General features: G+C 39.7%; 1 protein-coding gene and 1 long non-coding RNA gene across 7 annotated transcripts; both read right to left on the reverse strand.

Annotated features, from left to right (window-relative positions):
• Nucleotides 1-24,273: 24,273 nt before the first annotated feature.
• Nucleotides 24,274-113,453, reverse strand: mast4 (microtubule associated serine/threonine kinase family member 4). 6 transcript variants are annotated; one of them, XM_062412641.1, is made up of 30 exons: nt 113,160-113,453; nt 96,993-97,146; nt 90,135-90,268; nt 71,338-71,369; nt 63,866-63,946; nt 52,604-52,692; nt 48,640-48,709; nt 47,488-47,566; nt 45,501-45,637; nt 45,334-45,409; nt 45,030-45,239; nt 44,652-44,753; nt 43,714-43,846; nt 42,310-42,371; nt 42,097-42,188; nt 41,632-41,840; nt 41,396-41,534; nt 39,865-39,997; nt 39,610-39,775; nt 37,907-38,008; nt 37,137-37,259; nt 36,704-36,813; nt 35,905-36,026; nt 34,532-34,746; nt 33,629-33,829; nt 32,971-33,197; nt 32,460-32,582; nt 31,363-31,499; nt 30,484-30,656; nt 24,274-30,382 (listed from the first exon to the last, which is right to left on the reverse strand). In XM_062412641.1, the coding sequence occupies exons 1-30, from the start codon at nt 113,418-113,420 to the stop codon at nt 26,655-26,657; spliced, it is 7,620 nt and encodes a 2,539-aa protein (XP_062268625.1). In that variant the 5' UTR covers nt 113,421-113,453; the 3' UTR covers nt 24,274-26,654. The 6 variants fall into 6 exon arrangements, with proteins under 6 accessions (XP_062268625.1, XP_062268627.1, XP_062268624.1 ...); XM_062412643.1 differs by having other exon boundaries at nt 30,574-30,656; nt 45,501-45,655; XM_062412640.1 differs by having other exon boundaries at nt 45,501-45,655.
• Nucleotides 113,454-118,120: 4,667 nt separating this feature from the next.
• LOC133974639 (uncharacterized) lies at nt 118,121-118,857 on the reverse strand. Its single transcript, XR_009924671.1, has 3 exons — nt 118,792-118,857; nt 118,610-118,659; nt 118,121-118,287 (listed from the first exon to the last, which is right to left on the reverse strand). It is a non-coding gene; the product is annotated as an uncharacterized LOC133974639 (long non-coding RNA).
• Nucleotides 118,858-121,896: the final 3,039 nt, after the last annotated feature.

Below are 121,896 nucleotides of genomic sequence, written 5' to 3' on the forward strand. Positions count from 1 at the left end.
TCTCATCGGATATTAAATGGATATAAACATATTGGATTGACGCCCACGTTCATAAACATGTGCTGCAGAAAGATTCAAATGTAATTCAGCATCATTTCTCCCCCTCTAAGCAAGTATGAGTTTGTGTTACGTTAAATAAAGGGGGGAAGTGCAAAAACAAACAAGAGACCCTTTCCTCCTCCAGACTCTGTCAAAATAGTTTTCCTTTGGGGAGTTGAAGTGTTGTATGGGCCCTCAGACACTGAATTATAGCTGCAGGTATACGGCAGAGGGTTCCTTTCATGTTGTAACAGTGGGACCTACTTTTTTAAAGAATTCCCTCTGCATGGATTGGGCCCCTTAAACCATTAATCTATGCAGTGTTTTCAGCGTTTTAATAATGGCTAACTTTAGTGTATAGAGCTCTCGGGCTCCCGGCTGTTTATCCTCCCCCCATTCATTGAATCTTTTACTTTTGTGAGCAAGCTGAGAATTCTCACATGGGTAACCCCTTAATGCTCACCAACCTAAGATGAACTTGTGAAATGCATCACCCACCAACGCCTATTCAAACACAAACCCTCGGAAAAGGAAAAAAATTATACTTCCTCCTTATGTTTAACACTCAGTCAGCTTTCTGTGAACTGGCCATTGTGAACTGAAAGGAATGTAATAAAAAGAGACAACTTGAGATCACCTTAAAGCATCTGTACAAATGTATAAATAGGAAAAAATATATATTTACTGTGCATTAGACATTTGTGCAACATTGAAATTCATTTATGTTCTGCCAAAGTTGTACTTTAATTGCCGTAGGTACTTTTTAAAATGACTCTAACTTAATAATGCTTCTTGCTGGTCCTCTGGGGTTTCCATCCATCCTGACACACAAATTCACATTGTCTGAAATGATCCTTCATTAGTGCAGCATTTGTTTCCTAATTGAAGATTTTCTGTCTCTAATTCCGCATCCTGTGATTCAAAAAAACCTCTGCAAATTCTTCAGCTCAGGGCACAGACTTGCTTGTGTGCTTGTCTGTATAAGAACATTCCTCTGGTATGAAGGAACACTTCTCTCTACTCAACCATCAACTCATCAGATGCGGCAGACAATGACCTTCTTCACTGGACCGGTCCATAAATCATTCATTTTCACTATTAGTTACAGCTCAAGTGTTTTCTAGCGTAAGAAGTCCTGCATGCTTATGAGACCATGCATACAATGGAACAGGAGGGTTTGACTACAGCAGAAGCTGCATCTCAGAATCTGTGAATCTCCATTGCATGTTAGTTTGAACGATATGTAGACAGAATCTTATCATACTGCTTGTCTCTCTGGTCCATTTGAACCAATTGTTTTTCTGTCAGTGGCAAGTTGTTGTATTCCCACATTTTAAATTCCAACTAACTATCTAATAAATAACTGGAAGCTGAAGAAACAACCTTTAAACACAAAAGTGACCCTAGATCAACTTTTAAATACACAAACTGCTGCCTCTACACATCCAGTACACAGAGTACTCATTTGGAGTCATGTTTCTTGCTATATGAATTATGGAAGACCACTGCTCACTTGCTTTTAGCTCCGCTTTGGTCTTCACAGACTCCTGAAGGAATCGTCTGTCTACTGCTGGGCAGGTAGGGCACAATGAGTTTTTAGAGATTTCACAGATTTTTTTAGTTTGACTTTTTGCTGCATCTGGAAGGATAAAACCCTGATGAGAGTGGATAGAATGAAGACTGAGAGACGGAGGGGACCTGCAGAGCGGGTGAAACTCTGTTGGTTCGTCATGAGTAACTTCTTTCATATATACTTTCATTTGAGCCATTGAATATATTGAACTATTGATTATGTCAGCTTTAAAAGAAGTGATAATATGGCATGTATCAATGCACAGTTCTCTTCACATATGTTGTAAGTGTATTGTGCTCCCATCAGATTATTTACATGTTATGGAAGATGTAACTACTGGAACACGCTGGATCGACAACGTGTTTTCGTACTGTGAAAAAAGGAAGTGTAAGTTAAGTGGCGATAACTCTAAAGGTTGACGCCCTGCATCAGGAAATGTGCTTGTTTCCTTTTTATGGTTTTCTGATAGAATCATACAAATTCCATTGAAGATGAAACACTTCAATATTCAGTATGGTGATAAATAATTCACCAAAAGTGGAGTGAGGAAAAAAATGGGAGGTTTGTGTACTGCCACGTCTCACACGAACACTGCTCCAACAATCTACCAACTCCTACCCTGCACTAACAAGACGTCTTGGAACCAAACACTGGGCGGTGATTAATGAATAATGTTGGCAAGGTGCAGTGGAGACTTCTGGGAAATCACTAACAGGTAGAAACCTGAACTCTCATCTAGCGTGAATGTTTGAAACAGATTTTCTTTTATATTCTGTCGGTCCTCATTCTATCTGCTTCAAATACGTGCAGCAGTTTAGATATGTCCCTCCTTAAAGAGAAGGGCAAGTGATTGGTCAGTTGTTCAGAAAAGCTGTGCAGGCCATTGCGGTGTGTACTTTCCCCAGAGAGATTCCTTTGCATGTTCAAAACCTCAAGACTTCCTTTTGCAGTTCCACCAAACCTTTCTTCTTATTTCTGCCATCTCTTTACACTTCCTCTTTTTTTCTTTCCCTTTCTTTTCCTCAACGGATGTTCCCCTCCATGTTAATGCACCCCCCCCCCCCCCCCCCACCCCCACCCCGCTCCTACCGCATGCGAGGGAGCAAGAGGTGGGCACATGTCACATAAACAAAAGAGGAAAAAAATGGGCCACACCATGTGGAGGTGCAGCACAGAAAGTCGCACAGACAGCCAATGCGGCACTGGAGGCCCCCGTTTCATGTGTGCGCACGGAGAACGGTGACCTAGTTCGGCAGTGACATGTTTATGGCTGATGAGCACAGGCCAGTGATTTTGCGTGGAGAGATTGCACCCTTGCTCCAGGGCCCTCTCATTTGGAGCAGTAGGGCTTGAAACCATTCCAAGAGGCGAGACATGATTCTTGTTGGGTGGAACCTGGACACTCCTCCATGCCTGCCCCTGTGTCTCCTCTTGCTTTTTCTGCCTTTATGTCTCTATTGTAACCTTTCTGTTTGCAGCCACACATGGCCTTTGTTCTGTACAGACATTCATGGTCCCCAGAGGAACTCAGTTAACATTTGTGATCCCAAAACCGTTTCACTAGTGCCACAAGTAGGTCAAATTATCCATATATCCAGTGAAGTATCTCTTCTATAAGTTGATTTAAAAAACTCTTCATGGTTCAGACGATGAATCCAATTGACGTTGGTGAGTCGCGCCTTTTTCTTTAACGCAGTGAGTGTCAGCTGTACCTTGTGTTTACTGATCATCAAATATTAGCATGCTGTTAGCATGTTATCACACCTAATTAAGATGGTTAATATGACAAACAATGTACCTGCATAGCAACAAGATGTTTCATTGTGAGCTCATTGTGAATCACATTTGTAACTAATCACCACTGCACCCTGTGTAAAGCCTCCCTTAGTCCATTCATAATTTAATTCACTTTGTGACTTCATTGCCAATTCTTCTTATTTTGCAGACTTCCATCATTGTGATTCACTCTTTCAGATTTAGGTTAGGCTTACCGCTCTCTGTTCGTCCCTATATGCAGTTCCTTCATTGTAGTTTCCTAAAGTGCCTCTGGAGGGAACATCTCTACTTTAATGAATCATTTATTATCTCCCCAACGCGAGACAAAAGCATTTAGCTACATCTCTGAATCGACATACAGTAAATGACAAGAGAAAACAGTGACCCTTCAGATTCTCACTTTCCTTTCCTTGTCAAAACATATGTTGACTTCTTCATCACACAAGAGGGAACGGTGACATCAATTGCCCTGTTCCCTATTACTTTAAAATTATACTTAATGCTCATTACACAAGTTCACTGGTTCAAGAGCAATAATGAGTCCTAATTCCTATGGCTGCGTTTCATGGTGTCGAAGGCCATGTGTGAGTTGCCGCAGGGCCTGGATGACGGCCTGAGTGTATTCATTTTTCAGATTAAAGCCTCTGATGAAGAGGCCTGTGCTATAATTACAGGCAACGCCGAAGCCACTCTTTGCGAGATTCATGTTACCAAGGAAACAAGCAAATTAAATATGTCCCAGAGGGGAATAAATATACCCTCGCTGTATGAGTGTAATCTTATTTGATGTGTTTGCCACAACGCGCTCCCTGTGAGGGAGGAGGTAATTCACAAAGATTGGATAGGAGAGAGGGCCAAGAGAGCAATCCCACTGTGTAAGCCTGTCCTGCCATCAGTCAGAGAAGAGGAAAGACGTTTTACTGCAGAACGAGCCTTCTCTTTTGACATTAATAATACAATTACAAAACCACAATGAATGATAACTTCATGTGGTTGACTTGGCGTCAAGATCAATTTCCACTGCTGGTCCCTTTGTTCAGTGGGGATTTATTTGGCCATGTTTGAAATGGATTCTATGTTGAAAGAAAACTGGTCAACAGAATGGCCCGTCATGGATTCTTACGTCTGTGGTGCAGCCCAACGGATGATGATGATGCCAGTCGAAATCTATCAACAACTATTGGGTTGACTGGCATGAATGTTACAGACATGATCCCCAGAGTTTGAAGCTGAATTGTTTGACCCTCTGATGCCACCGTGACGTAGACCCTTTTGGTTTATGGTGAAATGTCAGTCAGTTCACTTCTTTGGTCTGCATTAGAATATCTTAATCCTAAATTAATGGATATATTGCAATGAAATTTGGTACAGACATACATGGTCCCCAGATGATGAATCCTAATGACTCAAAAGATCCCTTGAATCTTATTACACCACCACCAGCCTGTCAATGTTTTCTACTTCAGCAGACGTTCCCTTTTTTTGTTTTCGAACCTGACCTGAGCTCAAAGTCCTCCCCGATTATGTGTTGGGTACAAAATCAAAGATGGCTCAGCCTATGTTATGGAACCCGACCAAAAATGTGTTCACACCTGTAGCCAATTTTAGCATTATAACACATGTACGAAAACACTATAAATTCAAAATATTAGCATGTCACTGTGGGCCCTCCTAGGAGTTAAGCTGAAGAATAAATATGCAGCTTGACAGAGCTACAAGCAAGGCTGTACTTATCTTGATTTCTCAGCTTCTCTTAACATTTTTTTTGCAGTAGCTATATTAGCTTTGACTATTTTTCTACAATTTATTATTAGTTTTGGAATAACTGTTGGAAGAAGTAATTGAAATGTATAATGTTATTTGAACCGTAGAGTAGGACACCACTATTTCTGTGTCAGCAGAGACACTAGTTTGAAATATATTTGTGTGATATGCTGCATGTAGTATTTCATAGCTAATAACATCAATTAATGAACTTTGCTATAGATAGTCCCAGGATTTCCTCAGCACTCAAGACAGAGCATGCACTGTTCTGTGCCCCTCTCGCTCCCTACGCCAACACCGGGATCTGTCCAGCTATTTCTCACCTGCATTTCAAATTCGTCAGCAACATACAGCAAGGGTTTCAAACTGTCGATTTGAATTACATGAGGGGGCTATAAGATCCAGCTGCAAATTGAATTTCCTGGTAGATACTCATCCATCCCACCTGTCACTGGCACTGCAGGACTGCAGTTACATTTTCAGTTAGATTGGAAGATACTGTTGGAGAGATTCCGTTAGAGTCAGACTCGCTGACGTATTCTGCAGCTTTTAAAGTGAGTAATGTGTAAATAGTGCAGACGTATTCAGTTCTGTAAATGTTCAAGTCCAAAATGTATAATGTGCAATATCAGTGCATACTAGTCTTATGTAAAATGGAACTCTTGGTTGTAAGGCAGACAATTTAGGAGATGACATATACAATTATACAGAGTCGACAATCAACAGAAAATGAAATATTGACACCTGCATGTTACTATCTTAACTGTGTGTACTCTCGGTCACCTTGAAATTGATGTCAAGTTTTATTGAAGAAATAGCTCTTCCTCACATGTACAGGAATCTCAGAAAGACTCATCTTTTTCGCAACCAACATAATTTGCTTTCTTTAGAGGACTCAAACATGTCTTCAGAATGGACTAGAAGTGATTACAAAGGCCGCCACATGATGGATACCACCTGGGAAACAAGGTTGGCCCCAAACAACATGGCGGCGAACTGTGACGGACGAGCTGAAACAGACTGATCTGACAGGAGAGGTCCAACACATAGCCCAAGACAGGCCCAGATGTAAGCAGATCATAGATGCCTTCAGCCCATTAAGGGAGAGAACTAAGTAGGTAGATACTCCTCATCATCAAGGCAAATGTTACACGTGCAGTCAAATTAAAACACATATTTGCATCTAAAAATGAATCTTTTTCGTAGCCCATGGACAAAACTGATGAACCTAAAGGAATTTAGATTTCTAAAATCTTTTACATGGTAATCGGTAATCTAGTGTTGCTGAATGATCTGAGAGATTCACATTTTGTGTGGGTAGATTCCTTGAATTTGGAAACCCAAAGCCCAAAGTCAGAGGTAAAACAAGAATCCATCAACTGTGACTCCCATGATATCCTCTCTTTTTAATTTGATTGCAGAGATACAGCCTCGTTCATTATGTTCAACTTTGGCAAACAGGGCCCCCACTCTGCCTGCTAACTTACATTTCGACCCAACTCTGACAGCAGATGGCAAGAGAATCAAAACACTTCGAGAAGATGGCAGAAGGAAGAACAACTGAGGCAACGGGAGAAGCGAGGCTTTGATAGCGGCGGTGAAAGAGAGGGTGTGGGCTCCAGAGACCAGTTAAAGCAACGGATGAGCAATGAGCTGCTTCTTTCATCTGTACTACACATCCAGTTCCCACCACATAGGTATCAGTGTGCGGGACATGATGGAGAGGGCACTGCATTGTGTGTAAGGCCAACCATCTGGCGTCATAAAAAAAACGCCGGGAACAGAGAGGCCCCGCAGAATGTCCATCATGTGCGGCAAACACAAGATACATTGAATAGTACTTGTCAGGACTGACTTGTGGGTTTTGCCCTAACAGCGATTTCTGTCAGAAGTAGGGCAAACGCATGAAATATTTCCTTTTTGAAATTCAAGATGCATCCTATATCTAATTTGTTTATGAATTGAAAAACAAAGATGTTAACGTTATGCGCTCCATTTCTGTCTTCTTGGTTAGAGGGAGAGAGAGAGAGAGGGAGAAACATTTCCTGGGTTACAATAAACAAACCAGGTTTGGGTTGGGCTAAGTTAGTTTTCTCTCAGGCTTGGTTGGGTTTGAACATACATTTGCAGGCTAGCTCGCATAGCAAACCATGAGGCATGTAAACAGGTGCTGAACCGACAGAAATCTGATCCTCAGCCATTTTATTAGTTGAGTAACCTATTGTGTTTATTATCAAGAAAAAAAACGCTAACCAGTGCGTTATTTTCATTGTAAGATTCATATGTTTTGGTTTTGGACAAAACATATTGTCAAGATGTAACCTTGGAATCTGAGGAGTTGTGATTTTGTTTTGTTTTTTTACATTTTATAGACATATTATATTGAATAAACAAATAATCAAATCATCAGCTGATTGGTAAATAAAACAAAGTAAAGTCAAATGAAACAAATGTCTTTTGAAGCCCTGATTGTGATTTAGTAATGCTAAAAAAATATTCACTTATTTACAATACAATGTTTTGTTAAAGCCAATGCAGGATGTCATTGACTTTGCTATGTAACGGAATAGTTTCTCTTAACATTTTATGGAAACGCGAAAATAACTTAAATATGTAATCTGCGATTTTCAGAAACATTGTGCTCCAGTGGTCCCATCCATTAAAAGGTCTCTGGACTAAATATAAAAGTGTAGACAGCTCACGTCTGGTGCCACTACAAGTTCAAGCCTGCTCAGGTCTGCATGACTGGAGGCGCAGACTGTGTGGGAAACTGGAATAGACCCATAAAATTGGATCGAGCATTGTTTGCTCGATATAATATTAATTCAGCTGTGCAGCCCTCTGCCAGGGCGTGACTGACAGTTATGCTCCGAGGTTTTTTATCTTTCTAGGAAATGATATTAAAAAAACATTGCAGCTCAATCTCCCTGTCTGATCATGGCACAGAGATGTCAAACATACCAAGAACAGACTAGGCGAGAGACTATTTGAGGCCTAGAGACGGTTAATGATGACCAAATAAGCAGTTCATTGTTTAGTATTACAATACATGTCATTTGACGGATGCTTTTATCTAAAGAGACTTACAATTGGTGCATTCAACATCTATGAGGGGCCATTTTGGGTTTCAGTATTTTGCCCAAGGACACTTTGGCATGCAGATAGGGAAGACTGAGGATCCAACTGCCGACCTTCTGGTTGGAGGACCGGCAAAGTAGTCTCGGAAAGACCATTTTTTTCGACCATTTATCGAATATACCTCAACAAAGTTCAGGTCCACCATTTGGATGGACACTGACATGATATTTGCAAATATTCCCTGGCCCTTTTAGAAGAGGAGGTGCATGTGTGAAGGCAAATGTGTGAGTGAGAGGCTCTGACACGCTTCGAACACGTGACTCGAAAATGAAAAGTACAAAAAGAAAACAAACACCTGCGGTTGAAAAAGCGTAGCATATACGTAGAAGACACAGACAGAGATGCCAGGATGGTTTGTGGTGATAAGAGCGGATGCTGGTGAAAGGCAAACTCTGGGCTAACTCCGTAGTCACTTCTGATTTTACCCGCAGGTCAGATGGCTTTATACTAAACAAAGGCTTAAATTACAAAGGGTTCACGACCAAGATGTTGGGATTTCCTGAACCCCTTACTAGAGCAGCCCTGTTGTTTAAGAAGACATTTGGTTTTTGTTGGTTTATTTGGCAGTGGTACTGCCTTTGATTTGTCCGTCTCTTGGGACAGTACCATATCTGATGAAGGGTGTAGGGAGGGTATGACAGACGGTTCCAGTCTCTGTTTAGAATCTGATATCCTGTCTGCTGAACCCTGTCCCTGCCAAACTCCTTTCTAATATTAGGTCCTCCTCAACTCTAAACAATTATAACATCTCTCCTCTCTGGAGCTGCACCCCCTCTGCTATTTGATCTCCTTACAAAAAAGTTGCTTGGGAAACGCTCAGCTTTCAAAGGTGCATGTTAACGTTCAGTATATGCTTCACTGTGTCTGTAACAACACTGTCTATTGCCATGCTGGCAGCATTGTGAGGCTTTGTGAGGCATTTGAGCTAAATGCTAACATCTGCATGCTAACGTACGGCCTGTAATAACACCCTGTTGTTAAGTACGGCTGAGGCTGAGAGGTAAAAGGATCACCAAAAGCTTCAGAATTTATCCTCTCGGAACCACGAGTATATATCAGAACTTCCTGTAGTTGTAGAGAAATGTATGTCGATACAAATAAAGTTATTACATGTAGGCTAAAAAGAGTGGTGGGTTAGAGGTAGGATTGTGTAGCCTGGAAGGACCCCAGGACCAGCACGATAGACATTACTGTACAATTGCTTTACAGTTCAGTTTTCGCCACTTTTCCCATTAACACATATTCCTACAGAGCATAGATGTGCAGCGCTTTCTCCCTCACAGATCACTCATTCACTGTCAGGTCCTCTTGAAGGTATGAATGTGTTTAAAAACTTAAGTAAACTTATCATTTACATCATCATCATCACCAACATCATCTGTGTTGGATGACCGACCCCTGAACGGTGTCTCAGAACTCCCCTCATCCATTTCCAGTGTTGGAATTGAGGACAAAATACCCAGATTTTTGTTATCGTCTTCGAGAGTGTTGGAATGAACTGTCTGAGTAATCTCATTTCCATAGTCGAATTAATGTCACAAGTATGTTTGGTTGCTGGATGAGTAAAAATAAAGCTGATTTTGTTTCATAAAAACATACTATGCCTCCTTGTTTTCAAAACCTCCGAATGCTTATTTGTTCTGAGGTTAAGTCTCAGAATAACTGAGACATTGAATTATGTAAATGTAATTAACTGCTGGAAAATGGAGGAATTCTAAGACTTTTTAACATTGATGTGTATAAAGGTAGGAGAGAGTTCACGCCTGGTGATGAACCCAGGAAGAATTATCACTGGACTCTGCAGCTTCCTTCTCTCCACTGAGCATTTCAGCATCATTCAGCACATTACTCTGGTTTTGCATCCCACAGATTTACTGTTTCGGTTAACTTCCACCGCTGTCATCCACATTGGTTCCAGATGCAGCAGCGGTGTTGGTGTTTCCAACAAAATAGCTCTGAAAATCTTCTGTACACAGCTTGTTCAGGACTCAAGAGCAGACAACATTAACAATGAGCCGGTGGACAGGATTAGGCAGAAGAGCCAAGAGCCAGATCGTGGTGGAGAGGAAATCAGAGCCAAAAGAAGGGTGATATTGGTAAAGATTAGTAAAGCCACATACACAACTCCATGTATTGTTATTCCATGCCTGTCGAAAAAAGGCAACTGTTTTCTGACTAGCTCATTATAACAATTTATATTTGCGGCGTGTTCCAGCTTTACTCCAGATTAAACTTTCAAGATTGTCCAGTTGTGTAAAATGTTCGTGTGTTGTTTGTTTACACACTTGGCCCTTCCTCTCTTGTTGTGAGTATATTTTTGTTCATGTGTTTTTCTGTCTCTTGACTACTGCTCACAACAAAGGGTTGCACTAATGGATAGATCCAAATTGGTGGCATAAAATGCAAACAGACACTCTGTTGTAACACTACAGGACAAACACACACTTTTTCTATGGGCTTATTACTGGATAATTGGAATGCACATCAATATAATTAGCTCCCTGCTCCTGACTTCATGCATTCATGTGTGTAAAATGGTTAAGTATTCTCTCTTAGCAGCCCTGCGTTTTTCACAGCCTTGTATTCTTTTTCACATGAGCGGTCTGCATGCCACAGGAAATGTTATTAGTGACAAAATCAGTTCAATGTTGACTGAAGCCTCCATGTGAAATCTGATTACCATCGTTCTGAATGACTCTGACCCAAAGCCCAAATTGATCTTTATGTACTGTCGCACAGTGGCCGCTCAGATAACTCCAGTCCCTACAGTTTTTCTATCCATGCTTTGTCAAATATATCTAGATTGAAAACAGATAACAAATACGGGGGAGGCTTTTAAGTGCAACTCCCCTGGGCTCATTGGACCATGTTCTTGTCAACAACTAGCATGATAGAAATGGTTCCCTGAGAGCTGAGGGAGGCTCAGAAATAGATCTAGTCATTATAGATGTAAGCCTGCCGGCTTTTAATGCCCGCTTTTTAAATAAATACTACAAAGTAAGTGGTGGTGGTGGTGAGGGCAGTATATCTCTTAACATCTAAATAACACTATCCTGCAGACTCTACAGCTATTTTTCTATAAGACCAGTGGATACTGTGTGGGTAGGCTTTGTATTTTGCCCTCGCTGTCCACTTAGGATTTTGAGGAAGCTTCATCATCGGGCTCAGAGCAAAGAACTGAAATATCCTATGAGAGCAGGCTGTTTTCAAAGGTAGAGTAAGCCATTCTTATAATATACATGTTGAGTCAAAGTCAGTGAATACCTCTTCTTGATCAAAGGATCCAGAATTTGGGGGGGATGGAATGCTGACAATCAAACAGAGTTACTTCCTAATAAAGATGTTAACATATTTCAACAGCATGAGTTCCTTGGTTGATTTTCTTTGTATGTATTAAAGTGTTTTACAATTTTTTGAAATGACTGCACCTGTTTCCCTTTGTCTATAAAGACTTAAGACCTAATCCTCTATTGGGTTCCCCCCTATTGTTAATAAGGAGTGCGGTCTTTCAGTCTGAGACAGGACTTATTGATTCCATGTTCAGATTTTGGAAAGCTCTCAAACCTCCACTAAATTATTGACCTGTTGACCCCCACCTAGTACAAGTCCAACACCGTGAGAACCGGTTTTTTCGAAGTGAATTGTGGGGCTTTCATGAATTGTCATTTGTCTGGTCCTTGTGACCAGTTTGCCTTTAGGTATTGGACGAGCATCAGATGTGTCTACATGATCAGTTGGAAATGGCTACACTTTGCTAAATTTTCTGTAACCTTACAAAATGGCACTGGTCTCCACACTTGATCGTGTATTTCTCCAATTTGATTACCTCTGCAAGTTAAAAAAATATAAACTTGCACTTGTACAGTTTCCAGTGAGCACAAAGACCTCTGCATCTTTGTCTGTCACACAGGGCCACTGGTAATGAGCGACTGCACTCGTCTCCACCAAGCTGATTATTGCACAAGCCTATAATCTTTGAACATCTGCAGCTTGACTAGTCTGTCGCCACTGGTCTGCACAGTGTGAGAAATCAGCCAATCACACATTTTGTTGACTTTCTCTGCAAAGAATGACCTCATAGTCTTTGCTCAATTTCAGCACACATGGAAACACAGGGCGCCATATTGATCAGGGTTGATTCAGGATAATCCCTTCTGTAGAGTGTTAGTTGGACTTAATTTGAAGTGTATCACAGCAGTGCTTTGCATACATAAAATACATTATAGTTACATACAGTACATAAGTACATAACAACTTGACAATTATACTTAAAATGAAAATATATTTTACATTTTAATCCAGCAAAAAGCTATTGTTCCATTTTACAATTTTGTAACACATTTGATGAATTGTTACAGTTGTACAGTTATATCAACACACTCTGTATAAGCATTAACAATCCAACAGTACAATATTATTTCAACATTGTGAAACTGATATTTTTATTACCGACGAGGATATGTTTCAGCTTGTTTGTAGAGTAATTTAGTTTTTGTTACCAAGATTACACAAGAACAACTGAACAAAGTTCTACAAAACTTAGTGGGGGAATGTGTTATAGCTCAGGATAGAAACAATTCAACTTTGAGTGGATCCAGACCAACCAGACCAGTAGGTCCAGGATATTTTGTTAACACTTCCTGTAAAACTGTGAGTTTTTTTAAATTTTCCTTGGTTTCCTCAAATAATTATTCATGGCTCTTGATAAAACATAAAATTTGTTCCACCATATTTATGGTTGTGGGCAATTTGATGCAGATCCAAATAAAAATCCAGATTTAGTGAATGTATATGTGTTTTCATAAGGAGACTGCTTGGACTGGTATGACCTCTACTGAGTGAAATCAGTTTAAATATAGGATGTGAATACCTCTTTCAGTTAACTAGAGAGCTAAAGCTGTGACAGCTAATTATAATCCAAAAACTATAGTGAGGCATATTATGCACTACATGAAACCAGGAACATCTGCATCATGCATATACCATTAAAAACACCAAATAAGGATGAAAACCTGGTATAGTTTGTGTAATTAACACAATATACTGTTTAATAAAAGCAAATATCTGCTCAACACAAATGTGACCTGATTAAGGTGCTTCATCAGCCGTACTTTTCCCAGGTTTCTATTGCAACAGTGGGTCATTGTTGTGTTAGATCTTTAGCTGATGAACCGAGCAGCTACGTGTTCCTGGGACCGTTAAGACTGTGCCACGCTGGCAGAGCGAGCGAGGCGAATACGGTCGACTCCAACTTACACAACAGAGTGTTTCCCTCCACTTACTGAGGTAAGTGCATTACCCACTAATCAGTGCCTGGTCGTACTTGTTAGTGCACGACCTTCCCCCATCATAGTGCCAAGGTAAGTGCTTCTGGCAAATTAGCTCAGATTTGCTATTCATAAGCAAAGCATTTATCTTGGAAATTAAGGGAATTAGTTTTCTGGTTTCTCGCTTCAGCAGCCAGGACACAGTAATGCACACATTATATGCTGTTGTAAACAAACATAATGAATGAGTTTGGAGTGTCCTTTAACATGCAAGAGCTGATTTCTTTTGTGTTTTTAAATGTCAACATCATGTTTACACATAATCATTTGTTTGTCTGATATGGCAGAATCACTTTCTTATTTGAATTGTGTCTGTTTCATAGAGTCCTGATTTTGGTCGCCTAGCGAGTTAAAGCTTACTTTTTACTGTCCTTTTTATCTCTGTTTGGTTCTCTTCCACCTGCTGAGAGAAATATCTGTTTCTCTAGCTGCTCAATGCTCCACAGAGTTCACCACGTCTTCACTATTCCTATGCACAATGGGTTTTTTAGCACTTTTTTGCTGATGACAGCTGCCAATTTTCAGACTGACCCCTTCCAAATTGTCAATTAGTTTTAATATTTTGTCATAAAAATATAAGTTTTAGCCATTTAAGGTCTATCAGGCATATATAATGCATTTTCTACCTCATTAAACATTCGAAAGTGTTGTCTTGACTCTTTTGAAAAACATTACTATACTACAATGCAATTCAACTTAATAAGATGCAATACAATGTGATGCGAGCAATATGATACGGTATGATTCATTACAATATGACGATACAAAATGATACAATGGGATGCAATACAAAATACATTAATTCCTCAGAGGGGGGTGGGGGGGACATGGAATGAATGGGACAGGCAGGAGAAAATCAAATATGTCTTTAGTAAAAGATTAGTGGAAAGCACAGCAGCACGGTACCAATCAATGAGATATGTAAATAGCAACATTACCACACCCTGTGGAAACCATCTATCATCATCATCGGTGACAGTCAATGACAGTGTTCATTAAAAACTGCCCTGCAGCAGGTACAGAGTATCCCTGAATCTCTCTGTTCCAACCCTCGGCTTTGATCTGTCACTGAACAAGCTCCTCAGCTCACTGTGCAACATTTTTCATCGGATGGATCTCATGTAGTATAGCTCTCCTATGCTTTCTTCTTCAGTCAGGGGTCAAACAAATAATGGATCCTTCCTTCTTCATCGGTTTATTGAATAAATGGCCAAGTTAGCTGTTTACTCCTGCTTTCAGTCTTTATGTTTATCTAAGCTAAATATCTGCAGTAGATTCATATTTATGTTAAGTGTAGAATCCGTATCCATGTGCTAACAGATAAAGTAGCTATAATACTTTTATGGTCAGTATAGCTGCACTAAGAACTTCATATGAAATTCTGCTGGAGTCATCCAGCAGACTCTTAAAAACTGTGTGTACTTTATGACATCAGTTGTGTTCTCATTTTCCCTTTCACAGTCCAAGAACATTCAGGTGAAACATTTACTTAGGGCGGCTCATATTACAATCAAGTCCATAACCTTTAGACAACCCCTGAACAAGTTTTGGCAATCAGTCATGGCAAAAGAGCCTCTTTTGATTCCCTGGCTATCTGGGACAACCTCGATCCTGCACTTACGCTAATCCGTCCGTTTCAGTGCCATGCAGCCAGTGCCTGTGACACAGGACTGAACCAAAGCAGATTTCCAATGATCTACAAACCGTGGCAAACACAGGGTCTGAGCCAGGGCCTCTTACGCAAATTCAGCCAGCTGTGGCTGTTTGGGCAGTGAGCGCTGGGAATGTGTTTATATAACGCTCATTTGGGCTTTTTTCACTTCACACAGCAGGTTCTATAGATAGCTTGAGAGCATGCAGTTAGGATTCTTTTGAGTTAATAGCCTTTTTTCACGACTACTTTATTTAAGGCAACAGCAACTTTTAAAACGTTGGTCCGCTGCAATCAGCGTTTATTTGTTTTGACCTCAATATGAACTCAAATGCATAAAACATACAGTATGGTGCATTAGTGATGCTTATACCAGTTCATACATCACAAACACACTTAATTAATTAGAGGCACCTCTGTCTTTTAATACACATGGGATTTGCAGTGTAGATTCGGTCTCAAGAGGTGGTGATAAACTGCATATAGTGTATGTGTATATGAGCACGATCAAGTCGACCAGCTCCTCGTGGAGTTCAAAGTCTGGTTTCAGTTACTATTTGAGCTGGATAGTTGCAGCTTTGCTTGACAGAATTTCAAAACACAACCTTTAAACTTGCCAACTCACTTCCATGCCCCATGCCACAGTGACAGGGTTTGTTTTCCTTTGTAAATATATTTAAAAAAATCCCAGATTATCTTTAAATTATTTAACATAGAAGATTCAGGCAGCAATAATGACAATAAATGTGTTTTGTTTTGCACATTGCATCATACTACACAAAATGTTCAGTCAGTGGTAAATACAAAGGAATAATCAACAAGGACAACGGTTGCTTACATTACTGCCAATGACTCACACGTCATTGGCGGTAACGCTGTGGGCTCAATGTGTCCCTGTGTACAAACAATCCGTAGGTTTGCATCAGTGCAGATGGGTGTTTTTGATCTCTCTGATTTGTGAAATATTGAAAACAAATTCTTACATCATACCAAGACCTAAAGCTACATCATGCCCATAAGTGACGGCTGTGCGAGTTTTAAAAGGTCAACCTTTGGTCAAACCTCTGATGTGATTAAGATTGAATGCAGATGGTTTGATCAAAATATTGGATTATGGACACTTTGCCATGAACCCTGTATGACTGCATTTTCCATGCGATGATAATCCACTGAATATTTATTTTACTGGACTGTGGTTTTCCTACTGCTACCATGTCATTACAGGGATGCACAGCTTGGGAGATAAAATTGGTCTAATGAAATTTGTAGCTCTTTCTGGCAGAAATATTCCACCAATTCAGACACAAGCCTCTCCTTCAGTGACACTGCATTTGAATTTACGAAGCATTAAGCATTGATGTTTACTCACATCAAGTGTGTGGGCCTGAATGTATCAAAAATTAAAGCCTTTATGCAATCCTTTTACGCTATACACACATCTGGCACAATGTTGTTCACTGGTATGATCAAGGGGCACACGATTTGTAGACAAAAAAGCAGAAATTAGTTCAGCATTGAGGACCTACCAACATTCTCTTATCTAAGTCTCGGACTCTCCTAGTGATCCGCTACAAGAGTCATCAGTGTCCTGGTCGCCAGCATCACAGGATTCCTCCCCCTTTACCCAGCTGTATCTGCCCCAGCATGCGGGCAAAGTCTTCAGCAGAAGGATCGGGTGAGTTAATGATTCCAGTGGACAAACTATAGATTGTATGTAAAGATGAGCGACATGACTGCTCCCAAACAGTGATGCCAAAGCCACCTGGTGGCTGGTTACAGTATTGGTGACAAATCTCGCCTCCTCCATGTTAGTTGATGGGACATGGAGTTAACCAAAAACTCTAAGTAGTTCTTCTGACACCCAAGTGCTTGTTTTCAGATAAGTTTGGTTTTAATTAGGTATTTTATGTTATAATTGGTTGGTTTAGCATGTACATCAGCGGGACCTGGATAATCGTCTCCATCTCCTGATAACAAGGACTCAGACTCTGGCTGTCAATGACATCTTTGGCACAAAATGGCAGCGTTTGTACCTGGGATATTTTGGCTTCATTTCTGGGTAGTGGGATTAAGGGAAGATTCGTGGTCCAACTTTATTTACAATCAATGGTCAGTTTAAGACCAAACATGGCCGAGGCATTATAATGATGGGTTACTGTAGGTCATTTTCATGGCAGACATTTTGGCACTTCTTGCTTGAACTGAACAGAGACATTGTTAATATATATCATTTCAATTGTATGTTACCATTTATCAATATGATAGTTTTCATTGCAGAATAAAGTGAAAATCAATTGACGGGTCATTTTCAAAATGAACAACATGTCTACCACTGTCAGAGGAAGCAGAAATACATATGTACTGAATATACAACAAATCACATATGTTATCTTTTGCATTCTAATTACACTGAGTAAACGTGTTATCGTCCTGGGTCAAGTGGACAGCCATATCTGCACGTCTCTCCCACCCTGTGTCACTGCCTCCATTACAGTGGCTCAGACTAACGTCCTATTTTTCCTGAGGCAGAGAATCAGCGCCTGATCTGCTCTAAGCCCTGGACCTTAAATCCCTCTCAGACGCTCATTAATGCGCTCGGTGTGGGGGGCCACACTGAGGTCGTGTCATTCTTCACTCTCCTGTGCCCAGACCCCTGTCTTCTGTCTGACAGGGGGATCTTCCCCATCCCCCGGTCCTCCCCCTCTTTTTTTCATCCTCTTTCGTTTCCTCTTTAACCGCTGTCTTCCATTTGACTATCTGAGCCACAGTTTCAGAACGGGTTACAGGTTTAAAGCAAAATTTGTGGCAAGAAGCGTACGTGTAATGTTACTTTAACAACAGATCCCATGTCTGTGCTTTGATTCCCATGTAAACAGAGAAAAAGAGGACTCTGAGGACTCACAGTGGAGGTGGTTTAAAGTTTAGTCAGGGCCATCATTTCCTGACTCAAACCAAAAGAAAACAAAAAGAGTTCGGTGGTCAGCTGAGCTGCGAGTGTGGTTGGGAAGCAGAACATTAACAGACATTTCTGTTTGCAGTTCTGGTTCATTTCAACAGTTATAAAACAACACGTAGGAACCAACGTGTTTAAAATAATTACCTTGTGTGCCATTTCAAACAATGACACTGACACTGTGTGCTCAATGGGAGGGAAAGTTCAGATCTTTGGATGAAAGAAGTGAACTGCTGATCATATGAGAGCCATATGTTGACCATGTGTCTGAAAACCCCTTTTGGTAAACGGAGATATGATATGTCTTTAAGTAAAAGCCAACTTGGTCTGGAAAGGTTTTCTTCTGTTCTTTTTAACTTCAGGGCCTAAACTTTGTTTGTACGCACAGTCATTCGGCAAAAATAATAAGCATTAATCAATATTCTAATTAAAGCATGATGCTGATCATCCTGATATACCTACAGATAATTACTTCCAGACTCAGCTCTACAGAACATTTATCATCTTTCAGATCATTATCATCAATATTTATGATTCACAAAATGAACAGTTTGGGTTCACCCTTGCTCTTCATGTCATTGCCTTTGTTTCCAGATGCATTTATTCTTCTTTGGAAAAAAAACTAAGCATACACAGAAAAACTCACAGAAAGATAGTTCCCCTCAGGTTGGTGGAGACCAAAACTGAGGTAAAAGAAGATTGGAGATTGGACTAACTTTCATTAAAAGAAATCAACTCCAACTAATGTTCCTGTGTGTCCATTCCTGGAAACAGCCAATACGTAACAAAGTTCTGTTTCCATTCAGAGTTACTCACAAAAATGCAGATTGCTGCCACCAACTGTTGGTTACTGGAACATCTTGAAACCAGTGTCAGACCGTTCATCACATCCATTGAGTTTCCAAAGCTTTGGTCTAACGGACCACTCTCATGCAACAGACTTAAATCCATTTCCTATTGTTAACATCTGCAGAGAGACACACGTAAAGCTTGTGGGGGGTTAAGTGAAATCCAAGTGAGCACTCTTCAATTCACCATTGAAGACCAGGAAATTGAAACATGTTAAAATCTTGATCTTATCTCTCAGACTGCGATAAGTTTCTGTTTCCATTGGAAATCATGTCTCGTCCTGACATGATTGTGTCAGGACGATTGTGTGTACATTCAGTGATGTACACACATAGTTTGTAAATACACCCAACATTTAGCAGCTGTACACAGAAACCACTGTATCATCCCGTCATACATCATCCTCTCCTCTCACTGCAGGTTTGAATCTACATGCTCTCTCTCTATTTTGCCACATGAGGAGTTTTTCACGACCCACAGTCTATTTCAAACTCAGCCTCACAGCTGCAGGAATCTCACTTATAACTTAAAAACTGTTTGTTTATTTTTATTGTTGCAACACAGGCCTCTTTTCGATGAACTCTGAAAATAATAATCCTCTGCTGCTATTCAAGACCGTTCACAGCCTCCGTATTGTGTAGTTCAACATTCACCTAGCCCACATTCAACCAGCTGCCGTCCACCCCCACACACAAACACACACTTTTCCTCGTGTCCACATTGCATCACTCCTGTTGCTTTGCAGCGAGGAGAGAAAGGCTGTGCGTTACAGACGTAGGTTTGTGGAAACTATTGCTGAATATATCGGCACGTATCACAGGATCGACGTACCCCCCCCCCCCCCCCCCCGTGTGCGTAATGGTCCGAAGCTCAACTAGAAGCCATTAGTTGCAACATGAGATATGAGAGCTGGGCTGGAGTTCTGGCTTCCCCCCAAATCACAGAATGTACTTGTACGAATTCCAGCAGCAAAAGTGAATATGGGCCAGAGTGGATTAGTGTATCTGTGTCTCAGATTGCATGTGAGTACAGAAACAAGTAATCATCCCAACACTGTTTTCAATGTGTTCTATTTTCGTATCCCTCACTTTTCTCTGTCGTTTCAAAGACATTTTTAAGGGGTAAAGTCAGATTTCTAGTGAAAACACCAGAGCCACACTACATTACTGTTTACATGCTACATGCTGCATGAGGCGTTTGAGAATGTTTGAGGCCCGAGGCATGTGCTGGCTTTGCCAATTTTCTTGCGACAGCCCAGATTGCCTGACTTGTTGACATTCATGGTTCCATGGTTGAATCTTAATGAGTATTTTTGATCCACTGACTTTATATTGTGCCGCATTTTGTATTTTTGGTGAAATCTCACTGGAAAGAAGGGCACGACAGTTGGTAGAAACATTTATGGTTCTCTGAGGATGTCTCCTAATGACTTTTATGATAAAGTTGTCTTTTATTTTGAAGGGGAGTCAAGTCTCCTGAGTTGACAATACCAGTTTGTTTGTTACAGACTCAAATACAACAACAACAACACATTGTCCACGGACTGCCATTCGATTTTTCAAGGTCCTCTTTGCCTGTACCCAGACATAGAGGACCTGGGGGGCCCTACAGATTCGTCCTGGCTGTAGACTAATGTAATCAGCCATTCTCGGGGGGCCCCTCTCAGTTTTGGGCCCCAGGCAAGTTGCCTGCTTTGCCAACCTTGTTGCAATATCCCTGATGCAATGTAGAGCTTTGTGAGATTCATGCTCCCAGTGGTTAAATCTTAGAAAGTTTTGTGATTTACTGACTTTATATAGTGCCACATTTCAAACTTATTTGAGAATGTATCTTAATGACTTTGGTGACCCTCTGACTTTTCCTCTAGCTCCATCTACACTGAATCAGGAACTGGGTCATGGATGCTGGACATATTATTGGCCCCTCTGTGTAAAGTGTGTCCCCTTTATGGCCCCTGATATAGAAAAATCTGAGATCCGCCACTGTCTAACCAGTAATTAGTCCAATACTTTGTCTAAATACTTGCAAAACTAAAACCATACCTATCTGCCTGGGTTTTTATTTATAGTGCTAGTTAGTTAGGTGTTGAACGTGGTAAAACTACAGCGTGTAATATTAGCATTTAGCTCAAACCACCGCCGCACCTGATTACAGCCTCGCAGCTCATGAAGTGGCTGTAGACTCCCACTCATTCATGGTTTCTAACTCGTGTGTCTGTTTGCACACGCAGGCACTTCCCCGCTTTTATCCCCACGCCGTGTTGATAGCAATGCACATGGTTGGTCACATCATTAGTATTGATCCGTCAAAAAAAACAGACAGCCTCCACTCTGCATGGCAATAAGAACACAGAGGGGATTTTATTTTCCTCACAATCAGTTGCTTAAAAAACTATTTGTTGGGTTTTCAGGTGAAATTAAGGGGCAGAAGAGTCAAAGCTATTTATTCATACTAATGGAGGAATAAGGATGGGGGGGGGGGTGTTGTTCTACAATTGACTTTGAAGATGCATGATATGCTAGCTCCCTAAAAAAGGCTTTGCATCTTGATTGCCCCCTTGTGGCGGCCTGCAGCATGGTCCATAAATCCCTTCTCCATGCTAACAGGACATGGGCCAGACTAAAAAGTCAAAGTGTACCGCAAATACATTTTTCTTTAAGATGATTTTTGTCCTTTTAGGTCGTTCTTAGCACATTGACGTTTGTAGAAGTGTTCAAGTTTGGTTTTACAAATGCCGTGATAATACTAATGACAGACTCTGGCTCCAACTGCGCATGATGGCAGTGATATTTTGGATAGTGTGGAGAAGCGGAGATGCGTCGTCCATCTTTAAACAGTCCACGGTTAGCAGGAAATGGTTTTGTTTTCCCTGTAACATAAAACAAAAATAAATTTACACGCTTTAAAAATATATGCTGATAAATGATATCAGTGTTTTCATCTGTGACAGAATGATATCAAGATGTTTTTATCATGACGCGTTTTACATAAATCAGCGAAGACAGCGTGTCAAAGAAAGTGAGATATTAAGAATGCTGCAGCTAATGGTATTCTGATATCCACAGATTAGAGGACGGGGGTTATAACACTGTGTGGATTGCAGCCCTGGTGATATATAGGCCTACAGCTGCAGTGAAACATCAGAATGGGGTAATTGCTCCCTGCTGAGAATCAAGTCAAAGATGCAGCACATGGTAAATTAATGATAATAAATGAGGTACCACTGCATCCTCCGCTCCCAGGGGCCAACATACTCTAAGAGGATTTCTCCCTACTCATTCCTCCATTTATATTTTTTGCTTAGTAATCAGTCTGTGGGGAAACAGCTCCATCTGCACCATCAACACTCTAATCGTGTATAAAGACAGTTGCTAGGGATCAATAGGGACTTAAAGGGCCAGATATGTCAAAGAAAGCAGGGAATATTAATTGTTTTCAGCAGAAAGCACCTGTAATGTGACTTATAGATGCAGGAGACAAATTAATTTAGTTTAAATACAAGCGGAACAAAGATTAATGTTCTTTATTTTACTGTTTGGACTTAGTCACTAGTAATCTGTATGAAAGAGGCAGTTTAAATACGCAGCTTTATCAGATTCGCCTTAATCTCCAGAGGATTTCCGTTCACTATGTTGCACCACATCAGACCTCTGTATCTGTGCTGCGTACATGTTGCATAACACAGGGCCTATCTAAGTAGTGTCCGCCCAGCCCACAAGTGGAAACATACTGCCCCCTGTTGATAATACACTTTACAGCATATAAATACATAGTATACAGAGTTCTGTGGTCAGCTGAGCAGCGAGTGTGGTTGGGAAACAGAACGTTAACAGATATTTCTGTTTGCAGTTCTGGTTCATTTCAACAGTTATAAAACAACAAGTAGGAACCAACATGTTTAAAATAATTACCTTGTATGCCATTTCAAACAATGACACTCTGACACTGTGTGCTCAATGGGAGGGAAAGTTCAGATCTTTGGATGTAAGAAGTGAACTGCTGATCATATGAGAGCCATATGTTGACCATGTGTGTGAAAACCCCTTTTGGTAAACGGAGATATGATATGTCTTTAAGTAAAAGCCAACTTGGTCTGGAAAGGTTTTCTTCTGTTCTTTTTAACTTCAGGGCCTAAACTTTGTTTGTACGCACAGTCATTCGGCAAAAATAATAAGCATTAATCAATATTCTAATTAAAGCATGATGCTGATCATCCTGATATACCTACAGATAATTACTTCCAGACTCAGCTCTACAGAACATTTAACATCTTTAAGCTCATTTTCATCAATATTTATGATTCACAAAACAGTTTTGCTAACAGTTTTTGAACAGCTTTTTGCATCATTCCATTACTGATTAATAAATTAAAGTAATTGCCTTCTTAGCATCTGCAATAAAAGCTAACTTTAAAATGTGTATATTTCGATTTGCCTGTTCAGATGACATGTTCTAACACGCTGACAGTAAATTTTGTTATATTGTTTATTACATTTGGGTGTACAATTTGAACAATGTTTTATTGTTCAATTCAAATTTTGTTTTATTTGAAAACAATTTAGTTTTTGCTAAATTATTTGGAAATCAAGGACACATAATATAGACACAGCTTTTCCAATGGTTGTGGAGATGTTTGTGATCGTATTAGGAATAGAGGAAATCAAGTCCAATAATTGTTCAACCCTAACCGACAGGTAAATTAATTAAGCTATCAAACCCTAGTTAGTTATTGTTTTTTCATGTAAAGTAAATGGAATTTCACTAAGGGCACTTTTTGAACACTGCCTGTTATTAAATATATTCATACAATTTTTTTTTTTTTAATTTTTTCTAATTTAAAAACTTTTACGAACATCACATTTAGGCTATTTTGTCAAGTACAACTCACGTGTCCAACTTTAATAGGATGCATTTCAATGGTTTTGGATAATTCCATGTAATCGTAGCAGGACTAGCAGGCATTAAGTCCAGTCTTCTGATACAGGCGATCTTTAACCATCAATACTTTCATTACAAGCAGTGTGCAACACCTTTCTGTCACAGTTTGCCAACTGACACCAAGGTAGTTTTTTTCTTTGTTACTCATTAATTGTAAAATGTACAGTCTGTCTGCTGTCATACTCGTAAATATGAAGCAGTATATTCATATTTCCAGAAAGTTTTTTTTCACATGCAGGGAAAAACAAATTAAAATTTGAGAGAATAATTTATAATTCCATTTTATTTTCAGTATTACGCAACATTAGAAGTATAAATATCTGTTTTAATATACAACATCTATGACATCCATAGAGCTTTCCTTGAGCAAAATACAAAACTCAAAACACTTTTATTGCACATGTTCTAAAAGACAAACCAATGTAAGCGAGTTCATCTAATACTAGTTTTGCACAGAGGAGGAAAAAAACAAAAGACGACCGAGGAGACGAGCATACAAAGAAGAACCTGACGTAAGAAAAACACATTGATTACGGCACAAACAAATGTTCTCATTACACATGGTGGCGGTGGCAGGGGAGCAAAGTCTCACACTACTATAAACAACATCATCCGTGACACAGAACAGAGATTTGGCAAATCAACAATATACAAAATATACATCCATGATCCTTTGTAAACAAACATTGAATGTGCTTCGAGGATTTTAAATATCAGTCATCACAGAAAATGAAGAAAACCTGCATGTCGAATAAAAGTCAGTGATTCGTTTCAGTGGGGAATCCACAAACCAGTTTCAGTTCAAATCTTCCTCTTTTCTCACCTTCTGAACTGAGGACCGGCAAAAAATTAAGGTGCATTTATTCTTAATTCAACAAAACATTAGCAATACATTTCTAAGATCTAATGCAGGTACACGTCAGATTCTTTCAACATTAAAATCTCTGCCGTCTCACGTGTCATTCTCGGATGCAGATAAACCATTTTCTGTGCCCTGTTAAATGAAGTATTTTATCTTTGACTTGTCTACATTGAGTATATGTAGTAGACAAGGTTATTGTTATTATATAGCCAGCACAACAGAGCAAATACTGCATTACATACTTAGTGTCCTAGACTACTGTCTGGCTGTCATTTATTTAGGGTTTGTGATGTAAAGGCATCTACAGAAACGTGTGTAAATCGCAGAAAGTTAATGCTGATATATGACGGCCTATATGTATACTACCAAGTATTTGCACATTAACATCAAACGTATGTTGTGGATATGTACTATGCAAATAATCAGGATTCCTTATAGAAAATCTTCTGCTCATTACAAAGTGTCTGAAACACAAACACGACATTTTTAACACTGACTGAAGCCTGACATCAAAGCTCTTTGAAACACCGACAGTGAAGCACTCTGGGAACTCGCTCTTACTCGCGATTGAGCCGATATCCTTCTACACGGAGGGAACCACTGATGATGCCCAGAGACTTTGGAAAAACAAAACATTAGACTGCAGTGTTGGCCGTCGGCGAACGTGTGCGGAGCTGCGGGTTCGTCTCATTTATCAGACACAATATTTCATATTTTACACAGTCGTTGTTCTACAAGCTGCTGTCAGCCGGCGATCACGCCATCAGCAGGAAAGACATTCTTGGGAGACGCAGACAGCTCTCACAGTTTTCTTATGATAATGCTACATTTTTTTTTTTTAAATAGCCCAGTGACCCCCTCATGCCTTTTCTTATCTCTCTTCAAGTGAATTTTGGAACACGTCAGGAGGAGGGTGCCTCTGATGAGATACATCACGTTAGCTTAGTTATCAAGTGAATACTCTAAATACAAACATGACACTGCAAAAAATCTATACATATGATACAAACAACAATCATGAAAGCCCATGTACCCCCGTTTTACAGTGTTATCATATTTGTTCACCTTCTTGCATATAAATCAAAACTATATGTACAGATGTCAGAGGAATGTGAATAAACACTGCATCTCGCTAAGAACAGTATTTTTGGTTTCCCATAATTCTAAGGCCCCCCTCACTTATTCATGATTTCTGAGATAATTCAGTGTTTTACAAGTTTTAGGTGAAAATCACAGGCGTTCCCTCCGAGTACCACGGCTCCAAACCCAACTTTAGAAGTGTCTGGTTTGACCAAACGGACAAGTGATACATTTATTCAACTGCTGAGCAAAATCGAGTGGTCTACTGCATTAAAACGACTTCAACGTCAGGTCCTTCAGGTCTCGAAGTAAGAGTGCAATTGAAAATCATTTATGGCACTGACTACAGTACGTCATAACCTCTAAGGCTCCTCTCTACTCACTCTGACAGACTGATTGCACAAAGCATTCTGCGACGAACACCGACTTCCAAACATTCGCTTAAAAGTTACTCAATTCAGAAAACACCAGAAATGAACGGTGACATTCAGACCTGAACATTTACATATGTTGTCATATCTCATAATATGTACACAGGTGCACAGACGCACCTAACTCTTTATCAGTGTGTAACAGCTTGCCCGGTCCTCAACAAAACAAAAATAAACGAAGGCATGATGATGTTTGTCGAACCGTTTCTAACATTTTATTACATCTGGATTCTGTGAGCTGATAACGTCAGCTGCTGTTTTTCTCCTTGCCCTTTACTTTTTGTTGCTGGAGCTACGTGGTGACTCCTTCTGCTGCTTGCACCTGCCGCCATCTTTGTCTGAACTGTCTTTCTGTGCGGCAGGAGCGGCTCTGGATGTGTCTCGTTTTGTGTTTTTCTGCACGGACGCCACATCTTGAACCGTTTCTTTTTTCTTCCTGTCAGCCTGCTCCTTGCGGCCGGAGGATGCCAGTTTGTCAGGGGTGGCGGTTCTGGTTTCCAGGCCCTTGTGACTGTCTGGTTTGAGCGCGTCAGCTTTGGATATCTTGGCTACCGTCTCCTGGGCTGAACAGGTGGAGAGCCTGGATGAGGCGGCTCCACTGCTCGGCGAAGGCGTTTCCTTCTTCACAGCAGGTTTTGGCAGCACAGGCGGTGGATGAGGCTGAGTGGAAACATCTGACAGTCGCCTGAGCTGCTGCTGCTGCTGCTGATGTGGAGGAGCAGCATGGGGGGAGTGAACGTCTTTTGGTTTTGAGTCGTGATGGTCTTTAACCACTGGGGCTTGGTGTTTGGGTGAGGGGTCTTTATGTTTGAAATCAAGACTTTGTTTAACAAACTGTGCTGGAGAAGTCTTAAGAGTCGATGATGAAGGGACAGTTTTCTGAGGGAGAGATTTTGGCTTCAAGTCAGTGTTTTCTTTTCCTATAGCAGCTGTGGTTGCTACAGAGCTTTTGGGCTGGGCCTCTCTTTGCTTCATGTCGGCGGCAGTGGAAGAATGCGTCAGCTGAGCCGGTTCCTCCCGCTTCACGTCAGCTCCGGCGGACGGCAGCGAGGCTTCTTTCCGTTTGGCGTCATGGGTTATTTGAACATTTGCAGTCAACAGCGCAGACTCTTTAGACAGATGTCTCTGTTTTGAATTTGGACTGACCTTTACGAGGGAGAGAGGAGCAGCAACACTGTGAGGTTTCACATCAAGTGGTTTCGACTCCCTCTCTGTCTTCACAGCGCCGTGTGGAGCAGGTTGTGGCCCAGTTGCGGTTGCTGAAGCGGAACTTTTCAGTTTGGTTGAAAGAAACGCAGTGTTTTCTTTCACACTGATAACAGTGTTCTCTCTTTTAAAGGTGCCGTGTTCTGAATCAGATGATTTGTGTAGTGTTTTTACAGCTGGACAGTTTTTAGGACTCTGCTCTGAATCTTTCACGTTCTTTATCTTTGCTGGTACAGGATCGTCTTTCTTCTGCAGTGACGTGCTGTTGCTCTCTCTTTGACCAACGAACACAGTGTTTTCCTTTTTATTCAGTGGGACCTCGTCAACATTTTGTGACGAGGCGTTTACTGCAGCAACGTCTCTCTTAAGCAACACTTTTGAAACCGTGGCACATCTGTTGACTTCATTCTTGGAGCCTGAGCTTCCTGTGTTAGTGACCACTTTGACAGAATGCACAGTGTCCTTACTAACAGGTCTCTCACAGCTGTCCTGGGCTTCTGGTTTCAAACCGGAGGATTTCTTGTCGTGTACAGAGCCTGAAGTGAATGCAGAAGATGTGATAGAAACCTGGGGTTCTGGATTTGATAAGCAGATTCTCGGCTGTTGCCGTTTTGAAAGCAAATTCTCAGGAACGTGTGCAGATGCTGGTTTGTTCTGTACATTAACCATCGACGCAGAGGTCATGTGCTGTGTAGTTGTATCTGGTTGTTTCTCGCAGCCCTGACGCTGAACTGTGTCCACGCCGGAGTTAAAAGCCTGCTTCAGTGAGACCGGTGATGCGTCATTGGCAGCTGCAGCTGGAATCTCCACTTGTGCGGGTGCTGGGGAAGTTTTTACCTCTGGCTTTGGTGAGGTGAAAGAGACGACTGTCTTGGAGCTGGCACTACTATGTGACGCTGTATGTGCTGTGACCTCCTGCTGCTCCACTTCATCCTCCTGATCTTCATTGCTGACTTCCCGTATGGACGGTGTTTTTCCACAGGAGGAGTAGTGGGAGCTGTGCCGAGGGCCTCTGTGTTCGTGAGCCAGTGATGAAGTGGCCTTCATGCTAGCCCTGCTCTCTTGTTTAATAGCAAAAGTTGAGGCCTCCACTTTGTTGGTTGGAGCCTTTAGTGAGTCACTGTGTCTGTCATGTGCTTTGTCATCACTCCTGCTTGTTTTAACCTCTGAGGGTGTATTATTTGATTGCTCTTTGGAGACAACTATGCTATTTAGAGAAGAAACAGCTTCAGGGCTGGGGGAACATGTCAGGGGGCTCTTCAGCTTGTCTGCAGTTTTGAACTGGGGGATGGTTAACTGTCTCTCAGTAGGGCTCTGGAGCCAAATTGGAGGACTTGCACAAACAGAGTCGCTTGTGTTCTCCATCATCTTGGATAAACAAGTTTCTGTTTTGGAGACTCTGGGCCCAGAGAGCAGGCCGATATCCAGGGTGCCCTCTAGAGGTTTGAGAGAGGAGACATGGCGTCCTTCGAGTTTATATTCAGACGATGTCTTTCGGAGGGGAGACTCTGCCGAGGATATGAGCTGCAGTTTTTCCACAGCACTCTCTCCTCTACCGGAAAACAGCTTTGGGGTTAGGCCTTCAGGGCTGGAGTGGACACTGCCCAGTGCTGCCTTCATGTGCTCATGAGACATGGCTGTGTCCAGCTGGAGGCTCTTTGACCTGGTGGAGCCAAAGTGGAGGTTCTCATGGATGCCGGCAGAGAGCCGACAGATGCAATCTTCTCGATCTTCGAATGACAATCTCTTCCTGGTGAACTCGATATTGGGAGCTTTGAAGTCCAGTCTGTCAGGCTTCATATTGTCTTTACCCTGCCTGCAGTGCTGCCACTCTGGGTGAATAGAGCAGAGAGTTGTTCTGAGTCCTCCTTCGTTTTCACCGCAGCCACCAGACAGTTCAGCGAGGCCCTCGGAGACTCGTGTGTTAAGTTTCTTATACAGAACGTCTTTAAGGGCGGTGCTGGCACCTTTGGCTTCCAGAGGGCCACACTCTGGGCTGCTCTGAGATTTGTTTTGAACTCTGACCAAAAAACTTTCATCCCTGTCATCACCACACAAGGGGGATGAGTCAGTATCTCGCAGGGCGTCTTGCTTCTGTAGCGACTCCCTCCTCTCGGACCACTCCTGTCTCTTCACAACTATCTTAGACTTCAGTTTGTCCTTGTCGAGCTCCTCTACTGACTCCTGCCAGCCCATCTTGCGGCAGGCTGGCCTCTTTAAGCAGCCCTGCTCAACAGGCCGTACACGGGTGACTGCTTGTGGTTCGCAGGCAGTTTCTTCCACACTGTGCAGGATGGTGTAATCCCGCTCCCCAGGCCTCAGCTCCTCATCCTGCACCTCTTCTTGGGTCACTTCCAGGCTGTGTTTTCTGGGACATAGGTGCTTCTTGTCTCCTGTGTAAGAGGGCGACAGCTTCTCCTCAGACTGGACTCGCTTTAGCAGGGGTGACCGAGGTGGCTCAGCACTTTTGGGGCGTACAATGTGTCGCACAATCGTTGGTGGGGAATGTATTTTGGAGGGGAAGGCTTGATTCGTCTTGGAAATGGCAACAGAATGTCCACTGAGAAGGGGAGAGGGTGAGCGCTGAGGTGATGTCGGCTGGGGGGTGGGTGAAGGTGTGCGAGCCAAAGGAGAAAGAGGAATGCTACCGGCAGACTTGCGGCGCCCCTGACGGAGCCGCTGGCCCGGCAGCTTTGGGCCAAGGCCGTGGAGCGTGCTGGGACGAATGTGGCCAGAGCCTGCGGGGGAGTTTGGAGCACTGGAGCTGGGAGAGCTGCTCTGGGAGGAGTTGCCACCTGGAGGTTTAAAAGGATAAAAGCAGAGGACAGCAGTAATTAGAATAGTTTATGGAAAAATAACAATATTCATGCTCGTCGCAATAAGCCAAGATCTCCACCTGACTGGGTGAAATCTGGTGTGGGGCGGAGGGCAGCGGTAGGGGAGCAAGGGGAGAGACTGTGGGTGGGGGAGCCGGGGAGACTCTCACCAGATGACAGAGAGTGGAAACTGCGGCTTGTGTGCAGGAGAGGAGAAGGCTGCATGGCAAAACGCCTGAACAGGGAGCGACGCCTGGGAAAAGAAAATAGAGATGAGTTCACTTAGAAAAACTGAAGATCGTCTTTTTTACAACACCTTCATCAAAAAAAGTAAACCCACAAACTATAACAGTTACTAAAAATGATTTCAGGTAGAGCTAATAAGAAGTATAGTATAATTTGTACATTTATTATTCAATACTGAAAATCAATAAAGTTGTGCTAATGTAGATTATGCTGTTACATCCAACATAAATGCTGAGCACAGGCTCTTTTGATACATATATATTATGTATTTTCAAATTTTGTAGAACATGGACTTTGCATTTCCAGGTTCTTTTAAGTTATTTTCAGATGTAAAACAACCTATTAGGGTCCTACAGGCTAATCACACACTATGATTCATTCAGTGTTCACCATCTGCCCCCTAGAGGCCAACAGGAAACAAATATCTAGACACTGACATCACATAATTTGCTCACCTCTTTAAAATGTTATGTTTTTCTACAATGTACCAGTGCTTACAGAAATAGGTGCACGGCAACATTTTCCTCATTGAATTTGAGATATGAGTTAATTTAGCCAAGCTTCAGACTTTGGGCTGATTATGTCTCCACGTGCAAAACAAAAACGACTCACACGTTCAAGATATGTAGACATAAAAAAACGCATGTATATATTTTGAAATCACACATCTATTGTACATAGAATAAGAATCTGTGAGTTTATGATTTTTGTACCTTTCTGGTGTTTTCTCCTTCTTGGGTTTCTTGGCACATCTGACCATCTTGCTTCTGTGGCTGTTCCTCCGGGCTGGACCAGTTTTTATTGATGTGTTCTCGAAGGGGGTTGTGGAGATGGCCACTTTACTACCACTCTGAAAGGGAAGGACACAACCGTGAATCAACCGGACCCTTTATATCCTTCACATGTGTTGTTAAAAGAAACAAATTCAGACTGATAATTTGTGAAAGCAGAATAGGCATTACATTGTGTATATTAAATATGAAATCCCAAGTCTTAATCTTTTAATAGTAAGTATTGGATTGCCTGAAGTTCAAATATGGTTTTTGAGATTCACAACTCCGGTTAATTCTGGACTTTGTTACTGACCTTGCTCCTTTTCTAGAGAGCTACTGATCACTTAGTTGTCAAATTTTAAATGAAAGTCTACACCACAAAAACTTCAGCATCTATTATTCTCATCAAACTCAGCCAGTATTGTGACAGTATATGAGCAACTGGTTCTTACATTAATAGGTTGGATAATTCAACTGATCCACACTCAATTCTGACATTACATTATCAATTTCATTATCCACGCACCATGAAGAATATCTTTATTACCTGAGGTGTAATGTATTAGTTGAAATTCATGGCCTTAGGCAGAAGGAGATGAGTTATACAGCTGTAGTTTCATGCATGTGCAGCTCAACACTTTTATGTGATTATTCAGAAAGTTTTAAGTTAATAAATTTTTCTTGTATTTGTGTTTCGTGGAATTTAAAACTGCAAGTGATCACTTTCTGAGAAAATGAACAAAATCAGCCTCTTTGCAGTCATCGGCTCCATATACTCGGGAGCTTAATAACTAGGACATGGTGTAACCACAGGAGGAAGGTTCATCTTCTTACAGGATGTTGAGGAGGAAGGCTGTTGAATTCAAATATGGCAGAAAGAACCTGGTAGATGAGCCCTATCCTGGAGAGTTGGTCACCATCACTGCTCCATTAACGCTGGACGGAAAACTGACTCCTTCCATCTCACGCCATGAACTTATTGTATTATTTATAATTGACTAACTGCAGGTTTAAGATAAAGACATGTTCTCATTTACCTTGAGCAGGAGCTCTACCACTTCGGTGTGGACCAGACCGTGGACTGGTTCTCCGTTGACATGAGTAATGAGGTCTCCAGCTTTAAGTCCTGCTTTATGTGCAGGTCCAGCGTCCTCGACATTCTGATAGACAGAGACAATAGACACTTATTAGGATGGGTTTGTCCCGTTAGTTCCGTTTAGAACATGGAAAACAAGATAAACAGTTAAGTTCAGCTCTGATCTGTTTCATATTCCCGCCGACGCATTACAAACAAACCGAGTTAAGGAAACATCAAACCATATAGACATACAAGTGATTCACAGAGTTCTGTTGACTGACAAATGTTATTTTTGGGGTCTCGCAGCCTATTATTCAATGTAATGTGTTTCTTAATCCTCTCTGGTGTAAAAAGGATTATTAATTGAGACTGAAACTGGACATCACATATACAATATGACATGGTACATGGTTTAACTGCCCCTTACAGTTTACTAGAATATTAACTGTACAGGTTAAAGTGGGCCTTACCCAGACCATGTGATAGACAGTGTAGACGTCACCGTCACAGGCATACACCCGGATTGCCCTCAGTGTGAAGCCAAACTTCTTCCCGGAGCTGTGGATGATGATGGGTTGCCGTGGGTTGGTGGTACAGAGGGAGGAGTCTCGGCTTGGAGAGGAGTCTCGTGAGGACAGGTCTGATGAGAGGGAGTAAGGGGACAGGGGGCTGGCCAGCGGAGACACCCCGAGGATTTCTGGAAGAATAAGAGATGATCAGCGCCTGAGCAGGTTCTTTTATTTAATCAATGCCCTGGAGTCAGCAGTGAGGTGTTGCTATAAAGCTCATGAGCCGGGTTCATTCTACTCCTGCTGTGGGTGACACCAATGGGATTTTCTCTCTCCCAGCGAGGCTTCTTGCTCCTACCCTGCCTGTTTACTCCCCTTGTCAGCAGCTTGTTCTCTGCAAATAGCTCACAGCCACTCTGTAAAATGGAACTCACAGCAGGAATTCATGTTGGGTCAATTTCACACAGAACTGTAGTCTCACTTCATCTCTTTCATCCTGTTGCTCTTATTGTAATTCTCTAATCTTGATTACTTTGACAGTTAGCTTCAATAAATTGGAGATCATTTTACAGTCAATATGTATATCTTTCTGTATGTCAACACACGTTCTTCCACTTACCTCCAGGGATCATCAGAGAGAGAGTCCCAGTTGACACAGACTTCGGGACTTTAGCCACAGCTCCGGTCTTTTCTGCAGCGCTCTCCGGCCTCAGGGAGTGGCTCTGAGCACCCTGGTCTACGGAGGCATGACTGGAACAGTCAGGGCTCATCACCTCTACACCTCTGGGTGTCAGCTGGTCCAGATGCTCTGAGAAGCTACCTAAGTATTACAGACAAACAAAAACTGAATTTGTCTTTGTCTATCATTAATCGGTGATCAATTATAGCACCAGGGAGGTTTTGTTTACACCTCTGCTTTGTTTGTTTGTTTGTTTGATGATTACACAAGAAATACTCGGCAGTTGAATTTGAGACGACTGTTGGGCCTTGGCGGAGGTATGTGCTCTGCTGAGTGACATAATTAAGTGCTGAATAATTGCTTCTAGTTCTTAAAGCAATTATTTGACATTATGGTAATACACTGCTCTCTTGCAGAGTTGCGATTGATAAGAAGATTGATACCACTTTCATATCTTTGGAGCTACAGCTGCTTCAGCTTAGCACAAAGACTGTAGAGAGGGAAATTATAGCCTGGATCTGGAGGTAAGCTAAGCTAATCAGCTATTGGCCCTAGCTTTCCTCTACCTCTCCTTCCAAGTGTCAGTGAGAAAGCAAGAAAAAAGCATATTTTGCAAAATAGAATATATCAATACTATTCAATCAGTCATCCTCAGCAAATAATTATCCTCATAATGTGTTTGTTGTTGCCAAGCCGACTCTACAGAACAATAAAAAAACAGATATGTAGCGCTTTGTTTTCCCAGGCAACTTACAACTCATTGATTTTTCATATGAAACTATGCACATGGACAAAAATCCCAGAGAAATATATTGCGGACTTCAAAACATTGTCATTTCGTACCAGAGAGTGTTGCTCCACTGTGGGTGCTGCCTGGGGTTGTAACATCAGGCTCATCTTGTGGCAGCTCTCCGATGGAGAAGGAGGTCTTGCTGGGGTCACCAATGCCTGAGGTCTCATCTCCTTCGCTCTCAGCGGAGATGGCAAACTTTGGCAGCAAGCTGGTGCGTGGGCCCTGATTCATATTGTCTGTGTCTGTCGAGTGGGACAGCGAGGGCCTGAACAAAAGAGAGACAAGATTCTCATGAGATGAAAAGACCCTCATACTTTGTCAGAAATTTGTTGAATATACTGATAGCTTACTCTTAATTGTTTAATAACTTTATGTAATTCCTGCTTGATTGAAGGTAGGTATTCTTTGTGATATTAGTGGACCTCTAAGCATTTTAATGTGGTTTAGGGAAGGAAAGGTTATTTGTTAATGATTCAATCACACCAGACCACACTCGGGTGTGGTCCAGATTTTCTTTAGCAGTGTGAATGCGTCCTGGGCCACATTTGAAGGACCTCCTACTCAGCTGAAGTCCTCTGAGCCGCTACAGTTTCACACTTAACTGAGCCTATTTTTACTCTTATCTCTGCCCATATGCTGATTTGTTTTCTAGGCCATCGTAAAATATCAACTCTGAACACAACTTAATGACTGATACTTTGCTTAGATGGTAAAATCTTTCTTCATTGCAGCTGCACAAGATTTATTCAGCGCCTCCTGACTCCTCCCTCTCATGCCGACACACAGACACATCTTTAAACTCAGTCTGGGTCAAAACAACATCATTTGGTCTTAACTAATACAACGGACATATGTGTTTATTTGCATGTGGTGTGAGGAAGTGAAATCCGATCACAAGTGGTCACAGGAGTCACATTTAGAACATATTTTAACGCCAGGTGTGAACACAAATACTTAGCACCGGCCACTTGTGATCTGATCTCTCAAGAGGGATGTTATTACAAAGTGTGTATAGGGTTAGGGTTATTGAGTCAACATTAAACTTTTCCACTGCTGTAAGTGGATCTGTAAGTCAAAATTAAAACTGAAGTGGAAACAGCATGTTAAAGAGTTATAGCAAAAAATATAATTCCCTTATAAGTCTCATTTATCAGTCAATATACAGGTTTATTTATCAGAACATAGTTTCTTGTTCTCTCCACATGATTCATGACGACACAACTCAGATGTATCTGCTGGGGCTTGACCACTTCACACAACTACCTACCTGTATATACCATAATACAAAATTGCTCCAACTTCCCTGCTTACAACAGTAAAATTGTACTCCTGCACTAATGAGTTGTTATGACCTCAACTGCACACTGTATGTTGTTTCTGCATTCTACCATGAATCTTGATGCAGAGATGGAGGTGAACATACATTTCAGCAAAGTCTGGTGTCCAGCTGGGAGAGTCCACAGTCAGTGGGCTCTCACTCTTCTTCTCCTCCATCTCTCCCTTTTCCTCCAGGTGCCCACGAGACAAATCCAGGCTGCTGTAAACCTGACAACCGCACAGAAATAATGACTCAAGGTAGTACATGCAAGTTATAAATGCAGCACATACATATACATATATATATCTATATGCAGATGGTTGGAAACATACTGTCCGTTTTTGAATAAGTTACGAACTTGAATGGTAAATTTAGTTATCCTGTATGCATAATGAAATAGTAATTGTGACCGGGGCTGTTAACATTTGCATTTGAGAGGTGAACAGAAATACCCCACTGTCTGAGTCAATGGAGACTTTATCATGTCCTACAGACATGGAGTTCAGGTGCAGCTGAGGAGAAGGTTCACCTCCTCTGAGATGCTGCTTTTTGAGACACGCTCTAATGCTTTGTTTTGATGTGAGAGGGGAGCATACTGCAATGCAGCACAAAGACTCCAGGCCTGTATGACTGTATTGTGCATTGTGTTCCATATCAGAGAGGGGGAAAGAAAAAAAAATCTGATTTGTGAGTGGAAAATATATGCAAAGCTGATTCTACGGTTAATACTGTAGGGGTAAAGGGGAAGCTGGGAGACATGAATTTGCATACGAAATACCAATTGCCCATGTTCTCTCACCCATGGGAAAAGGGTCAAGGCAGATGAGGGCAATGACTCATTTACATGACTTACGTCTTTGGCAGTAATGATGATGCAAACGTGTTAATGTCAGACTAAACACACCTTCGAGAATCTGTGAGAACAGGAGGAGAACTGTCGCAGCTCCACATTGAAGTCTTCATCATTTGTATCCTCTTCCTCTGTCTCCAGGTGATGGTATCTGTCAGAGCGAGCTGGGAATGATGGGAAGTTTAGATTTCAGATCTTTTTTCATGCGCTCAGTTATTACAGGTTATTTTAAGTGCCAGGAGGTGATTTATGCAGAGGAAAATAGAATTTAAGGACGTTGAACCTCAGGCTTTTTTGCTTGATTTTCACCCCATTTCTTTTCAGGCTTTTAGTAAAGTCACTGCACGTCTTAGACAGGCATGATATGAATTGTATTTATTTGTTTGATGACTCAAAAATAACTTGACAAATTGATAAAACCTTGCCTGAAAGGCTTCTGAGAAAATGTGTTTGTTCTTTCTCTTCTATGATTTGTGAGATAACTCACTGTCAAAATAGCTGGTGTCATCTTCAGACTCCAGTTGAGGGATGAACTCAGCCTTCTGCCTCAGCAGCCCGTTCCAGTCCAGGTTGTGGAAAAAACGATGCTGCTTTACTTCAGCAGCTCCACCTGCAGAAGGTAAAAATACAATTTATTACTAGTTCTACTATAATTTTCCGGACATATTTTGCTTGTGAGGAAAGAAAACCCACACAACACTGGGCAATGACATTGAACTCTGTCAGTTGGGCACAGGAGGTGAGGAAACGCTTATGCTATGTTTTCCTTTTCCCTCGTGGCTGCAGGCCAAAACCGATGTCATGACCATAAATTATGCAGTACAATTTCCTGCCTGTGACCTTTGGTGGAATAGCGGGAGCCTTTGTGAATGGCAGCCAGGCGAGGGGGGATCTAGATGAACACGAAGGTCCAGCTGTCTGCATGGTGCACAGTCTACATGTATCCCTCTGATTAAAAGCTTTTGTCCCGGGTCATGGCCACTTTTATAGTCTGCAGATTTACACTTTGCCTGTTCATTCATGGAGCTAGATTCATGGACTGGCAAGGTTATAATTGCAATTGATCAAAAAGAGGAGGTCAGGAGACCACAGGATAAACCGCTCTGCTGCTGGATGACCTCAATTTCTTCCCCGGTGACTTAGAATAATGAGCGGTGCTGAGGTGGCGCTAACGGTCACATGAGAATTTATGGTGGCCTGTCGAGTCCCAGCCGAGCTACTGGCTGTGCCACAAGTCCTTTGCGTTTTTATTTTTACCTGCGCCCATCCGATCCAGAGGGTTCTGTCTGAGCAGCAGGGTGATGAGCTCCTGAGAGTCCAGAGGTGGAGAATCCTCTCCTTCAGGCCAGTTTATCTCATCTGGAAAGACACGGCACATGCAATCAGCTTGAATACAAAAATGCTGCACATACATTACAAGCAGCACATGAAGCTTAGTTTATAATATAATTGTATGATTTGGTTTTGGAGCTCGAAATTGTAAATATGCCTTTGCTCATTAAACCAGAATGGCACTCAGTAGAGTTCATACCTCTACCACGAGCCAACAGTCCCCTTAAATCTACTTGTTCTTGTTATTTATTTGTTTTTATTTTCATGAAGACAAAAAATGGGGTAGCATAACCATAACTTTGTCCACACATGAGTAATAGGAAAATATTTGCTCTTCATTATCCGATACTCAGGTAGATATGAAAGCGAGTTTGCATGGAACATACAAATGTACATTTAGAGTAAATAGCATTGCTGCACACAAAGTAAGTGCAACTGTTCTAAATGCTGTCTGTGCATAAATTATCACTTGGGATTGGGAAATCTTCAAAACAATTAGATTATGATAAGCATAATGTGAGAAGACAACAATTGAGAATGACTTTTCTCATTCTACAAATTCAAGTTTTATTTATTTTTTTACATTTTCCTGATGACAACTGCAACTATCACTTCAAAACAGCTTCACCAATAGAGTCAAATCATAGCTGGTAGGCTGTAAGCATAATGTTGAGTGAGATGATTTACATGTGCTCAAGCTATTAGGGAAAAGCCACAGTTTAGCATGAGAAGGGGAGCAGAGCCCGCCTGTGCCATGCTGATTGTCAGCTCTGTGCACCGTTTGTCTCATCTCATTTTCATTTTTTTTTTTTTTTTGTCCCCCATTTTAATCAAATTTGGGAGGGGAGCTATGAATATGTATGTGAGGCCCGAGGCCACGGTGGCATGCATTCAGTGTGTGCAGGCCCCTTTAATTAACAGTCACTCTCAGAGGCTTGGAGCAGTTTGATTGAGGGAATACCAAATCAGTCATGGCATGCCATTCATTTCCAAGGCACAGATAGAGGCCATTATAAAACAATTCATCTGAGCTGCACCGCTGACAAGACAAAAGCTCCTATTTTCAAGATAAAGATTTTCTCCACACCGCTGTCACCAAGGGACAACAAGAGAACAAAGTAACATCATCATAATATAAAAACTTGTGGTCTAAAGTCAAGCTAAATCACTTAGTGCCATCTGTTTTCTAGTGGCCCACAGGGAAATTTCAGTCTTTGATGAATTGAGAAATATACAGCAACTAATTCAATGTGGTCAAATGTTTAATTCATACCAACGTGAGGTTTTGGAATCTCTCCTGATGTGCTCAACAGAATATCTGTGCCAGATGCTGTGATACTTTGCATCTAGCTCTTCCAGCAGAAAAAATCCTGTTAAAGTTTGGATTATGTAACGTAACTAACATAAATAAAATAGTTAATTTTCTTCTTCAAATATAAACTTCACAGAAGATGAAGAATTACCCATCGCTTAATTTACTGGAAGAAATTAGCAAGAAAATATGTTTGCTTCAAAGGCTTGATGATGGCACTGGCCTGGGATCACACATCTATTAGTAAGGCTTAAGCAGTGGCCAAATATAGTAAGAAATATCAAAGAAAAGAAGAAGAGGGAGATTTAACACTGACCACTGATAACCTGTCCGAACAGCTCCTCCGGCGTGTCTCCAAAAAAAGGCACACACCCAACGAGGAACTCGTAGAGGATGATTCCCATCGCCCACCAGTCAACTGGCTTCCCATAGCCTTGTCTCAGGATCACCTCGGGAGCAATATATTCAGGTGTTCCACACACCTTTAGAGAATAATAGTACAAAGACGTATTATTAACATGAGGTTTGTAAATGATCACACTGTCCATCTCTGCAGTTAAATAAGATGTACCTGCTTGTCGGAGAACTCTCTTGCATCTTTCTCTATATGACCCTCATACAGGTTAGTGGTCATGTTCATCAGCCCAACTTTAGACAACCCAAAATCTGTGAGCTTGATGTGGCCCATCGAGGTTACCAGCAAACTGTGACGAAGAGAGACAAGAGGAAGAGGAGGAAAGGAAAAGGAAGCAAGGAAATGTGTTCAAATGTACAATAAAATGTTTAAATCAGACTCCATGTCACAACCAGCAAGTATCAGTTGTCTTGCCCGAGGTTTTTAAGATAATTTTAGCATTTGCCTTAATTGAAATTTGGAGGGAATGGTGAAGGCAAGCAGTAAAGGGCCAGGTTGGGGCCGAACCTTCTTCCACTGGAAAACTCCAGCCTCCATATGCAGCAGTTTAGGCAACTGGACCAACTTTACAAGTTTAACAATTAACTTAAGACTTGGAGACTATGACAGGAGATCAGCTTTGTGACGCTTCACTTAGGCATAGTGCTGTTAACAGCTGCTAACATCGGAAAGCTAACATCCTCACATTATAGTTAATTATGTCAGCCTTCTAATTTTTTATTTTTGCTTAGCACAAACAACAGTTTAATCTGATGGAATTGGCTGTGCTGGTCAAGAAGACATTTTTACTTTATGATGAAACTCATTAAAAAGGGGACGACCTAAAATGATTTGGGTTTAATTCCCAATATACATCTAATGTCCGTACAAAATTTCCATGGCAATTGACAGACACACCGACTGATTTTACAATCCCAAGAGCTAAACCATCAAATAAAATCTATAATAATTTTTTAATGAATTTAGGTTTATATCTATAATTAAGTCTTTGTATGAAAGGTTTCATTTCACTGACGTTGAAATGAAATTTAAGTTATGTTCAATACACATAACTTTGTAGACCTGTTTTTGTACTGTGGATAAAGTGGGTATTTATTGAACAGATGTTTTCAACTTCTTAAAAAAAAAAAAATCTCGCCACACGACCTCTAATTTACAAAATATCGGCGTCCAATCAATCAGGCAAGCAGGCTAGGCCAGTAGGTAGCGATAAAGTCAACGTCAAAGATCCATCAATAAATAACAGAGAAGAACATTGTGAGCATACTCAGTGAGCTTAGGGCCAAGTCATGTTGGGATTAAGCAGAATGAGTTAATGTCAGTAATGTGTTGTAGTGAAGCCTAACTCAGCTGCTTACCTGTAATTACACATAGCAGTGCTAACCAATCAGAGAGAAACGGTGAAAATCAACAACTTTGTCTGACACGTGCTCTCTAACTAAAAGAACATTGGGCATGTGCGTGAGGTCATCGTTTCCAAAATTCATTTAATTCTGTAATAATATTAAACTTAAAAATTATGTGGACGAGACAAAAACGCTGCAGCCTCCTCCCCAGAGTGACATCTGTGCCACAAATACTTTTCCCACAAGATCCTTTAAGTGTAAAGATTCAGTCATGTTGTTAAAGACTAAGAATACAAACATATCTATTTTCATTGTAGTGTTAAAAATTGGTGAATTCTCACTTGTCTGGTTTAAGGTCCCGGTGGACAATGCCATAGTTGTGCAGATACTCCAGAGCCAGCACCGTCTCTGCAAAGTACATCCTGGCCATGTCCACAGGCAGAGGACCCATGTTCTTCAAAAGGGTGGCACAGTCTCCCCCTGTAAAGATCAATGAAGAGAAGTTACAGACGTCCTGGAGATTAGAGTATATTGCTTTCAGCAGCAGCACTGTGCACTGAAAAACATAGATGCTGACCTTCCACATATTCCATAACCATGCACAGGTGCCGGCGAGTCTCAAAGGAGCAGTACATGGACACTACAAATGGGTTCTCAGCAAAGGTGAGGATGTCTCTTTCCACAAAGGCCTGTTGTATCTGGTTCCTCAAAATCAGGTTCTGCTTGTTGATCTTTTTCATGGCAAAGCGCTGCTTAGATTCCTTGTGCCGAACCAGATAAACAGCTCTGAGAAAAGAACAGTTTACAAGTCAGATGGGGAAAGAACCGATTAAAACTTTTAAGAATGAATTTTCAGATCTGTTTTGTTAGGCAGAGTCAGTATCATATAGGGAAAACCGGGGGAAAATAAACATAAAAGGGAGATGAATCAAAAAAGAAAAAGCTAAAGATAACAAAATTCTGAAGGTAATGCTTGTTTGGCTTAATAAAATTTCATCTACTAGACACTTAGATTATCTTTTTTTAAATATAATGTCTTTACCCATAGGCACCATTGCTTATGAGTTTCATCATCTCAAAGTCCAATTCACAGGGTTTTCTCCGTGTCCGCAGGGCTGTGCTCAGGCTCTGACACTGAGGGCAGCAAGAGACACACACATTAAAATAAATCAAAAAGATCAAATCTGTATTTCAATGTTACCCCTGTAGAGAAGATGGAGGAGATCAATACAACAATCAATTTCGGAGGACTCACAGAGTCATCTGTTTCTGGGGTTTCTGCAATCCCACTGTCACAGCTGGTCAGCTGAGCAATTTCTATGGAGAAAACATAACAAATAATAATCACCGATGCAATTTATAAATAAATCTCTCAAATGTTATTTTTACAGCATGTATTGTAAAGTGAAATGCTAAATGTTTTGCAGAGGAAAGAGAAGCTGATAATAACAATGTCAATATGTTAAGTTGAAAGCTAACCAAATAGACTAATGCACATGAGGAATAACAATTATGAGAATATGACAACACAAATTATAGATTAATAACAATTTACTAAATGAAAGACAATTGCATATATAATAAATAAGGAGAAAACGTTTTAAAACATGAATAAAATAAATGACTATGAGCATTTTTCCAGTACAATGTGAGTCAGGGGGCAATTTCTCTCAGAATCTGACCAAGTCTGAGAAAACGAACCGATCCAGACCTATACCTGAGAACTATTCAGTTTTTTGTCTCCAAACGCTGCCCAAGCTTGATATTTTTCGCAATAACAAGCAATGTGACCAAACCTGACCAGAACCTGAATGCCGTTTCAAAGCGTTTGTCAGAACCAGGTTCAACTCGACCGGACCATCACCGCATGGGATTTTAACACTGTTTTGTGCAGCACAGACAAAAGAAACAAATTGCTGAGGAATCAGGAAGTATAAACACAGCAAACTTTAGCCTTTATTCACCTATTAAGCCTGGGGTGCTGACTCCAATGTAATCTGAATTGAGAATAAATGAGGTGGAAATCAGATGTGGCGACAAAAACACATGTCTAACACTCATTTTGAAAATCACCATTCCAGAACAAGTGCTCATTATAAACCACCTTGCATTTTTCGAGTTTTTGCCCCCTCTGTGTGTTTATGTGCAAGCATGCCAAAGTCCATGTGTGTTATTTCACAGGGGGCTGTGTGCCCTGTCCCCTGAGAGCCTGTAAACACATTTCCACTGCTATTTAACATCTGTCCTTCCTTGTAGGTTTGCTTCAGGCACACAAGGCATCGGGTAAACTGAACACAGGAGACACTCGGGGGAAATGAATGGAGACGCTAGCTGATGAGCCAGCCTGTGTGGATCTGTATAAGGTCTGTGGGGAGGCCATTCCTTTCTAATTAGTCGTCATGAATGTTGTTGGTTACTGAAACTGGTGAGACAGAGGGCCATTAAAAAGACAGGCTGTTCTGTACAGGACATTAGCCGAGAATATATTTTGTCTTTTAGTTCCCTCAGCTGAATTCCTTCATTTCTAAAAAGCTTAATCTAAACAGTATTCAACTTGATCATATGTAATAAATGGTTGACAAGTTGACAACATTGTTGATGAAAGATACACAAATACTTCAGTGGATATATAAGAGCCCTGTCGTTCATTCTCCTGTACCTTCCAGTGGATCTCGTGTGAGTCCCAGCTGACTGATGATGTAACGCGGGATGTCTGTTTTGATGCCCTGGCCCTCTTTGGCATGCCCCTCTGCAGCCTCCAAAAGGTGGTAAAACTCCTCTGGGTCAAACTCCTGAAGACACAACAGCAGCAGCTTTAGTATATTCTGCTATGAACATGCGTAGTTCAAGTAGACAATGCAACATTTAATGGAGCTAAGCAACAAATATGTCATTTGAAGTTACGTTTCTGGCCATCGGACTAGTGTCAGTCCCACATTTACTGTCAATTATCTCAGTTTTTGGTCGTTATCTTCTACGGAGGGAAAAAATCTGCTAAATGCTCGATTTGTCTGACTGTCGTTTTCTCCTGACCAGGTAGTGCACAGTGAGGGCAATAAAGTAAAACTCAGTATTTAACTCTATAAAATTTAGAAAAGCTGCAGGTGGTGACCAGCCTCTTTTACATTACAATAATTTGATACCTTGCTGTCATAAAAAATTTAAATCTATTATTGTAGTATGTTTATTTAAGAAGGATGTCTACAAAATAATAATAATAATAATAATAATTACAATTTCAATTCGGTGCTTGGGCCCTAATAATACTAACACACCTGAAAATGCATATCACGGTGACCTTTCTTGTATACTGTGTGCCATTGTACACAGAAAACAGATTGTCTCTTGAGTAGGCTGCTTAGTTACAACAAGGAGTTTATTTCCTTGGACCAACGACAAGTTAGAATTCAGAAGCAACAAGCAAGCTAATGTAGGCGGGTCCATTGTTTTTTCCCAAATATCATTTCATTTTAAGATTTCTCCATTGATGATCTATTTTATCCCTCAACGTTGTTAAGTGGATGTAGCCTTAATTGCTTCAAATAACAGAAAATATGAACAAAAGTTTTAAGGGCAGTTGAGTGATATGACACGTACCAGACATTCCAGCAACCGCGCAGGTCTGGCAATGACGATGAGGATCTTCTTCGCCAGCTCTCGGATGAAGTTTACCTCGTCGCTGTCTGATCTTTCTGTGGACTACATACGACCAGAGAATTTACAACACCTCAGTATTTGACATGTTATGGTGGACTGGTCAAAGTAAGGTGCAGTAAAAAGTCACCATGGTTCTTCTTAACCCCGGTTTATGTTCATCATCTGCTTCCACTGAACAACACTAAACCACCCTAGGCAATTTCCCAACAACTAAACTGAAGCTACAACCTCATTTATACTGTTTCCACGATACTTTCTGTAGAAAAGGCATGTTAATGTTTAGATTCCGAAAACATCGGATTTCAGAAGCGGGCTCACCTCCAGAACAAGCCTCTCCAGTTTGTCAGTGAGTTCGCAGAAGTAGCTGGAGGTGATGAGTCCAAGCCGGCTCTTCTCCAGACAGTCACGGGCCAGCTCAATTATCTGATGGTGGGCAAAGCCGAGCACGCCATCTGCCAAAGGGAGGACGCTCTCTGGAGAGTTGCTGCGGATGATATCCTGAATCCTTTCCTCCATCTGAGCTGTGGCCTGCAGTAGGAAGGTGAGTTGTAAATTTGACAAAAAATTAGATAATGAAGTTACTACAATATATTATTATATAAAAATTATTGTGAACCTTTACCTTAGGAAACCGCTCCTTGTAGACGTGATTCATCATTATAATCTCATGGTCGTAACATGATGGAGATCTTCCCGGACTGAAGCATTTATTTGAACAGAGTTAGTGTCTCCAGTGGTGTGTATTACCACATGAATATAATGTTACATTTGCAGAAGTGAATTAAAAACCTGAGACTTCGTGAGCGGGGTCGCATTGCTGTTGCTCTGCGGCATTCATCCCCAGTGATGCTCTCAGTGCAGAAGTGCCTGGAGAGGAAGTGCAGTTCATCGGGTGTAGGCTGGAAGGGCAGTTGGTGCAGCTTCTCCTGTGATGAACAGGATGACTGGAAATGAAACAAATATATATTCAACATGAAAAGAAAAAAAGAAGGAGATGGTATTTTTACATGGATCAAAAAAAGAAAAGACAAACAAAAAGGGCAGTCCTGTATTTTGGCAGCTTCCCTCGGGTAACAGTCAAATCTACATTTTGGGAAATATGGGTTTCAGTTTTTCCCGCAAAGGGTTTGATGGGAAGATTGATACAACTAAAATATCTGTGCATAAAATATGAAGGTACAGCCAGGAGTGGGCATCTTAGCTTAGCATAAAGTCTGGAAGTGTGTCCTCAAGACAGCAACAGCAGTTCACCACTGCTACATTCCCCAATGTGTGGCCGTGAGTGAAAGACAAGTTCCTGCATGAGAGAGAACTGCGTTGCAAGCCACTTGCAGGTTACGTTGCAAATAGAGCTCCAGAGAGGTATACAATGCAGCAACTGAGCAAAACACCATGCTAGAGATCTCTTATATTATTATGAGAAATGTAAAAATGTTGGGGTTCATAATGAAACTGTGGCAACTCAAATTTAGAATATAGCAGGTGAAAGGCTGGGGAAATCAGAAGTTGTAAGATGCTATCAATCTCCTCATCTAACCCTGCTAACTCCAATGTCTGCCTCACATTAACAGTGTAAGAAACCGTTGTACTGAATGACTCAACTATGAGCCTGACACACCAGTAATGCCTCTTATAGAACTTGACTCATGGGAGATATGAGAGATATTTTACCAGAGCAACAACAACATATTTTCTCTCGATAGACGGGGTGAATGGCAGGAAATGTATTTCTTCTCCAGACACCAGACAAAACAAAGAGGCAATCTGTAATTCCAGTACATGTGTTGTCAGTGTGTGCACAACTGTGTATATGCAGGCTGTGTCTGCCTCCTAAACTGAATATGCTGATTTATCTGAATACAATTGTTTTCTTTTCAAAGTTGTAGAGCTAGAGAGAGAGAGAGAGAGATGCAGAGACAGAGGAAGTCGACACAATACGAGACAGAGATGGGGGGGCTGTGGGTGTTTGTGTTTGTTCGTGTGCCTGCTTTAAAGCCATGTTTTCTCTACAGCAAATCTTTTGGCCCTCTTACAGAGCGTTTGTACACAAAGACTCTCCATATGCATCCTCAGAGAAAACTAATCACTAGAGTAAGCCAGTCTTGTGTGAACAGAGCGAACATGAGAAAAGCTGAGTTGCAAATTCAAGTCTTTTTATCTTTTTCTTTAGTTCTTCATAGAAACTATAAGGGAACCTGAAGAGCACAATTCTCCACAAGGCTGATTGGCCACTTTATCAACATATTTCATACTCTGTACATATATTGACATCTGATACATCTGGATCATTATATGCACCAAATTGCATCTGTTAATATAAATTAACATAAGCCTGGTTTTCTTATAAAGATCTCTTCTGGAGAAATTCTGAATAATTATAAAAATATCAATATAGTTATAGCTTAATGAGATGGCAAAACAACAACTGAGAAATCTTGGATATTTCCGTATTAGTATGCTCAGTCTTTGCACGACAGTGTGTACGAACAGAAGCACATCTCTTTACTACATAAACAGGTGCCCCACATCAATACTAGACAGGTGTTGATTCGTATAAATGACGGACGGTGAAAACACCTTTGGGAATAGCATACCAGGACAAGAAGTTGTTTTATTGAGTTTTATGTATGACAGCTAAGACCTGTAGTTTAAAGTAAATTAAGTTATCAAAACATTAGTCAGAATAAATCTTCAAATCTACTGGATCTTTCAGATATGTTTGATCGTCTTATTCTCTGATCAGTTGCGTCAGAGTGGATGGAAGGATGATACTTACAGAGACAGTGGAGCTGGGCGTGTTAGTTCCATATCCAGAGGATGGGAGGGAGGCCAAAGACCAGCGGCGACCATCAGTCCTGTCACACAACAGCACAGAAAAACAGCTAACAGTCACACGTCCTAATCCAACACTGAATTGATGAACAAACAATGGATCAAAACACACATGTCAAACAACACAAGAATTCAACTAAATTTTCTTTAGGAACTGTAAATATTTTACATTTCCATGTTTGTAGGTAAAACATTTGACATCATTTCAACAGTCCTAATGATCAGATTGTTAAAGATGAACAATGCTCTGTCTCTGCTATTGTTCTGAATTAAGTCTTAACAATATACTTCAGAGAAAAGCAGAAGTTAGAGAAACAAATAAAGAAAAAAAACTGAAGGTTAAACTGAAACGTGATGCAAAAATGACTTAAAACTAAATTTAAAAGTTCAGCTGTAACAACATATGAAGAATGGAGTATGAACTCTTACATGTACTTCACAAATGTGGGGGAATGAAAATACAAAAGCTAATATGAAGTTACCTGTCTGATCTGTAGCAATGACTGTGGGTTGTAATAAAATACACAATAACATTATGGTGAGAAATATTATGTGTAAATCAATAGTTTTTAAAAACATAAAACAGACTAAGGAAGCTGAATATCTAAACTTAGAGAAAATGGTGGCTTAAACATTATCAATGTCTTTACTGGCCAATTTGTGCAGCAGTAAATCATGAACTGTGAATAAAGATGGACAACTCTTCCTCCAACTATCCAGAAAGGAAGCCAAAATATCCTGGATACGAAGACATTATTTTATGCCAGAGTCTGTGCAGTAGCAGTCAGACGATTGAGCTGCAGTGGCGAGTTCCTGCTGATAGTGTCAGTGTCAGCTGTCAGTCATGACGTTTTACCCAATTTTAAAACTATCAAATAACTATCTAAAATTAAACTTATTAGAGGAATTTGCACTTGGACACATTGTTATTTAAGAAATATATGTTGTGTACTTTGACTTTTTAGTATGGTACATGTCCCACCCACTAACATGGAGGAGCGATGATTTATGACCTGCTTCCTTTTTGGGTGCAGTCATGTCGTCCATCTTTATATACAGTCTGTGCTGTAAACTGAGTAATCGTTGTGTGTGTTACCTTCGTGCAAAGGAAAAATGAGCAGAGGCACTTGGGGAGAAATTTCTTGGACTGTCTTGTGGGCTTGTTCCTGCAGGAGAAAACAGGAGAAGAGATAAAATAAATTTAAAATGAAAACAAACTTTATGCAAAAAACTCAACAACACTGGATTCCAATCCAATTGCGGCAAAAACATACAGATTGATAGCAAACCGCTGATTGTACAGTAACATTTTTAAAAGTTACTGATGTCTGGACATTGCACTTGATATTCCATGAAAGATAAAAACTCTGTAATATCATTGTAGGAAGTACTTTATTCAAATATTTTAAATAATAAATAATAATAAACTGTATTTGTATAGTATCATTCATACAAGAAATGCAGCTGAAAGTGCTTTACATACGATATAAATACCATTGTTAAACTGTACTAAAAAGGGAGCAGATTTTCAGAAATATAAGAACATGTTAAAATGACATTTAAAAGAAAAGGATATTTTCAAAAAAGTATAAAAAGCTAAAGAAATATAGAGATAAAACAAATATAAGAGTTCAGTAGTGCAGGTAAGATGTTGTTAAATGCTGAAGAAAAGAGAAAGGTTTAGCGTTTTCTTTTAAAGACATTCACCAAACTAGCTTCTCTGATATCTAGTGGCAGTCTGTTCCACAACTATCTAGTTGTAATTTTCAAATTAAAAAAATTGTTTGGCCTGCGTGGTTGCTATAATTAAGCTTTGGGTGACGCCATCAAAATGCTCGGTTCGCAAATGAAAAAGCCCAAAGGCCAAAGATTTTCAGTTTAATTTCACAGTGGAGCAAGAAATACCAACACCAAGACAATCAACTTCCTATTAAGAGTTACATTTTTTTCTTCCCATAACAAACCTGTGCCTGTTGTACGCTTACCTGTTTGCTTGTCCTATGTTAATGCTCCGGAGCTAATTCAGATTATGCCTTGTCCTTAGTGAGTCTTCCTCAAATATACTGTCATTTTTTATTGTTTGTGTGCTGAGCTTTTTATAATCAAAGTAAAAAAATTGACAATACACATGCCAAGCGTGAAGCCGACAAAGTGAGACAAGTATTCCACATAGAGACAGTCAGACATATGTGGAGTTAGTGGGTGGACGGACTAGAGGGTTATTACATCTCACCCATACTGTAATCTGTCTCTAATCAACATCAACATTAACCATGCTTTACATGAGAATACTGAATAGTAGTAAGTAAAGTAGGTTGAGTCAACAGTTGCTGTCTGATGTATTACAGTAATAAATACTACAGTGAACTACTTTTATGAGTGTTTGAAACCAGGTCAGCAGCAGGGCATACTAAATACATCCCCAGCTCATTCCGAAGTATCATGTTCATAAACAACATCTTCACTCATTGCACATTGTTGTGGAATTTTTGCAGGCATGCACGCAGATTGTTTGGCTTCAAGTCAGATGTCATCTATATCCTCATATCTGTTATCCTACTTTACTGCCAGTAATTACAAAACAGTATGCAGGGACCAATTTGTTGGGCAAAACTGAATGTCAGTTGAATATTCTTCTGCTTCTTCTACTTCTGAGAGGCAGTGAATTGCTTTGCAAGTGTGATAAACCTGGAGAGGGCTGACACAGATAACTTATCAAAACTGCCTTGATGTTGCTCGAAAAAATGTGTTCGAGAACCAAGGCAGGACCTTTATGTGCAGTTCAACTTCAACTTCAGGTTTATTTAAAGTGCACATCACGCAAAGAGCCTCTGCACATTTAGAAGGTTAAGATTTAACATCAGACTCTAAAAGTTCACATACGCAAATACCGCACACAGGCAGCATCCCAAACATGCAGGTAGGACTGTTAATATAATAACAGGGCTTCCAATCCATTTAAAAACATTTAAGTCTGGAGGGTTGGAACACAAGCCGTGGCTTGTATTGGAAGCCAGAATTGCCAGGTATGCCAAAAATTTGAATGTGCGTTTCTTTCTTTTTTTTTTTAAATTCGTTTAAAAAAGTGTCATAGGTTTTGGGGCTTTTTTCAAAAAATATGGTCGCCTGTTAGGAAAATCGGGTCAGCAACCATTTTTGCTTTTGAAGCTGTGGTTGCTTATTTGTCTTGTGAGAGTTAGCAACACTGTTGCTAGACATGAGCTCAGACGTGACACGACAAAATCTATTAGATCTTGTTAAGGACTCTGGCAGCTGTGTTTTGGATCAAGTGAATGCCTCTTGTTGTCGTCATGTTCAGGCCACAGAAACATGCATCGTAGCAGCCAATCCTGCATGTTATAGCAGCATCTAGAAGGATTTGGGCTCTTGCACTGGATACAATGCGGGATCTTGACTGTTTGACAGCTTTAAGAAGGCAGTTCTTTCTCTGAAATGTAATACACACCATTGCTAGGTTCTACTGTTGGTTACAGTGAAAGCTTATGGTCAGATTAATGTTAATGTTCAATCTAGCTCCAATCAAACATAACAACACATTTATGGAAATCCAGGTGCTTGTATGTTATTTGGCACAGAGAGAACAGCGATGTGTGAACACTGTGACACAATGATTTTAAAAGTGTTGACATCATCAGACACACGTTTCTCGTTCTGTCCGTATGTTTTACCTTGTTCTGCTACAGCTTATATCTTGTGACATGGAAATACTACAAAGTAGATTTTGACTTATGTAAAAAAAAATGACTCATACGCTTATTCAGATGTGACATATCAGGTTAAGGTGAATAAGTGCATGTCTGAAAGTAAGATAATAAGATATTTATGGTTTGAAGATAATTAATTCCACTTTCAGTATCTACAAAATGTCCCCTTATAACTAAGCATGCTTTACCTACATTAGTTAGTTTTTACCTAGTTAAAAACAGAGGCTTCAGGCCACTGAACATATTATACTGCAGGGACTTTCTGTAGGGCACCAATTACCCTTTGTGTTTCCCATCCTTAGTGTAAAAACAAACCTATGATCCAGTATTAATCAGGCATAATTACATCCCTCACTAAGGGGGGGGCCAAACAGTTAATTAACCACAAGCTACAATACCACCACCTCCTGTTATGATAAAGACGGGGCCTTTTCCTTTCTGGGAAACAATGATGGAACCACTGAACCTTGTTACTGATGAACGTCACCCATTTATTTGCACTGTTATCTTGATTACAGCCAATTACACAGGATAACCTCCTCCTATGGGAGTTTGACGGAACCTTAACAGAGACTACACGTCATCTCCTCTGACTTTGTCTGAGTGGAACAACATGAAATATGGTTAAACATAATGTTGTTCAAATTACATTACAGAATTACAGAGGTTTGATTTCCTACAAAACTACATGGAAGAAAATGATCAGATCTACGGTATATAGAGACCTGCTCAATGATTGTACATGACAAGAATGTACGAGGATGTTTTTCTTACCTCTGGTACCGACATTACGTCTGAGCCACAGTGTTAGGTCATCCCAAGCAGGAACACATTCGTTAGAGATGACTCTGTGCCTATCTGACTCTGAGTCCATATTTACAGACTGAGCTCTTTCGTTAGCTTGAAATACAGACTATAAACTCAGACATACCCCCCTGCTTTCGTTGACCAATGCCAGGAAATAAAACGCCCTGTGGTAAATGAGGCCTCCCCTGCCTCTGCTCCTGTGCATTTCCTCTCTGCAGGCCACCACTTCCTCACCCAGCACAATCACTGCCTTTTGACTCGCAACCGTACAGTTAAATTCTCACCCAAACACTACAGAGCTGACCTCGAACAGGAAGGACAATAAATATTTTATGATAAGTTTTTAGTCCTTTGCTTTCTGCACCAGACAACCCAGTCTGCCTCCTATGCTGCTAAGGTCAGTCAGTGGCCACATTGTGTATGTTTATTTCTCCATTAATAGATTGTATCACGTGGGTATCTCTTGAAAAAAAGAAACGTAGATAAAACACATTAGTAGACTTCTGTTTGCACTGTACATATCCTTACCTGTTAGGGATGAGAGAGGTGAGTGAGGTCGTGGTAAACCTGAGGACTGACCACTTCCTATCAGGCTTTTTCTGTTGCTTGTTCTGCAGCTGTAAAACCAAAGAGGCAGATATTAGTCAAGACAATAGACAAAGGAACACTTAGCACAAATGCATTTACTGGACCCTGGTCAGGCAGGCTTAGTTTCAGGAAATCTTTTTGTAACACAGAGGGATTACAGAACCAGCAAAGCCAGTGGAAGCAAAGAAAGGCCATGATCATTTCAATTTCAGAAGCACCAAAATATCTACGGTTTATTAATGATACACTTTAAATACCAGTGATTTGACTGCACTGACTCTTTCTGATGTGGTTTGAATTCCACTTAGAAAATTTCCATACAAAATATTCCACATTGTTGTTGTGAAGACTTGATGGAAATGTAGGTCACTCCACAACTGTGGTCCATAATAAAATCAGATGATTGCAATTCATGGTCCTCAGATGATGAATCCTTCAGAATCCTTTATGTTTGCTAGTCCTGTTAATACAGGGCTGTGACTCACGAGGAGCCACTGTGATCAGTAACATGTGACTCATAATTGAAGCCCAGTTTTTGACCTTGAGTGAAAAATGAAATATTTGACAAAAATGCAGACTGTGTTCAATATCAAAATTAGTCATAGGTTTATAAACCAAAATTTGTCACAGGTTTATAAACCTATGACTAATTTTCAGTGGAAACGAAAAAAGCCTCAAGAATATGAATTCACTTCAAGGTCAGAGACTGACATCCGCTTACATAACCTCCTCAGCAATCTGAACCAATTCCAACTGAATATTAAAACTGCTGCTCTGTAGTCATTTCTATCCTGTGCATATTATGAACAACATAAATATGAATGTATACCATAGTTTTTATCCAAAGTTGAATATTAAAGCAAGGGGCAGCGAGGCCATTATGGGGAAAACAAGAACAAAATGCTGCATGGCGACAGGATTGAGTCCTTTACTCCAGCGACAGCGATACATGACAACACTCCATGTAGGAGAGAGTGAGAGAGAAAGTGTCAGTCACATTTTCAGCTCTCCTGCGTGTGTGCGCAGCAGCACTAATCAAAATCAAAAATGCATAAGCAGGCAGCGTTCATCTCTTTGTCAACACAGTGTGTCTGCAGAGACCTCAAGCTTCAGTGTCAAATCAGCAAATACTAAAGAAGTGGTCATTTTTATTTGAGCTGACACTGATAATATAATTATTACATTTTGGATTCATCACTATCAATCACAGACTTTGGCTGACGTGAAACGTCCATATTTGTTTTCTTTTACATGTCACATTATATTTTAGCAAGCCAGAGGTACACATTTCACAAAGTGATAATTACAAACATTACACAGTGATAGCACAAATTACACATGAAAAACACATATGAGCTCTGATAGGTGAAATATATTTGATGATTAGTTTTTTCAGATCATAAAAGCTGCTGCATTTACAGTCTCTAGTATCAGTATCACCCCTGTGTTTGGGAAACTAAATCAGCTCAAAATCATCCGTGTGCAAATCCTTCACCCTCACAAAAATGTATGTGAAAAATAACTTAATTTCACCAATAGTCATACATTTAAATAAACATTTGACCCTGTCCTTAGGTCTTATAAATGCTAACAGTTCTATTGTGTGAAAATTTCACAGACGAATACACATATAAGTCGTGTAAATCTAATCTTAGAGTTAATTCTATAGCCCTGAAAACCAAGCTGTTTATTCATGCTTACACTGCATGCATATTCAAGTGTTTGGGAGGCACAATTGCAGATACACAGGGGGCCTTTGGTTGCTCCTGCTGGTGTTGATTATCCTTGCGGACAATTTCCCACAAATGTGATGCATTGATTTAACAATGAAACCGGACATATCAGTGGACACAGGGAGTTTGGCTCCTGCTAAATGACTGAGCAATTAGCCACACACTAATGTGACTCCAATGACTATAGATGAGAGGATTCAGGTGATTAGAGGTACACAACAAATGTCTGGTATTTGGACAAATTCAACAAACAAATGATCTTCAAGCAGCGGTGATTAGTTTTTAAATTGAAGTGATGGGACCTGCTCACAATACAATATAGAATACCTGCCGAATATATTGAGAACTTTGCATTTTGGGGCTTGTGTGGAGAATATGAGAGCCTTTCTAAAATGGTTCACTAAAACGGTACGAGATTTGACTATAGAGGAAAACATCAGTTTGTACATTAGAGCCCGAGAACTTTCTCTTGCACCCATTGAAGCCCAAGAGAAAACTAACTGAGCCTGACTTGAACCTGACGGGCTGTTTTATGTGTCAGAACCCAACCTGAGCCTGGTAGAATGAACGTAGGCTGCACCGAGTTCGTGTGACCCTGTCCCTGACAGACTCATGCAGTGTAGAACAAAATCTAATAAATCAGGCCAGCCAACATGACTGACCTAACTCTGGATATCAGTTCCAAATTTTGGTCCAAATGCTGCACATTTCAGGTATCCACACTCAATTATACATGCCTGCAGTCTTGTTGATGGCCCTTTGTAATGTTCTGCATTTGTATTCTAGTCTTAACGGCCACCAACCTTCAGATTAGTGGACGACTCACTCTACCTCCACAGCTGTAGCCTCCCTACTCTCACACCAAAATCTAAATTCATCTGCATAAATCAGAGGGGAAACCCGATTTGGGACTTAAATCCTTGTTTACGCAAGTGGTTTTTCGGGCTTACCCCTGGGTTAGCATTGTAGACACATGTCATGAATCATTTATCGTGGTGGGGAGGGAGTGAATAATATCTGGTACACAGGTGCTCAGTCAAAGAGGATCAGATTTAACGAGGTCTATTTATACTCGCTCATTGTGGATTAGGCCAAGAGAAAGACACACTGCGGCCCAATCAACCCTCCTGTTGCCTCACCCTCTCACCAGCCATCCCAGTTTTTTGTACCCCAATTAGACAGCTGAGTGCCAGTCACGGAGACAATCACATGGATCACTTTACAGAAACCTGCCACAGGTTATGATGGCAACTTTGTCACAGTTGATGCTACACTAAGCTCCGGTTTACGCACCTCTGTGGCCACAAACACAGAGTGATTTTGTGATGGGATGGTGAGGCTTTAAACGGGGGATAAAGAAGCCTTGGGCGAAGATGATGAGGGAGAAAGTAGGCCAGTGTTATATGCTGTATACTGCAGATGTGTGATTCCTGGAACAGATCCATAGGAGGTTTAACAGTCTTGCTTATATGCTAAACCCTCAACCTCATCAAACCATTGTTGTATTACACATGAACTCTCCACAAGCCGGCTACAGAGCTTTCTGCACTGACTAAAAATACTCTTATAAAAAGGTCCTATAATTTAAGTTATAGATACTTTAAATATGCATCATAGTTAAAATATTTACCAGCACTTATTTACTTTTTCCATCAGACTTTGCAATGACCTACATTACTTCTACTCTTTATATTTACAAAGTAATCTCAATCTGTCAAAGTCAGTGTCTTAGATTTCATTGTGATTACTTATTTTAGGGTACGGGAAGAGACAAAAATAGATAAAACCGTTTGATTCCCTGAATAACCGTGAATGTGGATACATCTGAAATATCTCATTCTGACCCATGTCAACGAAAAGCCACGATTCATCTTTTTTACTTTTTTACTTCTGCCATATCAGTTGCTCTTTTATCAGAGCTGTCATGGTGAGCTGACAAAGCACACTGCCAAATAAATTGCTGTTTGTTGTGGACAAACCGAAATTCAAAGTCAGACATATGACACATATGACTCTATTAATAGTATTTAAAAGACTTGCTGCTTTGGTAAGAAGCCCTGCAGATCATTTTTGTAACCAGCGACGACGGATGTTTACTTCAGGCTCCTACCAGTTTCTCCATCCGAAGATGACAGTCTCACAGAGATGCAGATTTGTCGACTATCTTCTCAATATAGTGAATGAGGTATCTACCTTAGCACCTGATCGAAACATGCTTAAAGGTTGTAGATTGGTTCTTATATCTAGCAGTTTCTACAATGTTCATGAATTTCAATATTTCAGAGTATATATATATATATTATATATGAGTTCACCGCATTATCTTTTTTACTTTGAAGATACATAAGTCAGCAGTGAATTCCATATTTTGCTTATGATAAGTGAGTAAGTTATGATACGAGAAGTATCAAACACAGTTAACATATATCAGAGTATTCTTTACATAATTAAAATGCAAGCAAGGGATAGAGGACAACACTGTTTTGACATGAAGTGCAAAAACATTCTCTACATGCAAAGTATTTAAAGGTTAAAAGCCATTATAACTGATTTCATGTCAAGGTCATTTGCACATTTTAAATCATTAATCATACATTAATATATAACAAAAACATCGCTGTGTTCACAGCACAAATCTCCAGTTATCAATATCTACAGAACTAAATCGGACAGTGGTTTTCAAATGAAAAACATTCAGTAATGCAAAATGTCCAAAAGCAGCCAGTATTTCATGTTAAGCTGTTCTACACTATAAAATAGGTCAGGACAGGGATTAAAAATAAATATCAGTCATATGGGCTTCACCAATTCTGTAGTCCCACTATAAACAAAATACTGGGATAAAGTGGCTTAGCTACAAACCAGTGTCTCTACACTGACTGTAAATCCCATGAAGTTATAAAGCATTTTCAAATTCAGCAAAGAAATGTTATAAAGTCAAACGAGACACAGTAGAAACAACAACATTTTCTCAGGCAGCATTTTGAAGAAACAATAATACATTTTTTGCCGATGGACAGAAACCACAACAACAAAAATCAGTAGCCGCAATCTAAAAGAGAAATCAGTGTTTCCAATTTTCTGAAGTTAATCACTGGGGGTTGACATAAGAGAAAGTACCTCCTGTGTAAAGAAGATGATACAGCCTCAACAAAAAACATTAAATTGACCCTTTACTCACAAAGCAAATAATACACAATAGGAGAGCTGGGAACACTCAGTTTCTTATTCACGCTGGCCTCATAAAACAGCTCAGTTTACCTACTGTAAAAAAAAAAATCATCCCTGCTGCAACTCACTGGTTGGTGTTAGAATTAACCAATGTCAAATCATCTGTTTGGTGGACAACAAACAGAATTCTGCAGCAAACGCAGTATCTCTCACAAAGAGTCAACATCTGTAACAAATCATAGTTTGTAAAGAAGTCTGTGAAGCTTCAGACCATATTACAGAAGAAATATGGTTTTACTTCAAAATGTTGCATTACCTCTTTGACCGGCGCAGACGGGCTCCACTGAAGAAATGTGGCATGTTAAAGTTGGACAGTACTGTCCACAGACTAGAATCTGACATTGTTTCCAGGTCATGCCAAAGAGGGAGATGCAAATATGGCTTTTGGAAACCGAGTGAGGAGGAGCGATGACTTTCAGGGTTCAGGAGGATGCAACCTCCAGTGCAGTCCTGACAGGTACACCTACAGCAGCTCTCCTTAGGTCCAAACTTCCTCTGCACAGGCACATCTGCAGCCAGCTGCGGCATAAACATTCAGGCAGAGAGGACACGCTGTCCTCCTCTGCCCTCAAATAAAAAAGTAATCCAAGGAGGATCCTGAAAGGTACACAGCGTGTGATCCAGGTCAGGTGTTGACAGCCTCCACTGTTGCAGGGATATGACACCTAATACCAGCGGATTTGGGGTTTTCTCGGCTCACTGACTGTGTGCCGTATCCCAAACACTCATCCTGCTGCCTTCACTCAACATGCTTCATATCATGTAACAGGCATCTACCACTTCACATCCTGTGGAGGGGGGGTTGTGAGGCAGAGGGGTACTGCATCATCAGCAGATGCTGCTGTGCATTCGCTGCTTTCACAAACTGGCACCCCTCCAAAATTCTGGTGGGTCAGTGTATTAAGCAGGACCTATTTGAAATGGAAATGATGTGCTTCTCCATGGATTTCTCCTGCTGCTGCATACATTCGTCCCTGAGCTGCTCCCTGCACAGACAGTCCATTCATGTGAATGGGAGCCTCACCTTAACTACATCACCTTTGATCCTTGACTCATGTTTTCTTATTGACTATCAGCAGATAAGCAGCCAACGACTACTGAAAGACAAGTACAGATCACAAGTTTTATCTTAACTTCACTGATGTTAAATCTGAACTTTCAGAAAAGGAAAACTACCCTGGACTCTTGCGTGCACATGTTCATGTAACACAGAAACTGGCCTTTCGTCAGTTCAGTGATGAATTTGATTTTCAAACCTGAATGTGTGTGTGAGTTTAGGAGTCGGCTCTAGACAGTAGGCTATGGAAAGCAAAGTACCTCTGTATACTCTACAGTAGCTACCAGGACTACAAACAGAACATATTCTAAACAAGATTAACCTATATAAACCTCTCACTCAGAAAACTTAGTACCAAGACATTGATTACTTATATTCAAAGACTATTCTCCACAGGAGAGAGCAACGTTCAGCCCAACAGACAGACGATTGGCTGAGGTTCAATGATTCAGTTCTAGAGGTGCGATAAAAACTGCATGTGTTTGCAGTCTGAGGAGTAGTGCACACAAAGTAGTTTAATTTATCTTGTCTTAGAAATAAAAACTGTCAATATTGTGCAATAATGTCAGATATCTATGAACCAAGTGAATGTCTCTTATTTGCAAAAAGTTCAACGGATTTCAAATATGCAAGATTTTCAAAATGCGCTCATGATGTTTTTTTGAAACATCTGGTTTTGTCTGACCTGCAGACCACAACCTAAAGATCTCACATTTACTGTCACATAAAAGAAGAAAATTCTCACATTTGAGCAGCTGGCAGATACATTTTTTTCAGAAATGTGTAAAATTTAAATCAGGAGTTTAAGATACATTTTCTGGAAAGGGACAAATTTAATCATTAAAATAAACACTAAATGAACCAAAATAAAGACACAAAAACATATTTAGTGTGTGAAGCCTCAGTAGTTAAAAAACAATTACACATGCTTGAAAATACATCCTAAGAATTACATGGAGGTACACATGAAAAATGACAAGGATTTCACAATACTGACAGCACCAGCTCTGTTGTCATATGATGGTCATCAAAATCAAAATCGGGTGTCTAGTCTGACTGTTACAGTCAAATGACAATTAGAGTCAGTGTTACAGTCAGACTAGAGAGACACACAGAACAGGACAGACACATGGTGGAAAGCGTCACTATGGACGATCACAGTCAGAGCTGAGGACCATCATGAGGCTGCAGATGAGTAATCACTTGCTAAGAACGAATCCAAATGCTGAGGAGAGACAGAGATCGAAATCGACAAAGGGCCAGCACACAAAGCCTGGTTCTACTTACATGTACCTCTTCTGTAATAAAGGCATTTTTTCAGTGTGACGTGTGTGACGGGTGTGTGTATGTGTACGTGTGTGTGTCTATGTGTTCCCTCAGAGTGGCTCAGTCCGTCTCCCTACAGGCCAGTGTGACAGCCCTCACTCTAATTATGGCTCTGCTCTGTTTCTCTGTTCCACATAAGAAACGATGGCTCAGATGATCAAAGTCAAACTTGCATAGAGCAGCATGAACAGGGAGGTCACCGGAAACAGCAGCTGAAAATGTGGGATACTGTCCTCTGACTCACTCACTCACCAGAGAAGAAAAAATAATAAACAGTGTTACTGTATTAGCAATCTACAGAACTGTTTTTAAATTTGATCAGACAAGCCACTGACGTGATGTAGTAATGAGAGAGAACAAATTTGTTATCCTTCATAAATCGTGTGAGAGGTCAGCATATTTTTTAAATAACTGTCTATTCTGATGAATGATATGAATTACAGGAGACAGTTGACCTTTTTTTAAGCGCTGATCTGGTCTATTACTTGCTTTGTGCTCAGGTGAGCAGACAAATCAGCTGGTTTCAAACAAGGTGTTGCACTGCACTAATGTCAGCATTAGTCAAACATTGAATAAAATAATTTTCACAGTGTAATAGACAGAGAAAATTAACTTTAAGAATTTTAATGTTAATATATAAATGTTTGCCACACTAGCCTGACCGTTTCAAAATAAATGCACTCCAACGTTTCTGTTGACTGAAACCATTCAACAGCTTTTATTGTGATATATTTGTCGGGCTGGAATATGCCTGGCTTCATACGGTATAGTACTGGTATTTATGTATATTTATGTACAAAGGACTACTTTAATACAAGGAAATAGTGTAGTTATACCAGAACCTCAGAAAGGTTGTAGTTATATTAACCGTTAACATAAAGAGCTTCAGATGAAGGGCATTAGTCTCACGCTCTCTTTCTTACACACACACACACACACGCTCGCTCACAGATTTATGGAAATTTTCAAGGCAACTCTATGTGAAAAAACAGTGTGCTGCTGGCTGGAATCAAAAAGTACAAAATGTTTCAAGTTAAAATAAACTGAAATGCTAGGTAGAGCTCATGGAAGCTAGTCTTAAATTTCAGTAGCCATCCTGATGAGCATTTTTACTTACAACTACTCATGAAATCTATTGCCGCTAAACACCTGTTCTCATGTTTGCAGTGCTAAACTGCTTACATGGATCAAAAAGCGTACAACAGAATACTCCATCAGTAATTTGCTCTAATAAAAATAATCAATACATGCATTGTGTCCATTTAGGAAATTACAAAATTACAACATATGGAAAAATAACTGTTGTAGCCCACTACTGCAACCTGTCATGTGCTTAGGCTCTCCTTCTTTCCACAAGGTTTTCAGAGCGTCAGTGTTTAACGACCATCCCTACCTGCTCTCAAATTAGTTCACTGTGCGTGAGTACGTGTGAACGTACATGCCCTTGGTAGTCACACGGTGGCTCAGAGAGTTATTTTCCCATATTGTTCCTGCTCTGCTAGCGTTATGGGACTACACAGTACATAAATATTGTTCTCCGTCATTGCAGCGGTATGTTACCTGAGTGGAGGGAAATCATTTACACTTGTAACAGAGACACGGCGAAGTTTAAATTGATATAGTCGCAAAAGTTGTCCACCTCATAACTTTATATTCATGCAATACATATACAAATGTCATTTAAATGGTAATCGATGAAATAAAGAAAAGGGGAAAATATGCTTCCAATAATAATCTGCTTATAGTTTCCACTGTAATTCAGTTCAATGCACAGCCCGACTGCAGTTTTGAATCGACAGTTCAGAGATACAACCTTGGCAGTCTCTAATATCTGAATCATTGTGTAGGCTACATGTACACATGGCTCTATGCTTAAAGAATGGTGACGAGTAATGTCACATGTTAACTGGGCTTCTAATCTCTGATGTACTACAAAGCATTGCAACACCAAACCTTGTGTGTTGAACATATCAGTCAATAAAAAAAAAAAAGATTTCTCTACATCCTTGTATGGAGCGGACTCACTTAAATGCCTGGTGCACTTGACTCTGTATGAAAGCTGAGTGGAACAAGAGGAGGTCAGAGATGACATGGGTGGGTGTTTCATCATTGATACAGAAAAAATTCTCAACAATGAGTGTTTTCAACGAGCTGGAGAAGAGAAAACGAGATTTTTCATACCAACATATCTCATGACAAAATCTGCGCCAGTAGCAGCCCGAATAAAACCAACAAAACCTGAAAGACAACATGGACGGTACCTCCCTTTTTATCAGTAATCATAAACACAATTCTTGTACGAGTTCAATATCAATTCTTCAGTTTTTAATGATCGTGTTCTTTTCCTTTAGGGGTTCCGCAATTAAGTCACGGTTGGACTGTGGTTATGAGATATGAGTATTAGAGCCACGTTGAAAAAGACAAGAGTAAAATCACCAATAAAATGGTGATTTTAAAAGAATACGGTCATAATGTTGGCTGTGTCATTTTAGAACGGGTTATCAGAAGATGATGTCTGTTGCCAGTGTTAAAATGGAGCATCTTGCTATAGAATAGGGGTCAAATAATGGCAAAACATTAAGCTATCATGATTTTCAGGACTTGAAACGATTGTTTAACAAATTATCCATTACTGAGAAAGAACCACACAGACATGAAGGAAATTGGCTCTTTTGTGGAGGAGGAAAGGTTTGATTGTGGTCTACTGTAATACATTGGTTACATCTGTGTGTCATTTAAAGAGGTTTCAATGTTTCACAAGAAACAATGACGTTGGTTCAAGATTTTGGATCCTGGAGGCATAAAACTGTAGTGAGCGAGGATTCTCCAGACTGCTAAATTAATAAAAAAAAAATGTCCCCTTTATTTTTGTAAAATTACGACTTTATTCTTTAATCTCAGGATTTTCTTCTTCGACATTGACTTAATACTCCATAGTAATGAGAAGCCATTTCTGCAGAAAGTTTCTGAAGATTAATATGAAGATGAATAAATTGCACAAAATGAAAATTAACATGACGAGAGAGACAGGTACACTCTAAGAAGTGAAAATCCACTAATCCAGAAGTATCGACATTTCCTTGGACATCACACTCTATATTTGCACATAATTAACATTCATATACAAAGCAGACAACACACATGTACAAATGGATCTTATAAGCCCCACTTTAACTCTGTATCTGACAAACTAGTAAATACATTAAAACCAGTTAATTAACTTAGAACCACAACTAGATGGCTTCAACATTAATGGCCTATTTAAAAGGCGAAACCCCAAATGAAGCAGCTCGTCGAACAAAGAGAGACTCAGAGCTTCTTGGTGGGTGAAATTTAGAGTTTGAAGAGAAGACATGATGTCCCAGACATCACTGATGCATGATAACCCCTAAGAAATTCCATATCAGTGACACAAAGCTCTTATCAGCAAATGCAGCAAATACTAAATCAAAAATGAGTTTAGATTTAAGAAATAAGCTTGGAAATGGAATCATTACAGAAAAATGTTTTAAATAGTGTTCGCTCCTAAATGAATCATCCGAGCCGGGACTCAGACAGATTGAGACCATTCTTCACTTTGAAGTATTTCAAATGCCACAAATCCTACTTAGCACATGAAAGAGGAGCATAAACCTCTGAACAGTGAGGGGCAAGATGGGGGAAGGGGTGAAACTATAAACGTTTAATAAGAGCCGGGTCCCCCTTTTTTCAGTGGCATTTCTAAGGTAGATGATTTTAGGCGGGCAGACGATATATCATATTTCAGCCTCGACAGATGAGCACAGGAGTGACTCAAACATGCACCAACAGGCCCTTTCACAACAAAATAGCTATGGTTGAAGATCTCTTGCTTACCTCCAGAAATGAAAAGCGTGCAGAGGGCTGCACGGGCTGCAAGGGCTAGTGGGAGTGGGGCTCAAGCTTCGGGGAGTGAGGCTGCAAGTTAAATGGATTGTAGTGAATAGTTGTCTTTTATCTGACACACACACACACACAGACATGGACACGCAAACACACACTTGCGACAGAAGCTAACCCCCCTCCTCCAGCTCAGACATGTGTCTGGATGGAGACAGCAGCATCATGAAGAGTAAATATTCCCTGTCATGAAGTGAAGTGAAATTGTGTTTACAGAGCAGATTCCCAAGGCATTTGTCTGGTTCTGTAATATTAGTTTGACATTGAGGATGTTAGAACCCCCAATGCTGGTTCAATGTGAGCTACAATTGTATTTGAAAGGAAGCCATTTGTGTGCTTTTTTTCACTATATGATAACAAGGCATTTCACACAATATGTATGATTTTATCTGTTGTGGTGCTATAAATCTGAATCCACTTTTCCTATGGGGAAATTAATCTTATCTTATCCCTATTTTACTAATTTACTTACTAAAATTTCTAAAACCTTTACTGAGTTTGATTTCAATCAAACTTTAAATAGTGTCTCTCTTGTTATTTAAACTTCCAGTGTAACCTATGTGATACCATGTATTCAGCTCTATTTAAACTAAACTTTCAGCAGTGGCACTGCAGAATATTAGATCTGGTAGATGTGGGTAACCTCTACTGCAGTGGAAATCAACTAAAATCTAAATATTCACGTATAATATGCTAAATTAATCAGGATATTTCTTACTAACTATGAAGTGATCTTGTTGTATCCATATTTAAGTGTTTCACTGCATCCAAAACCTGATATCTTATTTTTCTATTCCACAGAGCTCCATTGGTGTCCTAAAACTAAGACCCTTTGCACTGGGAGCATGTTTCTTCATGGTGGGCACTGTATTTGAATTCAATCCAACAACACCCTTCTGCTGCAGTGAATACAAAGCAATAGCGCACTAAATCTGGATTAATGATGAAAATAGTCGCCAATGAATGCAGTGTTTACTCCTGGTTGAGAAATGTTTGCTTAAAGCTACAATGACCAGTTTAAGAAGTATAGTTTGTGACCCATTTGTCATGATGCAGTGAGAACCAATGGGCTTGGAGTTTCACAGGATGGTATTGCACTACACAGTTATTATTGAGTGCCAGACAAACACATTGGTGGTCGTGGTCTTTTTGTGGGATTTTTTGGGACCATGACAAAATTAGGGGCGCCAATAAATAAATATATCAGTGGCTTCAGTTCCTTGAACAACGGTCATGTATATATGTTGGTTGAACACAATGCATTGTCTATGAAAATGAGTTAGAGGCCAATTAGAAGGATCATCAGTCACTTATCATTCTCTCAGTTTCAGGATTTAAAGCCTCATGTGGAGGGAACCATAACAAATGCCTTGTTGACCTAGATAAAAAAAAATGGATCAAGTCCAACAAATGACTGTGGCTTTGATTAAAGGGGAACCTGCCATGAAAACACAACCTTAAGTGAGTCACTGTCTTTAACCGTAGTGTACACATCCAAAAAACAAGACTCCTCACAGGTGTGCTGTTAGCATGAGTGCGTTTTCTAGGGATGTGTATGTCTGTGTGTGCATGTGCGTCACACCAGCAAATAAAGTACGTTGTGCGGCTGCGACACTCTTCTGCGTGACACGTTATCTGTCTATCATCCACACGTGCATGGAGACAAAAATGCATGAGCACACACTCACACCAACACACACAAGCCACTGTTGCCTAGCTGTGGAGGATTTTACATTAGACTTCCTGCTGCAGATGCTGCTGCTGCTAATGCTAACACAGTGCACAGAGCTTAAAGCAACACATATGACACAGAGACAGATGAAACGGCACACTGCAGAGGAGCTGCCTGGTAGGATAACGGAGGAAAATACTCACTCTAGCGTCAGCCCTGGAATTCTCAGCCTCTCCCGCTGGGCTTTCATGGCTGAACTGTGCTCGTTTGCTCTGTTGTGGTCATTATATACATGCACACTGCCTCCCTGCCTGCCTCCCTGCCTGCCTCATGCCTGCCGCCCCTCTTGCACTGACAAAGAGCCAAACCCAGCCACCACAGTGCGATGAGACGGATTGGCTTCCTTTCCCCCCGCTGAAAGGGAGGGGGCAAGAAGGGGGGGTACACTTCTTGTTTTGGTCTTTCCACGTTCCACCTTGAAGCTGTCAAATGGGATCCTCAGCTGCCTGCAGAGGGCACGGAGGCAGGACAATACCCCTACTTCCATCCCCTAATACACGCCCCCCCTGCTCCCTCACATACGCATTCACATTTAACCCCCGGCCCCCCTCCGACGCAACAGCTCCTCCCCCAGCTGGAGGCTCGCTACATAGCAGAAATGAGTGCAGTAAATTACATTTACATTTTGTCTGCTGCTCCACACACAGTCACCTTGACAGAGGCTAGCAAGAGGCACACGATATACAATGCAATGTGACCACAACCAGTGATGTCATCTGTTAGCGAAAAACATAAATCACCACCATCTGCTGCTCCACATCAGTCAATTCACAAAAAATCAACTGACTTCAGGTAAAAAAAAAAATACAAAAGCACAGCTGAAAGCTGAAGTTGCAGTGGCATTTTTTTATGACGTCATCTGTCCTTGCAGGCAAATAGAATAGTCCGTGTCGGTGCTTCAGAGAGGGAGAGGAGTGTTGGGTGTGATTGTGAAATCAAATAGTGAAAACCAATGTAATAAATCACAATGACGCAACAGATCGTTCTTGCTGCTGCACAGACTTAAAAACATCACTGAGGTGCATTCTAGCAACACTAAGTTTTGCAGATACATTACTGCCAAACCATCAAGATCCAATAAGACGAAATGAATCATAACTTGGACAGGAAATTACCTATCAAAGTACGTTATGACAAACGTGGGGAGTTATTCAGATTATTTGAGAGCACACTCTAAAAAGTACACAACTAAAATGGATCTCCTGCAATGAGTCAACTACAATAACTAACATCTACTTTTAATGATGGAGTGACGGGAATATAGAAATCAGAGCAGGACAGTAAGACATACAGAGACTGCCTCACTCACTCACCCAGGTTACCGCTGAAGTCTTTACCAGTGTCAGCATGTTTGAGGAGCAAAGAGCCACTGCAGATGTCAACAAACAATGAGGCAGGAACTGGAGCAGAAGAGGATGTGGAGCAGCAGGTCAGGAGTACAAACTCAGGGTCAACACTATTGTCCTATTTACTGTCATCTAACTTTCAGCCATTTTCTTCCATCTTGAATAGTTTTCAACTTGATAAAAGGGTTAGGGTTGCGTGGGTTTAGTTACAGACGTTATATTTAAATTCAGCTGAAGTATATAAATCAGACAGTATACATAGCATGTGTTTTTTGGAAATTTAAACCTCTTACTGAATGTCTATGAGACAAAAATCCAACAGTTTCAGGAGGTTAGATAATTTCCTCTGCCCTACATGTGTCTAAATATGTTGCAAAGGGAGAATAACTAATCGAGGGACATACAGTATAGTATCAATACAGAGACATTCATAGACCCTGTTATATCCTTAAGTATACATGTAAACACTACAACATCACTTAAGTCCCATAGCTTTTGTAAACACAATTTATACAATTCAGCTAAACAGAATATAAAAACAAATTCCAATATGGCCCAAATACTCCTTGTTTAAACTCAAGTTATAAAAAGATGCCACTAACTACACAGAATTTTCCACACAGGCTCAGCCACAGTACATGTCACAATAAGAAGTCTGTAAGTGGTCATCTGGTCAGTGTAATAGTCAAATAGAACTATCACATTTTGTATATGAATTTATCGATCAAACTCTCTCACCAGCTTCAGTTAAAACCGTTAATGAATCTAGTACACAGAATAAAATGTATGCACTGATATATGTGTGTATAATTTCCTTCTAACAAAGAACTGAGTTAAAGCATTAGAACTAGATGGTTATCTACAACAATAAATCAGTGTGTTGCATGTACTTGCTATGTTTGGCACAAAATATTATAAAATAGAGAAAAGACTAAATAGTCAGTCAAGCTAATTCAACTGGACTGAAATAATTTCTGAAAACTATTTGTCAGAGGTCATTTTTTGTGTTTTTGGGTGAAGGTAGGTCACTCACCAAGGTTTTCATAATAATGCAGGACAGCTACTGTACTTGGGTGAGAACAGCTTTCACTGACTCACAGCACAGTGTGCAGAGGAGCTTCTATTATTCAGCCTGAAATCATTTGAAATCACTTCTATCTTGATGGAAAAGAAAAGTGGACTCTCATCAGTCATAGTTATCAGGTTTTTCATTCGCACAACACTACACACCATTGTCTTACTTGTCCCTTGATTTCGAATGAGTCGTGTGTAGCTACACTTTATCAACTCATTTTAATCAATGCTGCAGCTCTTGTCTAAAGCTGTTCCATTGTCAAATTTCTAGTAACGTCTTATTTCAGGAAGGTCACACTTTTTATTAAATATTTTAAAACATAGTAATGTTAGAACATATAGTAATTATTGAGACTTCAAGGAAAACACATAATTTTAGCTGTAGGATAATTGTGAATAATTGCTGAACGAGACAGCCCTTTCCCGTCAGCACATGAGTTTATGGTTATCTTTGTCACCTTGAGAACACTAGTGCTGGTAATCCTGGAGAAGCTAGCAAGGGAAGGCTACACTTTGAAAATATGCAACCGATAAATCCGAGTCTCCTCCGATTGGCCCTCTTATCAAAGCTACGACCCCAAAAGGCGTTGTTTGTAGTGGAACTGGGAATTTTGACTGCACTTTCTCTGCCATTGTTCTGTGACTAGCTCTGTGACTTTTGTTCATAGTTCTGTGCTTCAGCGGTGGACATCTCTCCAGCTTGTGAAGACTCTGGTCATGCCCAATAAGATCATGTGCAGGGTATGTGTAGGCAGGCAGGTTGGTTAGAGACAGAGAAGCATATGTCAGCACATAAGACCAAAAAGGTGTTTCAACAACTTCCCAACCCTGCTTTTAGACTGGAATTCATTATTAGGTACAAATTCCTCAGACAAGGACAGTATGAGGCAATGCCAAATATGATTATTTGCAATACTGTGTCCTAGACCTTTAATTAAACTTAGTATCAGGACACTTTAAATATGTTTTCATTGAGCAAATATGGAGTATCATTTAAATTCCGTTTGTCATACTTGTTTTGACCCTCTGCGGTGAGACAAATAAAAAAATTCTATAATTTTCATCAGTGCAACTTTGAAGTTGGAATCGACAACCTGGGCACATTTTTGTGGTAGGATAACGGAGGAACAGTGCTGTTGTGGAGGACTACACAAAATCAGCCTATAAAAGATGAAAATGTGCCATCTAGCAAAGTGCAACACTAAGCCTGTGCTTGATTTAACATTTGCATTATTTCACATTTTGTTCAGACTATGTATACAATGGACTATACAAGTCTCATCAAGGAAATGACAGGATTTAGCAGGAGTAGGACAAAGGAAAAAGGGGAATAGCAAATGAGTACTGGTAGATTTTGTAATAAATCAAATGCAGAAGAAAAAACAGAGCCTCCTTGGCAGAGGTAGAAGTCTGGTTAACCACTGATAATAGCCTTATCTCATTCCACTGAGGATTGACTTTAAAATGATATTACTTGTCTTTAAGTCTCTTAATGGTACAGCACCTTCATACATCTGATTATTTATCAGGGTTAACCCTAACCCCACACATCAGACAAGCTACCTCTGTTGATAGTTTTAGGAAACTAATCCTAAATCTTTTGTTTTATTGCTAATGTGTTCTTAATGATATCCTTTTTGATGTCTTTGATTTTATTGTCAAGCACTTTGATCTGCATTTTATGTATGAAGGTGCTGTGTGAATGAAATGTATCATAATTGTTTTGTATTATTATTGTGATTATTGTTATTATGATCTGTAGTGGTTTGTCATCAACGTGGTTGACAGCATCTGTAGTTTGTGTATCACGATAAAAAGACCATGAAACAGTATCCGTCAGATCCTGTTGCATGGTGACGCAGCACACATAGTTGGGCAGCACAACATATTTGCTGCCTCGGATGTGAAAGTGCACCATCCAGTGTTTTGGATTTGTCAACAAATCCAGTGACCGCATATTGAGCTGCCAACACGTACAAATGATTGATTTTCAGTTATTTAATTCAACCCAGCAAAAGACTTCTAGTTATTAAGGTCAGCCTATGTATAGGTTTCAGTCATCGCTCTCCAATGACTCATGTTGAAATAAACTTCACACATGACAGTGTATAAGGTACCATCTATCAGTCGTGAAATGTGGGAAAGGAATTTCAATGATAAATCCCACCACCGCTGCTGCCGCACCAGTCTGACACATTGAAATCAAGCGGTGCCCGACAGTCTTAGATGACAGCTACTTTATCAATCACGAGAAGTCAATACATCCGTCTCGCTCAATTGTCTTGTTTTTCAAAGTAACAAACAAAGAAAATATGGGACCGTTATTTGAATAAACTGCAGCCAAGATTAATCTGTAGCAGTCATATAAACTTTGTCATATCCAAACACCATCACCATGGTTACCAAGGTCAGTGGAGGCTTGGGCACTCTCAATACAAAACCAGTGCAGTTGGTGATCTCACATCACATCACAGCTAGTAATGGCTCAGCTCCGTAACAGGACATGTTAGGTTGCAGCGAGAGCAGAAAGGTGTCATGGGTAAATCTTTCTCTGCCATAAAATGTATCAGACTTAAACTAAAATCAAGGACCAGGATGTCCATTACACCTTCACATTGCTTAGAAGATGTAACTCATCTGACATATCCATGGCTGAGTGTCACCTTAAAAAGCTACTGATAGAAATTTAACCGACCAGCATAGGGACCAGTCGAGACCATTAGAGCCAACTTCATCCACTGTTTGATTCTGATTCAAACTTAAAGTTAACCATATATATTGAAAAATGGATTTCACTCAGTTTTCCAGCACTGAAACAGCGTATCAAAGCAACTGAAGAAGAGTCCTCATACAGTGTTGAAAAACATTTTCTCAAAAAATGACATATGAATCTAGGAAGAGTTAGAATTATTTTTTCTGATCTCTCACCCTGTAGTCAGAATGAACCTAAGACTAACAGCAGCAAGGGTTGCCAGACATATTTAGTGGCTCATTGGACACCAAGAACATGAACTTAGTCAGATCAGATTAAGTTAAGAGCTAACTCAGACAGTGGCAATAGATCATGAGTGTGAATTCATTGTTCTTGAATGATGTCACATAACAGAGTTTCCGCACATTTCAATAAGACACATGTCAGACTTTATGAGACCACAATAAATGACATGAAAGACCTAAGTTAGGTGCGACAGATATGAAGGAATATGAAAGTCTCAGAAGTGACAATTGAAGAAAAAGTGAAGTTGCTTAGTACTTACAAACTGCCTCTTCTAGGTAGACTCAGCTCTTTCTGAAAAAGAAAAGACAAGAATCATTAGAAAGAAAAAAAAACATTTAGACCAAAATTTGGTCATTTATCAAAGAAAATATTACTTGGTTATTCACATAGTTCACAGTTGGTTGGACCTAAAAGCGACTTTGAAGTTAATAAAACACCAAAACTGCATCAAAATTTTAAGACAAAAGTAAAGAAAGTGAAAATTAAGGAAGTGACTGAGGTTCTGTTGAAAAAAAAACAAAGCCAACTGTGGCAGATTTAAAGCATCACAAACACCATATGGAAGGAGATGACAGAGCAGGTGTGAAACTGTTACATCCAATCACAAACAACTGGGAATAAAGTTTAGAGACGGCATCTGGATTTTTAAACTGTTAAGTTAAATCACAATACAGCTCAACCAACAAAACAATGGAAATACTCTCCCAAATCCCAATTACCTCTTAAATAGGTCCCTTATTAAAAAGGCATAAAATACCCAGATATAAATATTCGAATTGGAGTGTGGAAGTTAGCTCTTAATTAATTGTCTTTTAGGAACAGACATCTTTGATTAAGAAAAAACTAAAACTAAATTAAGTGTAAATTAATCTCCGATAAATCAGATAGTTACACAAATAAACTTAAATTTAAATGTCTGCTCATTTTCTATATATTAATGAATGTTAAACCATTTAGATTCTTTAAGTGGGAATGTGTACAGTACAATGTATTTGTTCCTGAAACCCCCTTTAAAAAGGCAGAGTTACTCAGAGGTCAGGGTTTGCTGTGTACTGAATCAGCTCAGCAAAATCACCAACAAGGCTCCCATTGATTTATTGAGAGATTGTGTGTTCTCACAGGCGGAATGCTAAAGGGATAATACCGCAGGCTGAAGTATTAGAGGGTATTTGCATTGCATTTGTCCATAAACACATTTGACTGAGTTGGCAACACAATGTTGAAGTAAAAATACTTTTTATTGAGGGACCCTTACCTTAAACAAACTAGAATTTAATATACAGCAGATGTACAGTTTAGGTAGAAGTGCACAAGTTTGCCAATTCAATCCCTCAAAAAAAAAAAACGCATTAAAAAGTCTGTTTGGTATTTATATAAATTGTTCTTTTTAACTATTAATACCAATAAGATAGTAGTTTTAACACAACTCATAGTTGTGTTAAAAGCTTAAAATCAATCAAGATAATTTGGAAATATATTTGTTACCCTTAAATATACTGTCCTTGATAACTAGAAATGTGTCAGTAGTCCAGAGGCACATTCCATCAAAATGTTCCATACTTCTCTGTAGGCTGCCAGGAAGTAAAAAGTAAACTACATCAGACCACAACAGATGCTCCTGCAGCATCTGTTGATGTGCCAGTGCCACATGGACGACCGTGCACGACGACGAGCCACAGTGACAGGTAAGAACACCTTGTGCAGATCACTATATACCCTCAGACTTAATAGAGCTGTTTGTTTAGTAAGAGCAGCTTGTGTGAGGAAGGAAGTTGATTTATTTCACTGTTTTCTATTATAGCATTAGTCTGAGGCAAATATAAACTCCCCAGATCTTATGATTTCAAATCCTTCTCTCCTGATCTGTCCCTTTGCTGTAAAGAGGGATTGTATACAACCAGGCTTTGGATCTGTTTTGTTCATTGGCTACAAATCCCAATGATTTGATCAGTAGATTCGTTTCATTGTCTAATAATAACCTAGTAAGGGCGAGATCCTTTGTGTGAGACAGTCTGGGATGTGGGGTTGATGTGAATTGGTTGCTCCAGTCAGCAGAAAAAGTGCTAAGCCCCACTCTCCTTTTGCTATCAATTAGGGCTTAATGTCTGGCTTCCCCTGCTGCCTACTGAAGACCAAGGGCAGACAGCATCCTTGGGAGACATGACCGCGGCTCACACAACACTAATTACCAGCAGGGAATGACTTACATTGATGGGATATCCGCTAGTCACAAAATCACAGCTTGAAGCCCATAATAGAGACAACCTGTGGGCAAAACACCACCACATTATTCTAATTGATTAAAAAACTGTTTGTAAATGTATACAATATACTCGTGTGAAATCATTTTAGGTAAATATTTACATAGATGAAATAAAAGTGACTTTTCAATAATGCTTTCGAAGCTGGACACTATCAATACCTTTCTGAGTTGGACGCTTCTCAATTACTGAGGGTGAGTGTATTAAAAGTGCACCGTGTGACATGGTTTTAATGAAACAGCAGTGAGACAAATTTAAACTCCAATTCTTCCTCTAACTATTGGTTGACTGTCTTTCTCTCAATTATATAATAGTATAAGCCGATACCTGGACTATATGCTTTATGAGATAATGTGTCCATACTTTGAAACTGAAGTCCTGCATACTGTCAATTTTTTTTAGTTGAGATTGTAGCCATCTCTGACTACAGAAAATCTCTTCTTTGCTGATTTAAAAACTGTTCTTACTATAGTCCTGAAAAAAGGGTAACTACTACTTTGGAGCAGAGAAGAAGTGGTTTAGCGGGAAATAAATTCATAGTTTTATCTGGGTGAAAGTAACATACTTTAAAGACATGGAATTGGATCCGTGCATTGATTCGCTATCCCGACAATCCCTGACCTGGCCTTTTGAGCAGTATCCGTGGCATTTCTGATGCTGGGATCGGTATCTGAACTTCTCAAAAGATTTTCGCAAAAACCCAATTGTTTTATATCATTCCTGGTCAGTATTTTTTTTGCCATATAGTGTATTTTTAATATGACAACCACTCATCCCACAGGTTACAATGGATGAACACAGTCAACAATACAGTTTGTTGTTTTATCAGTTTATCATCTATGAACACTAAACTAGAGCTGAATTAAGTTATTGCTAATACAAACCCTGTTTACTGCTGCTAGTTCACATTTAAATTGTTCAACTGGGGAAACGGAGCATGAAGCACAAGTCAAAGAGAGCAGTGTATTAGTCTGAGTGTAATTCGGCAGAGTTAATAATGCAATTGCATTAGATCTGGTCATTTTATGCATTCTTGACGATGGACAAGTTTGAAATAGAGCAGCTATTGATAGTAGATGAGGATCTGCAGGCAACCGACTTCACACCTTCAACTCCTGCAGCAGAGTTACCAGTTTCACTGTGTGGAAAAGTGTGCAGGATGTTTGCAGTAAATCAGATGGTGGTTGCTCATGGCATAATGGAAAAAGGCTGATTATAGCCTGACTAAGTAAAATGTATGGCTTATATTTAAACTGGTTGTGTTTGTTTGTCTGCAGGGTGGATAGATACCCGTAGTTCTGGTGTATTTCTGTAGCTGCTGGTCGTATTACACAACACTTCCTGTTACTACCAGTAGCCCATGACTGAATTACAATTTCATTACAATTGTAGATTGGTAAATTTTACATTTTGTTTTCTTATTATTATTTTCCAGGTTCTGAATAAATGTTCTGTACGTCTGTAGTGTGGCTAGCATGCAGAGATGCAGTTTTTTCTTTCAGCTAAATCTTTTCATCGGGTCACTGTCTATTCAGCATGTTCTCAAAAGAATCCTTACTCGAATACTCAATAACACTTGAAGCAAAAAACTTTGCATTGATCTTTCTTTAATTAAATCTGTAGTTTAAGGTTTATTGCAGATGATATCTTACAAGCTTCAAGCCAAGCCCTGCGAACAATTGATAAACAAGATTTAATTGAAGAGCCTTGGAGTTGAAACTGAGTGAAAGTCAAGATTTACAATAATGTGACAAAAGTACTGACGTGGTGTTTTCCTACTGCTTAACATAAATACAAATATTTCCATTAATTTAAATAATCTCTGTTACTGTAGACTACAGAGCTGTCAAATGAGCAAACTAGAGGGTAGTTAAATGAAATGTTTTCATCTTAAAAATATCAGGAAGACACACCGGCGGTGAAAGTATATGTACAAGTCATCATGTGTTCATCCAGTAATGTTGAACATCTTTAACAGTCCTGACATGAGGCCGAAAAAGTTTATTGTTCCGCAGGGTAAATGTCAATGAATGACTTCTAGTAACGACACATCATCTTCAAGACACCACATCAAAGCTGTGCTATTGCTCTTGCAAAAAGGCCGATGTGCTTCATTAATAATTCTCCTTGATGCATCGAGGATGATCCTACATCTCAAGATCAAAAGTGGACTTGGTTGAACTGCGTTTTGCTGCTGACAGGCAGCAAACTGTTGACTCATAACGTGGTCAAATCAACAGTTTGCGTTACATCAGTATTTGTTCAGTCAGTTTGTTCTTCAGGCTCAGTGCTTCAGCACTTTCAGTTTGAAATAATATTATGGATACTTCATCAAGGAGCAGTAGCTCAGATTTAACTCGAGTAGATTGCCATCAATATTCTGTGTGAGACATATTGCCTGTAGAACAAAAAAACTGTCCAAAGACTTAAGATCTAGATAGTACATTCCCCTAATCTTTTCCTATTGAATCTGGATGTTGCCTTGGGCAACATGCACTTTTAAAAAGGGAGGATTGCCAGGCAACACATGTCTATATCTAAAACACATGTTTGATATTTTGTGTCTGCAGTCGATACATCACTACTCATTAGGTTAGTAGTCATAACTGCTCAGTGGAAAGGAAAACAAAAAAACAAATCAATGATTGTGCAACTGTATCAATTCATCATTGGAAAATGGGCCCTTGGTTCATTGAGATGACCTATATACATATAGAGGACTTGGCCAGTTGTGAAACAGCATATCTCATTTGATTATTTAGCATTTATCTTCATTATTATGTTTTCTTTGTTATTGTTATTGCATCAATTTGTTTTATCCTGTTGCAAACTAACAAAGTACTTTGTACCTTTGCATTGAAAGAGCCAATTAAGTTTTGTATTATTATTAATATGTATAATGTAACCATGAAGTAAAATGTGCTATCAGAACGAATCCCTTTTGCAACAGAAATAAAGTGTTGACTAAGCATTCAGCCATTTTCAGCACAGTTCAGTGGTTTTATACTGTAATGAATAAACAAGACTATTGTTCTTCAGAATTACCATGGGAATAAAAAGAGAATATTAATCACATATTTGAGCTTCGTTTGGTCTAAATGCTGCTTCAAAGACAGAGACCCTGGTTCAACTGGAAATTAGAATAGGTCACACTGCCCAATGAAACCTGGTTAAAGTCTGGATGTTTGTAACCACAATTTGATCATACAGACGCTGCACATGAGCAGTCGCTTATATTAACCCAGTTATCCCAAAATCTAATGTCCTAAGTCATATTTTCCCCCATAGTGCCCAGCTAGATGTGAGAGATATTGATTTCTACACCAGCGGGGGAAGATTCAACAGCAAAGCACACCGACACTGTTAGAAAGCGTTGCTGATTAAATCTGTTGGCATCCTCATATTTCTCCTCTCAGTGGGATATTAGGTGTCACAAATGTTTAATCCACTGCCAATGTTGTAAGAGGAAAACAATTCATTTTAAAACTGGCACAGAGGATGATTGTTCTGTAATTTGATGATCCCCTGGTTTCTAATGAGGTTCTCCTAGTAATGCCATATAATATAATCTAAAGCCAAAACAATTGAAGATATCCACATCCCTATCCAGTCATACTTCTTCATATACAAACAGGAGAGAAGTTTTATTTCTACTTCGGTTAATACGAGGAATGTTCTGCAGTCTGATTTAATCCTCACCAACATGCATCAGGGAATATCCTATACAACAATGTAAAAATGTAAAACCTCTCTTCATCACTGCCTGCACATGAAAGCAAATGAGCGAAAACCCTGTCCGTGCACAGGCAAATACTAATAGACACATTACTCTTAACACAACTGTAAAATTGTATGTTTTTTGTGGTTAAACAAGTCAACAGCGTGGCGACTGTTACTTTTGTCACAGAACGTAACCAGTAAGAAAGGTTCCTCAAACTACAATCTGGACCATAGAATAAAGATGTAGGCCAACAAGAAGAGGTGGTCTCAGTCTAGATCAAACTGAACCATGTAGTCAACAACCATGAAGTTGGTGAGTCTGGTAGTAATACCATTATGATATAACCATGGCAATTTCTCCATTCAAACAGAAAGACTTCTATCTGCCAAATCAATCACACGGAAATGTCAGATGCACACACGCCTACAAACCATCAATTTCAACTGAAGCTACAGCCCATGGGGATGATGACAGGACGTATACATGCCATAAAAAAGGTTTGTGTGCTCCATAAATTGCAGTTATTGTCATTATCAACAATATGAGGCTCTCAATATAAGTTACTGAATACTGTTGTGTCAACTGACGTTGATATCATCTCATTTCTGTTACACGCTTGATTGCTATTGGTTGTCTATGAGGTTCCATTTGTTAAAATACCAAAGGTGTGCTATTGATTCATAACCGGCATTTGTATGTAACCGAATTCCAGACAAAACTGTCGCTGTTCAATGTTGACTGCTCTTTGTTGACATTTGATGAAAGGAAAAGTAAATGACAGATGCGACGTAACTCCGAAAGGATGAAGAGCCTGAGATGACAGAAGATTTACAAATGGAAGCAACTCTAAATGTCCAGTTTGAACTTTAGTGACAGGACATTAAGATGTAAACTGTAGTAAAAAGTAGCACTGTGTGTCTTATAAAGCAATAGAATAGCAACAAAAAAACACAACAGTAGCTGAAAAATCCTTAAATCTTTCCATTGAACCATTCTACTTTTTCTACAAATATGAAAAATGAGCTTTCGTGGCCTTTCGAGTCTATGAGATTGTTATTGTTCCAGTAAAAGCTGCTGTTCTCCCCAGTAAATTTCAACCTTCTCCTCACTAAGAGGTAGTACAGCAACATTCAACGTAGTCAGGATAATAATACATAATTACACTTAACAGCAACTGTATCGACTGTATTGTACAGTTGCTGTTAATCTACATAGAGTCATTTGATCAAATACATTCATACACAATTGATTGTTTATACACAACATTAATATGCTGAAAGAGCACAGGCAGTTCCTTAGATCAACACCAGAGATTGCTATTGCACACAATTATTTGTGTACGCTTGTATTTTCTATGTAAAACCTCAATCTTAATGATATTTTCTCTGTAGCAGTTAAACAGGGACATACGTTTACAGAAACTGTTATGAAAAAAATGAACAAATCAATATTTAATAACGAAGTTTTGAACTATCCAGTAAACACAAAACAAAACTCATTGTTTGGCTACTGTGAGCATCTGGCATTATATTCTATTCAATTTAATTTTCCAGTGATGACGAACATTTTCTTTTATGATTTTTCTTTTTCAAGGAGAACTTCATCTTTGAGTCTGACCCCTTTCACAGCATCAATAAAGTGCCACTGGAGCTCACACTAACTCACCATCACCAAGGAGACACCTCGGCAGAGAGGCAGCTTACCTCTTCTAACTAAAGAAAGGCTGTCTCTCCCAGAAGAGAGCATTTATTTGGTGCTTTAGTTAAATAATAAACTGTTAAATTGGGACAGAAACACTATCTGAAAAATTGCCAGCTTTTAAATAAGGTTGAGTTACATTGAATACGGTTTATAGATGAGCAATCCAAACATACTCAAAAAACTGCAAGTAGACGTCCTCGCTGGTGCTGAACCATCATGTTCTGATGGCCAGGCTGTATCCCACCAGCTGGCTCACACCACAAACGGCTCTTTGGAGACACACAATGTCACTGCACTTGTGTGGTTACTACCTTTTATTATCAGGCAGAGTAAGATGCATGTCAGAAGCATAGTAAAGCTCACAATGACGTATAGTAGCTTCTGTCAGGCTACTGCTAATTAAGATGAAGGACATGCATATCAGAGGCATCATTAAAATACATACAAATCCAACAAATTGTATTTAATGAGGGAACATGGTGACTGTACCACCAAAAACAGACTACAAACCAAGTGAGACACAAGAGATTCAACCACTAAAGTAATCATCTGGATATTGAAGTGTAGATCAGTCAAAAACCTTCATTACAGCTGCCTTGCACTGACATATTTTTAAGGAAATAAGAAAACTGTATGAATAAATGAAACATGGAATAACATCAAGCTTGGCAAAACCAGAGTAAAATACAATTCTGCCAAAACATTGCAAAATTAAATCATTTAAAGAATTGTCTTATATGAATTATGTACCTATACACATATTTATATATATGACTTCACCTTATTCCACTCAGTCTCATCATTCACAATGAGCCGAGCTCAACTACACACTTTAGCTGAGCAATATATTTAGAGAAATCTTTAATGGGTCTGATACTGGGATGCATAATTCCCCTGTGTATTGTTAGTTAGTCTGTTTGTTTTCAACAAGTCTAAAAATAATTTCTGCACCCTGTCACATTCATTAGGCATCAACATGGACTGCAAAGCTTTCTGTACTCGTTCTTCATGACTGACGATCAAGTCAAAAAACAACCTGACATCCTTATGCTTGAATTTATCCACATTCGACAAGACATTGCTGAACACTATAGCAAATGGTTGTCTGTAGCACAAATGTGCATTATATCTCTGTCAAGTTATCTTCATAGTTACTGCCATTTGGATATTGGCTTCATGCACAGATTAAAGACATGATATGTAACATGTTAATTGGTGAAGTTTAAAGCTTTTACAGAGCAATATTGTTTCCTGTCATTATGCTAAGCTAAGATGTAGCTGTAGCTTCATGCTAGATGTCTTCAAACATGCATGAGTGTAGATATTTTCCAATGATGCCATTGTTGTGAACGCCTCTGACCTACACAATTTCCTGCTGCCTTTTTCCTAGGAATGTCAGGAAGATGAAAAATCTTCCTTCTTCCTGACATTTTCAGAAGTTCATGTCTCCAACAGAGAAACAGTCGGTATTGCACCAAGTGAGAAAGTGAATTAGCAGATTTCCAAAAAGTGTTAAACTGTTAATTGGTAAATTAATCAATAAACAGGTTATTGAAATATAAATAAGAGAGCAAGATGCACTATGTGACTTTTTTAAGATCAGCTTTGACAATGTTCTTAAACAGCTGACTCTATAAGATGGTAGAACTTTTCAGGCGACAATAAAAGACAAATGTAATTCTGAAATATATCAACAGTCTTCTTTTGAGGTTAAAGATCTAAACGCCCACTCACATAAACCAGGTCTGACTGGAATGCTGTCATCGCTTCCTGGCCTGAGAATGAATGGGAAATTGTGGAGCTGAACCGGTTAAATTAATTTGCTTGACAAACTAACTTCTGCTTTTCCTTTTGAATGTGAAAGTTAGCACGCTGTGGCAGCTACAAACCACAGGAGCCACGACTGTGTTTGTTTGCTGCACGAAGGAGTCTTTGTCTCCAACAAAGGAAGAGAGAGATTAGGGCAACTGTGCACAAAATGACTGTTGGTCATCTTTTGATAAATACAGTTACAAAAAAGGTTATTGGTTTCTCCACAGAAACTCATTAAAAAATTGAGCAAAAGAGCATAAATTAAATGTCAGCATTTGTGCACTTTAACTTTCATAAAGATTCATAATCACAGAGGAACAGATTGATACCAAATTTGTGACCATGAAAGTAAAATGTTCCAAGCTTAATTCAAAAGATTTTCAATTGCTAAATAATTAAAACCTTTCTGAGGAAAAACGTGTTCTCAAATATGAAAAACTTACCTTTGTTAATTGTGAATGAAATTATGGATCAAAAAAGTAGCGCAGACTTTTTAAATTGATCACATTGTGTTTGTAATTTAAAACACATGCAGTAGTTTGAGCTGAATGTAAATAAGGCTTCCTTGTAACCTGTATATACCAAAAACTGGAGTGGGCAAAATAATATAATCAAGAATAATTTATGCTTTTACTGTAACACCTACTGTAACACTCAGCTGGAGGAGATGATTAATGCCAAAAGGTCTTGGATTAAAGATCATAAGTAAAAATACAAGCAATTGAATTAAGAACACTCTGTTCCCCTTCTCAACTTCCATTTAATATCTCAGTTATTTGGTCGAGTACATAATTTGTTATGACTGTCGTCCTGATCTGAGCTTAGACTTCACTTAAGATTTCTGACACAAAGGCAGAAGCCTCAACTTGCATCCCATTAGAAAAAAAGTCAATAAAGCTCAGGAAAGCCCTTGACACAACATACAGTAATCAATCTTGCTGTATGAACACACCGCTCTCATTCCCTCTGCTGACAGCCAACACAAATAAAATGTGACAAATGAGGTTGAAGGAGGTGGTTTAAAAAGTAACAATGAATCTGTCCTCTCTTTATCTGTGCAGGGAAACAAAGTGATGAAGATTAAAACATTTGCAGCCTGGTTTATGTCAGCTATTATTTAATATCCTAATTATCCTCGTTGGTTCATCTAATGAAAACTGTCTGTTCACAGAAAGGTCTCAAACTCCTAACCGTGTGCTGTTTAAAAGAGCAACTAACCCAGGTTCCTCAGAAACAACGCATACGTACAGTAGAGTACAAACTCAGCCTAAGGACACAGCGCATCGCACACGCATGAGCTCATTTGCTTGCCTACCTGTAGCCCTCGTCTCCTCAGGATGCTTGACTCGTCCATGATACAGAGCTCCGACTTATCATGCCTCCCTACCGGTGCAGAGCCATGCTGCACTGCCTCGCTCCAGCCTCCCGCTCGCTCTCCCTCCCACAGGCTAAATCTGATCTTAGCAGCTGCTAAACACTTCCATCAGGAACTTATCTGATTGGAGGGGGGCAGTCAGCTGACACCCCCTCTTGTTCCTCTCCTCTGTAACTTCAGGAGTGAAGGAGAGATGGAGCGAGGAAGAGGAGAGAGAGAGAGATGGAAAGGGACAGAATCAGAGGGATGAGAGGCGGTTTTAATTCAGCGTAGCAGCGGGTGGGGGCGATTGGGGGTGTGGTGGGGACATGTGGGAGCCCCAAGACTCATTTCTCTGCTCAGCCACGCTTTTTGGGCACCATAGGTGACCGTGAAAATAAGAGGATATCCTTCCCAGCATTGTTCTGCCTCAACCCCAATGGCATCCTGTCTGTGGCAGGCAGCCCAACAGATCCCCTGGTCTTATTCAAGTCAATGAGTTACATGGAGACTGCAAAATACCCACCTGAAGGTTAGGCGGGTGACAGAAACATGACGGCTGAGACTACTTCTCACACTGATTGTGGAAGCGAAAGGGGAAGACAGAGCATCGTGTATGGCAGAGGAAAAAATTGCCAGGCTGTTTAAGTAAAAAAAAAGGGCTCCAGACTGCAATGAGAATATCACACAATGTCACACAAACATATAAGTAACACCTCCCTCATTATAAACAAACCCAATACTGAATCACTATAGGCGGAAATCAATCACGCGTCGCTACATAACCTGCTGTGTACACAACTGCATATCATGTGTCAATTTCCGTCTATTTCATGCGCTGCTTCTCGCAGCGCAGAGTAACCACAGATTTTCACACTCTCTAATTCAATGTCCCCACACCCTCCTGAATTATTAGCATTTGGAAAATAAGTTGTTTCCTATACCGTGCTGCCAATTCTAGCCTGTAATTCTGCATTCTGTTTCAGTCTGTGTTTTTCTTTGCCCCCCCTTTCTCTTTTTCCAGCCTCTCTCACTCATTTCCTTTCACTGTGGTACTGCTCTGTGAATATTAAGTGGGCCCCTTCCATTCTCCTCATCGCCAGTCAAGCTCAAATTATTTCTTTTAGTGGGCACGGCCTGGGATGACAGCTACCAACCACAACGGCTGAGCTGCACAGGATTGTCAGACAGGTGACCACTACGTGGACCCGTACAACAGAAAGCTGATGTGTTGCATGGCCACCGTCATTTGTGCTGCTGCGCTAATAAGAAAGCCCAGACTGAAAAGCGCAGGTCCGTGAACGGCTAATCAGTCTGTTTTTGGATAAACCCCTTAAAAACTCAGAGGACGAGGATTACAGAAGTCAACTTTTTTCCAGCAGGAACAATGCCGCCCAGATTACCTGAGAGAATTAAAGAATCCTGTTATGTTCACCCGACAAATCTCGAGTCAATGCTCACTCTGTCTCTGCTTAAAAGGAACAATTAGGGAAATTCCACATTGGACTTAATAATGAAGATGAGAAGCTGCAGGAACACAAGGGAGGGGTCATCTGTCTCATTCAATACAGACAGACGGTCTCTTTTTTCTCTGCTGCATAATGTCTGTAACACGCACTACAGCCAAGAACCTTCTACTAAATAAACTTATTGAATATATTCATACATTGACAGAAACTTTTAACATTTATCAAGAAAAATACCAAATATTTGCTGCCTCTAATTGTTAGAATATGATTTTCTGGTGTTAGGATGCAGTACATGTCAGGAAAGAGCCCATTAAACGTTGCCATCACATGCAACGGAGCAAGTTGCAGGTACACAATGAAACACTAGTTCCTTAGTGCATGCCACTTGCGGGTACGTGCACAACTGCATCTGAATCTAAGAGGTCTTGATTGTCTGCATGAATGGTGACAACTTTAGGGCTGCTTGAAAAAGACACACAGCTATACAAAATACCAAGGTAGAGCTCCCTTATGTTTTTATGAGCAGTGTTTGTTGTTTCATTATGAAACAATAGCAGGACAAATTAGAATATGGCGAGCCACCACAGTGTAGATAATTAATGGGAAAGACTGCTTTGACATGGCGAGATAAAGCATTCGCCTTGGAGCAGGTAGGTACTCTTCTAGTTGTAATATTAATGTCTTTGGGTGTTGCACGGTTGGTTAACGAGAAAAGGCTGTGTAAATTGTATTTTCAGTGTTTTCTGGCATGTTGAAGACAAATTATATAAAGAAATTATAATAGGAACTTAGTACGTCTACAGTGAGCAGTAAAAATAAAACATCACACAAGAAAAGGTGCTTTGAGGTAGGTTATGGGGGCAGCCATGAAAGCAGACAGTTTGTGCCAGTGGCCTTGGAGCTGGGCCACAGAATTGCCTCTGGGAAAAGTCCATGGGTTGTCTGTGACTCATTTCTTCCAAGCAGGTAGGCAGTTAGTATTTGCTTCTGACACTGGAGAAAAAAGGGAGATCTGGCTCTGAGAGCATGCAGAGAGTACTGATTGAGTGACCCACAGGCTCTGCTCCGCCTGAGCTTATCAGACCAAGAGGCAACCTGTAGGTTAGGCCAGCCAGAGGAGGGACACAGCCTATGAAGAGAGGGAAACAGTCAATTCCCTTCACACAAAGCAGAGCAAAGGATCTATCTGTCCACACCAAAAGAGAGAGAATATCCAACCATGATAAAATTCTGTTCCAACCACCCAATGGATGAGGCAAGTCTTTAACCTTGACAACAATGCAAAGATAGTAACCAAGAAGAACCAATGGCTGCAATACATCACTATCAATTCAGTTCTGGTTTTTCCAATTTTTTATGAATTGAAATAGTCACGTGAATGTATGCATTGACAAGTTGAAAATTATGTCAGCTTGAGTCAAAAATCTGATACGTTTTCACTTAATTCATTTGAAAAGGACCAACGTGACATTGAGCCTAGCACAGTCACATCTGAATCTCAGACCAGAGAAGATTGTGTCTCTAACACAGTGGATGACAGGAGCTGAACATCAGCTGTAACTACTTTATCAAGATTGACAGTTTCATTTCTATCAAACCCACATGTTTTTAGTAACATTAAACTTGGTTTATAGTTTTGGGATCTGTAGGGCCGCTATATTCCCAAAGCTATTTGAACTTAACAGGGCATGTTGACACAAGAGAATTAGAAGCCCATAATGAAAAGTAAGCTATACTATTTCATACGGTAACATACTTAATACTATCCATGCTGAGGAAATTCCAATGCACAATTATACTAATGCTCCCTGGAGGGACACTGCTAACTGTTATTAATTAATGCATTTATTTGGAGGCCTGATTCTCTTTAATATTCTCTTTCTCTAATTTGAAGGTTGGGGCACTTTGTGTGTGTGTGGGTTTTTGTGTGTGTGTGTGTGTGTGTGTTATGCAATAAAGGCCATACAAATTCTTGGGTAGAAGGTAGGTAATATTAATTTCTCTTCACAACATTGGAAAGAACTGCTGAAAAGGTAGTTAAAACATACAATATATACACCAGTCTAAACTGTACAGATACATTTTACGTAAATGCTATTGCACCTGATGTTTGTTCACAAAAAGTCCAGTTCATTTCTTTGCAACAACAACCTGCTTCAACACCAGTGATATCAGTAAAGGACATCACTGACTTGAATTATTAGGGAGAATGAGAGTCCACAAAGGCACAACATTGGGATTATGACAGTCTTATCTCCATATCACACCACAGGTGAAGTATTGATTTTCTGCCAAAGAGCATCACAGTCAGGAGAGATGTGCCCTGCTAGTCACATAGCCATGCACACCCAGGGGCATGACGCAGGAGCATGGAGGAGGAAAAGAGGAAAAAAGCAATAACGAGAGTTCTGTGAGGTGGGTTGGGGTGGGGGGTGGGGCTGGTGGAACCAAAGGGGTCTTAAACCTGCAGTGAAGGTGTGGATGGGTAGGACACTGAGGGTGAAATCATGAAGTCTGTCCCTTTGTGTGTAGTTGAAATTTTTTCTATCTTTCCACATTATTGTAGCCACTTATATTAACAGCTGCTTATGTTAAATGCCTATACTACTGATGAAATGATCATCAGTGGTCTAGTGGCAGTGAAAGCGGTGGTCTAGTGACAGAAACTTGGACTATGGGCAGAGAAGATTTCTGGTTTGTCTCTGGTTCGACTCCACGGAGAGACATCAAAAGACGAACCTGGATTGATCTGTCCAAAAATCCAAGAGTCTCCTTACCCTGTCTAGTGCCCCTGAGCAAGGCACCTTGCTCCCCAAACATCTGCTCCCCGAGCGCCGTACATGGTCGCTCACTGCTCTGTGTGTCCTGCACCAGATGGGTCAAAAGCAGAGGTTAAATTTCCCTACCTGCATGAGTGTGCCTTTGCATGTCTGTGCATGTGTTTGGGACTAATAAATGCATCTTAATCTTAATAGAGCTGTGTCAATACCAGCATGGGAAATATGGCGAATATAAAAAAAAAAAAAACGATGTACCGATCTGTTATCATGTCTTTCAAAATTTTTTTTATAAGGCAATCACTTCTTCTAAATTTGCATACAACATACAAACAATAATTTCAGCAATTTTTTTCTTTATGCACTGGAAAGTTTAGATTTACGGGAAAGGTATAAAGGTATCGGAGCATCAGTCTTTGCTGGCAGCGCTTCATTTATTGATTGTCACAAAGTTCAGGGAATCAGTTCTTTGCAGTTATATAATCAATGATAGCATGAATAATCCGTTAAACCATTTTTTGGCAGACTGAAGATGCTTAAAGCACAGATTAAATCCCAAAAACAGTACAAACAAGAGTAAATATTAACAAAAGTTTCTCCTTGGGAATTTAATATCTCAGTGGAAAAAAGAAATATAACGGCACCTTACTTTTCTGCACCTCAGAAGCTGACGAGTTTGTCTCTTTCACTCCTCTCCGAAGGTCAACCAATTTACTGAAGGCAGGATGATACAATGACTGTAGATGAACCCCTGACTTGTTACTGCAGCCAACTCGAGGTCCCACATTGTAGGAGTGGGAAATCTTTCTGATTGTAAAGCAGCTTGAGGTGCTATTCAAATACAGCAAAAGTATTAAAGTCGTTAATCCACGGAGAAATGCACAGTTCATTTTGAGAAACAGTGCCTTAAAATTAGCTGCTGAGCCTTCATAACTTCTTGACACTACAATGGACTTCACTGCTCTTAGAATGCCCTCAGCACTGCCCTCGAGCATCGACCACCAGACCTTGCAGGATTTGGTGTTTACATGGATACATCTTTATTCAATATTTATTGAGGACTACGATACAGTCTCCTACAATCTTTTCCGCTTTTAAACTGTTGAATTTAAAACCATCATTGGATGTTCTATCATTTGTGTTGTATAATGACTTTGAACAGCTGTCTGTGGAGGCCAAACTTGCTTAATCACAGGGAGGAAATTCACCGCCTGCAGTCAGAGCTCTGAAACAATGATAAGCTGATTGACAGCTTTGTCTCTGCAGCTGCTGCGAGGGCAAAGCATATTTCATATATGCAGTCATCTACCTGATCATCCACCTTCTGATGTCCCCAATTTTCCCAGATTCTGTCGCTGTGCAAGCTTCCATGGCTGACCTCAACACACACTGCCGGTGCACCCGGAGGGTCTGACTGCCTCGGAAAGAAAGCTGGAAGCAAGAGAAGCAGGATCCACCCCTTCTGAATTGGACTTCAATTCTGCAACACCAAGGATGATCACCCCAACGCCACCAGATAATCTAAGGGTTTACATTAGAACCAGACCCAAGACTGTGGTGTTTATCTCCACATCAAATCAGGCCAGAAAATGTTCGTCTGAATTTGACCTTCTAATCAGCTCATTTCAGCAATGACTGACCATCTCCATCTGCCAGTGAGCTGTGGAACTCCCACCCTGGAGATCTGTTCTTTTAAATCTCTGACCAGAAATCACTATTACTATATGGCATATTCTTACCTTTGGGTGAAGAATGAATTAAAACACATGGCACATGGTGGAGAGGGCATGTGATGCATCATGTGTGTGCACTACCACCCATTGCCATTCTTAGTGAGAAGCCCAATTTTCAGCCATATGTTTGCTGAATGAAATCTTGTTAAAATGATTGCCTGTTGTTCCATGGTCCCAATCACCTTTACAGCCTAGCGAGGGGTGAGTGCAGAGTCTCCTACATTAACTTTTGACTGAATGTATCATCTGCCACTCACATACTTTTATATCAAATACAATGTATTGGCAATGTGAACTGCGATCAAACAACTTGGCAGAAACATTTTCTATCAAACTTGATCACATGTATGTAGCGAGAGATGCTCTATCCCTCCTACTGAAGTGTCCTATAGCAATATACTCAATCCCTATTACCTACCAGTGTTAAATTACAGAATCTCACATCACAGATACCTCTGTGATGGTTTCCATTTAAAAATTGTATTTACAGGCATCAGTAGATATCATTTTATAAAACACAGAAACCTAAAATTCTGGTAAATTGGAAGATGAATGATGTTAATTCATTACATTACATTAAGCTGACACTTTTCACCAAAGCAAATTCCAATTATTGCATTCATCTATAAGGGGCCTTTCGGAGTTGAGTATCTTACCCAAGGACACTTTAGAATGGGCTGGGATTCAAGCTACCGGCCTTCTGGTTGAAGAACGGCCACTCTACCCCTCAGCCACAGCCGCATCATTGTTCAGATTTATTCAGGTCATTCATTGGTAAAGCATAATGGAATCAATACATTGATAGAAGGATGTATTCATTGGAGGACATTTATGCTAGAGGAAATCATGAATTCATTCATTCACTATGCAGGGATATAACCAGAGGGATTCATTTGTGGCTCTTACAAACACAAGGGTACTAGTGCCCCCCAGTGTAGGGAATGAGTTGGGATATTTTGTTCCTAAGATAAATACAAAATTTGATTATGTAAATATGCTGGAATGTCTTTGTGTTGCTAATGTTGTGTATTTTAAGTAAACATACAAGAGTATATCATCGTTTCTGAATCCTCAGACATAGTCATAAGGATCATAGACTGTAGTAGTCTCATTACATTGTTAGAGTAATCAGGGTAATGATGTCATAAGTCATCTGAGACACGCTCTTGGTTCAGGCTAAGGTGGCTTTTTTTGCATTGACCCATTGAGATCATTATGGTTTAGTGTAAGTTCACAAAAATAAACTGAGAGTTAATATAAAAAAACACACATACAAGCACACACGTACGAACACACAAACACAATCTTCACGAGCATTTCATTCCATTAACCTTTTGTCTAACTGATAACACTCAGACACACACAGACACACACAGGGGAATGACTCATAGATTTACAGCATTGGATTAGCCTCTGCTTCTGATTACATCTCACTCCTCAGAAAACAAGATCACTACGGAGCACCTCAGGGTATCTATCAGTGTCATCTGAAAGAACGGTACGATCACGGTGAAGGTCATCGGCTTCATGACTTCATCCTCTTCAAACAACAAATTCACCAAGAGCTCTTCAAAATCTTTGTTATTATTATTGTTTACGTTTGTTTACACTCCTCTGACTCAAACGGGTATGCAACTATCGTAAGCGTTTGTCTTTGTGTCTATTTATTCATCTTTGAAAAAGAGGTTGTGTGGCTCGTCGCATATATATAAATAAATAAATGTATTTATGGAGCACTTTTCAAAAGGGTTCAGCTAAGTGCTATATAAATCCAGCAGTGACAGTAAAAAAGCACAATGTGTGAATCACACTCTAGTTTAAATTTTCCAGTTTGACAAGACATAAAGATTTACAGTTTTTTGTTGTCTACTTTTATTCATTTCATTGGATTTTAATAATGTCACTACACAGTCCATTACAGTTTTCATATTTCTATTTAAACAATGAGTGTATTATGTGTATTTCCCACTGATGTTTGAAATCAGGTATTCTGCTAACATAGATAAACTGTGACAACCATCTTCAACTCTGGACCGCCATAATGAGAGATATCCTCTTAGAACATTTACTGAGATTACAATTAAGTATTGAATGAGTCAAATAATGTAGTTTCATGCATATTTTTGGTTATGGAAAGTCCTGCTACACAACAACCCATTCAGTTGAATTCACATGGAGCAGCATTCTGATTTGATCGGGATGAGGGTCATTCTGAAGGGAGTACTAACCTGGCTTGAAGTGAGGGATGGGTCTGATTTTCCGAGATTCAGGGAGCACATGCGGACCAGGTTAGAGATCTCGGCCGATAGCTGCCATGCTGTGTGAGTCTGCGGAGGGTGTGTGGGTAGCAAAAGATACTTTCCTGCAGGAGAACAGCAGGGAGAGATGATTTAAAAACCCTGACTAAAGCACATAACCAGCTGCAGAGGTAGAAAGTTGTGCTGGGAAATAAATCATTATGTGATCATAATGCAATATAATTTCAGCAAAAGCAATACAACAAATGTAGAATATATATAAATATAATATTTAGCCATTGGGTAAGCACAGGAAGGAGGTAGAACACGTAATTTATCTACCTCAGATTTGTAAAATCTTTCGCTGTTTATCGAGTTTTTGTCATTCTCTGCCCATAAAGAGAAGTTTAAAACCACAACTTTCACTCAGGAGCAAAAAATATCTAAAATCCTATAAAATTATCTGGTAATAACTTAAAAGAAATAATGACATTAATCATGATAATTGATATCGACTGATAGGAACATTTATCTTAAATAGATTTTGGCCATATCATCTCATAGAATTAAGTCATATACAACCACTCAAGCACTATACTTGAGTAAAACTTGAAGGACTTAATTTGTGTATTTCCAATCTGTACCAATTTTTAGCTCAACTACATTTCAAAGTGAAATATTGTGTTTTTGCACTTGTTACTAGTTACTTTTCATATAAATATTTAACAAACATGAAAATATGTTCACCTTATAAAAAATGTCCCTTCCAAACTTCTTGGTTCAATCTAACTTCCCTCAGTGAAATTAGTCATGAAACTATCCATTATTTCATTCATTCATTTCGTTTCTTGCCTTTCCTGTCACATATCACAATGACCGAGATTGTCTTGTGACCCCCAACTTCCAAATCCCAGCGATGGATACCACCAGGCTAAAATACTTGAATCTATGTCAATGTATAATTAAATGTCCCAAAAAAACATAAATATATATATATGCCTCACTATAAACAATAATAGATTTGACAAATGGGAAGTGTATATAATAATACAAATATATATATATTTTTTTTTTTTTTTTGCACATTTAGGCTATTACGACACTACTGATGATCATTGTAATAATGTTTTTACTAAAGTAACATTTGAATCAAGTGGTACACATTTGGTGCATTTTAACATTAATGCAATGGCACTTTAACTTAAACAGAGGAGGTGTACATTATTTACACCAGTGTGCAGGTGTCAACAAGCTATTCAATTTTGTTTGTTCTAGAAAATAAACTGAACAACTCCTGACCCCCAAAAAGAGCAGGGACATGGGGACCGAGGAGATGGATCAGGTCGTAAAATGAAGTAGAAACATAATCTCAACTGTCTGCTCAAGTTATAACTGTAAATCTTAAGCCTCTGACCTCTAAACCCCTTACAGGTCAAAAGGTTAAATTAGGGCAGAGGAGAAGAAAGCCTATTAAGAGATCACTGACAATCCTAACTTTATATAACAGCAGCACCAGTACGCACCTCAAAGTCAATTAAAGATTGGATGCACCACCACAACAGCATAAACACAGAATTAAGAACACTGTTTAAAATATAATCTCCAAAGATATCCAGTTTCAGTTTCCAGGGCTGACAGGTAGATGGCACTAAGTGCACCCGCTAACGTAGACTGTGCTCAAAACACAAAGGGAATGTCTTATGCTTGTATGGCCTAAAGCTGGTATCTCCTTCATCCAGAGCTTCTAACTGGAAAGAGCAGATTTAATCGATTTACTGATGTGCAACTTGAAAAATCTAATTTTTAAAATGACAATATTTTAACAAGAGGCTGCTAGAGGACTGGGAGTGTGATGAAACTGGACTTTATATTAATAGAGCAGCCAGCAAAGTGGAGGAAGCAATCGTTATAGACGCAATTCCAACAACACGTCTATATGAACTTTATAGATAGAGAAAATAATGGCTTTTGTGGTGATGCACACGTGGTGGAGAGAGTGTCAGGCTGTGAAAAATAGAACTGCCTCCCATGTTGTATTTAATAAAGCACACCATATCAGTGTCAAAGCATTTTTTTGCTTGGCTTTAAATTATGATTCATGCTGTTTTGTGCCGTCCCAATTATTTCAGTAATTTTGCTGACACACAAACTGAGGTAATCTGTAGAAATTTCACCCCACGCTTCCTAAAGCACCTCCCATAAGTTGGATTGGCTTGATGGGCACTTCTTGTCAAGCTGCTCCCACAACAGCTCAAGGGGGTTGAGATCTGGTGAATGCACTGGCCACTCCATTACAGACAGCTTACCAGCTGCCTCCTTCTTCCCTAAATAGTTCTTGCATAATTTGGAGGTGTGCGTTGGGTCATTGTCCTGTTGTAGGAGGACATTGGCTCCAATCAAGCGCTGTCTACAGGGTATGGCATGGCGTTGCAAAATGGAGTGATAGCCTTCCTTATTTAAAATCCCTTTTACCTTGTACAAATCTCCCACTTTACCAGCACCAAAGCAGCCACAGACCATCACATGACCTCCACCATGCTGGACAGGTGGCATCAGGACTCTTCCAGCATATTTTCACCTGTTCTGTATCTCACAAATGTTCTTTTGTTTGATCCAAACACCTCAAACTTTGATTCTCCTGTCCAAAACACTTTTTTCCAATCTTCCTCTGTCTATGTCTGTGTTCCTTGACCATATCAATCAAATCAATTTTTATTGGCCAGTCTCAGGTATGGCTTTTTCTTTGCCACTCTGCCTAGAAGGCCAGCATCCTGGAGTCGCCTCTTCACTGTAGATGTTGACACTGGCGTTTTGTGGCCATTTAAAAAAGCTGCCAATTGAGGACCTGTGAGGAGTCTTTTTCTCAAACTAGAGACTCTGATATATTTGTCTTCTTGCTGAGTTGTGTACCGGAGCCTCCCACTTCTCTTTCTACTCTGGTTAGAGCCCGTTTGTGCTGTTCTCTGAAGGGAGTAGTACACACCGTTGTAGGAAATTATCAGTTTCTCCGCAATTTCTCGCATGGATTGGCTTAATTTTTAAGAACAAGAACAGACTGGCGAGTTTCGCATGAAAGTTCTCTTTTTCTGGTCATTTTGAGAGAAAATCGAACCCAAAAATGTGATGCTCCGGATACTCAACTAGCTCAAAGGAAGCCCAGTTTTATAGCTTCTCTCACCATCTAAACAGTTTTCAGCTGTGCTAACATAATTCAAATTCAAAGGTTTTCTAATCATCCATTAGTCTTCTAAGGCGATTAGCAAACATAATGTACCATTAAAACACTGGAGCGATAGTTGCTGGAAATGGGCCTCTATACACCTATGTAGATATTTCATTAAAAACAGTGTTTTTTTCGAAGTGACACCAAACTTTTGAAGGGTAGTGTATGAAAGTCAAGCTTCAGACTAAGCTAAGTAGCTTTGATAGGAAATCCCCACCATTCCATATCATGAGTGCTTTTATTGTTGTTAGATGATATATGTATTCTTATCAGGGGGAAAACCTCACTGACCTTTATTGTGCTGCCATCAGCTGGTTTCATGGCTTGATGGCAGAAAGGTTTTCATATCACATGGTAACGCTTTGATATTAAACGTGTTTTATGCAAGCAAACACTAACCATTTCATTTTTTTTTTTTAATCCATGGGTGTATAATTCTGGGTGCTCCTGACTGATCTGTAGATGATTAATTCAACAAAATTGCAAGGAAATCTAATTTAACAAAAACACACTAAAAACAGACAAAAATAGGTGTCCGTTCTGGACCTAAGTAAGTCAACCTCTGCAAAATATACTAAGCTGTTCTCCGCAGTTAGACTGTTGAGAACCAAGAGAACTGAAAGGAGACCAAACAGGATGAGAAGGGAACATTTTCCTCACTAGAGCCATCACTTCACATCCCGGCGTAAAGGAAATCTCTCATCAGACACTAGTCAACACTTCTGGGAAGTCAGATGTCAGGAGATTTGCGTAGGAGAGTTTCACATTCAACACAGGTATTTGCAAGGTCAGATCACTCTGTTCTCAACCACGTTTTAATCCTTCCTATATTGATGGTGTGAATTATACAGGAACAAATCAAATCTATACACGCAGTGCCGCTGCTGTCCTGTGTTTCAGGCATTTTTAATAAGGGTATCTCAGTCAAACTCCTTTAATGTTTATCGTGTAAGACTCAAGGCTTTGTCCCATCATTATCAATTCACATACAAACACTCTTTAGTCCTCACTGGTATTTAAAAGAGATGTCTTTTGTATTACATTTATTAAAGGCTGAAGAACTTGATGTCCTAACCACAACTTTTTTAAAGCATGTGGTTATTCAGTACTTTCAAAGCTGTCTGTATTCAAAGCCAAACAACTTGTGTAAATTCAGTATATTTTAAAAACAAATTAAGTTATGTTCAACTCAATACCACGAAGCCAACCCCATCTATTTCACATCCTATCTCTAACTAGAAACAAAGACATCTTGCTTTTATTACACAATCAAGACAATGGACTTGCGACAGGTTCATGCTTGTTTATCCATCTTGTTCTTTTCTTCAATTAGTAAAACCGTAAAGCACACTTTCAAAGCAGTATCTAATGACACCACAACCTTGAAAAGATCAACAATTATAACCAGTGAGGTGAAGGCCATCTGTATACACCTCACATGAAAACTAAACTGTATAGAAGCCATAAAGCATCAACCTGTCTTCTGAATAGAATCAAACAAAGCTGCGGTCACAATATAAATCATGTCATTCTTCAGAAACAGGAATGCATCTATGCTCATGGGAGCCAGACTCATATCCATATCCAGAGGGAGGCTGAAACTGGGCAATTCAATTATAAGTGTGTAGGAATTATTGGGATCTATTCATAATTATTTTTTTGTTAGTGTATAAATCTGAATATTGTATAACATTAAAACTCTCAGGGTTTTCATTAGCTTTGAATGAATCCTTATCTACAGAGGAAGCAGGTCCACTTCCATGAAGACCACCATGTTGCACTGCATGTTTCTACAGTGGCACAGAAGGGACAAACTTTGACTTTTCTGAGGTCACTAATTCGCTGACTGCAGTTTAGTTCCGGAAACGGGCACCATTCTCTCTGGATGAGGACATATTGTGACGTCCTATCATTTTAGTTTGTTAATTTCAGTCTCTTTGTATTTTCTGTTTCCTGTTTTATTTTGTAGTCCTACTTTCCTTGTGTGTTTCCGTCTTTACTTCCTGTTGTTGATTGTCATGCCCAATCCTCATGTGTTTCACCTGTGTGTAATTGCCCCTTCTTTTCCTCTGTATTTAAGCCTCTGTGTTTCCCTTTGTCCCCTGTCGGTTCGTACTCGTTGTTGTGCTAGTGGTTTCCACACGTGGCAGATACGGTTTGTTTGTTACAGCTGTCTCGACCAGCTTCTCCTGCTTCCTTGTTCTCCGTGGGCTTTTTCGCCAGAACTTACCTGCTTGTGTTTGTGTTTTGATTTTGTCTTGTTTAAAGCCTTTTATTATATTAAATACCTTTTTGTTAAAATCTCTGCATCCTGGGTCCATCTCCTCCCTCAAACCGTGACACATAACTGAAAAATCCCTTAGAATTATTAAACCCAACAAATCGTCTCTTTTGTTGCCACTGCAGCTTCTGTAGTCTTTATTAGGATTGGTTTAGCATGCACCCAGGGAAATTCACAGACCAATTGCATGTATTGTAATTGCATGATGCTACTGATCATATAAAGTTGGCTGCAATTTTAAACCTCACCACTAGGTGGCAATACATTCTACCCACTGGTTCTTTAATTACTTATCATCTCTTTTCATTTTGAAAGGAAATTTGAAATTAATTGATTGGTAGGTCGCATCTATTTGCAAAATGACAAATCTAAGTTCTCTGCACACTTTACCTGACGTGCAGCACCCTCAATGAAACACACTGTTTCATTAAAATAATAAAACGTCCGATAAACACATCGCACCTGGTAGCGCTCATGACGTCATTCATCCGTGCCTGTCCATACCAGCATGATGATCTCAATACATTGACATGTCTTATTTGAAATATTCAATTTAAATTATTTTGAAGCAGAAACTTTCCTTGTTTCATCTTTTCTGATGCACATCACTGAAAAACTAAAACACTAAGTCAGAACTGTTTTTGTTGTGTTAACAATGGGATATTAATTCATCCACACTTGCTTACTATATTTAGCAATTTTACCCTCAAGTGTTACTAAAGGCTATCAAAACGTGAAATTATTATCAGTATCAGTCATGTAGGCATGTAATTATTGTTATGAGAGAATGAGAGACAATAGTTTGAGGTCTGTGTGTGTTGTAACCCATGGCATGTACTTTTCAATTTGTAGGCAAGCATGGTTAAATCTACACTTCCCAACCGATCAATAAGTATGAGAGCTTATGCCTGCTTATATTTTGAGCGTATTTCTTTTAAAAGCATAGGAATTATTTATAACTCAGCCTAAACGAATGACATGAAAATATGAATATAACACATTTCCATGACTTCTCCAAAACTTTTTGGAATTAATTTTTGTTTTAAAGTACTTTTCCAGGCCTGGATATAAACATTTTACAATTCCATGACTTTTCCAGGTTTTTCATGACCGTAAGCATATTGTGCTTCACTTAAATCTTATAAAGCATGAGGATCAGCCAAGAACATTTGGATCATGACCAAAACATTTATTAAAAAAAAAAAAACTGCTGCTATAATAGCAACTTTGCTAACCCCAAATGTGTGAGGGTGTGGCATCGGTTGGTCATAAATATGTCAGTTTGACAGTCTAAAGCAGCCCACATACACAAAGTAAAAAGTTAAAAACCATATGTGAAACTTACCTGTGAGACCGCCCCCAAGGCTCCTTCTTCGCACATTTCTTCCATCTTCACTAAGATGTTGTTTAAATTTGAGAGCAGGACTTAACCCATGAGTTATCTCCGGGTTACTGGACTTATGAAAGGACAAGGAGGAAGGGTAGAGGATGTGGTCCAACTAAAGAAAAAGACAGAAACAATAGTAATTGCAGTGGGTTGGGATATCGTTGTTGCATGGTTTTGTAGCATGATTCAAGATAGTGGACATTTGTATAAAATTGTTTCACAATCGATACTGCCAAATTATCTATTCTTCCTTTAAGTTCTTCCTCGATTTCTTGATTTATCATGTTGTCTGTAAAAGCATCTGACAAACAGAAGGAAACAGCCCTGATATATTTAACTGACAGCAATGCTAAGTTGAGGAGAAATCACTAATCAGGTATCAGGGGAAGTGTCAGAAATTTAAACAGGGTAAAACAAATATAGGGCAAGAGGCTGTGAGAGTCTTGTCTTATGAAGGGAGCATTGTGTTACAACTCTGAGGAATACAGCTGCAAATCTAAAAACAGTAGGCAACCCAGAGGGCAGGGCTCAACTTCTAAAGTGATCTCAGAGGGGGATTCCCAGGGAGTCCTCCATATCATGTTAATACTTATAGCTTAAAAAGAAAAAAAAAGAAAATAATGAGTTTATCAGTTTCTCTCTCAAGTGAAAACTTGTGAGGTTTCCACACTCAGGGTTGCAGGATTTAAGAAGTAGGCCAGTATTCAAAACCTTCTGTGACAGTAATCAGTATAAATTAAAAAAAAAAAATAGTCTGAAAGAGCAAAAGATAGAACATAAATGGTAAGACAAGTAAAGCGCAATGCCTACATAAAAGGACTATGCCAGGTTAGACATCAAATATTAAAATACAATGCAGACTACAATGCATATATCCAGCCATTATTTTTCTAAGAAGATAATGACCTTACATGACGCTCAGACCACATAACAAAGCCCAGCGGAGTGAGGAAGAGGCACTCCCAGAGAACACAAAGACGCATAAATGGCTCAGAGCATGAGGTGAAAGGAAATAACCTCTACCTCTCTACGGGATGATTTATGGTCCCTGTGCCATTAATGACAACCAAGAGCTTTCTGTGAAGGGTGGCTACTCTTCGGCAAGAACGAAGAGATGGTATTAACATCTGTCCTGAGAGATCTGATCACAAGTTGATCGCATTAAGTTGTGTGATCACATCTGGTATTAAAATGTGTCCTTAATGTGTCTCCTGTGATCATGAATGATCAGCTCTAAAGATCTCAGGACCCTTACATGCTACAACAGTGTTGTTCGTTTTACTGAAATATATTATGTACATTAATAGAAAGAAGAGATATTACTGCAGACACCGACAATCCTGGGACTGAGCTCAGGCTGTGCTCTTACATTAGTAAGGGAGAAGAAACAGGGTCTTTAGCAGGATGGTGGAACATGTCTAAACAGACATCAACTCTATTTATACTGAGGTAGCACAGGCAGTACATTACGTGGTCATATTTTAATTTGACCATGCAATGTTTAAATGTTTAAAATGTACAGTATGTATTCACAGAAGACATTTGCTTCATTATATAACAGTGTTAATTTTTGCAGCTATTTTTGATTTAGTCTTAGTCTTTTGACGAAAATGCATTTTTATCCTTCTTAGTTTTAGTCTAGTTTTCGTCGACGAAAACTAAATTACATTTTAGTCTAGTTTTAGTCACATTTAATAGCCACATTTCTTTTTCTATAAAAACATATAGCTGCAGCCTAATATCTTAAAAATATATATTTAGTTTTAAATGTGAAAACAAAAAGTGAGAGCAGGTCAGACTGGAGGCGAACACAGAAACTGCAGCTCGGTACAAACCAACTGCAGCTTCTTCTCTGATCAAGAAGCTGCGGCACTGATCTCTGAGCAGCTGTGACCAGAGAAACTGTGTTTTCACTGTTTCCAAAGTTAAGAAACAGCCGGCCACAGAGCGGCTGCTCCAAGTGAACGAGCTCTGCTTTCACTGTGTCTCTCTGAGAGAGTGCGCGGAGCGCTATCTGGGAGCACACACACACACACAGAGAGAGAGAGAGAGAGCCAGAGACTCACTCGCCCGCTCCTGATACTTCATGACAGCCTGATACGATGTTTTAAAAATTATTGTGACTTAGTCAACCACCAACATTTTCGTCTCGTCAACGAAAGTTAAAATAGATTTAGTCGTAGTTTTTATTTTCAAAGATCCGTTTTTGTTACGTCTTCGTCTTGTCTTTTCTGTCATGGAAAAAAGTTTGTTAACGAATATATTTCGTTATAGTTTTCGTCAACGAAATTAACACTGTTATATAACATGCTTTACGACTATACTATAAAAAAAGGTTTCTGTGCAGAACATTATAACATATAGCAGCACTAACCACAAAGTATTTTAGTGAGAAGGGCATAAACTTGGGATTTGCAAATGAGCTGCTATGTAGTGGTAATTTATGTAACGTGTCAAGATGCTCAAAAGGCAGATATACTAAGCATTTTAAACTATGTGTGTTGGTCTCTGCCAGAACTGAACTTTAAATATATCTATAATATTGAATACTGTTTGTATAAAAATACTTTAAAACATTAACTATATTCCGACAGTCAAAGGTTATTGTTGATCAATGGCTAAGTAAAATAAATGAAACCAAAATTGCAAACCTCTATCTGCAGTTTAATGCATTTATACCTTATAATGTCCAACAAGAATTCTGCCTTTCTCAAAAAGACAAACACGTTCTCACACCCACAACCTAATGTTGAGCCAGTAGACACAGAGGAGGCAGAGATGGAGAGCTGCGATAACCAAATGTCCATATGCATGTTTGTTTCAAATGATGTGGTGAAGCCTTATTTTTTCCACTTTAGATAAGCCTACAATATATAAACATTTGCACAATTAAATCATATGAACATGTGGAAACCAAGAACTCAGAACATAAGTGCTAACAGGATATAATCTGGTAAACTCCTGCGTCACCAAGTCGCATTGTTTACAGCCACAAGCATTTGGTTACAAACAGGTCATTATGACCGGAACACCTCTGATCATATTAATACACAAGCAGTGTGTGCCATGACCTGATGGAGGATATCGCTCCATCTCTACATCACAAAGGAAGTTGAAGAAAATTCACAGAAGGCCTGCAGTGCTCCATGTATACTGTGTTTAAGTCAGAGATATTTTAGTCACATTTTCATCAAAGCTTTTGAGTTTAAATGATTGCGCACAAGCTACAAGATGATATGCCCATATCAATAATTACTGGTGTGAGAGTTAGTTGTGCACTGCAGGGTCAAAGTCTGAAGTTTGGAGACTTGTGTATTTTACGTCAGAAATTGGCTTTCACTTGACAACGCAAACATGGAACAACCAATAATCAATACCTGTAGCCACTTTCTCACTGCCTACTTAGAATGAGTAACACAGCATGTATAAAGAATGTGAATCTAAAACACAATCGCTAACACAACTCTATATACGTTGTGATCCATGAAGAAGACAAAAAGCTTGCCTTCGCCATCCTGACAAAGCAGAAATCAGTGGAAACTGGAGGGCTGCACAAGCTTGCCAGAGTTTCATCTGATGTTGGACTTGCTGAGCTTCAACATTATCATCCAGTTATAAACCATCATCTGGTCGATCAGAACCCATGCAGAACATTCAATGTATGTTGAATGTTCTGCATTCAACATACATTTGAATGCAGAACATTCCCAGCACAACTTTCTACCTCTGCAGCTATTTATGTGCTTTAGTCAGTGTTTTTAAATCATCTCTCCCTGCTGTTAACCTGCAGGGAAGTATCTTCTGCACACCCTCAGCAGACTCACACAGCATGGCAGCTATCGGCCAAGATCTCTAACCTGGTCCGCATGTGCTCCCTGAAGAAGAAGCATGCAGTAACTCCGTTATTAAAGGATATGTCAAATTTCTGCCAGTCCAGTACATTTGCACTGATTTTGATAGTGGGTGTAAGCCCTTTAAAAAACAATTTGATTACATAGAAAAATTGCAGGGAGCCAATCAAAGTCTGCTTGCTGTATGCACTGTGGGTAACACACACATTGCAGTTTTTGGCAGCAGCCATTGCCCTTTCACCTACCACCATTTCTCTCACCCTGCAGCAGAGCTACTGTGTGCAAGATAAAAACCTGACCTGCTGCCCTTACCTCCATCGACTGTTCCACCCTCAGTGGACAGTACCAACAATCCTCTGTTGTCAAAGCAAAGAACAGACAGCAAACATGTGAGACAAAGATGATGTAAAGCACAACACGCAAAGTTATCTGAGTTTACCCACTGAAAGATTGGGCAACCGTAACCTATTTGTGTGTGACAAATACCGTTTTATTATTATATTATATGTTTTTGCTTTAACACCATAATCATTTTTGAGAATACAGATGCTACCCTTTGTACATTAGACTGACAGTCTGCTGCTGTTGTGGTCCAAAGTACCTGGAGCACAATATGCATTTCGCTTGAAACTCAGCCCACTCTCACCCCATTCAATATTCCCTGCTACTCTAATGTTCATAAAAGAAAGGTTACACTAATCAACTAAACTTTAAAATGAGAATAGACATTTTTTGCCACTAAAGCCTGAAACATGCTTCTGCGTTTTCACGGGCCCGTAAGCGCAAGAGCCCTTCCGGGTCCCTTACGTGCTTCTGTATCCCTCCTTACGTGCTGACGGGTGTCGACCCCCTTTTCTAAAATTTACGGCATAGCTCCGCAAGCTCACTCAGCCCGCAAGGCTGTGATTGGTCTGCTCTACATCCCTTCTGGAGCTGCATTTCCGGTTTCATGCCCCATAATACCGGCAGAAATCACGGAAGATTTAGAAGAACGAATATGGACCAAATAGAAGAGCACTTGGCAGAAGATATCCGATAGTATGATCACTTGTATAACCTGTCACTGACTGGCGGATTTGTCCGCCAGAAAAAGGCTACGAGGAGCCGCAGTGGCTATGTAAATAAACAATCGACGAAGAAGAAAGAAGGCGTTTTAAGGTCGTCTCGACAAAAAGCATTACTCCGCCTAGTGTTCTGGCGCGGAATTGCTTTGTAAGACGCGCAACGGTTGGGGAAGCATGAATGAAAACGAGTCTTGCGCCACAGCGGCGTGAAAAGACGCAGACGCAGTCTCAGAAGCATGTTTCAGGCTTTAGGGGCAGCAGACAAAAGTTGTGATAAAATATTAACTGTTACTTTTGAAGTTAGTATGGTGACATTGTGTGCATTTATTTACACATCCAGCAGTTATGCAGCAGCATTATAGTTTTAGTTATTTTTGGTAATCCAGAAACACACTATTTTAGCTCTAATTTTGGTCTCCACCTATTGATCTCTGTGAGGCCAGGAGATGTTGCAGATTCTGCTGATACTTTCCTGTAGGTTCCTCAATACAATTAACACTGTTCACATTGTGATTTGATAAACATAAAATATTGGTTAAAGTAGCTTTAATAATCATTAACTCTAGATAACCTTAGGCTTCCAGTGAACGTTGTAAATATGAATTAAAGGCTGTTGGAGTAGAAAGAATGAGTGGAATGGAGATAAATAGAGAGCCTCATACAATAAAAGTGAATTAAGTCAGAGAAATAGAAAATTAGAGTATAGTGAAAATAAAGAACTAAAGAATAACAAAAGTTAGTCAAAGAGCCAGGGTGTATGCCAAGAGTCACAGAACCATTAATGGGAAAAAGGGAAAGGGAACCGTTCTAACAGTGTAGATAAGACTGATCTGCAGAAAGCAGAGCAAACACTGAGGTTTTACCTCTGCTGTTGACCTTTACCAGCGAAACAACAAGACAAATGTCCGAGAGTTTGGAAAAGACACTCCACTGCAAGATGAGAAACTTTTTTTATATACCGGTGTATACACAAGCATGCACAGCTACCCAAACAAACTGACAAACAAAGGGACAGAACAGCAGGAAGAGCTGTACATACTTCACAGGCTAATACAAGAATGAAAGAGCAAGGCTGCACTTAGGGAAATGGTCCCCAATGTCAAGTAATAAATACTCCATTGGTTCAAGCCAGGAAAAACTATGTGGTACTCACATACTTGTATGTGGTCCACGCACTGAGACCACTAGACTCAATTATGAAAACAACCCAAGTGCTGCTTGTAGTTGAAAACTGTGTTTTCCTTGAAACTATGTCAACATATTATGGTTATACTTCACCTCCTCGCATGGTTCTGCTTTACATGTCAAAAGGTTTGGGTCATGATTTCCACATAAAAAAATAGTAAATGTATATCATCAATACAAAAGGGAAAATTTGTAAATGTATGCACACCCCAGGTTATTAATTCCATTTGAAGCATTTGTGTTGACGTGTTGTAATCATTTCACTGAGATGGGAGAAAGGAACCTTTAATGAGTATAGGAACATGATCATTAGTCTGTTAGCGGTTGCTAAGATACATTGAGTAGCCATTTACCATAAAACAGGAAGAGACATCATTGGGTAATACTCTCTGTCCCTGCCATTGTTTCTCCATCATACTCTTTTCTACACCCAACAACTTGGAACAACATTCAGTGGTAATAATCATGTCACACTTTTCACATGTGCCTTCTACACACAACTGTAGAATACTAAGATATAACAAGTTTTAAAATTACACCAGAGACAGTGCTTGCCCCCTTATCTCTCTTCATCAAGTTGAGAGTAATTTGACATGAAGCGCAATTCGCGTATGGTGCTCTCTCCGCTGCCTCATTTTGGTGGAAAGGTAACAGGTGAGCCTGCGGATTTCTGATGTCTGATGTGCTTCTAGCCTGTATATCTTTTAATTCAAACAGGTCATTACAGTTCAAATGAATGTTTGAAATAAATTAAACAAAAAAGTAACCGGCCAATTCACAAGGCGCAATTGAACGCATACCACCCATTTTTCAACTTCTGCTTTGCCATTATTGATGACTAAGTAATGAGTCTACCAGTATATGTCGTGCCTTCAAGCATTGACCATCTTTTTCAGAGTTGGTTTTTGGATTCCTAGCAGTGATTCATTCTTATTTATCAAAGCATACTGGTTCAAATGAATTTACTACAACAACTTTGCCTCCTAAGTATTTTTTTTGGGAAGATATTGGGGAGGTAGATCTCATCTTATGTTCAGAATTAAAAAGTGATCCTGGGCTTGAAAAGGTTGGTGACCACTGCCTTACAAGATGAGTAACACACTTAATGCAGACCCATGCACACTGATTCAGCTTGTGAAGAAATCCAAAACCTGACCTGCCATGCCTTGTTAAGGTCACTAAGCTACAATTGGCCAATTTTTGCTTGGGGAGGGGTTTAGTAAACTGTCAGCTGTCTGAAGACGTGTATGAGGATTTTTGTTGCTGCTTCTGTAAACACTGAAAACCATCGGAATCCTTCCTTTTTAGACATCAACATGACTCCAGAAACAAACACATGCTGTAATAATATAATGCGAATGGTCTTGTGTGATGCTTGCTGTATATGTTAGTGAACTTTGCTCAGTGAACTCTCGGGATTGAGAGCATGTTCATTGCTCTTTTTCTCTGGGTCAACAGCAGTAGAACAAACTATGTTCTGGCTGACCTCCTCACCCAACATCTGTCTTTTTCAACTCTCCCCTAATTTATATCTGCCCTGAATTCCTCTTCCCTTGCCCTCTACATGGAGGACAGATTTACCCATGAGGAAAACAGCACACTTAAAAGTCTCCCGGGAAAAAATCCAAATAACTCTTATGCTATCAAACGCCTCCAAGGGGTTCTTCACATTTCAGCCAACCGAGGAAAACTTTTCTTAAGGTCCTTATTTGAGCCTGGTCTTTCTCTCCCAGAGGGATTTAGTTTCCTGTGTTGATATGCAGTATATGTTATTTACTTCTCTTGTTTCATACAATTTACCATGATGAGATTTATTAACTTCAGCATTAATAATTATTGAACCAAGTTTTCCTTCTATTAAATAGAGTGCCTTGTTGTATACGTTCCATAAAATCCGATGCACAGAGTCGCCTTCGGACAGGGAACAACCCCCAGAAAAAAACCAAAAAAATGCGTCATTACAGAGCTGCATAACAGAATGATCACCAGGGTTGTGTTTGTGCCTAAATTCAGCATTTAACCCTAAACAGTTTTAAAGAAATCTGATATGAGCCCAAATAAACAGCTTGGGTCCGCGAATGTATCCTGAAAGTTGGCAATTCATTAGGTACACTTATGTACAGGTTACCATGTTCAATTATTGTTGAATTCTGTTACGCCGATTGTTTTTTCTATTATAAATACTTTATAAATATCTGTGAGTATACGAGAATAAAAGGAAAGCTTCTCTCTATGTAATATGCATGACTGTTCAACTGCAGCATAAACTACATCCTCCAAAATAAATCATACAGCTTAATCAAAACCTTATATTATAAGGTGCACGTAATAAACTGGAAACTGAGTAAATACTGGCATCTTCAATTACTTATTTACTGTTATCTTGAAGTTCGTTATTATTTAATTATTTAGAAAGAAACATTTATATTACTTCACATTCACAAGGTATATAACACTATAAGGTAGAGAGATTTTAGATGTTTATTAATGCACACTCGTAAATTATTATTTCATTATTTATAACGTTTCATAGGACATATTTTAAATAATTTTAACGGTTTTACAATATTGGCATTCATTTAACTGTTCATATAGCAGCATCTACTTATTGGTTTCTACGAAAGCTGTTACATACTTTAAATTCTACAAAGAACTTAAAAGAACTAGATAACCATTTAATCCTTGTTATGTATCCAATCAGCTATGTCAACATGTGGAGTGTCTTACCTTGCTTCCCTCTGATGATGTAGACTGAACCAAAGTCAAGTTTTGACCTAGAGACATTTTTTTTTTGTTTAGGTACAAACAAACTTTAGCTGTTGTATCCCATCAATTGCTCAGTCATCACAAACAGGCGGATTCAACCCAGACATAGACGCATACAAAAGACTGCACAGAGGAGTCAAAAATCAACGATGGATCCAAGAAAGACACCGGCCACAGAGGGAGGGAAAAAAGTCTTAACCAGATTGTGGTAATCCTCTTAGCCGTGAAGCATACACTGACACTGGATGTCCCTCTAATCACGCTGGTCGGCTGCATGCTTTAATAAATGGCTGCTTATTCAGGGGCACACAACAGGGTTAGAACCACTGCACAGAGACAGAGTTAAACATTGTCAGACTGAAGCAAATATTGATAGTCAAGCACACACAGATGCAATGCCAGACAGTTGGCCTTCCAACTGCAGGGGATCAGACTGTTAAGATGCTATGATATAAAAAGGATCTAGTCAAACTGAAACAGATGGTGGATAGAGGTATTCATTTTACACTTCCAGATCAATTTGATGGTTTAACTCTTTTGTCAATGATTATCAGCTCAATTCAAATCGTCAAGTTCACATTTATTTCTCCATTGATCCAACATCATTATCCACAGAGCAATGTAATAAGCAAAGCGCACATTAACACTGAGTGACCTGTAACATCCCAGTTTGCCAGTTGAGTCACTGTTTTCTTACACAATAAAAGCACGCCCAACCCCGCAACAAGCAAGGGCTAAGTATTTCTCTTTAGATGATATACTTTCACTTGTCTATCTTTGTCCCAGGTTTGGATGCACAAAAATTATTGTTGACACAACTCGTAGTAAAAGTTTCCCAAAGCAGAGTATAGCTTCTTAGAATGGTGGAAATGAATCACAATCAGCCACTGATTCACCACTCTCAGTGATGTATAATTAACAACATGCAGAAAATTAAAATGTGCTGTTTGTCAAAGACATAAAGGACAGAGTTATAGGAGAAAAGTATCTGACATGTGTTAAAAGATGCAAACACAACTAAGATCAGTGGCCACATTTAACCTGACAGTCGTTTACAATGTTCAGTCACTTTAGGACACAAAAAAACTGGTCTGCTCTCTATTGAGCAACACTGTATGAACAAAGATTAAACACCAGGTCTGGTTACATGGAATACATAATTAGAGAACGGTTAACTCTATTAAAGATGGATCTAAAATGACTTCCGTGCCTGCCTGGACTTTAATTGGCCTCCATTTATTTCATGAAAACAATTTCTCCTCATCATACAGCAGAGACACTTTTAAACAAACAGCAGCGGTGCTTGTATGATGAAGTGAATGAGTGTGTCTTTGATGAGATAAATAAGACTCCTGCCAACACACCAGCTCAAATTCAACAAAACGTTCCAGTGGGTTTAATCCTTTAATCATGTGTGACAGTCAGTTTGCCAAGTGTCACACATAGTTATTCCTTACATGAACAACAAACATAGGGAAGTTATGAGTAAGATACTTATTCAAAGTCATTTTCTTAAATCTATTCATGTGGACAGTTATCTGAATATCGGATAAAAAAAGAAGGTTAGAAAGAACTAAACATTCAATAAATAATGATAAATAAAAGCAACATAGATTTGATGGAAAGTACAGGGATAGCCATCTCTAATCTGTTAAGTACTAAACCTTGGGAGCACCAAAAAGCTGTGAAGACGACATTAAGTTGGTGATTTATTTGGCAACTGTTGTTTTACACATCCAGCAGTTTCAACAAAACATTATCATTAATTTGGAGTTGTGTTAAAAATAATTTGGTGAATGTAAGTTCAATACTGCTCTCCTTCTTGTTTGGCATTTGGTCTCTTCAGATTCCGAGGAGAGATCTGGTTCCTCAGCTGCTAAATGCTCCTCTATGTCAGTCTGTCAGAGCAGGTAGTGTACAGAAGGTTTTTTGCTGGTAATAGCATTGAAAGACATAGACGGTAGGTAGTCAAGTTCTTTCCCACAGCCAAGCTAACGTACTGCAAAAGAGTCTGACTGAGGAACTCAGCACACAGTGAAATTATGCATGGCAGAATCTTTTTTATTTTAAAACATAATCCAATTTAAGAATAACACTACTTTAAAAAAAAAAAATGTTGTGTTTTGTTAATGCCGCATAGACAGCACATTACATTAACCACATTTTGCCTCTCACCCTACCACTAGGGAAGTGGTTCTGTTTGTTTTGGTGGTCACACTGTTTACCGAAGGTAATCCAACTTACTGTCAAGTAGCTACTACACCAATATCTGCAGTCATTGCCAAGAGTGAAAGAGTGAGAGCCGAGCATGTGGGAAGAATAAGAAAAGGTATTCTCTGTCTCTGTCGTTCTTGCTGATTAATGCCAAAGTGACCTGCCCACAAGCTTATCACATGTCGGTGGATATACAGGCAACAAATATCATACATTGTTGAAATAATACCATTAGGCTTAAGGCTGAAACCCACAGGATGAGTCTGATCTTTAATGATCTTCTGTGGGAAACACTTTTGTTATTTCAGCAACAAATATAAAAGCAAGAAAATAGAAAATGGAGGGATTAGACCGAACACAACTGGCAATTATTGTACTGTGCCATCATAGGTAGAAATATGAAAGTATGGTTTATAAATTAATGATTATGAGAGGATATAAAAGCAAAGGGATAAAGATAAGAAATCCAATTGACAACAAGCTTGGCAAGTAGTGTGTCAGTCTCAATGTGTTGGATTCAAGTATTACTTGAAATTTACAGCTGTTTGTAAAAGACCTACAAATATAATTATCTCTCGTTATTATAAACATGCGTGTATAGTTATTATACAAAAGTTATAATAAAGCTCATTGAGTTAATCAGACTACAGTTGAGATAAGCTGATGAGTTAACTGTTTTGATAAGCAATTGATCTTTTCAGTCAAAAGTGTAAAATACTGTATCTGCTATTGCAGCTCCTCAAACATCATGACTTGGGCTTGTTTTAATAATATATGATTGTTGGTTGAAAAAACAATACATTTTAGGATGGCACCTCAAAACCACCAGTCACACTAACAGAAAACTAAAAGATGATTGACAGAAGCACCCTACAACAACAATTATGAGTGCCTTTTTACAGGCTGGCTTCTGAAGGGCAGGCTGCAGAACAAACAGTTATGTTTGTAACTGCCCACCACACTGGACTGATTTAGATGTATGGGTTGAACAAAGACTCTGCAACGCCGAGTTCTGTGAAGACAAGTATTTTGGCTAATCCCATTGAACTCCATAGAACGAGATGCACTCACTAACACTCTGAAAACTTAAACAGACTCATTGTTTAACTGCACAACAGCGAGACAAACGTCTAAGGTAAGAGTTCCCTGAGTAACCATAGTGTATTGCACTGGAAGGCTGCTCTTCACTGACAGGTCATCTGACCTCTTGTGGTGTTTCCGTCTATTAGGTTGAGAGTAACGGTTCAAATTACATCTCCTCTGTTGCCAGCGTAAGATAGGTCACTGGTTTTAAATTCACTCCGAACTGACATTTCAAAGGGGAACGGGAGGGGAAAAGGCCAAAGGGTTCATCCAATGCTGCCCTGGCTCCAAATGAGGGCTGGTATGCTTTTCAATTATATTGAAGGGACACCTATAATGTAACATTGCCTTTAACAACTTAATTATTTAATTACATTAATGTGTATATATGAAAGAAGTCGAAATTAAGAGACAGACTTGCTTGCCTGCGTCTGTGACATCTCAGCTCTATCTGTCGCCAAGCCAATTTAGCTGAGCACCACTGTTGGCAAACACGACACTAGGGATGGGCATAATTAATCGACGATCGATTCATTGATCATTAAGAATTTCCTCGATGAAATTATTTTTTCATCGAGAAATTTCCCTAATTACACATTTGACCACAGGGGGCAGTGTTTGAAAAAAAGGCCACAGGCCTATACAGTTACCTGCGACTGGCTGCGAGTTACCGTGTATTTCCATTTCCAAAGTAAAAAATTAAGATGTCATGGCGAAGTGTAGAGTGGGACCATTTTGAGTTAAAAAATGAATTGGTTCACTGCCAATACTGCGAAGCCATCCCCGAGACTGGGGAGACGAGGAGCCTCCGTTGTCTGACACGGACGAGGGGAGCGCAAAAACCAGAGCCGCGGCCATGCTAGTGAAGTTAGCACTGAGCTATCTGTCTATCACGGGGACGTCACTCCCCTCAGAGCGAGTTTTTTCGGCGGCTGGACTGACGGTCACCAGTCTGCGTTCGCGTCTGACCTCGGGGAATGTTAACATGCTCATCTTTCTCAATACAAACCCGTAGGCTGGTGCTGAGGTTGTATAAAAGATACTGGTTATTTTGCCTTGTTTGATAGTTTGGAGTTACATCTGGCAAAACCTGTCAGACCTAAGTATTATATATTTGTGGTTAAGTTATTGTTTAACATGATTGTTTTTTTTATATTATTATTATTATTATATTATTTTGGAGAAAAAAAAAACGAGGGTCAGTTGTGTTTAGTAGCTCCGGTTCCTAGCTGTCAGCGCCGCTGCTTAAGACTACGGCAGCGCATATTTTGTTCATCTTGTAACAAAGATCTCAATGCAGAAACACGCTTTGTTTTTTCACTTCATTTTAATATAGCCTATAAATAGTGAATTTTTTTACTTGAAAATATGAATGATTAAATCGAAAATTCGTCATTAATTCTCCCGACGATCGATGAAGACTATTTAATCGAACGCCCATCCCTATACGACACCACCCTGGAGTTATGTTCCTGGGGATGTCTGTGCCTAAGAAGAGTCTGCGGTTTGATGTTTACAAATATTAAATTAACATTGCACAGAGAAAGGCCAATAATTAAATGGGTTTGGGCTTATATACAATAAATACAATTCAGACGTGATCTGCAGTTTTGTGTATTTTCAACTTCCAGGACACAGCAAATTCTATATTTCATGGCGTGGTCATATATCATGCAAAAAAGTAGTGATTGATCAGCTTTTGTTGCTGTACCTTTTCGATCCATTGCACACAAGAGATTCTGAGTCAAAATGTTTGGAGTAACATGGCTAATGTTGCACAATTTTCTGTATTTTCCCAAATGCTCATATTAGACAGAAGCTGTCACCAGCCACACCTACAGCCTGAAGTCATGCTGCATGATTAAACAAATTTTTCGGTCTGGAGATCTGTAACACACCCTTGCATGCAGCAGCTTAAAATGTTGTCATGCAAGCTAGTCAATCCAGTATGCAAGGGCATTCATGTAGTGTTATATAAAAGCATTAAATATACATGTAGTGTTATCTAAATGAAATGGCTGAGACATTAATTCTGTTTCCAGGGTAAACACAACTGCAAAGATCAGGTTGATCCCAGCGTGTGCCTCTAATGTTGTATCGTCACATTAGTCACAGAGCTAAGAATCCACTTTCTGATTGACAGCAAACTTGAAAACCCCAGGTCATTTAACTTCAACTATTATAACTACTATAACTTCTAACTATTATACTGAAATCCTTCACTAATTGAAATATATTGTAACTGTTGAACAATTAAACAGGGTTTTTGTCCTGTTTCTTAAGTTGCTAATGATTTTTCCAAATCTTAGTAGCCAAAAATAACATGTATTATCTTTTTGTAAAAAACATAAACTCTATATTACCAAACTTTTGTGGAAGAAACAACAAATATTGTAAAGGTACAAACTTAATTTACAGTCTATAAGATAAGGTTGAGGATTTAAAAAAAAACCTTCAGAACAATGAAGCACATTGTTAAGATGACCTTCTGGTCCTTCCATGTCAAATCATTACACTTTTGGGCTGCACCATAACAGACCTTAATGAGATTCGGTCTTGGTTTTAAGTTGTTGATGAGAGATCATTATTTATCTGAAGTGTTATCGCAACACAACTCTTAACAAATGTGAAATGCCAAATTTCATTAAAATCTGTGACAGTGCAGACCGAAAGTGTTTTGACATGAATGACCTTTCTGGGTTTTTAAAGATTAGTCAGATGTATTGCTAATACATAATAAACACTACCTGAAGCTAAGTCAGCTGGTGAAATGACAAGCGATCATGCATAAGTCAGAATTCAAAGTTAAAACAGAAAGTAGTGCAGGTGCTCATTGCAAGACTCAGAGGTAAATGATGGATGAAGTCAGTGGAGTACACAGCATAAACTATACTTGTACAATGTACTGCATCTGTCGTATAATTTTGGACTTTATCCATAATTCTTCATATTTTCTTAAAAGATGTATTGTTTGGTTTCACAAATTATACAGGTGAACCTGAGAAAGAATTATGTGCATCATTTTGCACATAAACTTTCACATCAGTCTATAGCTATAATTATCGCCATACATTTAATTATAATTCCTTTTAGGTTTAGAGACAGTTTATTACTCCGAGTGATGGTTGTGGTTTTTAACTCTTATTTATGAACGGACACTTGACGAATAGCAAACATTTTACAAATTTGAGGTAGATCTATCCTGTTATACCTCCTCCCTGTGGTTTCACAATACATTTATAAATTGAGCCTTTGTTATATTGCTATTGATTCATTATATTGTTAAAATAATTGCCTTCACCTAGGCGATAGTTTCAACTCTGTCGATTTGTTTCTTTTTAAGCAAGATTACAGAAAAAGTAGTGGATAAATTACTCAGAACCATGGCAGGATGGGGTGTGGGTCAGAAAAGGTACTGATATTTATGAGTGAGTGCAATTTGGTGCAGATCCAAGTTAAAATATAGATCTGATGAATTCATAAGGGGACTGTACTCTACAGATTGCCATTTTATTGCCCAGCCTTAACATGATCTAGCTTTTGTAAAATAAAAGTAAAATGTCACATATTGTTATTTTAATACATAGTATAATCTATCACTTTGTTTGTATATAATTGCGTGAAGCTTTGTTTATAACCAATGGTGCCGTTTGTTTGTGTTATGTTACTTCATGTATCCTTTGTTTCTTTATCCCAATTTAGATGATTCAAGGAAATTAAACTTGTACTGTAGTATTAGTCACTGACTTCTTCACATAATGAGTCAAGCTGGAGCCGGATGTTGTTGAGAACTTGTCTCTAAAGTTAAGTCAAAGTCGGTCAGTTCACTGTTTTCACAAGTCTTCTGCCTGGTGACTAATGGTATTCAAGGGATGACTGACATACATTTAATTTGACTCGGTTCTATTCCTCCCATGTTTGCTTCCTCACTGGTTTAAGTCACAAGGTATTTGTGTGTTTACCTTCTCGTCCTCCTCACACTCTTCCTCCCCTGCCGCCGCCGCCTCCTCCTCCTCCTCTCCCGGTGTGTCTGCATCGTCCTCCGCCTCGTTGACACTGTCCGTGTCCGAGCTGTGGCTCTCCTCTCCGGCTCCAGAAGCCAGTCCGCGGCGGGCAGCTGTTGCCTCCTCTCCCTCGGACAAGGTGTGCGACCCGGAGGAGGAGGAGGACGACGACGACAGACTCCCGCCGCTTCCAGCCGCAGAAACACGGTCGAGCTCCATGACTGTTGTTGTTCAGCTAACACCAGCAGCTCCGGAGACAGGACGACTCCATGAAGAAGCGAAACAAATTAGCCCGTCAACACACCTGTGCAGCCCCGTGAGGTCATCGGAGCTACAAAAAAAATGACGCCGCTCTCTGACGCAACTTTAATTACAAAAAAAAACTACGCCACGACGAGGAGCGAACTCTCTGATATCTGCTGTGTGTCTGGAGCCTGTTCAAGGAGAAGTTCACAGTAAGAGCCGCCGCCGCCGCCTCCTGTCTGTCTGTGTGTGTGTGTGTGTGTGTTTTGCTGCTCCACGCTGCCTCTGACCTCGCTCTCCACGCACAAGTACAAGGTTGGCCTAAGGAAACCACGCCCACAACGTTTGAGGGCGGACCAATCAGAGCCGTGCTGCTGCCAAACCAACCACATGAGTTTTCACCATCTTTAGAAGTCCCCCTCGCCCGCCTCCCCCACCCCACTCCCTCCCTCCGTGTGGCGCACATCAGTGGTGACAAGTGAAAGTGCACAGCAGTGGTGACGTTACAAGCAGGGGTGTGGAGAGAAAAACCAGGGGCCAGCCTCAGTCATGCTTCCCCCCACCCACATATTTTAAAAACTCATCTTTGTTCATCAGAATGACATATTCAGTGGCTGTGTTATAAAGATAATGAACTCAAGGCCTCTGTTGTGAACATGATCAGTGCAAACAAATTAAAGTGCACAGACATCTGTGGTGAGGTCACAAGCAGGGGTGTAGAGAGAAAAACCAAGGAGCAGCATTTGCAGCCTCAGAGCCCCCCCAACCTCCCGCCCACTCCAGCAGCCTATTACAACATCTAAACCTCTTTATTACTCAGAATTACATATTCAAAAGGAATGTTATAAAATAATGAACTCATGGCCCCAAAATTGTTTAATTGCAACACCAGAGCCCATTCGATACCTGTCCAGTAATGAATTAGCCTCTGAGTCTGGGGGCAATGCCCTGGTTTATGGGGCCTCTGATGGAGCCAACTAATATCTTGGCAACGATTTCATCCTCCGTTCGCTGTACACTGTTATAGCCACAACTAGTTTTAGTTATCTCACCAGTTTCTCCACAAAAAACACAGACTGCAATTTTAGACATGTCACAGAAAAGCAGTTGTGGGACACCCTAGCTGAGGGGTAGAGTGGTCGTCCTCCAACCTGAAGGTCTGCGGTTCGATCCCCAGTCTGAACCATCTGCATGCCGAAGTGTCCTTTGGCAAGATGCTGAACCCTGAATGGCCCCCAAAGTATAACAAAGTGCTGCAAGTAGATGCACTGTATGCATGTGTATGTGAATGGGTGAATGTGAAACTGTAGTATAAAGCGCTTTCAGTGGTCATCAAGTCTAGAAAAGAGCTATATAAATACAAATCCATTTAAACAAACTCAAACAGCTATTATAGGGGTTTTAGGTCCAGATGACACTGTGTCTAATCTCTATTAGCAGCATTCTGAATATAAATGCAGATAAAGCGATAGCTGATGCATTTTTACCAATGTGTTCTCCCCTTTTTTTGTTACTTTTTAAGGTTATTGCTGAACAAATATTGGATATTACAAGCAACTGCTTTATATAAGATTGAAGGCGAGTGCAGAGATGCAGAGAGGCTTTTCACCACTGGCAGATTGATGTGAAAACAAGCTTCAAGTGTCAGAACCTGCACATAAATCATTCTGCCCAGTGAAGCTCAAACATCCGCATGAAGCAACAAGAAGTAAACCACACTTTTGTGGAGACGTTTAAGTGGAAGTAAAGATATTTTTTCAGCATAGACAAAATGAATAATACTCTCACATTATGCAAATGCTATTATATGGCACATAGTTTATTATTGATCTTTATGATTATGATGTAAAGGGGCATTTTAATGCTGAACTGAACTTCAGGTGAAGTAAATTTTAATTTAAGATCATAGCTGTAATATAAATGTGGAATAAAAAGTAGAATCTTTTTTGTAGAAATGCAATTTAGAAAAGGTACCCCAAAATGTACTTATGTACAGGACTTTAAAGGTCCAGTGTAGGATTTAGTGGCATATATGAGAGGAATGGAAAATAAAACCCATAATGAAGTTTTTATTGGTATATTCACTTAAAACTAAGAATCATTGCATTTTCATCACCTCTGGACCATGTTGAACTGCTATGTTTCTACAGTAGCCTTACATGGACAAACCCTGGCTCTAGAAAGGGTCTTTTGCATTAACATGAAGAAACGCTAGATGCTACTCCATCACACGTACTGATCCTTTTAACACGTACTTAGTTACTTTCCAACACTGAAGCTGCAGCTAGAAGATAATCAGATACATGATGTGTTTCTACAAAAATAGTCAGATAACATCAGGATATACTGCATAGTCAGGTTGTTTCTCCTTAAAAACCTGTAAGCGATGTGGGTGTGTGTGTGACGGCATACATCTAAAACTATGTATTTGGGTTCCAATGCAATCAAGCAATATCCACTCTCTTCTCTTCTTCTTCTCTCGCTTTTTCTCCACCCATCAACTACCTGCAGTGCAACAGCGCCAACTAGCTGCCAACACTGAAAACAGTACATCAATTTAAAGTGAATGCAAAGAATATAGAGCATTAAATTAAGATTATTGTACATGCATGTCCACTCATCACAATTTCACTCTTACACAACTAAGGGACCCTTTTAGGCATATGACCCATAGACATCTCCTGGAAATACGCCTCATTGAGGAAGTACCAGAGTCATGGGCCATTCTCCGAATTGAAAGTGTAGAATTGCGTGAAATCGAGAAAACAGAACATGAGGTCTGTCCACTTTCTTGGCCTGTGACTACCAGCAAATGAGAAATGGTGTCCGTGTCGCATGATTTGTTTGGTCTTCTGTCCTCATCTGGAAAACATCAGTCACTCCAATAATAGTAGGTTTTTCGAATCACATGCAGCCTGATCATATTTATGTCTTCATTTCTCAGGAATGTTTCCCCCCCACACTGGCCATGAAAATTGCAATTTGAGACATTTCCAGAATAGCAGTTGTTGCATTAAGTGGGACACCTTCACATTACACAGTTTGTCGTCTAAGAAGGTACTTGTTTAAACTTGATTGCATTTTCTTGTTAAGGCACTACATCCCTTGGATACTGTATAGCAGCTGTTCCATACCATTATCCTCTCCCACCAAACATACCCACTAAAGGTCGTATTTGCACATACAATATCTGGTGTAACTATCAGCTACAGGGAAGGACAGGCACCACAGCCATGAGAGAATGCCTTTACTATGTATTTATTTATTTATTTCAGATATACTAAATTATATAACACGTGTGCTAGAGTTAAGTCATGGAGGATCCCCTTCTACCAGTTAATGTGTCATGACTGAGTTTTGTTGGTGCAGGACTACACCACTGCAGTTTATTTCATATAGTACCTTTCAAAGAGCAAGACAAAAAGCGCTTCACATAAGTAGTTGTTTGAAATTTAACATCAAATCAGACAAAGCATTTGCACAAAAAAAAAAAACATTAGGAAAAATAAATGAATATACATGACTTCTATTTGAAGGCAACTACATAGAGTGCAGATCTTGTGTGAATAGGAAACGCGTTCTCAGTGTCGGAGTCGTGGTTTTGATTGTGCTATAACCTTTGGTTTTTAATTGCAAGCGAGGAACTAGTAGGAACTGGTAAAGCCCTGGTCTGAATTCTGAATTCACCATGGGGTGACTGTGATGTGGGTCATCTTGCTGTGTCCAGTCAGAGGCCTCGCAGCCAGACCATTTGGAGGAGGCCCAGAGATGATTTGCTGTGAAACGTGAAAATGGAATCGCAATAGTCGAGTCCGGGCGATAGAACAGCATGAATTATCATCTTCAGTTCCAGTTTTGGTACAGTAGGCTTCAGTTTTGCAATGTTTCTCAAACGGAATACACAATGAAGGGTTTGATGTGTAGCTCGAAATGCATGAACTGATCAATACTGAAACAGATATTTCTAAGCAAATGGATTTTTCAGCTGGAAAAAGAGACTCAATACACTAGGGAACCATAGAGGTGCATTATCTTTAGCAATGTGTTGTGCCAAACTTTTGCATCCACTTGTTCAAAGCATACAGATAACACACACACACTCTCTCTCTGTCTCTCTCTGTCTCTCTCTCTCTCTCTCTCTCTCTCTCTCTCTCTCTCTCTCTCTCTCTCTCTCTCTCTCCCTCTGTCTAAATTGTCTTTAAAGAACCATATTCGTCCAGAACAAGTTTACAGTCAACAGCACATACTGCCCTAATGGCCTCCCCTTTTAAGCTTTTGCAGTGAACCTCAAACAGCTTCCTTCTTTTTTGATCGGTATCACATAAGTTCATGGTAGACTGCACTCTATAGAGTAAACAGACTGCAGAGTGTTAGGTCATTATACTCAGTCACTTGTTGAGCTAGTGTTGACAACCTGATGTGTCGACACCAGAGAATGTGTCGACCTTCACAAGGATCCATTGCACTATTGCACCTCGACACTACTGTCAGGATCTGCACACTTAATTTGGTCCCCCGCCCTATCAGCTCGGTTTTTGAGCACATCAATGTTGGCGTCAATAACAAACTGAGATTAATTGATTCCTTCAGGCTAAAATAAACTCAGTCCATGGAGTTATAATGGAGCTATAATTCTTTCAACCTCAAGATGCCTCTGTCAGAGATGAGACAAAAGGAATAATTTCATTTTTTATTAAGATGCACAGAGATATACAATATGAACATTTAAAGGTAAAAAAAGAGGAAGAGTCATCAGGGGAATATGTGCAGTGAGGGGAGGAGGGCTCAAACTGCTCAGTTAGAAGTGTCCTATGGACTCATCATGCAGTGAGGAAGATGCTTCCTGGAGAGAGGGGAAAGAAATCGATCAGGTCACTGAGATTTTATGAAAATACTTTAAAGTTGCTTCTCAAACTTACTATAATACTTTATACACTAAGATAAATAGAATTTTACAAAAGTTCTGAACTCTTCCGATAAGATTGACAGAAAAGCAACTTTGGAACCTCGTTGTTTGTTTATTATGTTTTATAGTCTATATTTCTAAATGTACTATTATTAAATGATTTATTGAACTTCATTTTAAAATTTAGATATATCCCACGTGGTCACTTGTCGTATAATTTAGTCACATTTCACATGAAACCACATAATTATTAACGTACCTTCAGTCGTCCCTGGGGCCGCTCTTCCTGACCCTTTTCCGCATTTGGCCCTGGACACAAAAACAAACACGTCAGACGTTCAATCTGACATCAGCTGATCTAAACTCGTATCAGTGGCCGTGTTGCACCATGTAATGTAATGATGTGAACATGCATGACTTGTATGTGAGCACTATACTTACATAATTTCCCTTTTCTGACCAATCCGGGTAGAACTGGATGTGAAGCTGCTTCAGCCTCTTTGCTTCTTTATAATATTTATCCTGCTTGTTTTCTGACAGCGCCCTCCACTGGGAAGACACAGCAACACACTTTCAGCGCACTCAGCAAACCACAACTACATGTAACCACAGGCTGACTAATGCACAAACAGGCATAATCTACATAGATCTGCATGAGTCGGTAAAGGTCCTGTATTGAAACCTCCCACAGTGAATTTAAATCTGTTCTCTTGTAAAGTGAAAATAAGTAACAAATCATGCACAGGAATAAAACTTACTGTCAAGATTAAAGCTAGAGGAAGGTTTTAGAAGTCTGGTCTCAGACACTGTCTGGTGAAGTTTGTGTGACACTGAGTCTCAAACCTACAGAGCAAAGACACATACCTTCTTTCCAATGATCATGCTGATAGTTGCAGAGTCACAGGAATTGTGGGTGGCCAGAACGTACGGCCTCTGCTCCTTCATGAAAAGCATGAGGTGGCTTCGGGATGAGAGGCCTCTCATCATCCTGCTGGCTCTCATATTTCCTCTTTCTGTGGGAAAACTAAAAAAATAGACAGTGAACATAAATTACTAATGTGTTCAACTGTGAGAGCATATTGTACACAAATAAATGTAAATATATGACACATGAGGTAACTGTGTACTAGACAGACAGACTTACTCTGAGTTGTGGACGTTCACTGGAGAAGGAACTCTGTCTCCTGGAGCTTCGTAAATCATCTTTCCTTTGCTACATAAACACAATTAGACACATTAGAAGACGTAAAAAACGTGTTTGAAGACACAAACAGAGGCTCAGAGGTGTGTGTGTGTTTAAATGAATGTGTGTGATACGTACAATAATCCAACAGGAGCCAGCCTCACCTCCAAGTGACTGGTGTGCATCACTGTTGGCACATTGTTGAACTGAACACACACAAAACAGAGGGTGAAACAAACCTGCCTCCTCTGTGTCATCTGTCCCCCTGGTGTCAGACAGTTAAACACACGACCTCACATATGTATACCAATATATACAGCCTTGTATAATCTCTGTCCTGATCTTAATATTGTCCTCCCAAACATGATGAACCAAAGATGAATAATATCTGTAACCTGTGGTTGTTCATGAAATACCACTTCCTCCATTAATAAGTATCTTTCTTGATACAGGTATTGATAAAGTCCCTCTGAATCTCTCTATACCCTAAAGTTAGTGCCTTACCTGTGTCTGGTTGTAAGGCTCTGCCTGCCGAAACTCGGGGCCTGACTGCAGGACACTTTGCTACTGGTGGTTAATGGGAGCAGCCAGTTCAACATGGGGTTCAGTTGGATGCTGCTCCAAGCTGCGAGCTGGGTGTCCGCACCAAATCCAGTCCAGTTTAACATTGGAGACCATTCTCGAGCAGGGACATCATGAGGACGTGTATGGTTGTTTGTGTCCTCTAACTGGTCCTGTGATACTCCCCAGGCCACTTCCAGCATCTCTCAGTTCTGAGAGATGCTGGAAGTGGAAGTGTCATCCAACATTTCTGACCAGACGTTCATAATCCATGCAGGTGTGTCGCTGTCTCCTTCAGTGTCGCTGTCCTCTGAAATTGATAAGAAACTGGGATTGATATACTATAAAAGTATAAAGCATCAGGGATAATAGACTGAAATGTAGATTTTCTCTCCTGGCGTCTCTCTCTCTCTGAGGTACACTAGTGGAAATGATCAAAGTGACAAACTGTTCTGAATATACAGAGTTCAACATCAAAGTCAATACTACTACACATTGGAAGTACATAAAACTCCGGCAAGAGAGCGAGGTTAAAGAGCTTTTCAGTTTCCCGCTCTATTGTGACCTCAAACATGACGCGACAGGGAAATAAAAACAGATAATAGTTAAAAGTACATTTTCACCACTTTCTATCTCTCTGCAAATTTTGGTAAGAATTTGAGCATGTTGAAGTCCTCAAAAAGCCATTTCATTTGCCTGATGGTAATAATAATAATAATCATTACAATTTCACAGATGTCAGTGCTTGGGCCCTAATTATCTGCAATTAATTTCATTACATGTCCTTTACTATATTTAGCTGCACAAGTCTCCAAGACATGCCACTTTTTGTTGGTACAACCACTTTGGTCCAAACTAAAATATGTCAACTCTAATTGCACATTGATATTAATGTTCCATATAGAATAAATTGTAATTACTTTTTTATCTAGCCCCATCATTATTTGATTTACAAAAATGATCTGCATGTTGTGTAGTGTGTCATTTCTATGCGTAGTTTTCATTTGATTAAACATCACAGACAACCTCCTTATATAGAATCTGTTTTACTTAATTTTTAATACTCAGCATTGACATTTAAATAATAAGTAAATCAGCTGCGCCATATTATGAAGGTGGCTGACATGGTGAAAGGCATTGCAAAGACCCCCCAAACCCCCTACCCTCAGGCTGGATATTTAGAACACCCTCTAGATTATGTAACTCAACCAAGACTGGTCTTTGTATGAACTACTTGATTTTCTGTACTTAAGAAAAAGTAAGGTCAGGTTAATTTTTTAAAGTAGAATCACCTTAGATTTGCTTGCTCTACTCAAACAAATTAAGTTAGGCTGACTTTCATTGCAAAATGTATTTTTACATAGGGAGAGCGGGGTAATGTGGGACATTTTTTACATTTGCTTCCTCTCTAGGCGAGCTAAAATGATATATCAGTAAAATGTACACATTTCCCATTAATTCAGGATGCTTTCTAGCAATGGAAATTATCAGAATGTCTTTAGGACAAAGGGCAGTGAAAATATGATTGTTTTAAAAAAAGTGGTCTTGTGTCTCACTTGACCCCGGCTAGGTAAAGTGATCCACTTACTTTTTCCACTTTAAAACTATCATAGCAACACATGTTGTAATAGTTAAAATCCTGACAGCTAGATTGACAACCACACATTCCAAAACTAATATCGGACTAGAAACCAATGGGGATTGGTCAATTAAGCACATTTATGATTATTATGATTTATGTGATCTCTTGCTCACACTAGCTTACCGGCACATTGTTTCTCTGTCCAATTGGCAGGGACAGG

This window comes from Platichthys flesus, chromosome 19 (genome assembly GCF_949316205.1).
Source record: "Platichthys flesus chromosome 19, fPlaFle2.1, whole genome shotgun sequence".
Lineage (NCBI taxonomy): Eukaryota > Metazoa > Chordata > Actinopteri > Pleuronectiformes > Pleuronectidae > Platichthys > Platichthys flesus.

What these genes read in the sequence shown, in the direction of transcription:
- mast4 (XM_062412640.1), bottom strand. Translation starts at nt 113,420, where the DNA reads ATGGAGCTCGACCGTGTTTCTGCGGCTGGAAGCGGCGGGAGTCTGTCG. An exon ending in CATCCCTCACTTCAAGCCAG is followed by an intron (nt 71,370 to 90,134) that starts GTTAGTACTCCC and finishes TTTCTTTTTCAG; the next exon opens with AAAGAGCTGAGTCTACCTAG. An exon ending in CTCTCTGATGATCCCTGGAG is followed by an intron (nt 33,198 to 33,628) that starts GTAAGTGGAAGA and finishes TTATTCTTCCAG; the next exon opens with AAATCCTCGGGGTGTCTCCG.